Below are 127,427 nucleotides of genomic sequence, written 5' to 3' on the forward strand. Positions count from 1 at the left end.
TGTGTCGTATGCACAGACAGGGGTCCGAATACTTTCTGAAGGCACTGAATGTGTCTGTGCATATGAATGGGAGAGTGAATATGAATATGTGTAGGAGGGCGGGAGAGATTTGGTGTGCGGAGGCATAGGGTATACTATATGTTGTATGTGAATGAAGGAGAATGGATAAGTAAATAGATGTATGGAGAGGTGTAAATGGTTCTGAGAAGAAGGGAGTGGGGAAAAGACGGGAGGTTGGGATAAACTCGGCCTGGTTGGGTAAGAGAAGGCAAAGATAGGAGGGGATGATGATAAGCTTGGCTTGGGTGGGCAAAGGTGTGTAAGAATGGGAGGGTGGGACAAGCGTGGCTTGGGTGGGCTAGGGTGAGTAAAGATGGGAGTTTGGGATACGCTTGGCTTGGGTGGGGTAAAGGGGGGACAACTGTAATTGTATAAAAAAATGTGTGACTTGCAAACCTGCTGTAAAATGAATAAGAGTCCTGAAAAGACTAGGAAAGGATGTCAAATCATTATTATTCCTTGTTTGTCATTATAGCTAAGATTCAATGGTGGTTATTGGTGAAAATCGAGAGGGGCTTAATCCAGGGGACTCGGATGGGGTGACTGGGAGGGCATCAGACACTTCTCTGAGGTGTGCATGGGGCCTCCACTCATCCCATTTCAGTCACTTGGTGGACCCACTCTCCCCAAGTAGACCCCCACCAGCCACTATACTTTAATTTAATTTCTAAGGTAATACAAACTGGCCACAGTACTTAAGTAACAGTCTTTCTCCAATGTATGTACAATGACATAATCCACATTTTTTTTGTTGGTACATTAGGAGAGGAGTTGGAGTTTAAAAGCCCTAAAAAGGCAAAGCGCCTCATAGTACAACGTAGACCAACAAAATCCAATTTATCACATGGAATATGCACGGGCTTCATCATAGCATATCAAATCAAATTTCAAATCAAATTTATTTATATAGCCCTTCTTACATCAGCTGATATCTCAAAGTGCTATACAGAAACCCAGCCTAAAACCCCAAACAGCAAGCAATGCAGGTGTAGAAGCATGGTGGCTAGGAAAAACTCCCTAGAAAGACTCTCTGTGGTCACTAAAGATCCCATGGCACTTATTGAAAGAGTAGGGGTGTGAACCTGAGTGTCCTAGCTAAATCCCCCATCTGACCCTCATACCATCACGGTCACTTAATCATCCCCAGCTTCCAATTGGCTCATTCACCTTCCTCCTCTCCCCTGTAACTATTCCCCAGGTCATTGCTGTAAATGAGAATGTGTTCTCAGTCAATTTACCTGGTTAAATACAATTACAGACCAAGTTTAATAAATTGTGACAATAAAATAATAACAAAGCTCGTAAGCAATATAATGGCAAAAGTATTACCAGACTTGATACATATCAATCAAACAGGGTTTATTAAAAATAGACATTTGCAAATACAATAAAATGTTTCAGTTTAATGCAGTACGCTAAAAAACAAGATGCATTTATCAATAATCGTTGTTGATGCCGAAAAGGCTTTAGACTGTCTTGAATGGCCTTTTCTATTTAAAACTTTGGAAGCTTTCAGCTTTCCAGCTGAAATAATACATTTAATAAAAATATTATAAAAATGTCCTAAAACAAATATATACACAAATAATACATTATTGGATGAAATTGCTTTAGAAAGGGGCACAAGACCGGGATGTCCTCTCTCCCCCTTTCTGTTTGCACTAGCAATTGAACCGCTTGCAGAAAGAGTTAGACTGTCACGGTTTTCTAAAGTTGAACCCAGAAGCAGACCAGGACAAGGAGAGTAAGACGAAGGTGAGTATTTATTTACAAGTTTGAATGTAGTGATAGAAAAATCCAAGTGATGGAGCGGGCAGCGGAGGTGAGTTGATGGGATTGAATAGGCAGATCCAATGAAGTAACTGAAGTCACCGACGACCAGGTAGGGATGAGATGAGTGTTCCGGGTGAATGATGTTCATGGCTAACGATCCGGCAGGGAATGGATGTCAGGTCAGTGCTTATGAAGTGGAGGGGTGATGATCAGGACCAGGTGTGCAGATAGCGGATTGGAAACAGGTGCGGTAATCAGAGATCTCCCAACCAGCTACGTCGCCCGGCAACCAGACAGGGTGCGTTCCAGGACACCGGAAAAAACACTCCAGGACAGAACACAGGCAAAAACAGACTCAGGAAGTGGGATTCGTGACAGTACCCCCCCTCCGACGAACGCCACCGGGCGTACTACCCGGAGCACCAGGGTGGAGGCGGTAGAAGTCACGAAGCAGGTCAGCATCAAGGATCTGACGCCGAGGAATCCAACTCCTCTCCTCTGGACCATATCCTTCCCAATCCACGAGATACTGGAACCCTCTACCCCGCCGTCTGGAGTCCATGAGGCGGCGCACCGTGTAGACAGGACCACCTCCGATCATCCGAGGAGGAGGAGGACGAGGAGGAGGGGGCAACAGAGGACTGAGGAGAACCGGCTTGAGGCAGGAGACATGAAAGGTGGGGTGTACTCTAAGCGTTGCAGGCAACTTGAGTCGAACCACAACAGGATTAATGATTCTCTCCACCACAAACGGACCAATGAACTTCTGTGACAGTTTCCTCGACTCAGTCCGTAGAGGAAGATCCCGTGTAGCCAACCAAACCTTATCTCCGACGGTATAAGCGGGGGCAGGAATACGGCGACGATTCGCCTGGATCTGATACCGGTCAGAAACTCTAAGGAGGGCCTTCCTGGCCCGATGCCAGGTCCGGTGGCAACGACGAATGTGGGCCTGGACAGAGGGAACCGAGAGATCCCTCTCCTGAGAAGGAAACAAGGGAGGTTGGTAACCATACAGGCACTGGAAGGGAGACATCCCAGTGGCAGATGAAGGGAGAGTATTATGGGCATACTCGACCCAGGGTAACTGAGAGGACCAAGAGGTGGGATCAGAGGAGACAAGACAGCGCAGCGTGGACTCCATCTTCTGGTTGGCTCTCTCCGCCTGACCATTAGATTGGGGGTGAAACCCCGATGTGAGACTGACTGTAGCTCCAATGGCCAAACAGAAGGATCTCCAGACAGCAGAGGTAAACTGAGGACCACGGTCAGAAACAATGTCACTGGGCAATCCGTGGACCCTGAAAACCTCCCTAACAAGGATCTCGGACGTCTCAGTGGCAGATGGAAGCTTGGAGATGGGGACAAAGTGAGCGAACTTGCAGAATCTGTCCACAATGGTCAGAATGACCGTGTTCCCACCAGAAGAGGGCAACCTCGTGACAAAGTCCAGGGCCAGATGCGACCAAGGTCGCCGGGGAATAGGTAGGGGGTGAAGAAGCCCAGAGCTGGGCCGATTGGTACTCTTATTCTGCGCACAAACAGGACAAGCGGCAACAAACCTCCGGGTATCTTCTCCCATGGCAGGCCACCAAAAACGTCTGCGCAGTAGCGCCATAGTCCGGGCAACGCCAGGGTGACAAGCTATCTTGCTGGCGTGGGACCACTGAAGGACATCAGAACGGACCGACTCAGGCACGAACAACCGACCGGGTGGACCGTTACCGGGGCCGGGCTGCGTCCGAAGGGCCGCCATCACATCCTCCTCAATCCTCCATGTAACGGCTCCCACGACAATGTTCTGGGGAAGAATCGTCTCAGTCTTGGCCCCACTCTCCTCCGTCTTGGAGAACATCCGGGACAAGGCGTCCGCCTTGCCGTTCTTCGACCCAGGTCGGAACGTCAGGGAAAAATTGAAACGTCCAAAAAACAAAGCCCACCTGGCCTGACGGGAGTTGAGACGTTTAGCCGATTGCACGTAAGCCAGATTCTTGTGGTCAGTCCAGACCACAAACGGTTGCTCCGCTCCCTCCAACCAGTGACGCCACTCCTCCAAGGCAAGCTTCACAGCGAGAAGCTCCCGGTTACCCACATCGTAGTTTCTCTCAGCTGGTGAAAGACGACAAGAGTAGAAGGCGCAAGGATGGAGTTTACCGTCAGTGGAGCTACGCTGGGACAGGATGGCACCCACCCCCACATCAGACGGGTCCACCTCAACAACAAACTGACGGGAAGTGTCAGGTTGAGAGAGAATCGGGGCGTTGGTGAATCGGCTCTTCAAGTTCAGAAATGCTCGGTCTGCCTCAGGAGTCCAACAGAAAGTTCTGGTGCAAGACGTCAGAGCAGTTAAAGGGGCGGCCACCCGGCTGTAATCACGGATAAACCTCCGATAGAAGTTCGCAAACCCCAGGAATCTCTGGAGCTGCAATCTCGTACCGGGCTGGGCCCAATCCCGAACCGCCCGAACCTTCTCTTGGTCCATCTTGATCTCTCCCCTGGAGATGATGTACCCGAGGAAGGACGTAGTGTGGGCGTGAAAATCACACTTTTCAGCCTTCACGAACAGGCGGTTCTCCAATAACCGCTGCAGGACCTGCTTAACATGCTGGATGTGGCTGGAAAGCTCCTTGGAGAAAATAAGGATGTCATCCAGGTAAACGAACACAAACAGACCGATCATATCCCTCAGCACGTCATTCACCAAACCTTGGAACACTGCTGGAGCGTTGGAAAGTCCAAACGGCATCACCTGGTACTCGAAATGTCCCATAGGTGTATTGAACCCAGTCAACCACTCGTCCCCCTCTTTGATCCGAACCAGATGATACGCATTGCGTAGATCAAGCTTCGTAAACACAGTAGCACCCTGTAAAGAGTCGAAAGCGGAGCTCATCAAGGGCAGGGGGTACTTGTTCTTGACCGTAATATCATTCAACCCCCGATAATCAATACACGGTCGAAGAGAGCCATCCTTCTTACTCACAAAAAAAAATCCAGCTCCCAGGGGTGATGACGAGGGACGAATGAGACCTGCAGCAAGAGACTCCTTTATGTAGGTCTCCAGGGCTTCCCGCTCAGGTCGAGAGATACTGTATAACCGTCCCTTGGGAAAGGCAGCTCCAGGGAACAGATTAATCGCACAATCATAAGGTCGGTGGGGAGGAAGTGACTGAGCCTTCTGCTTACTGAACACCTCACCCAACTCGTGATATGTTTCAGGAACCAGGGACAAATCAGGAGGAGCAGACTCACTGACCCGACTGGGGACAGCCGGAGAACAGGCAGTCCTGAGGCAGTTAGCATGGCACTCAATGCTCCAACTAGTTACCTTTCCAGTCACCCAATCGAACGAGGGATTGTGTTCTCTTAGCCAGGGGTATCCAAGAACCAGAGGAACATTGGGGGAAGGCAAAATGAAAAAAGAAATAACCTCTGAATGATTCCCCGACAACAACATCTTAACCGGTTCAGTCCTCATAGTGATCCGTGCCAGACTACTGCCGTTCAGAGTGGTTGCTTCAATGGCTTCCGGTAATTGCTCCTTGGAAAGCCCCAGCTGTTCCACTAAGTCGGCATCAATGAAGCTGTCATCGGCACCTGAATCGATGAAAGCGTTAATCGCTAAACTCTGATTCTTATTTATGAGGGTAGCAGGAAAATGAGGTCTGACAGGGCTCTTGAGAGGTTGAAACTGGCTCGCTAACAAACCTCCCAAACTTAACGAGCCGAGCAGTTTAACGGGCGCTGAGGACAAACGGAGATGTAATGTTCCGAGCTACCACAGTAGAGGCAGCTGTTGGTCTCATGTCTACGTTGGCGCTCGTCCTTAGTTAACCCGTGCCGCCCCACTTGCATAGGTTCAGGATCTGGCGGCAGGACTCCTGACCCGAATGGTAACCGAGTAGCTGATTGATTGGACGGGACCCACTGCTTCTCCCTCCTTCTCTCTCGAACTCTGTTATCCACCCTAATAGCTAATGCGACCAAACTGTCCAGGTCACAAGGCTCCGGATAGGAGATCAACTCATCCTTGAGTTGCTCCGACAACCCCTGGTAAAAAGCCGCTTGTAGTGCCTCCTCATTCCACCCACTCTCCACAGCCAATGTCCGGAACTCAATCACAAAGTCTGCCACGTAACGAGCTCCTTGGCGAAGAGAGAACAAACGCTTAGCTGCGTCCTTACCTCGGACTGGATGGTCAAAAAGCTTTCTCATCTCTGCCGTGAACTCCTGGTATGACGCCATGCAGGTGTCCTGTTGTTCCCAAACAGCTGAAGCCCATTCCAAAGCTCTACCACGCAGCAGTTCAATCACAAAAGCTATCCTAGACTTGTCTGTGGCGTAAGAGTGGGGCTGCAGATCAAACACTAAACCACACTGCATAAGAAATGAACGGCATCTTCCCAAATCCCCTTCGTACTTATCAGGCGTCGGTACATTGGGCTCACGGAAGGAAACCGCTCCAGAAGCGGCAGGTGAGAGGGGTGAAACAGGTGGTGGAGGATCCGTCGGCAAACTGAGCTGATCCTGGATACTCGTCAAGCTAGCAGAGAAGTTCCGGACTGAATTCGCTATCTCCTGTAGCGCCGTGCTGTGTTGTCCCAATATATTACCCTGATGGGTAATGGCATGGCGAACGGATTACAGGTCCGCTGGGTTCATTCCTGGCCGGATCGTTCTGTCACGGTTTTCTAAAGTTGAACCCAGAAGCAGACCAGGACAAGGAGAGTAAGACGAAGGTGAGTATTTATTTACAAGTTTGAATGTAGTGATAGAAAAATCCAAGTGACGGAGCGGGCAGCGGAGGTGAGTTGATGGGATTGAATAGGCAGATCCAATGAAGTAACTGAAGTCACCGACGACCAGGTAGGGATGAGATGAGTGTTCCGGGTGAATGATGTTCATGGCTAACGATCCGGCAGGGAATGGATGTCAGGTCAGTGCTTATGAAGTGGAGGGGTGATGATCAGGACCAGGTGTGCAGATAGCGGATTGGAAACAGGTGCGGTAATCAGAGATCTCCCAACCAGCTACGTCGCCCGGCAACCAGACAGGGTGCGTTCCAGGACACCGGAAAAAACACTCCAGGACAGAACACAGGCAAAAACAGACTCAGGAAGTGGGATTCGTGACATAGACAGGACCAAAATGTATCAGTATTGGTTTGCATGAAAATAAAATAAACTTATTTGCAGATGATATCCTGATATACCTGACCAATATTTAAAACTTAATGCCCCCCTTGCTAAAAATATTCTCAAGATATAAAATTAACTTAATAAAAAAAAGAAATAATGGCAATAGGAAAAATTAAAATAATAACTCATGATCTAAAGCAATCCTTTAAGTGGATTAATATTTAGGATGCCTAATAAGTGACAACAAACAACAAATATAAAAATATAACTTCATCCCATTACTCAATAATATGAAAGCAGATCTAATTAAACAGAGCAATCTTCCCATAAATTTAACAAGTAGAATAAACCTCTTCAGAATTGTATGACTCCCAAAGTTTTTATACTTATTCTTGGTAATACCAATTATCCCACCGAAAACATTTAAAAAAAAAGTAAATTCGGTCAAAAGTATACTCAGGCTATCCAACTGACAATCTCTTAAGAAAAAAAAACGTTTGGGAACATTATTGTATACCCACTTCTCCAGGCACCACTACACACACACACACACACACACACACACACACACACACACACACACACACACACACACACACACACACACACACACACACACACACACACACACACACACACACACACACACACACACACACACACACACACACACACACACACATACACACACACACAGAGAACAGCAAATGTTAGTGAGCTTTCTGTCCCACAGAGTTCTCAAGCGTCCACACCATACGATCTCTTATGTGAATGGAGTAAATGGTGTCCCCTAAATGCCATTTTCACACAGGTAAGGAAGATGAAATACACTCCACAGAAGAACACCACAGCCATACAGATGCTGCCCAGGCTGGTGAACCAGAAAGCAAACAAGTATATCTTTCTCTGACAGTACTTCTCTCCACCGTTCGAGTCATAGTTCGGGGGATATATGGAGTACACCCACTCACTACCTTAAGATACAGAAAAAAACAAGGAATAATGTTAGACAATAATAGGTACAGTGCATTCAGAAAGTATTCAGACCCCTTGACTTTTCCCACATTTTGTTATGTTACAGGCTTATTCTAAAATGGATTAAATAAAACAAATTCCTCATCAATCTACACACAATACTGTAGCAATATTGATGAAATCAAATAAAATATCATTTTATTAGTCACATGCACCGAATACAACAGGTGTAGACCTTACAGTGAAATGCTTACTTACGAGCCCCTAACCGATAGTGCAGTTTCAGAAAATATGGATAAGAATAAGAGATAAAAGTAACAAGTAATTAAAGAGGAGAAGAAAAAATAACAATATATACAGGGAGGTGCCGGTACAGAGTCAATGTGCGGGGGCACCGGTTAGTTGAGGTAGTATGTACATGTAGGTAGAGTTAATTAAAGTGACAATGCATAGATGACAACAGAGAGCGGCAGTGGTATTGAAGTTGCACAGGAAACAGGAAACGGAAACCAATTGTTACTTACTTCATGTACTTGATGTGCTGGTTAACAACATGCATGGTAAAGATTGATTAACTATATATCTTTGTCTGTTGTGACTACATCACAAAGCATATATAAACAAATATTGCATAGTGACAAAGCAAAAACAGGTTTTTAGACATTTCTGGAAATGTATTAAAAATAAATACAGAAATACCTTATTTACATACAGTTGAAGTCAGATGTTTACATACACTTAGGTTGGAGTCATTAAAACTTGTTTTTCAACCACTCTGGTTGAAAGGGAGGTGACCAAGAACCCGATGGTCACTCTGACAGAGCTCCAGAGTTCCTCTGTGGAGCACTCCACCAATTAGGCCTTTATGGTAGAGTGGCCAGACAGAAGCCACTCCTTAGTGAAAGGCACATGACAGCCCACTTGGAGTTTGCCAAAAGGCACCTAAAGGACTCAGACCATGAGAAACAAGATTCTCTGGTCAGATAAAACTAATATTGAACTTGTTGGCCTGAATGCCAAGTGTCACATCTGGAGGAAACCTGGCACCATCCCTACGGTGAAGCATGGTGGTGGTAGCATCATGCTGTGGGGATGTTTTTCAGCGGCAGGGACTGGGAGACTAGTTAGGATCGACGGAAAGATGAATGTAGCAAAGTACAGAGAGATCCTTAATGAAAACCCACTCCAGAGTGCTCAGGACCTCAGACTGGGGTGAAGGTTCACCATCCAACAGAACAACGACCCTAAGCACACAGTCAAGACAACGCAGGAGTGGCTTCGGGACAAATCTCTGAATGTCCTTGAGTGGCCCAGCCAGAACTAACTTGACCCCGATCTCTGGAGAGACCTGAAAATAGTTGTGCAACGACGCTCCCCATCCACCCTGACAGAGCTTGAGAGGATCTGCACAGAAGAATGGGAGAAACTCTCCAAATACAGGTGTGCCAAGCTTGAAGCATCATATCCAAGCAGACTCAAGGCTGTAGCTGCTGTCAAGTGTGTATTTACGTTTTTTTCATTTTTAATACATTTGCAAAGATTTCTAAAAACCTGTTTTTGCTTTGTCATTGTGGGGTGTTGTGTGTAGATTGATGAGGGGAAAAAATGATTTAGTCAATTTTAGAATAAGGCTGTAACGTAACAAAATGTGGAAAACGTAAAGTAGTCCCCAATGCATTGTATATACAGATTTGGGGAAATAACGCTACTGTTTACTTTGTGACATACTGTGGAGTCTATGTATTGGTAATGACAATGTGAAGTTGGTGGTGCTAGGCTATTCTGCAACTTCCTGTGCTCAAGTGTTCTGGTTGACCGGTTTGTGCACCAAAACTTCAACAAATAATTTCTTGTTTCCCCTAGCCTCTCTACATGGTGAATCCTTTCAGTTAGTCTCCCATTGACATTAATGCATGAATGCAAGTGAAAATTTGACTTAAGTGGAAGATAGGATTTGCCCCTATGTGCCTATTGCCACCTCCTTCTCCCTTCCCTCAATCTCCTTTCCTCATCCCTCTTGCTTACCTGTGAAGAACCAGCCGAGGTTGAAGAGTTGGAGGAGGAAAATGCAGGAGGAACACAGTAGGCTCAGGAAGCCAGTCTCCAGTGTGTTATTGAGGTAGGATAGGAGCAGGGAGGCGATGGACGTCACCCCGATCACCAGCAGGTAGATGGGGATATAAGGCTGTAAGGGGCAGTCATGTAGGTGCATAGCCCCTAAAGGAAGAAAGTGGAGATTGATTATATACAGCATGTCAGTTTCTCTCAATGGGTGGTTTTAGGCTTCTTGTAGTATCTTATCCACCATCAATGTCATTCTTGCAGTAAGGACTATGGAGAGGAAAGGAAATATGATGTACACACCTAATCCCACTGCTGACATTAGAAACATCCATAGGATGATATTCAGCACAACTGTCGACAGAGAGAGCGAGAGATCACAAATTCGAGAACATGCTGATAACACTGAACACTCATTTGTTATATGAGTGGTAACTACTGTACCTATTATTGAGATCAGACAGGATGACAGAACGGGAGACCTCTGTGAAGTCTCCATCTTTGTGAGTCCTGTAAATCTAAAAGGACTAGACACAGGATTGGTCTCTGAACAGTCATTTCAATGGACTAACAATCAGACTTAAAATATTTGATAGATGGTTCCAGGTTCAAAGTTTTTATTTACCAAATTGCAGAGAGCAAAGATTCTGACATTTAAATATACCAGTTGCAGTTTATATTCACTTCTATACAATGTGCCACTAATAAATAATGAATAAGATAAAACTCAGCATAGATAGCAGTTCTTGATTAACTTTATGTCAAATGCTGAAATCATAAATGAATGGGTGTCAAATGGCGTGGAAATTAACACTGAGCCCTCAAATTAGTTGTTGATAAAAGTATACAGTATTCAATACATCAAATATGTTGTTTTATCTTGTGAGTATCTCTTACCTGTCTCTTTTGTGAAGGAGTGAATCTGTCAAGATTTTTGCTTTTTTAGTAATTAGTCAACTTTGAAACTTCTACCACTGAGGTAGGATGTTTTGAAATGCACCCTCAGGGCAAAGCATGTAGCCTCACAGCTTGTGCCATAATTAGTCAACTTTGAAACTTCTACCACTGAGGTAGGATGTTTTGAAATGCACCCTCAGGGCAAAGCAGAATCATTGCAACACCCCCTAACCACACTCTACAACACAACTCATACCCTGCATAGAGAATTATTCTTAGCAGCCATTTCCTTTGCATTTTCTCTTTTCAAAGACTAACATCGCTAAAGCCAGAGTTACCAGAGTTACATTACTGAACAGAACGCTAGTTTGTAATATCTTTATTAAGGCAGGATGTTTGGAAATAGTCCCCAAGACACCACTTACAGTATATGACAAATAGACTGGATAGTTCAGCAACAAGGCAAGTCAAAAACCCTTTAGTCAAAAAGTCTCAAAACCCCCCAAGAATTACTCCTGAGATCACTCCTGTCCAGGCAGCCCGTAAACATTGTCAGCTTGTATGACATTTATTTGAAACTGCTGGGCATGTTGCCTTACATTCCCCACATCCTGCCCTCCTTTTCCTGTAGTCCACAGTCATCTCCTTTGTCTTGCTCACATTGAGGGAGAGGTTGTTGTCCAGGCACCACACTGCCAGGTCTCTGACCTACTCCTTATAGGCTGTCTCATTGTTGTCGGGTGATCAGTCGTCAGCAAACTTAATGATGGTGTTGGAGTCGTGCTTGGCCACGCAGTCGTGGGTGAACAAGGAGTACAGGAGGGGACTAAGCACGCACCCCTGAGGGGCCCCTGTGTTGAGGATAAGTGTGGCAGTTGTGTTGTTGCCTACACTTACCACCTGGGAGCGGCCCGTCAGTAAGTCCAGGATCCAGTTGCAGAGGGAGGTGTTTAGTCCCAGGGTCGTTAGCTTAGTGATGAGCTTCGTGGGCAGTATGGTGTTAAACGCTGAGCTATTGTCAAAGAACAGCATTCTCACATAGGTGTTACTTTTGTCCAGGTGGGAAAGGGCAGTGTGGAGTGTGATTGAGATTGCATGATCTGTGGATCTGTTGGGGTGTCATGTAAATTGGAGTGGGTCTAGGGTTTCCGGGATGATGGTGTTGATGTGATCCATGACCAGCCTTTCAAAGCACTTCATGGCTACCGACGTCATTTAGGCAGGTTATCTTCGGTTTCTTGGGCACAGGGACTATGGTGGTCTGTTTGAAACATATAGGTATTACAGACTCGGTCAGGGAGAGGTTGAAAATGTATATGTGCGGTCACTGTGGGGACGACGTCGCCAATGCACTTATTGATGTAACCGGTGACTGAGGTGTTATACTCAATGCCATTGGATGAATCCCAGAACATATTTCAGTCTGTGCTCGCAAAACAGTCCTGTAGCGTAGCATCCGCATCATCTGACCACGTCCGTATTGAGCAAGTCACTGGTACTTCCTGCTCCAACTAGTTACCTTTCCAGTCACCCAATCGAACGAGGGATTGTGTTCTCTTAGCCAGGGGTATCCAAGAACCAGAGGAACATTGGGGGAAGGCAAAATGAAAAAAGAAATAACCTCTGAATGATTCCCCGACAACAACATCTTAACCGGTTCAGTCCTCATAGTGATCCGTGCCAGACTACTGCCGTTCAGAGTGGTTGCTTCAATGGCTTCCGGTAATTGCTCCTTGGAAAGCCCCAGCTGTTCCACTAAGTCGGCATCAATGAAGCTGTCATCGGCACCTGAATCGATGAAAGCGTTAATCGCTAAACTCTGATTCTTATTTATGAGGGTAGCAGGAAAATGAGGTCTGACAGGGCTCTTGAGAGGTTGAAACTGGCTCGCTAACAAACCTCCCAAACTTAACGAGCCGAGCAGTTTAACGGGCGCTGAGGACAAACGGAGATGTAATGTTCCGAGCTACCACAGTAGAGGCAGCTGTTGGTCTCATGTCTACGTTGGCGCTCGTCCTTAGTTAACCCGTGCCGCCCCACTTGCATAGGTTCAGGATCTGGCGGCAGGACTCCTGACCCGAATGGTAACCGAGTAGCTGATTGATTGGACGGGACCCACTGCTTCTCCCTCCTTCTCTCTCGAACTCTGTTATCCACCCTAATAGCTAATGCGACCAAACTGTCCAGGTCACAAGGCTCCGGATAGGAGATCAACTCATCCTTGAGTTGCTCCGACAACCCCTGGTAAAAAGCCGCTTGTAGTGCCTCCTCATTCCACCCACTCTCCACAGCCAATGTCCGGAACTCAATCACAAAGTCTGCCACGTAACGAGCTCCTTGGCGAAGAGAGAACAAACGCTTAGCTGCGTCCTTACCTCGGACTGGATGGTCAAAAAGCTTTCTCATCTCTGCCGTGAACTCCTGGTATGACGCCATGCAGGTGTCCTGTTGTTCCCAAACAGCTGAAGCCCATTCCAAAGCTCTACCACGCAGCAGTTCAATCACAAAAGCTATCCTAGACTTGTCTGTGGCGTAAGAGTGGGGCTGCAGATCAAACACTAAACCACACTGCATAAGAAATGAACGGCATCTTCCCAAATCCCCTTCGTACTTATCAGGCGTCGGTACATTGGGCTCACGGAAGGAAACCGCTCCAGAAGCGGTAGGTGAGAGGGGTGAAACAGGTGGTGGAGGATCCGTCGGCAAACTGAGCTGATCCTGGATACTCGTCAAGCTAGCAGAGAAGTTCCGGACTGAATTCGCTATCTCCTGTAGCGCCGTGCTGTGTTGTCCCAATATATTACCCTGATGGGTAATGGCATGGCGAACGGATTACAGGTCCGCTGGGTTCATTCCTGGCCGGATCGTTCTGTCACGGTTTTCTAAAGTTGAACCCAGAAGCAGACCAGGACAAGGAGAGTAAGACGAAGGTGAGTATTTATTTACAAGTTTGAATGTAGTGATAGAAAAATCCAAGTGACGGAGCGGGCAGCGGAGGTGAGTTGATGGGATTGAATAGGCAGATCCAATGAAGTAACTGAAGTCACCGACGACCAGGCAGGGATGAGATGAGTGTTCCGGGTGAATGATGTTCATGGCTAACGATCCGGCAGGGAATGGATGTCAGGTCAGTGCTTATGAAGTGGAGGGGTGATGATCAGGACCAGGTGTGCAGATAGCGGATTGGAAACAGGTGCGGTAATCAGAGATCTCCCAACCAGCTACGTCGCCCGGCAACCAGACAGGGTGCGTTCCAGGACACCGGAAAAAACACTCCAGGACAGAACACAGGCAAAAACAGACTCAGGAAGTGGGATTCGTGACATAGACAGGACCAAAATGTATCAGTATTGGTTTGCATGAAAATAAAATAAACTTATTTGCAGATGATATCCTGATATACCTGACCAATATTTAAAACTTAATGCCCCCCTTGCTAAAAATATTCTCAAGATATAAAATTAACTTAATAAAAAAAAGAAATAATGGCAATAGGAAAAATTAAAATAATAACTCATGATCTAAAGCAATCCTTTAAGTGGATTAATATTTAGGATGCCTAATAAGTGACAACAAACAACAAATATAAAAATATAACTTCATCCCATTACTCAATAATATGAAAGCAGATCTAATTAAACAGAGCAATCTTCCCATAAATTTAACAAGTAGAATAAACCTCTTCAGAATTGTATGACTCCCAAAGTTTTTATACTTATTCTTGGTAATACCAATTATCCCACCGAAAACATTTTAAAAAAAAGTAAATTCGGTCAAAAGTATACTCAGGCTATCCAACTGACAATCTCTTAAGAAAAAAAAACGTTTGGGAACATTATTGTATACCCACTTCTCCAGGCACCACTACACACACACACACACACACACACACACACACACACACACACACACACACACACACACACACACACACACACACACACACACACACACACACACACACACACACACACACACACACACACACACACACATACACACACACACAGAGAACAGCAAATGTTAGTGAGCTTTCTGTCCCACAGAGTTCTCAAGCGTCCACACCATACGATCTCTTATGTGAATGGAGTAAATGGTGTCCCCTAAATGCCATTTTCACACAGGTAAGGAAGATGAAATACACTCCACAGAAGAACACCACAGCCATACAGATGCTGCCCAGGCTGGTGAACCAGAAAGCAAACAAGTATATCTTTCTCTGACAGTACTTCTCTCCACCGTTCGAGTCATAGTTCGGGGGATATATGGAGTACACCCACTCACTACCTTAAGATACAGAAAAAAACAAGGAATAATGTTAGACAATAATAGGTACAGTGCATTCAGAAAGTATTCAGACCCCTTGACTTTTCCCACATTTTGTTATGTTACAGGCTTATTCTAAAATGGATTAAATAAAACAAATTCCTCATCAATCTACACACAATACTGTAGCAATATTGATGAAATCAAATAAAATATCATTTTATTAGTCACATGCACCGAATACAACAGGTGTAGACCTTACAGTGAAATGCTTACTTACGAGCCCCTAACCGATAGTGCAGTTTCAGAAAATATGGATAAGAATAAGAGATAAAAGTAACAAGTAATTAAAGAGGAGAAGAAAAAATAACAATATATACAGGGAGGTGCCGGTACAGAGTCAATGTGCGGGGGCACCGGTTAGTTGAGGTAGTATGTACATGTAGGTAGAGTTAATTAAAGTGACAATGCATAGATGACAACAGAGAGCGGCAGTGGTATTGAAGTTGCACAGGAAACAGGAAACGGAAACCAATTGTTACTTACTTCATGTACTTGATGTGCTGGTTAACAACATGCATGGTAAAGATTGATTAACTATATATCTTTGTCTGTTGTGACTACATCACAAAGCATATATAAACAAATATTGCATAGTGACAAAGCAAAAACAGGTTTTTAGACATTTCTGGAAATGTATTAAAAATAAATACAGAAATACCTTATTTACATACAGTTGAAGTCAGATGTTTACATACACTTAGGTTGGAGTCATTAAAACTTGTTTTTCAACCACTCTGGTTGAAAGGGAGGTGACCAAGAACCCGATGGTCACTCTGACAGAGCTCCAGAGTTCCTCTGTGGAGCACTCCACCAATTAGGCCTTTATGGTAGAGTGGCCAGACAGAAGCCACTCCTTAGTGAAAGGCACATGACAGCCCACTTGGAGTTTGCCAAAAGGCACCTAAAGGACTCAGACCATGAGAAACAAGATTCTCTGGTCAGATAAAACTAATATTGAACTTGTTGGCCTGAATGCCAAGTGTCACATCTGGAGGAAACCTGGCACCATCCCTACGGTGAAGCATGGTGGTGGTAGCATCATGCTGTGGGGATGTTTTTCAGCGGCAGGGACTGGGAGACTAGTTAGGATCGACGGAAAGATGAATGTAGCAAAGTACAGAGAGATCCTTAATGAAAACCCACTCCAGAGTGCTCAGGACCTCAGACTGGGGTGAAGGTTCACCATCCAACAGAACAACGACCCTAAGCACACAGTCAAGACAACGCAGGAGTGGCTTCGGGACAAATCTCTGAATGTCCTTGAGTGGCCCAGCCAGAACTAACTTGACCCCGATCTCTGGAGAGACCTGAAAATAGTTGTGCAACGACGCTCCCCATCCACCCTGACAGAGCTTGAGAGGATCTGCACAGAAGAATGGGAGAAACTCTCCAAATACAGGTGTGCCAAGCTTGAAGCATCATATCCAAGCAGACTCAAGGCTGTAGCTGCTGTCAAGTGTGTATTTACGTTTTTTTCATTTTTAATACATTTGCAAAGATTTCTAAAAACCTGTTTTTGCTTTGTCATTGTGGGGTGTTGTGTGTAGATTGATGAGGGGAAAAAATGATTTAGTCAATTTTAGAATAAGGCTGTAACGTAACAAAATGTGGAAAACGTAAAGTAGTCCCCAATGCATTGTATATACAGATTTGGGGAAATAACGCTACTGTTTACTTTGTGACATACTGTGGAGTCTATGTATTGGTAATGACAATGTGAAGTTGGTGGTGCTAGGCTATTCTGCAACTTCCTGTGCTCAAGTGTTCTGGTTGACCGGTTTGTGCACCAAAACTTCAACAAATAATTTCTTGTTTCCCCTAGCCTCTCTACATGGTGAATCCTTTCAGTTAGTCTCCCATTGACATTAATGCATGAATGCAAGTGAAAATTTGACTTAAGTGGAAGATAGGATTTGCCCCTATGTGCCTATTGCCACCTCCTTCTCCCTTCCCTCAATCTCCTTTCCTCATCCCTCTTGCTTACCTGTGAAGAACCAGCCGAGGTTGAAGAGTTGGAGGAGGAAAATGCAGGAGGAACACAGTAGGCTCAGGAAGCCAGTCTCCAGTGTGTTATTGAGGTAGGATAGGAGCAGGGAGGCGATGGACGTCACCCCGATCACCAGCAGGTAGATGGGGATATAAGGCTGTAAGGGGCAGTCATGTAGGTGCATAGCCCCTAAAGGAAGAAAGTGGAGATTGATTATATACAGCATGTCAGTTTCTCTCAATGGGTGGTTTTAGGCTTCTTGTAGTATCTTATCCACCATCAATGTCATTCTTGCAGTAAGGACTATGGAGAGGAAAGGAAATATGATGTACACACCTAATCCCACTGCTGACATTAGAAACATCCATAGGATGATATTCAGCACAACTGTCGACAGAGAGAGCGAGAGATCACAAATTCGAGAACATGCTGATAACACTGAACACTCATTTGTTATATGAGTGGTAACTACTGTACCTATTATTGAGATCAGACAGGATGACAGAACGGGAGACCTCTGTGAAGTCTCCATCTTTGTGAGTCCTGTAAATCTAAAAGGACTAGACACAGGATTGGTCTCTGAACAGTCATTTCAATGGACTAACAATCAGACTTAAAATATTTGATAGATGGTTCCAGGTTCAAAGTTTTTATTTACCAAATTGCAGAGAGCAAAGATTCTGACATTTAAATATACCAGTTGCAGTTTATATTCACTTCTATACAATGTGCCACTAATAAATAATGAATAAGATAAAACTCAGCATAGATAGCAGTTCTTGATTAACTTTATGTCAAATGCTGAAATCATAAATGAATGGGTGTCAAATGGCGTGGAAATTAACACTGAGCCCTCAAATTAGTTGTTGATAAAAGTATACAGTATTCAATACATCAAATATGTTGTTTTATCTTGTGAGTATCTCTTACCTGTCTCTTTTGTGAAGGAGTGAATCTGTCAAGATTTTTGCTTTTTTAGTAATTAGTCAACTTTGAAACTTCTACCACTGAGGTAGGATGTTTTGAAATGCACCCTCAGGGCAAAGCATGTAGCCTCACAGCTTGTGCCATAATTAGTCAACTTTGAAACTTCTACCACTGAGGTAGGATGTTTTGAAATGCACCCTCAGGGCAAAGCAGAATCATTGCAACACCCCCTAACCACACTCTACAACACAACTCATACCCTGCATAGAGAATTATTCTTAGCAGCCATTTCCTTTGCATTTTCTCTTTTCAAAGACTAACATCGCTAAAGCCAGAGTTACCAGAGTTACATTACTGAACAGAACGCTAGTTTGTAATATCTTTATTAAGGCAGGATGTTTGGAAATAGTCCCCAAGACACCACTTACAGTATATGACAAATAGACTGGATAGTTCAGCAACAAGGCAAGTCAAAAACCCTTTAGTCAAAAAGTCTCAAACCCCCCCAAGAATTACTCCTGAGATCACTCCTGTCCAGGCAGCCCGTAAACATTGTCAGCTTGTATGACATTTATTTGAAACTGCTGGGCATGTTGCCTTACATTCCCCACATCCTGCCCTCCTTTTCCTGTAGTCCACAGTCATCTCCTTTGTCTTGCTCACATTGAGGGAGAGGTTGTTGTCCAGGCACCACACTGCCAGGTCTCTGACCTACTCCTTATAGGCTGTCTCATTGTTGTCGGGTGATCAGTCGTCAGCAAACTTAATGATGGTGTTGGAGTCGTGCTTGGCCACGCAGTCGTGGGTGAACAAGGAGTACAGGAGGGGACTAAGCACGCACCCCTGAGGGGCCCCTGTGTTGAGGATAAGTGTGGCAGTTGTGTTGTTGCCTACACTTACCACCTGGGAGCGGCCCGTCAGTAAGTCCAGGATCCAGTTGCAGAGGGAGGTGTTTAGTCCCAGGGTCGTTAGCTTAGTGATGAGCTTCGTGGGCAGTATGGTGTTAAACGCTGAGCTATTGTCAAAGAACAGCATTCTCACATAGGTGTTACTTTTGTCCAGGTGGGAAAGGGCAGTGTGGAGTGTGATTGAGATTGCATGATCTGTGGATCTGTTGGGGTGTCATGTAAATTGGAGTGGGTCTAGGGTTTCCGGGATGATGGTGTTGATGTGATCCATGACCAGCCTTTCAAAGCACTTCATGGCTACCGACGTCATTTAGGCAGGTTATCTTCGGTTTCTTGGGCACAGGGACTATGGTGGTCTGTTTGAAACATATAGGTATTACAGACTCGGTCAGGGAGAGGTTGAAAATGTATATGTGCGGTCACTGTGGGGACGACGTCGCCAATGCACTTATTGATGTAACCGGTGACTGAGGTGTTATACTCAATGCCATTGGATGAATCCCAGAACATATTTCAGTCTGTGCTCGCAAAACAGTCCTGTAGCGTAGCATCCGCATCATCTGACCACGTCCGTATTGAGCAAGTCACTGGTACTTCCTGCTTTAGTTTTTGCTTGTAAGCAGGAATCAGGAAGATAGACTTTTGGTATGATTTGCCAAATGGAGGGCGAGGGAGAGCTTTGTACGCATCCCTTTTGTGGAGTTAGTGTTCTTACTCCCGATTGAGCTGCGGTGTTCAGTTATGCGTTGTTTTAATTGTCTTTTCGTTTGTCCTGCGTAGGCTTTCCCACATGAACAGGTGATGAGATAGATTACTCCCTTTGTTTTGCATGAGATAATATCCCTAACAGGGAGTTTTTGTGGGTGTCTGAAGAAGGATGTTTTTGTAGTGCTATTGCATTGTGCGCATGAGCCACATTTGTAGTTCCCATTTGGAATGGGTGTCAAGAGTGTCTGAAGGGGCAGGTCAGATCTCACTAAGCTATCCCCAATATTGCAACCACGCTTATAGACTACAAGTGGGAGTTCCTTGAAGAGATGTGCAATTAATATATATATTTTTGTATGAATCGTATTTTTTATTTAAAAAAATGTTACCCCCTTTTTCTCCCCAAACTTGTGATATCCAATTGCGATGCAATTACGATCTTGGTTCATCGCTGTAACTCCCCAACGGGATCGGGAGAGGAGAAGGTTGAGTCACGCGTCATCCGAAACATGTCCCGCCAAACCGCGCTCCTTAACACCTGCCCGCTTAACCCAGAAGCCAGCCGCACCAATGTGTCAGAGGAAACAGTCAGCCGGGACATGGACATCAAGGCCGGCCAAACCCTCCCTAACCCAGACGACGCTGAGCCAATTGTGCTCCATCTCATGGGTCTCCCAGTCACAGCCGGCTGTGACACAGCCTGGGATTGAACCTTGGGCTGTAGTGACGCCTCAAGCACTGCAATGAGGTGCCTTAGACTTCTGCGCCACTCGGGAAGCCGGTTTGCAATTTTTTTGTCTGATTGCTGAAAATGCCGTGCTTTTGCTTTTATTTTCTTTGGTTTAGTTTTTAGCAATACCTCTCTTGGTTTTTGAGATATTTTCATCATTGCAGCATCAAGAGTTTTGTCTTTGTAGCCTCTCATTTTGAATTTATCTGTAATTTTCTTAGCATTGCTGTCAAAATCTGACTGGTGGCCACAGATTAGTTTTACCCTGCATAACTGGCTATATGGTAGACCATTCTTGAGGGGAAGGGGATGCATACTCTCCGCACGTAGCAGGGTATTGTGGTCTGTGAGCTTGTGTATTAGTCTGTGTGTAATGCATCATTCTCCTTTTTGATCCATGTTGTTAGGTTCTAATTTTCAGAGTAAATAACTCACGGACAAGTTAAATTCTTCCCAAAGGGTCGACACAGCTGTATTCAGTCAAAGACATAGCTTCCCCCGTGGTGGTATTCATACCCCACTTTGGGTGGAGTCTCCTCCTTATCACTAAACATTGCATCGTTCTTGCTAAGCAGGGAACTAAGTGGTTTGAGCCTTCAACGGTTTCCCTTATCAGTACTGTCACATGCAATTGTTTTCCCTGCACTCAGCCCCTCCCAAGCTTCATTATGGCACCCCTCATGTCTCTTTTGTAACTAATCAAATCAAATCAAATGGTATTGCTCACATACACATGATTAGCAGATGTTAATGCGAGTGTAGCGAAATGCTTGTGCTTCTAGTTCCTACCATGCAGTTATATCTAACAAGTAATCTAACAATTTCACAACAACAAAGGAATGAATAACAATATGTACATATAAATATATGGATGAGCGATGGCCGAACGGCATAGGCAAGATACAGTAGATGGTATAGAGTACAGTGTATACATATGAGATGAGTAATGTAGGGTATGTAAACATTATATAAAGTGGCATTGTTAAAAGTGACTAGTGTTACATTTATTACATCCAATTTTTAATTATTAAAGTGGCTAGAGATTTGAGTCAGTATGTTGGCAGCAGCCACTCAATGTTTATGATGGCTTTTTAACAGTCTGATGGCCTTGAGATAGAAGCTGTTTTTCAGTCTCTCGGTCTCATCTTTGATGCATCTCTACTGACCTCGCCCTCTGGATGATCACGGGGTGAACAGGCAGTGGCTCGGGTGGTTGTTGTCCTTGATGATCTTTTTGGCCTTCCTGTGACATCGGGTGGTGTAGGTGTCCTGGAGGGAAGGTAGTTTGCGTTGATGCGTTGTGCAGACCTCACTACCCTCTGGAGAGCCTTACAGTTGTGGGCGGAGCAGTTGCCGTACCAGGCGGTGATACAGTATGCTCTCGATTGTGCATCTGTAAAAGTTTGTGAGTGTTTTTGGTGACAAGCCAAATTTCTTCAGCCTCCTGAGGTTGAAGAGGCGCTGTCTGTGTGGGTAGACCATTTCAGTTTGTCCGTGATGTGTACGCCGAGGAACTTAAAACTTTCCACCTTCTCCACTACTGTCCCATCGATGTGGATAAGGGGGTGCTCCCTCTGCTGTTTCCTGAAGTCCACGATCATCTCCTTTGTTTTGTTGACGTTGAGTGTGAGGTTATTTTCCCGACACCACAATCCGAGGGCCCTCACCTCCTCCCTGAAGGCCGTCTTATCGTTGTTGGTAATCAAGCCTACCACTGTAGTGTTGTCTGCAAACTTGATGATTGAGTTGGAGGCGTGCATGGACACGCAGTCGTGGGTGAACAGGGAGTACAGGAGAGGGCTGAGAACGCACCCTTGTGGGGCCCCAGTGTTGAGGATCAGCAGGGTGGAGATGTTGTTTCCTACCCTCACCACCTGGGGGCGTCCCATCAGAAAGTCCAGGACCCAGTTGCACAGGGCGGGGTCGAGACCCAGGGTCTCAAGCTTAATGACGAGTTTGGAGGGTACTATGGTGTAAAATGCTGAGCTGTAGCCAATGAACAGCATTCTTACATAGGTATTCCTCTTGTCCAGATGGGTTAGGGCAGTGTGCAGGGTGATTGTGATTGCGTCGTCTGTGGACCTATTGGGGCAGTAAGCAAATTGGAGTGGTTCTAGGGTGTCAGGTAGGGTGGAGGTGATATGATCCTTGACTAGTCTCTCAAAGCACTTCATGATGACGGAAGTAAGTGCTAAGGGGCGATAGTCGTTTAGCTCAGTTACCTTAGCTTTCTTGGGAACAGGAACAATGTTGGCCCTCTTGAAGCATGAGGGAACAGCAGACTGGGATAGGGATTGATTGAATATGTCCGTAAACACACCAGCCAGCTGGTCTGCGCATGCTCTGAGGACACGGCTAGGGATGCCGTCTGGGCCGGCAGCCTTGCGAGGGTTAACACGTTTAAATGTTTTACTCACTTTGGCTGCGGTGAAGGAGAGCCCGCAGGTTTTGGTAATGGGCCATGTCGGTGGCACTGTATTGTCCTCAAAGCGAGCAAAGAAGTTGTTTAGTTTGTCTGGGAGCAAGACATCGGGGTCCCCGATGGGGCTGGTTTTCTTTTTGTAGTCCGTGATTGACTGTCGACCCTGCCACATACCTCTCGTGTCTGAGCCGTTGAATTGCGACTCTAGTTTGTCTCTATACTGGCACTTAGCTTGTTCGATTGCCTTGCGGAGGGAATATGTTCCTATACTTCTGTACTTCTATACTTCTATACTTCTGAGTTTAATATAACAATGTTCCAAGTTTAGCCCCGAATCCAACAATGTCCAGGTAGTTTATTTTTCTCTCATCAGTCTGCATGGTGAATTTGAGATCCAATCGCAATACAACACTGGTATTCTGTAATAGAAACTGCTTCAATATTGTATTATGTTATTATTGCTATTATTACTAAATGTAATTTTGATCAGTCATATTGCTCAAAATGTGATTATAATGATTGTAAATTTAAACCCAGTGATTTTGAAAGGCTTCTAATTGTCTTGGTAATTTGGCAAGTATTTGAGTGGCGTTTAATTTAGCATGGACTTTGCACTTTTGGGATTATTCAATTGATTCCCTTGTACAAGGCAACTCAATCAGTGCAGCTCAAGTATTTGAAAGGAGTTTACATATTTTAAGCCAGGTCGGGGACACCAAAATATTCACTCATATAGGCCTTGTGCAGCTCATACTAATTAAAGCACTGTTTTGTCAAATCATACACATAAGATGTATCCTGTGATGTTATCAGTGAATAGGGCATTTTGAAAGCATTGAATGAAAGAAAATAGCTGTACAAAGAGTTCAAATGGAGTAACATTAAAACTGAACAAGGTTCATCTGGGATTCTCAAGTAACTGAACCGTTTGGGTTTCATTTTGATCTCAGGGGTTGTAAGGCTCCCAGTCAAACACATAACAGTCAGCCCGATATGTTTGTTAGTCAATGATTACGTAGAGCTATCCATAGAGATATATCATGTATGAACAATATGCCTTAGGCATGGAAATGCAACTGTTACCCAGAAGGAAAGAACCGGTAATAATGTGGCTCTGATAGACCTGTATCACTGACTAATTGTGATACAAAAACAGTTTCGTCCTGCAGGTTAAACTGAATCACTTATACAATCATACACCCACACCAGACTAGGATCATAAAGACATGAAATACAGGCACATTATTCACAATTTGAACTTTTTGTTTAATACATTTAATAATGTATAAATAGTTTAAAATCGAGCTAATGAGAATGAATGCAACAACGTTTCTCATACAGAAACACAGTAATATATAATAACAGTTAAAACACAATTCGTTATTCAATCGATAACTGGATTCCATTGGTTTTCTCTAGTTTGTTAAGTAAACATTATACACTCTCCTCCCCTCTTCTCCTCTCCAATACTATCTTCCTCCGCTCCTCTCTTCTCCCCTCTCCTCTACTGCCCTCTACTCTCCCCTCCTCCTCCTGTCTTGTACTGTTGTCTCGTCTCCTCCCCTCCTCTCATCCTCTCCCTCATGCTCTGTTGTCATCAGGGTCCCGCTTGCCCAGTATAAAGGCACAGAGAAGCATACAGCATCCCCCCAGCAGCAGAAGGCCCAGCACAACGTAGGCTAGCGTGGTGGTCCAGAAGGCAAACAGGTACAGGGTCTTGTTGCAGTAGGGGTCCTCAGTCAGTGTCTGGTTGAAATTGGGCTGATAGATGGAGTAGATCCACACGTTACCTAGAGAGAGAGAGAGCGAGAGAGAGCGAGAGAGAGCGAGAGAGAGCGAGAGAGAGCGAGAGAGAGCGAGAGAGAGCGAGAGCGAGAGAGCAAGAGGGAGCGAGAGAGAGCGAGAACGAGAAAGAGAGAGAGAGAGGCCTTTGGTATGAAGTTGAAAAGACTGTCATTATGTCAAGTAAATGTTTCCTAACAGAGTTTAAAACTCACGAGAGTCTGTTATTTTTGCAAGTCTTTCACTTTCACAGCTTGAGATACTGTAACGTTGTATTTTTGGTGGGAATCAGTCAGTTCTTGGAAGACGTTAAAAGTGTGCTGGAACGCTTCCTCCTCTCTCTCTCTCTTCCTATTATCCTTCTCTCTCTCTCTCTCTCTCTCTCTCTCACACACACACACACACACACACACACACACACACACACACACACACACACACACACACACACACACACACACACACACTAGAGGTCGACCGATTAATCGGAATGGCCGATTTCAAGTTTTCATAACAATCGGAAATCGGTAATTTTGGACACCGATTTTGCGGATTTTTTATAAAAAAAAAAATATTTGTATATTTTTCACACCTTTATTTAACTAGGCAAGTCAGTTAAGAACACATTCTTATTTTCAATGACGGCCTAGGAACGGTGGGTTAACTGCCTTGTTCAGGGGCAGAACAATAGATTTTTACCTTGTCAGCTCAGGGATTCAATCTTGCAACCTTAAGGTTAAATAGTCCAACGCTCTAACCACCTGCCTCACGAGGAGCCCGCCTGTTACGCGAATGCAGTAAGAAGCCAAGGTAAGTTGCTAGCTAGCATTAAACTTATCTTATAAAAAACAATCAATCAATCAATCATCATCACTAGTTATAACTACACATGGTTGATGATATTACTAGTTTATCTAGCGTGTCCTGCGTTGCATATAATCGATGCAGTGCTCATTCGTGAAAAAGGACTGTCGTTGCTCCAACGTGTACCTAACCATAAACATCAATGCCTTTCTTAAAATCAATACACAGAAGTATATATTTTTAAACCTGCATATTTAGCTAAAAGAAATCCAGGTTAGCAGGCAATATTAACCAGGTGAAATTGTGTCACTTCTCTTGCGTTCATTGCACGCAGAGTCAGAGTATATGCAACAGTTTGGGCCACCTGGCTCATTACAAACTAATTTGCCAGAATTTTACGTAATTATGACATAACATTGAAGGTTGGGCAATGTAACAGGAATATTTAGACTTATGGATGCCACCCGTTCGATAAAATACGTAACGGTTCCGTATTTCACTGAAAGAATAAACGTTTTGTTTTCGAGATGATAGTTTCCGGATTCGACCATATTAATGACCTAAGGCTCGTATTTCTGTGTGTTATTATGTTATAATTAAGTCTATGATTTGATAGAGCAGTCTGACTGAGCAATGGTAGGCACCAGCAGGCTCGTAAGCATTCATTCAAACAGCACTTTCGTGCGTTTTGCCAGCAGCTCTTCTCAATGCTTCAAGCATTGCGCTGTTTATGACTTCAAGCCTATCAACTCCCGAGATTAGGCTGGTGTAACCGATGTGAAATGGCTAGCTAGTTAGCGGGGTGCGCGCTAATAGCGTTTCAAACGTCACTCGCTCTGAGACTTGGAGTAGTTGTTCCCCTTGCTCTGCATGGGTAACACAGCTTTGAGGGTGGCTGTTATCGATGTGTTCCTGGTTCGAGCACAGGTAGCGGCGAGGAGAGGGATGGAAGCTATACAGTTACATTGGCAATACTAAAGTGCCTTTAAGAACATCCAATAGTCAAAGGTATATGAAATACAAATCGTATAGAGAGAAATAGTCCTATAATTCCTATAATAACTACAACCTAAAACTTCTTACCTGGGAATATTGAAGACTCATGTTAAAAGGAACCACCAGCTTTCATATGTTCTCATGTTCTGAGCAAGGAACTTAAACGTTAGCTTTCTTACATGGCACATATTGCACTTTTACTTTCTTCTTCAACACTTTGTTTTTGCATTATTTTAACCAAATTGAACATGTTTCATTATTTATTTGAGGCTAAATTGATTTTATTGATGTATTATATTAAGTTAAAATAAGTGTTCATTCAGTATTGTTGTAATTGTCATTATTACAAATACATTTAAAAAATCGTCCGATTAATCGGTATCGGCTTTTTTTGGACCTCCAATAATCGGTATCGGTATTGGCGTTGAAAAATCAGAATCGGTCGACCTCTAATACACACACACACACACACACACACACACACACACACACACACACACACACACACACACACACACACACACACACACACACACACACACACACACACACACACACACACACACAGTGTTATTTCTCTATCCTACCACACCGTCTTTCTCTCTCCCACGGTCTCTTAGACTCACCGCTGATGAACCAGCAGAAGAGGAAGAGGGAGGCCAGCGTGCTCCAGGTGGTGCAGAGGGGGTTCAGGAGGTTGGGGGCCATGTCATCTGAGTCCTGGGCACATGGTAGGCAGGAGAGCAGGGCTAGGGCCAGGCCGGAGGACCCCATTACCATCAGGTAAATGGGGATGTAGTGCTGCCGGGGGCAGTCATACAGGTACACTACACCTATAAAGTAATACATAGGGGTAGGAGAGTTTGGGATGGTCAGTTGCAGCAAGAGTGGGTTGCAAAGAGTACAACAATGGTAAGGAAGGTTTATTATAAAAAGTATTACTGCAGCTACTCACCTATGGTGATCTGAGCGATAGGAATGACACATGCAAGTAGTTTAGAGATACCTGGGGGAGAGAGAAGATAGAGGTTCAGATTTTTACCCTAAACCCAATCTACATATTTTAGCTACATTTTCCCTTTGATTTAAAGTGGTAATCTGCAGCTACTATATACATTTTTGGACCTATATATTAATGATATGTACTCATTGATTATTAAATAATATAACTTAGAAATGCCTCATGAGCTTAGTTCAACTGTCATCCTCAGAACCCAAAATATAAGCTTGTTTGAATTTTACTCCAATGTTTGTATATAAAGTAAATGTAAATCGATAGCATGGATGGTCAGTCCTTGAAATAGTGGTTACATTTCTGCAGCCCCATCCCTCAGCTTTTTACCAATAGCTATGTTATTGTTTCAACTGCTGAAGGGCGCTTTAAGTGGAAGTTAGGATTCGACCCTAAATGCACCATTCAATTGATCTGAGCAACTCTTAAGTGATGCAATCGGTATCGGACGTATTTCATTCCACCTGATATGGTTGGTTTGGAAGGGTGACGCATGTGTTGCAGCAGATTTCCCCTCTCCATCTTGTGCGACACAGTCAGGCCTACAGAGGGTGATAGAGAGCCATGACAGAAAAATGACATAGGACGCTGTATTAATTCAATGGTGTGCAACACTTGGAACATTGGAGATAGAAATGTAATGTATAGCTCTCACAATTCTCAATTAGCCACAATAGAGATAATAGATAAGAGATGATAGGTAATGAATAGTAATGATTTCAGTAGTAAACTTACACTACCGTTCAAAAGTTTGGGGTCACTTAGAAATGTCCTTGTTTTTGAAATAAAAGCACAATTTTGTCCATTAAAATAACATCAAATTGATCAGAAATACAGTGTAGACATTGTTAATGTTGTAAATGACTATTGTAGCTGGAAACAAGTGATTTTTAATGGAAAATCTACATAGGCGTACAGAGGCCCATTATCAGCAACCATCACTCCTGCGTTCCAATGGCGAGTTGTGTTAGCTAATCCAAGTTTACCATTTTAAAAGGCTAATTGATCATTAGAAAACCCTTTTGAAATTATGTTAGCACAGCTGAAAACTTTTGCGCTGATTAAAGAAGCAATGCAACTGGCCTTTAGACTAGTTGAGTATCTGGAGCGTCAGCATTTGTGGGTTCGATTACCATCTCAAAATGTTCAGAAACAAAGAACTTTCTTCTGAAAGTCGTCGGTCTATTCTTGTTCTGAGAAATGAAAGCTATTCCATGTGAGAAATTGCCAAGACACTGAAGATCTCGTACAACGCTGTGTACTACTCCCTTCACAGAACAGCGCAAACTGACTCTAACCAGAATAGAAAGAGGAGTGGGAGGCCCCGGTACACAACTGAGCAAGAGGACAAGTACATCAGAGTGTCTAGTTTGAGAAACAAACGCCTCACAAGTCCTCAACTGGCAGCTTCAATAATATAGTACCCGCAAAACACCAGTCTCAACGTCAACAGTGAAGAGGCGACTCCGGAATGCTGACCTTCTAGGCAGAGTTGCAAAGAAAAAGCCATATCTCAGACTGGCAAATAAAAATAAAAGATTAAGATGGGCAAAAGAAAACAGACACTGGACAGAGGAACTCTTGCACCCAAAGTATACATACAGTACAAGTCAAAAGTTTGGACACACCTACTCATTCAAGGGTTTTCTTTATTTTTACTATTTTCTACATTGTAGAATACTAGTGAAGACATCAACACTATGAAATAATACATATGGAATCATGTAGTAACCAAAAAAGTGTTAATTAAACAAATCAAAATATATTTTATGTTTGAGATTCCTCAAAGTAGCCACCCTTTGCCTTGATGACAGCTTTGCACAGGTGCATCCTGTTTCCATTGATCATCCTTGAGATGTTTCTATAACTTGATTGGAGTCCACCTGTGGTAAATCCAATTGATTGGACATAATTTGGAAAGGCCCACACCTGTCTATATAAGGTCCCACAGTTGACTGTGCATGTCAGAGCAAAACCCAAGCCATGAGGTCGAAGGAATTGTCCGTAGAGCTCCGAGACAAGATTGACAAGCGTCACGTCGGGAGGAAACCTGGCACCTTCCCTACGGTGAAGCATGGTGGTGGCAGTATTGTGCTGTGGGGATGTTTTTCAGCGTCAGGGACTGGGAGACTAGTCAGGATCGAGGGAAAGATGAACAGAGCAAAGTACAGATTAGATCCTTGATGAAAACTTCCTCGTGAGCGCTCAGGACCTCAGACTGGGGCGAAGGTTCACCTTCCATCTGGACAAAGACCGTAAGATCACAGCCAAAACAACGCAGGAGTGGCTTTGGGACAAGTCTCTGAATGTCCTTGAGTGGCCCAGCCAGAGCCCAGACTTGAACCTGATAAAACATCTCTGGAGAGACCTGAAAATAGGTATGCAGCGAAGCTCCCCATCCAACCTGACAGAGCTTGAGAGGATCTGCACAGAAGAATTGGTAAAATTGGTAAAAACACACACACCTGGCTATCTTTGCTGCCCCTTACCTATATTTTATTTTCTTAGCTTTGCAATGTCACCCCTCGTTGTGTTTTTTTCATACAAAGTTTTATGTTTGGTTGAAGTTACATTAAATAGTGAAGTAACCTGACCTGTCACACTTGTTCACGTTAGCATTTTGTTAGTCCATCACAGACTATGTTTTCAATAAAACACAGTAGGACAGTTCTACAATACAATTAATAATATTTAGCTAATACTATGTCATTGAATAATATTAAGTTAATGCCAATAACCAAGACCCTATGCACACAATTGATAGTCAGTAATGATCAGCCTCTTATTTATTTTAGGCTACTGAGTCCAATGAATGCATTTAACTCCATGGATTGTAGGCAATAGAATGTAGGCTATGATAATAAAAATATACATTAAAAACCTTTACAGAATTAGGCAAAACATGTCAAATGTATTTGATTGCGATATGGTCGACTTACCTTGGTTGTGCGTGTGTCCGTGAAGTAAACACTAACTGAGAGATCTGCGCTCGGGGAAAGTCAGAAAATAATTCAATTTCACTATTTCTCGTTAACTGACGGAGCTCACCGCTCTCGACAGCGCATGCTCTTGCAGTCCCTCTTCTGGTGCTGCGGGTGACTGAAAGCAGCCAAGATCACAAGTTACTGTTAGCTACCTTATCGAAACGGTAAGGACGACTGACAATTTACAATGTTACAGTTAGGCAGCACAACTTCATTTGAATAGATTGGCAACCATTTCAATTATGCTCAAATATATATTCAACTCAAATATAGAGTAGGTCAAATGAAACACACCAGCCTAGATGCCCTGGCCTTTTTATTGTGGAAGAACACAACACACATTTTATCAATTAAATTGAGCCATAATACATTCAAACTTCGATTCAGTCTCTGTCTGACTTGTAGTCATTTGCATTATTTGCTCTGTTTATTCCAAGTCAACAAGCTGCTGCATATAATATTGCTGATATTGGTAACAGACAGTAGACCCATAAGCTTGGTATTTGGGGTATTTTATTAGGATCCACATTAGCTATTGCAAAAGCAAATCAAATCACATTTTATTGGTCATATCTACGTGTTTAGCAGATGTTATTGCGCGTGTAGCGAAATGCATGTGTTTCTCGCTCCGACAGTGCAGTACTATCTAACAAGTAACATCTAACAATTTCACAACATATATCCAATACACACAGTCCAAGTTAAGGAATGGAATTAAGAATATATAAACATATGGACAAGCAATGTCAGAGCGGCATTGATTAAGATACAGTAGAACAGCATAGAATACAGTATATACATATGAGAAGAGTAATGCACACTTAGCCTACATATTAGTTTGTACACAAACTATCTAGGTCAAATAGGGGAAAGGCGTTGTGCTTAGACCTAGTATTTGTCAAGCACTAAGATGAGGGTCACACAATTTGATCCAGTTAGTTATTATAATTGTAATGATTTACGAACTACAGCAGGGGCAAAATCGGACCAATAGTCGGCCCAGGCATTTAAACACACCAGTCCATTTTCTTTGGGTGTGTGTTTTTATTGATGGGCCGTTCCACTAAACTATTTCAGGGCGGGTGTTTGTGAAGTGGAACAGCAGCCTATTAGCCAAATGATTATCATTCTGCTCAAAAATGGTAACGATAATATTTGACTACCAAGGTACAATTTAAATCTTGAAAATCAAAGTGGGAATTCATATTTTATTTTAATCTTCAGATTTTTGGCAACATAATGGCACAAATTGACCCATTGATTGCTTATTTTTTATGATGACATCTAAATTATTACATTATCTCACCCCCCAAAAGAAAAAAATTCATGTAAATTACTATTGGTATTGTGAATAGTGAATTGCATTAATAATGAGCAGTGTTGGACTCACTCTGCCCAGTTACCACATACTCCTTAGTCCCCACACTCTCTTTATGTCCCACACTCTCCTTAGTCCCCACACTCTCTTCATGTCCCACACTCTCCTTAGTCCCCACACTCTCTTCATGTCCCACATACTCCTTAGTCCCCACACTCTCTTCATGTCCCACACTCTCGTCATGCCCCACACTCTCCTGAGTTTCCACACACACCTCAGTCCCCACACACACTTCAGTCCCAACACTTCCGTCAGTCCCCACACACTCCTTAGGTTCAACAGAGTCCTCAGTCTCCACAACCCTCAAAGGCTCAACAAGCTGCACAGGTTTGACATCGTCAGACTTGCATAAAGAGACACAGCAGACCAGACAAAGTATGAAGCATTTACATACATCAAACAACACAAGCAGCCACACACATATAATAATGTCCAATATGATGGTGGTAGAGGCCACAAAGAGGTATAGAGATTTGTTGCAGTATACTGTGTTGCCGATGATCTCTTTCCGTTCGTAGTTGGGTTGGAATACAGAGAAGGTCCAAAAATGGCCTGTAGACAAAGCAGTAGGAAATGTAATCAATGTACACAGTTTGAGAGATCTTGTATAGTTTTGTGCAATGTCGAGTTAAGGCTAAGTTAGAAAAATGTTTGGTCCAAATCAGACTATATTTATAGAATATTATATGAATACTATAAATTAAAATGGCCAATTTGGCAATCAATTAGCTTCTCAGAGATCAAATAATTTTTCAACAAAATAATGTTGCAGAAATCCTAATCTTATCTGTTTCTAACTACAGAAATTATTTCAGAACAATCTGAGATGGTGCTTGCTGAAATGACCGTTTCAGTACATTCCTTCCTTCCTTCCTTCCTTCCTTCCTTCCTTCCTTCCTTCCTTCCTTCCTTCCTTCCTTCCTTCCTTCCTTCCTTCCTTCCTTCCTTCCTTCCTTCCTTCCTTCCTTCCTTCCTTCCTTCCTTCCTTCCTTCCTTCCTTCCTTCCTTCCTTCCTTCCTTCCTTCCTTCCTTCTGTGAAGTAATCACTGAGCTGATAATGTTGGATTGGTGTAAGCAATACTTTACAGAAACAGATCAGTGATTACCTCAAAGAAAGGAGGGAGGAAAGGCGGGAGGAAAGGTGAGGAAGGAAGCATTTTAAAAGTATTCAAACCGGGCAACATGTATCGTAATTTGATGTCTCGTACCAATAATGAGCCAGATGATGATCATGAACCAAAATAGTTTAGACAAATGTTGGCACACAACACGGTCCTTGCAGCAGGAGAAGAATACATAGAAGAGGCCGAAAGATCCAGAAATGATCATGTGGATAGGGATGACACGTTTCACTGGGCAGTCATCAATGTACACAGCACCTATGTGGAGAAGTAGAAGAGTTTTGTCGATGAAGGATGATGCAGTATGATAACGATATGTTTTTCTTACTAGCTACTTACCCAAGACAATGAAGGTCACACAAACTGCAACCCATAAGACCAGCTTGCAAACTGCAGAATTAGACAACACAAAATATATTTTTTTTTGTTTCACGTCAACCTTTATAAATGTATACATTTATAATCCTGTACATTTATAAACAGACATGTGTCAGTCATTGTTTCCCTACCCTTCAGTTATCATCAACAGCACAGCCATATCATGACTAACTGTTCTCTGAAGGGGTGCAATATGTATATTAAGAGTTATGATGTCATCTTACAAGGGTCACATTCCAGACTGACTACATTTCATCAACCAATGGTTGCGTGCCACGTCATCGACTGCACAGTCGGGCATCAGATTTGCCGGTACGTTAAACACCTATTTTGAGGCTTCTGTAATGTCGTCGGATTGTAACATGGCTAATACTTTATCAAAAGTAGCTCAGGTACGCACCTTCGAGACATCTGCCCATGGTGCGTGACACAGATTGGTGGATTGACCTGAATGGTGGATGAGACAAATGTAAAATGTACTTTTTCATGAAGACAAGAAGTGATAACACTGTAGTCGTTGCGTATCCCTTCTGAAATTTTGACATTATCTTATCTTTACTCCAGCTCCAGTCAGTTTCTAGGCTCCCCACAGTCACACTCCCCACAGTCACATAGGCTAACTAAATATATATATTGTTGACACAATGCTACGGTTGAACCATAATTACTTAATTGTTCAAGGCTGGTTTGCTAACTCATATAGATCAGCGAGTTATCCTCCTCTATGAGAGAGAGAATAGAAGTCCAGAAATCCTAATACATTTCCTACCTGCTGTAGCTGTAGAACGTGCGTTCTCTTTAGTGGTCAGACACTTATGCTGCTGAACACCAAATCAAGTATAAATGCAGAAGTGAAAGGGAATTGGAAGGTCGCTAAAACGGAACTACGGTGACCTTACTGTGACAGTAGGAATCTAAAGGTAGTACTTTCAGTTTGATGCATGATAAGAAACTCCACGTTCTCTGGACTTTATCACTTTATCACTACATCTTGTGGGTGGCAGCAGATGTCACGTCTTAATCCTTCATCTTAATTCAAACACAAACACTATATTGATTTAAAGTTGCAGTTGTGTTCAGCAGTGGCATTAATACGTGTCACATATGAATATATATATTTTTTTATTATTCAGTTAATAAAGCTGCATGGTCTCTTTTTTGCTTTCTTTAGTAAGGCAGCTCCAAAATGCAGGTGTTTCAGTTTAGCTCAGTGCTTTCTGTGGTGGTGGGGAAGCCAGGTTGGTAATGTTCTCTAGTTGCGACGTGATTGGCTCGGTGTTCTGTCACTCATGGGGAGAGCTGGAAAATTCAAGCACCTTGGATGCTGCCATAGAGTTACATTAGAAATGCACATCCAAGAAGGCTCAAGGTCATTGGCCACAGATATAACGTGATTTGACATAATTTTATCTACCATAGCTTTGATTGGACTGATCATGTCAACATTATACTTTTAAAATCTTAGCTACCAAGCTAGACATGCAGTCATCCTCGTGAATCACGTCGACAATCGACTGGCAAATCCTTTCAATTCTTGTCATATGAAGCGAAATTATAGATTAAACATATCGGTGCTCATCGGCCATTGGACATAAACATTACACAACAAGTTGGAAATCGCAAATTCAACAATGAGTTGTTTGTAAGGAATTAGTGGTTAACTGCAAACGTTGCAAAGCAATCACTAGCCTGCTATTCAGTGGAGTGGGTGTGTGGTCCAAGTCTGGGTTTAAAGGTCTCTTTTCCAAGCTTAAAAGGATAAACATTCAACACCATAGGCCAGAAGACATTGGCCATGCTGTCAATCGAGCATGACTTCTGCCACATTCAAAACAACTGGAAACTCTGAACTGGGAAATCTCAGACTTCAGTGAGTTCAAGACAACTGGGAACGGTCATCCAACTCGGAATTCCAAGTCGGGAGCTCTAGCCTCTTTCTAGAGCGTTGACCTGAAAATCACTGACGTCATGAGTCAACATTGTTTTTTTCTGAGTTCCCAGTTGTCTTGAAAGCACCATAAATCCAGAGATTGCCAGGCTTTGATGACAAAGTTTGATGACTGCCGCGCCACCTTCCTGTCCAAGTGAGCACAGCACAACAAGGCGAGTCCAAAAATGTATTGTATGCTGCTGCATAAATTATGTAATATGCCAAGGAGACATGTATACTGTAGCTAAGAAAGTAATACTAAGTGTATGTTGTGTAGTAAGCTGTTAGTAGCCCATGTCCCTCACCCTAATAATTTGGTCCCTTTCCCTTTTTTCATAGCTTAGCCTACTGTTCTGACTTGGTGGTGCACATGTAGCCTATAGCCTGTTTTAAAGAAATGTAATCATCAAATATTGTAAGAGCTTTCATTGCCTGCTTACAGTGACTTGAGAAAGTATTCACCCCCCTTGCCTTACAACCTGGAATTAAAATAGATTTTTTGGGGGGGTTGTAGCATTTGATTTACACAACATGCCTACCACTTTGAAGATGCTAAATATTTTTTATTGTGAAACAAAAAAGAACTCAGACAAGAAAACTGAAAACATGAGCGTGCATAACTATTCACCCCCCCAAAGTCAATACTTTGTAGAGCCACCTGTTGCAGCAATTACAGCTGCAAGTCTCTTGGGGTATGTCTATACGCTTGGCACATCTAGCCACTGGGATTTTTGCCCATTCTTCAAGGCAAAACTGCTCCAGTTCCTTCAAGTTGGATGGGTTCCGCTGGTGTACAGCAATCTTTAAGTCATTCCACAGATTCTCAATTGGATTGAGGTCTGGGCTTTGACTAGGCCATTCCAAGACATTTAAATGTTTACCCTTAAACCACTTGAGTGTTGCTTTAGCAGTATGCTTAGGGTCATTGTCCTGCTGGAAGGGGAACCTCTGTCCCAGACCTCAAATCTCTGGAAGACTGAGACAGGGTTCCATCAAGAATTTCCCTTTATTTAGCGCCATCCATAATTCCTTCAATTGGGGCGGCAGGTAGCCTAGTGGTTGGAGCATTGGACTAGTAACCGAAAGGTTGAAAGATCAAATCCCTGAGCTGACAAGGTAAAAATCTGTTCTGAACAAGGCAGTTAACCCACTGTTCCTAGGCTGTCATTGAAAATAAGAATTTGTTTTTAACTGACTTGCCTAGTTAAATAAAGGTCAAATAAAAAATCCTGACCAGTTTCCCAGTCACTGCTGATGAAAAACATCCCCACAGCATGATGCTGCCACCACATGTACAAATCAATTTGGACTATTTTGTGTATGTCCATTACATGAAATCCAAATAAAAATCCATTTAAATTACAGGTTGTAATGCAACAAAATAGGAAAAACGCCAAGGGGGATGAATACTTTTGCAAGGCACTGTATATGCCCCCTTTATATATCCTATGGTTCTGACTTGGTGAACAGGGAGAATACTGTAAGAACGGCCCATGTTCTGAATTCTGTAACTATACATGTCAAAAGTGCTGAAAAAATAATTATATTGACTAAATCCGTCCTATCTCGCTCATTAATGTCTAATCGAAATTACAGATTGCCTCTTATCTGCTCGTAGTCCCCTTATGCCATAGTTTGTACATCTCATTTGTCAGTAGAAACCACATTTGTTTAAGCAAGTCAGCCATATCAGCTATCTTTTTTTTAAAGACAGTAAATAAGACTGAATGAACTGTTTTGCTGCCAGACAAGGCTCTGCTGATAGCCAGGTGTAGCAGTTGTAAGGATCCTTCCAGTTCTCTGCTGTCAATGACTGGAACGAATTGCAAAAATCACTGAAGCTGGAGACTTATATTTCCCTCACTAACTTTAAACATCAGCTATCTGAGCAGCTAACCGATCGCTGCAGCTGTACATAGCCCATCTGTAAATAGCCCACCCAATCCACCTACCTTATCCCCATATTGTTTTTATTTACTTTTCTGCTCTTTTGCACACCAGTATTTCTACTCGCACATCACCATCTGCTCATCTATCACTCCAGTGTTAATTTGCTAAATTGTAATTACTTCGCTACTATGGCCTATTTATTGCCTTACCTCCTCACGCCATTTGCACACACTGTATATAGTGTGTGCACTATACACTTGTTTATTCCATGTTTATTCCATGTGTAACTCTGTTGTTGTTTGTGTTGCACTGCTTTGCTTTATCTTGGCCAGGTCGCAGTTGTAAATAAGAACTTGTTCTCAACTAGCCTACGTCGTTAAATAAAGGTGAAATAAATAAAAAATTCACTACATGGTGCTGAAAAGAAAGCTCTGCTGTTGGGACAGCTTTATGTAGGCCCTAACAGTTTGTGGGCACCGTTTGTCACCGTTATAGTGCAATGAATGTATTGTTTAGTGTTGTGTTGTGTTGTGTTGTGTAGTAGCTTTGTTGGCATGCATCAACAACAAAACATTTGGGGAGTTTGCTCCACCAAGATTGACATGCTAAAATCACCACTGGTATTCAGGAAAGTCAGAGGGAGGTAGAGAGCCATGACACAAACATTACATAGGATGCTGTATTATGGCCCTTGTCATCAACAGATCTGCGTTCAAATACTATTTGAAATCATTCACTGTATCTGTAATTGATTTAGGTTGCCTGTTGAAATGGAACCAATAGAAAAGTCTCAAAAGTGCAAATCCCTCATACCTTGCACTCCAGGCTCAAAGTATTGGAACGATTTCAACCCAGGTTTGGTCATCAACGGCCTATAGAAATGTAATGTATAAAGCTGCCCCAATTCTCTACTCCTCACAACAGAGAAATTATTTTTTAAGTTCTATACAATATGTTTCTCTCTTTTGTACTCCATCTAATCAACACTTGGCCTCAAAGTGCTTTGCATTTGGAGTAATTAAGTTGATCATACCACAGATAGAACAATGAGACAGATAGTTCACCAGATGTATAAAAGTGAAGCATCCGGTTGGCGTTTCCACTCACTACCAAATATGGTGATGAGAGGAAGCCCAGTTTGCTCCCATTTGAAAAGACAGTCTCCGGTCTATCTTGGTTAGTTATAAAAGTCTTTGATAATACTGTGTACAATATTCTTGTTTAGCATTCAACTCAATATTTTTTTTTACAATTACAATTTTTGCCCACACCCACTTTAGCAATGTCTCTCGCAATTTCTGACTCTCATGCATGAGAGAATATGACTATAATTTTTTGGGGGGAGGAATCAAAAATTCCTCCCTTCCCAGTTTTGACCGTTCTGCCTGCCTTGACCCTGAGCCTGCCTGCCGTTCTATACCTTGTCCCACCTCACTGGATTATTGACCCCTGCCTGCCCTGACCCTGAGACATCCAGCCGTTCTGGACCTTTTGCACCCTCGCTGGATTACTGACCCCTGCCTGCCCTGACCCTGAGACTTCCTGCCATTCTGGATCTTTTGCACTCTCTGGATTACTGACCCCTGCCTGCCCTGACCCTGTTGTTTGCCTGCCCGTGTACTAGAAATAAACGTTTGTTTCATCGACACTGTCTGCATCTGGGTCATACCTGAAACCTGATAGTTGATTGTTAATACGGCTAGAAGAGACAGGGTAGGGTATACTCTTGTTCGCATTAATTCAAAAAATAATATCCCACGTTGAAATGTGTATCTTTTTAAAATAAACATTTGAAAGTATAGCATACCATATTAAGGTGAAATAAAAAAATCTATATAATGGTCAGTTTATAGAGGAAAATTACATTTTAATTGATCAAAATGTTTCTCCTAAAATTATGCACCTTTCATGACACATAAAAAAAGAGTAGACCTACATATATTATGTATAAACCTTAGATAACCTTGGCAGCTGGCAATCAATGTATTTTTACAGTTTAAATGTTGTTGTTTTTGGATAATGTTGTACTCTTACAGGGTCTGACCAGCAGAAATGTAAAGTTAGGGGATATTTTTATGATTTTATGATCTCCATTGCGCTAGTAGTGAACAACAAACAGATAGATAGATCACTGTGCTTTTCTGTTCCTTAACGCAGTAGTACCGAGTTCTCATAATCTTTAATTCAAAGAGGTATTTGTCTTTGTAATTCATGGAAGCCGAAGACAAATGTCCATTTTCCTTCAAAGCTATTGAATTGGATCCATCCTCTTTCAAATCCGCTGCTTCATCCAGAAAAGCAGTGATTGCCATGATTGTATAGTGGGTGGGACAAGCCACAGCTGTCTGTCACAAGTCTGTCAGGCATTTGCTGGATGAGGTTTCCACGTAGATGCATCCCCGGTATCCTGAATGTGATTGGCCGCCCTGTAGGTCAATCCCCTGGCTCCGCCCTCGCTCACTGTCGCCGGTCTGGAGTCGAGCCCCTCCTAATAGAGTGTCCCAAAGTAGACCACGGCTCCACAACTAAACACACACACACACACACACACACACACACACACACACACACACACACACACACACAGAAAAACAAATATTAGGCCAATGATTATAACTTGAATCATTAAACTTGACATTTTACTAATTGCCCTTTAGCACTATTCGCCCTCAATACTATTCGCCCTCAGTGGTATTCGCCCTCAGTGGTATTCCCTCAGTGGTATTCGCCCTCAGTGGTACTCGCCCTCAGTGGTACTCGCCCTCAGTGGTACTCGCCCTCAGTGGTATTCGCCCTCAGTGGTATTCGCCCTCAATACTATTCTCCCTCAATACTATTTTCTCTCAATACTACTAGCCCTCAGTACTGTATCATCCTTGTGAGCTGTGTGTGTGTGTGTGTGTGTGTGTGTGTGTGTGTGTGTGTGTGTGTGTGTGTGTGTGTGTGTGTGTGTGTGTGTGTGTGTGTGTGTGTGTGTGTGTGTGTGTGTTTCTAACCTTAATGCTGATGTGTGCGTCTGGGTATCTCCTATAGAAAATGGCCCTCATGTTGAACTCTGGATTTCCATCCTCCTTGAACACTCGTGTTCTTATGGTGTCGTCCTCACAACAGATCACAGCATACACATCTGGTGCTACACAACACAGATACAGACACAATGCATAGACAATTACTCTTGTGTTGTCAGACTTCGTCTCATATTCTTTGGAAAGATGGATATCGAGGTTTGTATACAATGAGACTTGATGTTGTCAGTTACTGGTATGAGCCACAATTCCGTGGGATGGTAATGTATGTTATGGTAATGTATGTCATACTAATGTTTGTAGCGACAATGTATGCTACAATTTTTTGCTGTTGAGATAATGTATATCATAAATAAATAAAAATGGTTATAATAATTTCTCAACAATGTTTGCTGTGATAATGTATGTTATGATAACGTTTAGCATGATAATGTATGTTATGATAATACATGTCATAATAATCTGTTTCGATAATATATGTCACAATAATCTATGTTATGATAATGTATGTTTATAATAATATATGTCACAATAATGTATTTTATGATCATTTATGTTTAATGTACTGTATGTTATGATAATGTATGCCATAATAATGTATGTTATGATAATGTATGTTGTGATAACGTTAATAATGCCCCAGTGAGGTAACACTACGTTTCTGTTTGGGCTGGCTGAGTCCGCAGGCTCGGCGCAGGTGGACGGTGGTCACTATACTGGACTGGGGGAGACAGCACTGCCACACTGAGAGAGCAGGCAACTCCTGTCTCAACTCACTATATATATATATAGCGAGAGAGAATAAAAGTAGTAAAGTGGAAAAGAGGAAGATTGATAGACAGTAATATTATCAATCATTATATAGTGCTGACATGCTAAATGCACAGGGAATCTCACACACACACTTGACATTACACCTTCTTTCCTAACATACGTTCCATTCCTTCATTCTTAACATTCACACCATTCCCCCTCACCTGAGTCTGAGGTGTGAATGTGAGAAGAGGCGTAGCAGAAAGCGTCCGGTGGCCCTAGGTTGAAAGGTGGTGGGGAGGAGGGCGTAGCGGCCGGGGACCAGGGTCACTCGCAGGGCAACGCTACGGGAGTCCATGTACACAGAGCTTGCAGCCTGCTCCACCACACGCTGCACACGGCTTAGACGGTTCACCTCCACCTGTTAACAATGGGGAGGGGGAATTAATATGCGGGTAAACGCACAGTAAATATGACACACATATGTAGTTTATAAACTTTGTATCCATTGAACATGCCATACTAATAAAGGCATTTTAATTAATTATATGAAGAGTGCCTTGGTCCTCCTTTCTATTTGATGACCAATTTACCCCTTTTACCAAAGAGCCCCTTCTGTCAAACAAAATGTATTATTGTGTACCTTAGCAGTACTTCCCTTCTTTTGTTTGAGTTTTGAATATCTTTTACTTGAAAGGACAAGTAGTTGAATATTGTAATGCATTTGATAATACACTTGGAAAGTATTGGCATGTATAAAAGAAATACTCAAATAGAGTATTTTCAAATACAAATAAATACTCCCATGCATTTGAACCCAGGACCCGTATCCAGAAAAAAGTTGATCTCAGCTGAGACAGGTTGATGTACTGCAAAGTAAAGATAGTGATGGTGCTCATTGACATTGTTGCAAAAGATGGGGAATAAACAGCCATGATGAGGCATCACCAGCTATAGAGTACAACAGTATGAGTCATAATGCCTATAAAACCTAGCGGTCAAACAGGGAAATGATTACAATTGTTTTTCCACCATTCATTTCTCCCATAGGGGAATTTAGAAACACTTAAAATAAGGGCTGTGTTTCGTGTAGGCTTACAATGGCGTGACGTTTGGATAACCAAGTAAATCTCTCTAGGACAAGGTGACTTCTATCAATATATTCACCTGTATTTACCCCCCCCAAAAAATGAAATGCTAATTAGCTGCTAATGTGGCTATCATAAAGAACTACAAATGCCATGATGATCTGGACGAGACTGCCGAATCGAGGCAAAGGTACGAATCTCTGGATTAACTATCTAATGTTAGCTACGTGTACAGTACCAGTCAAAAGTTTGGACACACCTACTCATTCAAGGGTTTTTCATAATTTTTCCTATTTTCTACATTGTAGAATAATAGTGAAGACATCAAAACTATGAAATAACACATATGGAATCATGTAGTAACCAAAAAAGTGTTCAATCAAAATATGTTTTATATTTGAGATTCTTCAAAGCAGCCACCATTTGCCTTGGTGACAGCTTTGCACACTCTTGGCATTCTCTCAACCAGCTTTCTGAGGTAGTCACCTGGAATGCTTTTCCAACAGTCTTGAAGGAGTTCCCACATATGCTGAGCACTTGTTGGCTGTTTTTTCTTCACTCTGCGGTCCAACTCATCCCAAACCATCTCAATTGAGTTGAGGTCGGGTGATTGTGGAGGCCTGATGCAGCTCTCCATCACATTCCTTTTTGGTCAAATAGCCCTTACACAGCCTGGAGGTGTGTTTTGGGTCATTGTCCTGTTGAAAAACAAACGATAGTCCCACTAAGCGCAAACCAGATGGGATAGTGTATCGCTGCAGAATGTTGTGGTAGCCATGCTGGTTAAGTGTGCCTTGAATTCTAAATAAGTCACTGACAGTGTCACCAGAAAAGCACCGCCACACCATCACACCTCCTCCTCCTGCTTCAAGGTGGGAACCACACATGCGGAGATAATCCATCCACCTACTCTGCGTCTCACAAAGACACGGCGGTTGGAACCAAAAATCTAAAATTTGCACTCATCAGACCAAAGGACAGATTTCCACTGGTCTAATGTCCATTGCTCGTGTTTCTTGGCGAAAGCAAGTCTCTTCTTCTTATTGGTGTCCATTAGTAGTGGTTTCTTTTCAGCAATTCGACCATAAAGGCCTGATTCACGCAGTCTCCTCTGAACAGTTGATGTTGAGATGTTTCTGTTACTTGAACTCAGTTAATTGCCGATTTATGAAACTGGTAACTCTAATGAAGCTATCCTCTGCAACAGAGGTAACTCTGGGTCTTCCTTTGCTGTGGCGGTTTCATCATAGCGCTTGATGGTTTATGCGACTGCACTTGAAGAAACTTTCAAAGTTCTGGAAATGTTCCACATTGACTGACCTTCATGTCTTAAAGTAACGATGGACAGTCGTTTTTCTTTGCTTATTTGAGCTGTTCTTGCCATAATATGGACTTGGGCTTTTAACAAATAGGGCTATCTTCTATATACTAACACTACCTTGTCACAACACAACTGATTGGCTCAAACGCATTAAGAAGGAAAGAAATTTCACAAATGAACTTTTAACAATGCACACCTGTTAATTGAAATGCATTCCAGGTGACTACCTCATGAAACTGATTGAGAGAATGCAAGAGTGTGCAAATCTGTCATCAAGGCAAAGGGTGGCTACATTGAAGACTCTCAAATATAAAATATATTTTGATTTGTTTAGAACTTTTTTGGTTACTACATAATTTCATGAGTTATTTCACTATTATTCTACAATGTAGGAAATAGTAAAATAATGAAAAACCCTTGAATGAGTAGATGTGTCAAGTTTTGACCGATGCTGTTGTAACGACTCCCATCGAAGGTGGCTCCCCTTCCTGTTCGGGTGGCGCTCGGCGGTCGTTGTCACCGGCCTACTAGCTGCTACTGACTTTTCCTTCCCCTCCCTTTTTGCTGAGTAGTGACACCTGTTTGTGGTTAGGGTGATTTGTGGGGCTTTATTACCCAGCAGCCCGGCCTGCTGGGTGTGCGGGATTGTTGTGTGTACAGTTTGTACATTCTTGTGTGTCAGGGTACGTGTACGTTGGTTTGTGATTTTCGTGTTTCTCACTTTGTTTGTGGTGGAGCATTACTTTTAGAGTAGCGTCGTGTTTTCACCCGTGTGGGGAATTAAATTTGGAACGCTACTCTGAACTCTCTGTCTCCTGCGTTTGACTCCTTTCATCCACTACACACCGGGCATTACAGCTGTAGTAACAAATAAATTGGCAAAATGTATTTAAATGGACATTTCTGTGAACTGTCTTATGCAAGTTTACAATACCTGTTAGCAAAGGTGTCAGCTAGAGATGATGTGCAGTAGCTTGCAGGGATTTGTAGTTTTTCATGATGTCTACTGTCACGTCTACTCCTGCTCCCCCTCTCGGCGCATCACCTTCCTGATTACCTCCCCTATATCTGTCACCCCCTTTGGATCTTTCCCCAGGCGTTATTGACTCTGTTTCTGTGTTTCCTGTCTGTATGCTATTCGTGTTTCTTGTTTTGTTCAATGTTCCGTTATTTATTAAATTCACTCCCTGTACTTGCTTCCCGATTCTTAGCGTACACGTTGCATCTACTTTGATGCTAATTAGCATTTTCAAATCTGAGAGTAAATAGAGCCGAATATATTGATAAAAGTGACCTTGTTCAAGAGAGGTTTAAATGGTTATCAAAACGTCACGCAAGGGTAAGCCTGCACGAAACACAGCCCTTATTTAAGTGTAAAATCCCCTATGGGAAAAATGAACAGTGGAACCCTGTTTGACCTCTAGGTGTTATGGGTATTATGACACCTCCACTGTGGTGGTCTATAGCACCCTTCAGACAACCACAGTGGATGTGACTGTACATCAAATGTTTGAATATACTTTCAAATACTTCCATTAGAAGTAGTTGATTTCGTCCACATTATTTAACAATACTCAAATTGTAGTTGATTTCGGATAAATTACAATACTAAAAACCCAGATCTGGTATGCACGCACACACACACCAGTGTTGTAGTACTCGAGACGGTCTCGAGAGCACATTTGGAGTGTATTGGTCTTGTCTCGGTATTGGATACATTTGTACTAGGTCTTGTCTCAATCTAGGACAGGGAGGACTCCAGGCGAGACCATCGGAGTAAAAAACTCAGCTTCCATTCAGTCAGCACATATATGCACTCCTTTCTTGAAACATTAATATCTAAACAGCCTTTATATATATTATAGCCTTTATGCCTTCAGTGTGTGACAGGTTCATGGTTCTGAAAGGACAGCAACTATTACGCTTGGAACATACTGACAGTGTTCATTTCCAACAGGACGCTGCGTTTGCCTTGCAGCATTGCATTGCAGAGGCAGTTGCAGTGCGTTCTGTGTGGTGCATACTTTGGATTTATCGAACATGTGCATCAAACTGTCTGCGTAGACTGCTTGACAGAAATGGTAGCCGAAAGTGAATGTTGAACTTTTGTTGCATCATGTCGAGTACACTTTTTGTAAAACACAAAGGGCCAGTGGTGTAGTGGAGGGTATACGCAGGTATAAACCGTATACCCACTTTTTCTTCAGAGGGCATTGCATATATGCATTTCTTAATCCCTATTGATGTGTATCAACGTCGTGTAGGGGAGGTATCCCAGGTAGAGGTCGACCGATTATGATCTTTCAACGCCGATACTGATACCGATTATTGGAGGACCAAAAAAAAACGGATACCAATTAATCGGACGCTTTTTATATATGTATTTGTAATAATGACAATTACAACAATACTGAATGAACACTTTTATTTTAATTTAATATAATACATAAATAAAATCTATTTAGTCTCAAATAAATAATGAAACATGTTCAATTTGGTTTAAAAAATGCAAAAACACAGTGTTGGAGAAGAAAGTAAAAGTGCAATATGTGCCATGTGAAAAAGCTAACGTTTAAGTTCCTTGCTCAGAACATGAGAACATATGAAAGCTGGTGGTTCAACATGAGTCTTCAATATTCCCAGGTAAGAAGTTTTGGGTTGTAGTTATTATAGGAATTATAAGACTATTTTTCTCTATACCATTTGTATTTCATATACATTTAACTATTGGATGTTCTTATAGGCACTATAGTATTGCCAGCCTAATCTTGGGAGTTGATAGGCTTGAAGTCATAAACAGCGCTGTGCTTCAAGCATTGCGAAGAGCTGCTGGCAAACGCAGGAAAGTGCTGTTTGAATGAATGCTTACAAGCCTACTGCTGCCTACCACCGCTCAGTCAGACTGCTCTATCAAATATCAAATCATAGACTTAATTATAATATAATAAACACACAGAAATACGAGCCTTAGGTCATTAATATGGTCAAATCCACAAACCATAATTTAGAAAACAAAACGTTTATTCTTTCAGTGAAATACGGAACCGTTCCGTATTTTATCAAACGGGTTGCAACCCTAAGTCTAAATATTGCTGTTACATTGCACAACCTTCAATGTTATGTCATAATTATGTAAAATTCTGGCAAATTAATTACGGTCTTTGTTAGGAAGAAATGGTCTTCACACAGTTCGCAACGAGCCAGGCGGCCCAAACTGCTGCATATACCCTTGTCACGTTCCTGACCTGTTTTCTGTTGTTTGGTATGTGTTTATTGGTCAGGGCGTGAGTTTTGGGTGGGCAGTCTATGTTTTCTGTTTCTATGTTGGTTTTGGGTTGCCTGGTATGGCTCTCAATTAGAGGCAGGTGTTTGACGTTTCCTCTGATTGAGAGTCATATTAAGGTAGGTTGTTCTCACTGTTTGTTTGTGTGTGATTGTCGTCCGTGTCTGTGTCTGCGCACCACACGGGACTGTAGCGTTTGTTCGTTCGTTTGTTATAGTCTGTACCTGTTCCTACGTGCTTCGTGTTATATGTAAGTTCTTATGGTTTAGGTCAGTCTACATTCGTTTTTTGTTATTTTTGTAATCCTTCCAAGTGTTTGTTTTCGTGTTTCGTAGTTTGGTTTAATAAATCATTATGAATTCACACCCCGCTGCACGTTGGTCCAATCCTTGCTACTCCTCTTCGGATGAAGAGAAGGAGGAAGCCCGTTACAGAATCACCCACCAAACCCGGATCAAGCAGCGGGTTAACGGACAGCGCACGAAGCAGGATTTCTGGTCTTGGGAGGAAATCATGGAAGGAAAAGGACCATGGGCTAAGGTTGGAGTGAATCGCCGCCCATGGGAACAGCTGGAGGCAGCTCGGAGAGCGGAGGAAACCGGAGAGAGGAACCGGCGTTATGAGGGGACGAGTCTAGCACGGAAGCCTGAAAAGCCCGCAAGTACAACCCAAAAATTTCTTGGGGGGGGCTAAGAGGTAGTGGGTCTAGGGCAGGTAGGAGACCTGCGCCCACTTCCCAGGCTAACCGTGGAGAGCGGGAGTACGGGCAGACACCGTGTTACGCAGTAGAGCGCACGGTGTCTCCTGTACGTGTGCATAGCCCGGTGCGGGTTATTCCACCTCCCCGCACTGGTAGGGCTAGATTGAGCATTGAGCCAAGTGCCATGAAGCCGGCTCTACATATCTGGCCACCAGTACGTCTCCTTGGGCCGGCTTACATGGCACCAGCCTTACGCATGGTGTCCCCGGTTCGCCTACATAGCCCGGTGCGGGTTATTCCACCTCCCCGCACTGGTCAGGCGACGGGGAGCATACAACCAGGTAAGGTTGGGCAGGTTCAGTGCTCAAGGGAGCCAGTACGCCTACACGGTCCGGTATATCCGGCGCCACCTTCCCGCCCCAGCTCAGTACCACCAGTGCCTGCACCACGCACCAAGCCTCATGTGCGTCCTCAGAGCCCTGTACGCACTGTTCCTCCTCCACGCACTCTCCCTGTGGTGCGTGTCTCAAGCTCAGTGCCTCCAGTTTCGGCACCACGCATCAAGCCTCCTGTGCGTCTCCAGAGCCCTGTACGCACTGCTCCTTCTCCCCGCACTCGCCCTGAGGTGCGTGCCCTCAGCCCGGTACCTCCAGTTCCGGTACCACGCACCAGTCCTATAGTGCGCTTCGAGAGTCCAGTGTGCCCTGTTCCTGCTCCCCGCACTAGCCTTGAGGTGCGTGTCTCCAGTTCGGTACCACCAGTTCCGGCACCACGCACCAGGCCTACTGTGCGCCTCAGCAGGTCAGAGTCGGCTGTCTGCCCAACGCCGCCTGCACTGCTCGTCTGCCCAGCACCGTCTGAGCCATCTGTCTGCCCAGCACCGTCTGAGCCATCTGTCTGCCCAGCGCCGTCTGAGCCATCTGTCTGCCCAGCGCCGTCTGAGCCATCCGTCTGCCCAGCGCCGTCTGAGCCATCCGTCTGCCCAGCGCCGTCTGAGCCATCCGTCTGTCCAGCGCCGTCTGAGCCATCCGTCTGCCCAGCGCCTTCTGAGCCATCCGTCTGCCCAGCGCCTTCTGAGCCATCCGTCTGCCACGAGCCATTAGAGCCGCCCGTCTGTCCCGAGCCATTAGAGCCGTCCGTCAGTCAGGAGCCGCCAGAGCCGCCAGCCAGTCAGGAGCCGCCAGAGCCACCAGCCAGTCAGGAGCCGCCAGAGCCGCCAGCCAGTCAGGAGCTGCCAGAGCCGCCAGCCAGTCAGGAGCTGCCAGAGCCGCCAGCCAGTCAGGAGCTGCCAGAGCCGCCAGCCAGTCAGGAGCTGCCAGAGCCGCCAGCCAGTCAGGAGCTGCCAGAGCCGCCAGCCAGTCAGGAGCTGCCAGAACCGCCAGACAGTCATGAGCTGCCCTACAGTCATGAGCTGCCCTACAGTCATGAGCTGCCCTTCAGTCATGAGCTGCCCTTCAGTCATGAGCTGCCCTTCAGTCATGAGCTGCCCTTCAGTCATGAGCTGCCCTTCAGTCATGAGCTGCCCTCCAGTCATGAGCTGCCCTCCAGTCATGAGCTGCCCTCCAGTCATGAGCTGCCCTCCAGTCATGAGCTGCCACTCAGTCCGGAGCTGCCACTCAGTCCGGAGCTGCCACTCAGTCCGGAGCTGCCACTCAGTCCGGAGCTGCCACTCAGTCCGGAGCTGCCACCCAGTCCGGAGCTGCCACTCAGTCCGGAGCTGCCATTAGTACAGAGTTGTCCCTCTGTCCTAAGCTACCTCTCTGTCCGGAGCTACCTCTCTGTCCGGAGCTACCTCTCTGTCCTGAGCTACCTCTCTGTCCTGAGCTACCTCTCTGTCCTGAGCTACCTCTCTGTCCTGAGCTGTCTCCTCTATGTAGGAGGGGCCTTAGTGAAGGTTCCTGGACCATGGTCGGGGGCGAGGGTCGCCACTCAAAGGACGCTAAGGAGGGGGACAAAGACAGTGGTGGAGTGGTGTCCTCGTCCACCGCCGGAGCCGCCACCGCGGACAGATGCCCACCCAGACCCTCCCCTTGAGTTGTAGGGGTGCGCCCGGAGTTCGCACCTTGAGGGGGGGGTTCTGTCACGTTCCTGACCTGTTTTCTGTTGTTTGGTATGTGTTTATTGGTCAGGGCGTGAGTTTTGGGTGGGCAGTCTATGTTTTCTGTTTCTATGTTGGTTTTGGGTTGCCTGGTATGGCTCTCAATTAGAGGCAGGTGTTTGACGTTTCCTCTGATTGAGAGTCATATTAAGGTAGGTTGTTCTCACTGTTTGTTTGTGGGTGATTGTCGTCCGTGTCTGTGTCTGCGCACCACACGGGACTGTAGCGTTTGTTCGTTCGTTTGTTATAGTCTGTACCTGTTCCTACGTGCTTCGTGTTATATGTAAGTTCTTATGGTTTAGGTCAGTCTACATTCGTTTTTTGTTATTTTTGTAATCCTTCCAAGTGTTTGTTTTCGTGTTTCGTAGTTTGGTTTAATAAATCATTATGAATTCACACCCCGCTGCACGTTGGTCCAATCCTTGCTACTCCTCTTCGGATGAAGAGAAGAAGGAAGCCCGTTACAACCCTGACGCGAATGCGCTTTTGTTAAATCATCACCCTTTTGGCGAAGTAGGCTGTGATTCGATGATAAATTAACAGGCACCGCATTAATTATATGCAACGCAGGACAAGCTAGTTAAAGTAGTAATATCATCAACAATGTGTAGTTAACTAGTGATTATGTTAAGATTGATTGTTGTTTCTAAGATATGCTTAATGCTAGCTAGAAACTTACCTTGGCTCCTTGCTGCATTCGCGTAATAGGTGGTCAGCCTACCATGCAGTCTCCTCGTGGATTGCTATGTAATCGGCCATAATCGGCGTCCAAAAATGGCAATTACCGATTGTTCTGAAAACTTGAAATTGTCCCTAATTAATCGGCCGATCGCTAATCCCAAGTAGCACAAAACGTTCCTGGAACCTAAACAAACATTGGACTTAGGTTGGGAAAGGTTGTATATTGATGTTGCAAAAACAACCGTTGTAACAACGTTCTCTCAACATTCCTAAATAAACATTTAAAAAGAAATGTATTTGAAACATATTCCAATGTGGCCAATAGGTTGAGATTTGGTACTGTTTGACACGTATGAAAGGGAACTCTTGGCCAACGTTTCTAAACGTTGTCAGGAGGTTTGACACGTACGCACTTCATGGGTACAGCCATGTTTGTTTACTTCACCACTATCCCATAATGCTACGTAACTTTCTTCTTCTGTAACGTTACTTGTCAAAATTGACACATCTGTCTCCAGAGAAGAAGAGAGTCGCAGATAAACAGAAAGAGATCTGTGTGCACAAATGGTGTGAGAGAGCACGAGTTAACTGTGCCCCTCAAATAAATGTAATTAGTCCAATGATGAGTTTTAACACTCAAGTTACTTTGTTTCAGACTATAGCACCTGAAATAATGGAGAGAGACGGAAGCCCAAGAGACAGAAGCCCAAGAGACGGAAGCCCAAGAGACGGAAGCCCAAGAGACGGAAGCCCAAGAGACGGAAGCCCAAGAGACAGAAGCCCAAGAGACAGAAGGAGCACAAGCACGGAGTTGACCCGAAAGCTTTTTGACTTAACAGGACATTTTGTAACTCCAGTGATTTTATTAAATGTGTCTAGTGGTAAAAAGGGGAAATACTAGGGAAATAGTAATGTAATTAGTTGCAAATCCAATTATAGTTCATCAAGATTTAGTAATTAACGGTTTTATATTGTATTTTGTAGTTCCTTGTTGGTTAAAAAAAATTCTAAAATATAGTTTCAATTTTCTGTCTTTATTAGTTGAAGCCATCATCACATAGAACACCTATTACCAACGTTAACCAACGTTTGTTAAACATTGGCGAACGTTGATGGACGTTTGAAACCCAACCAAACCAAGGTTGTAAAATACAAAAAGTAAAATATTTGTAAAATACGTTTGTTAAACATTGGTGGCTGTTCATTAACGTTTAAAAGAGAAGTAATAGCCAACGTTGTAAATGACACTAATGCCAATGTTTACCAAATGTTGATGACACCTATGACAAAGGTTTACAAAACATACTCTGTCCCCCTACACTTTAACCAAAACCGAACGTTTATCTGAATGCAGTCAGAATGTTTAGACAACCAATCCAACAACCAACACCTAAAAAAAACCTTTAGAAACCCCTTTTTTCCTACCTGGGATACGACTTATCAATTATGCAGTACAATAGAGAAATCATGCACAAAATAGCCTATACAATCGCAAAGCACGTGAAATATATTCACATGCCCGCTGCACACATTGCCTAGATCCAGGGGAATATCATCTGCAGGCAGAAAGAGTATGCAGATCTCAATTGGTTTTGGCACGGAGCAGCTCACAAAGAATGACATTGGTAACTGGTAGGGTAGACATTTCAACTGATGATATCTACCAGTAAATGCTAAATAAGGCAACAATGGGTATACAAACCAGGTATTGAAAAAGTTTCATCTGAAGTATTGGTTAGTAGACTATTTGTGATGCGCAATTGTCATGATGTGCTGTTAGCATCAGGGGCGTAGACATGGATGGGCCTGGCTGGACAGAGGCCCAACCACTGGGGAGCCAGGCCCTGACAGGCCCATCCAATCAGATTGGTGTGGTTTAACCACTGTTGTGGATTTAGACCATCAAATGTTGTCTTTTTTCTATACAAAAAATATATATTTTGAGAGTGAAAATCTGAAAAAGATATAGGACAACTAATTGAAAAAACACAGGAAAACATACATTTTTTCACACAAGGTGCCTTTCCTTCACTGGGTGGGCCTTTGGGAACTTTTTTGTCAACATTAGAGTATACCTACTTCTCCAGGTACCACTACACCACTGCATAGAGCCGATGGAAAGACAACAGTCACACACAGCTTGATGTTAAAGATAAGCAGTCCATAAACTTGGACATAATAAGCCAGTAAATCCCAATTATAAGAATACAAAAACACAATCATTAAGCATTTCCCAATCGAAATGTACAGCTATTACTTCCATTGCAAAAACATTTCACGTTTAGCACACAAAGTAACCAGTGACCTAAAGTTTAAGTGGAACTTACAGCGTTTTAACTACTTTGCAGATATTAAAATATACAATCCCCAGTTTATGCTATAAGAGTTTTTAAAAATAGATTATATTTGACTCAACATTCCATGAGGTACACTAAGGCATTGTTGGCAGAATAGATGGATGCAGTTCAATGCATGATATAATTCACCAATACATTTCTTGATAGTTAGCAATATTTTTTTTATCAGGTTTTAAGTCACAGCTGACCTGGTACATTGTTTGCTGCCTCCAATCGGGATGCACTGTTTCAGTTGCAATGACAACATTTTCTGGACAAAAACAGATGAATGTAACCAAGGCTGGGAATGCTAAAAACACGGAGCCTAGCTAGCAGGCTAGGTGCTAGGAGGATGTCATTTCATGCCATTGGAGGAGTAGGTGAGTGACTGACTTTTTCCCCTCATATCTTTTTTTCAGTGGCTATACACAGCTAGAGATGCAGGTGTCATTTGGTTAGCCAGCAAGAAATTGAACAACTGTTATCCAGTTAACATATCTGTTGCGTTCGCAAATTCACTCTGGCTATCTACTCTAATTTCAGTGCACTCTTGTCTGAGTGTGCCAGAGCGCATAACAACTGATTCATTTACAAATGAGCAACACAATCTGAATATGACATGTGTCAGTAAACGTAGGCAAAAAAAGTAATAGTTAGTCAAGAACGCTCTAGTTAACATGTAAACAGCCTAACCAGCTCTGCTACGGCGAGTAAAATGGTCAGAGTGAGGTTTTCTCTCATTTGTGTCTAGAAGTAGCTAGCTAGCAAGCTAGCCAACTTTAGCCAGTTAGCTTGGGTGCTTGGTTGGGACAAGCATGCATTGACAGACAAGCTGCAGAAGGACGAGGTGGCTACAATTCCCCATTGTTTATCAGTGAAATTTTGACAGCCAACTAGCTGAAAAAGTTTGAGAGGGTTTATCTAAAGTTCCTTCATTAGATTTTAGCTCATGTTGATGTGCATAACTGAGGGAGAGAGAGCCTACCTTTTCATGGTTGTTTGATCAATAGGACTGTAAAGTTCCCAAATGTAAGAGGACTCCCATGGTGTTTACATGTTTGCAGAAATCCATTCAGGTGTATTTTGTGGCTTTTGGCGAATGTGTTCTAATGATCTAACTGTGCAACTGCCTGTAAACACACAGTCAAGTTCAAAGTGAATGATGGCTTGCCTGTGTGGCAAATGGATTGTTTGTATTAAGGCCTACTGTAGCTATGATTGGCTATAGCACACCGGTCTGTGTAGACTCTGGTCCTGGAAAAGAGAGATTTGTTTTATCCGGTTCTATTAACTCCATTGTCTATTAATTGTTCAAACGCAAGGCCACTTTCCCACTCTACATTACTATATAATTTTCACAAATGTCTTAGTATAATGTACGTAATTTCCAAACATTCTAAGAATTTATGAAAAATTTAAAATTGCTTGTCAGAATTTTTTTTTAACTTCTTGTTGAGACGTATTCTTGAAAAGGGAGAAGCTAACAAATTAGCAACAACATCCTCTTTGATAACGCTTGCTGCAGCCGCTGCAAACTAGCAGACAACAAAAGCTAGCTAGCTAGACCGTGGGAAAACTACTGCTCGCTACCTGTTGGCCTTCAAGAAGGCAGAAGTTTCCATACGTTTGTGTAAAAAGTCAAAAAGTGATTGCTTGATTCCACTGTCACTCAAAATGTTTGCCCTAATATAATTGAATGGCAGGTGCCTTCATCTAGCTTCTGATTACCTAGCCAAAGCCTGACTTAGCTAGCTAGAGACCTGATTGGATTTTGTTTTCTCCCTTGAGTGTTAACCCTTTCTTTTCCAACAAAAACTGAAGAGATTAAATCAGAACTTCATTGAAAATAATAATATCATTATCATTATTAATATAATCATTATTTAATAAACCCTTCGCCCTTCTCTGAAGGCCCATTGTTCCCCACTGTGTTTGGGTTAGTAATACTTTGTAGAGTGGCTCTATTTTCCCTCAGCATGCATGTATTTCACTATTCTGAATGTCTAAAGAATCCATATGGTCCCCACAAGAATAGTTAAACACGTCCACACACACACACAACCCTTGGGTGTACTATAGCATTCTACGGTGGCCCTTTTAAACCCTGTGACCAATGTTCCTTTCGTCACTGAGCAAATTTCAGGTCTGCTGAAAATTCTATGAAACTTCCGCCGAATGTTTATTGTGAACACTGAGGCTGTACCCACTTTAAGGTCATTTTAACAGTGGTCAAGTAGGCTGCTTGGCTCCATATATGGCAATGGTCTATTTGCATATAGGCCTACTGCAGCTCTGATTGGTTATGGTACACCGGTCTGTGTAGAGTACGAGCCTGAGTCGTGCCTGTCAATGCAATAGAATCCTACTCTGATGTGTTGTGCCTACAACAAAATCTCTTCCATAATTATTTTTGCATATTAAATCTTGCGCAGTTTGTTTTGTTTCGGTATGTTGCATTGAAAGTGGCTAATGTTGCATTGATTCGATCACAATTCCCACAGTAAAGGGAAATGTTGATAGTGTTATCTAACAGGGAAGTTCAATCTCGTACTTCTCTGCGCGGGCTAATATTTCTTCTGCATGGCACGCTTCCAGCTTAGAGGGAACATTGCCTGTGACTCACCCTCAGCACCTCAAAGCCGATGGGCAGATTCGCTCCTCCTCCATCCTTCCTCTTTATCCTCCTGTCCTCCTGCTGCAGACAGATCAACACCTCATCCTCCTTTCCCTGCACCTCAAACATGAACTGTAGTGGGAGAGGTGGGATAAGAGATAGAAGGGGGGGGGGGGGGGGGGACAGAAGGGAGGCAGAGCGTCCCTAGAATAGCAGTAACACTAATATAGCTTAGTGTCAGCCATGTTGTTTTTAGCTTAGCAATGTTGTTTTCCAACTGCACCCCTCTGAATAGGCTTTCACAGGTCTATTTCTACACCATTAAGATTGTAGCAGTTGCCAAAATAGTACATGTTGAGTCCTTACAGTTATAGCAACACAAATTATTTACATGCTTGAGGTATAAGCATACTATATAATGAGATACTATACTATCATACTGAGTGTAGTTCTCCGAACATAAAGAATATGTGTATCACTACTATGTAACTACTAGTCATTACCAAACACACTCTGAGTGGACTGAACCTTGTCCTGGAACCATTTAACCAGTTGCTATGGGCATAAACCTAGCTATAGTGTAGGCTCACCTGGTTGTTGTGTAGAAATATATAGGGTAAACTCACCTGGGGGTTGTGTAGAAAGGTGTCTTTGTGGTTGATGCATCCTCCACACCTACTCCTCTTATCCATGTGTTTATCCCACCGTCCATCCACCTCTCCCCCCTTCTTCACGCTCTCCTCCTTCCTCTTTGTCTTCTTCTCCCCCCCCTTCTTCGCCACAGCCACCTTGTCTCTCCCTCCACCGCTTCCTACTTCTCCTCCTCCACCTCTCCGTCTCTTCCCCAATCTTGCCTCCTTCCGGTCCCCTCTCTGAGTCTGGTTCACCTCCCCAGGCTTGGCTGTGTTCTTCCTGAGGTTGGATGCCTGGCGGACGGGGAGGAGGGTGGCGGGGGTTTCCCCGGTAGTGTTGGGGGCTGGGACCCACTCCCCATGGCAGCGAACCTCTCTCCAGTGGGTGTTGGGCCACAGCAGGGCTCGTTCTACCAGACGACACACCACCACATCTGTGAAGTAGCGGCAGAAATCCTCAAACTCCATCCTGAGGGAAGGGGAGGTGAAAAAGTCTATTTTTAGTTTTTCAACAGGAATTGTAGTGTATTTGTAGTGACTTGTGCAATGCATTGAGCATTATTTTCTGTCAAAAGAGTGATGCTTATTTTACTATATGTCTTTACCAGAACTCTCCCACATCTCTGACAATGAGGCCCATCTTCTCCCTCTCACCACGACCAACCTGCTGCCACTGCTGAGACCTGAAGGGGGCGCAAAGGAGCTCTATGTCAATGGACCAAATAGACAAAACCTTGTTTCTAGCCCCTTCCTGATTTTTGACATTACCCAAATGGGACAACCCTTGGCCTATAGTTCTTTGTTGAATATACCGTATCCTGATAGACTAGAACAGCAGTAACCGTCCCCCCTCACCCCTGACTCCAGGGCCCGGTAAAGTCGGCTGTACCCCAGGGGTTCCTCATGCGCACCATGCCGAGACGGGACGTCCCGCTACAACGGCCAGGCAGCAGTGACCGCTCCCCCAGACGCACCTTCCTCACCGCGGTGATACCGTAGGCATGGCCCCGCACCAGACCACAGTCTAGCACCGACTCTACTCTCTCTCCCTCCGCTGGCTGTAGAGAGAGAGTGAGGGAGGGAGGAGGGGGAGCGAGAGAGAGAGAGAGAGAGATAGAGAGACTCAATACAGATACACAATTGAGATACGCTAATACCAATACACACCACAGGCACTCTATGAAGGCACCCTGATGTGTATAATTGGAATCTTGCAGTATACTATAACTACACAATGAACAATACAGATCATTAATCAATAGAGGCATGTGTCTGGAGTGTTTATGAGGACAGGACAGGAAAGAGAAAGGACAGAAAGAGGCGTGACAGGATAGATAGCATTCAGTGCCATTCTGTACTACAGTAAATGTAAGCATTAGCATTGTTAATGCTGGACTGTGCCCAACACAGCCACTATATAGCCACCTGTCTCTCTATAACCCGCTACTGTACAGAAGGTAGAGGTGATCTCTCTGGTAGGACAACATTCATAGAAGCTCTCTGGCCCAATCCCAAACCATTCATTACCACCCTGAATGCACATGTTCATATCACATCTAGGGCAAGTGGGCACAAGCCTAGATTTTGAGGCCTCTAGTAATGGTCTCTGGTATTGTCATGGATTGAAGTTCAACAGTCAAGCTGATCTTTCAGTACTAGTTGAAAATCTTCCCCACACATGGTTACTGTTACGCTGTGGAGAGAAGGGTAAGCTGATCCTAGGACTGTGGTTATGCAGGGAAAAGTGTATTGGTCACTGACCCGTATGGAGCAGGTGATGAGGGCTTTGCATCCGTGGGCCTTGGCCAGGGTCTGGAACAGCGTCCTCCTCTGGTCGGGGTGCAGGGTGAGGGCCTCCCTGTCCAGGCATAGGGGCTCCGACACCCCCCCTGTGAAGTCTATGAGGGCCTCCGCCGTGTTACCGCCTTCTAGTGCCTCATAGCAGCCATTCAACCTGGGCGAGAGGAAGAGGGGAGGAAAGGGTTGGAAGACTGGGGAAATGTTAAATGGGTGAGGATAAGGAAAGAATGTTGACTAGTTACTGGTTTATTTTGTCAAGTGTGGTCACTGTGTGGTGTATACTGTGTGGTGTATACTGTGTGGTGTACACTGTGTGGTGTATACTGTGTGGTGTACTGTATACTGTGTGGTGTACACTGTGTGGTGTATACTCTGTGGTGTACACTGTGTGGTGTATACTATGTGGTATATACTGTGTGGTGTACACTGGGTAGTGTATACTGTGTGGTGGATACTGTGTAGTGTACACTGTGTGGTGTACACTGTGTAGTGTATACTGTGTGGTGGATACTGTGTAGTGTATACTATGTAGTGTATACTGTGTGGTGGATACTGTGTGGTGTACACTGTGTAGTGTATACTGTGTGGTGGATACTGTGTAGAGTATACTGTGTAGTTTATACTGTGTAGTGTATACTGTGTAGTGGATACTGTGTGGTGTACACTGTGTGGTGGATACTGTATTCATTATATCTAAAATCCCTCTGTGCAATTGGGACAATAAATGAATACTGATTGAGTGATTAACAAGCCTCCTCCTAGCCAACCTGAAATCTAATCTCTCAGCTGTGTCTTGGCTTTAGTACAGTGTAAAATCTCACTTGGCGTAGGCCTTCTCCAGCAGGGTGCTCCAGAACTCCCGTGGCGTGGCTGAGCGGCAGAAGAGCAGCGTTCCGTCCTCGCTGACCGGCAGAAGGTCGTCCACCACCACGTCTGTCCAGCGGCCAAGCCGCCAGAAGCGGAAGTGGAAGATTCCGGCGTACAGGTCCGGACGCTTGGGCTTCCACTCCTGTTCCACGTGGTCAGGAATCACCTGGTGGTTTAGACCAATTAAATCGAACAAGGGTTTTGGGGTCTATGAATGTGTTAGTACAGAGGCAGCCAGCTTCCTGGGCGTTCAGAGCTACAGAGTGTGCAGGCTTTTATTCCATCCCAGCACTAACATGTCTGATTCAGCTATAAGAAACATATCATTAAGACCTCTTCAGTGAAATGAAAATGAAATCAGTGACCAGGAAGTAAATCACTGAGTGTGACCTATAGGGATTTGGCCTCTGCCCTTTGACCCCTCACCTTCTTCCACAGCGATGGCTCCGAGGCCAGACAGGAAGTGGCCGCCACCATCCAGCAGTTACCTAAGCTGCCTTGGTGCAGGTCCCATGTGCTGATCCTGTCCACAAAGAGACGAGGGTCCTTACACAGTTCCTGAGAGAGAGAGAGAGAGAGAGAGAGAGAAATATATATAACATGTTAACATATGCATACTCCAAGATCAGCAGTAAATTGGGTGCAACATACAGTACAGTACAGTAAGCCTATTCAATCTAGTTTATCTTGACATGGTGCCAGTGTTTTTGTCAGGACAAGTGTCAATCCAGTCTATGCTCATTAAACTGTGATGTTAGAGCAGTGTAGAAGAGAGAGATCCTGTCCACATCGAGCAGTTGATGTTCATTTTGACAGTATCAGGTCACAATAGAGGTATAAGGATACACACACTCATACACTCTTACACTAATACACACATTCACACACCTTACTACATTCAAGCACACTGCTACTCACACACACACACACACACACACACACACACACACACACACACACACACACACACACACACACACACACACACACACACACACACACACACACACAATTCAGTCCCATTTAAAATCTTTTTTTCCCTAACCCCTAATCCTAAACCTAACCCGTACTCCTACCCTAACCCTAACCCTAACATTAACCCTAACCTTAAACCAAAAACCTAACCTTAACCCTAAACCTTACCCTAACCCGAAACATAACCCTAGCTCCTAACCCTAGCTCCTAACCCTAGCTCCTAACCCTAACCCTTAACGTAATTCTAACCCTAACACTAATTCTAACCTTAACCCTAAACCCCCTAGAAATAGCATTTGACCTTGTGGTGACGAACAAAATGTCCCCAGTTGGTCAAATTTTTGTTTGTTACCTAATCTTGTGGGGACTTCCGGTCCCCACAAGAATAGTTAAACACGTCCACACACACACACACAAACGCACTGCCACACACACACAGGTCATAACCTGTAAACATGTAACTCTAGAAAAGTTATGAACTCAATTTCCCCTTAGATGACATCATGTTCAAGCTCAGTACTGTATGAAATATGATGCTGACCGGATTTTATAACAGTTATGATAGCTGAGGAAGGAAGTTCAGAGTGTCCAAGCGTCCTGTCCATGTGTGTGTTGTGTGTATGTGTGTGTTGTGTGTGTGTGGTGTACACGTGCATGAATGCCGGTGAGAGTGTGTGCAAGTGTGTGTGTGTGTGTGCATTTGTGTGTATACAAGAGTCCGAGTGCGTATGTCTCACTGCAGAGTGAGGTGACAGATGTCATCCTATCATTCGACTCCTGTTGGATGCAGGATTAAATGACCTGTGCAGAGCATTAGGAACACAATCCCATTAACCCTTTGTGGTTAGCCCCCCCCCACACTCCAGTGAGCAAAGAGAATACCTGTGCAGTCCCGTATTCTATCGATCAATGCAAACAACAACAAATATCTGACCTCCTATAGGAACATTTCGTTCCTCATATTGTTTTTGTTTTTTGTATATCTTCTATGCATACTTAAGAAAGACTACAACCACAACCTAATGTCCAATAAATAGCCACCCTTGAAGCTACACCACTACACAGCCCTTCTCCACTCGTCATCACAAACACATGCTATTTAAATCATCAGGTGATGCTTTTATAAACACACACTGAAACCCTGGTCATATTCAAGTCCAAATCTGCAACACGCGCCACACACACTCCCGTTGGTGTCGGGTTACACTGTCCTGACGCCTCTGGTCTGTTAGAAAGGCTTTAATGAACTATATCTGGAATAAAATCTGCTGAGTGGACGACTAGAATTAGACTGGGGACTTAAACTGGTACCTCCTGGGAAAGGGCATAAAGGGGAGTCCAGACGTTCAAAAGTGTGTGTGTGGTTGTAAGAGAAAGCGAGTGATTGATTTTGATGAAAAATTCTGTTCTGGTGCCGCTTCTCTCTCCCTTTGTCTGTGTGTGCTTGTCTCTTGTAGGATTTTACCTCTGTTTTCCACTTCTCCTATCTCTCACCCTCATCCACTCTTTCACTGCCTCACTCCATCTCTCTCTCCTCCACCTTCCCCCTCCGTCCCATCCCCGATCCTCTCACCCGTGGTCTCTTCCATGTGAGTCCAGGGGGTGGGGCTCGTTTGTAGAAGAGTGACAGTGCGGATGGGGGAAAGAGGGGATCCTTGAAGAGCTTGCCCCGCTGCAGACATGCCCTCTTCAGCTTGTGGTAACTCTGCCCCTGGAACCAACACACTCTCTCTGGCATACTGAGGGTGAGAGAGAAAAAGAGGACCGGGATTGAGAGAGAAAAAGATGGGGATTGAGAGAGGAGAGGGGGAACAGCGAAGAGAATGTCTGCTCATTTCAGTAGTTAGAACATGATGTTACAAAGTCCTCTCATTCTATTGGTGTCTATAGAGAAAGCATGGTTCCATTATTCATTACACTTTGGATGGTGTATCAATACACCCAGTCACTACAAAGACACAGGCGCTCATCCTAACTCAGTTGCCGGAGAGGAATGAAACCGTTCAGGGATTTCACCATGAGGCCAAAGTTTATTTTAAAACAGCTACAGAGTTGAATGGCAGTGATAGGAGATAACTGAATATGGATCAACAACATTGTAGTTACTCCACAATACTGACATAAATGACAGAGTGAAAAGTAGGAAGCCTGTACACAATAAAAAATATTCCAAAACATGCATCCAGTTCGCAATAAGGCACTAAAGTAATACTGCAACAAAAAAAATCCTGAATGCGAAGTGTTGTGTTTGAGGCAAATCCAACACAACACATCACTGAGTACCACTCTTCATAGTTTCAAGCATGGTGGTGGCTGCATACTGTTATGGGTATCCTTGTCTTTGGCAAGGACTAGGGAGTGTTTCTTTGGGATAAAAATAAACGGAATAGAGCTAAGAACAGGCAAAATCCTAGAGGAAAACTTGGTTCAGTTTGCTTTCCAACAGACACTGGGAGACAAATGTATCTTTCAGCTGGACAATTGCCTAAAACACAAGCCCAAATATACAATGGAGTTGCTTACGAAGACGACATTGAATGTTCCTGATTGGCCTGGTTACAGTTTTGACTTAATCAATGACAAGATTTGAAAATGGCTGTCTAGCAATGATCAACAACCATCTTTGCTTTCCAACAGATGCTGGGAGACAAATGTATCTTTCAGCTGGACAATTGCCTAAAACACAAGCCCAAATATACACTGGAGTTGCTTACGAAGACGACATTGAATGTTCCTGATTGGCCTAGTAACAGTTTTGACTTAATCTATGGCAAGATTTGAAAATGGCTGTCTAGGAATGAACAACAACCAACTTGACAGAGTTTGAAGAATTTTTTAAAGAATAATGGGCAAATATTGTGCAATTCAGGTGTGCAAAGCTCTTAGAAACTTACCCAGAAAGACTCATAGGTGATTCTAACATGTATTGACTCAGGGGGTTGAATACTTATCTAATCAAGATATATTCGTTTTATTTATTTTAAATGTTAGAATTTTTTTGCTCGTGACAATTAATCCATGTTAATCCCACTTTGTAAGACAAAAAATATGGAAAAAGTTAAGGGGTGTGAATACTTTCTGAAGGCACTGTACATAGTATTCACAAAGTGTGGAGCTAGAAGGGTTAACGTTATGGTCATAGGGGTTAGGGGTCAGGGGACATGAGGTGAGGACACAGTTTAGGTCATTAGACCTAGCTACTGCCAAGGAGGCCCTGACACAAGCCAGCTGTGTGTGTGTGTGTGTGTGTGTGTGTGTGTGTGTGTGTGTGTGTGTGTGTGTGTGTGTGTGTGTGTGTGTGTGTGTGTGTGTTAGCCAGGTGCGATTCTGTGTCAGTGTTTATGCCAGAAGCCAATGTGTATGTGTGTGTGTGTGTGTGTGTGTGTGGTGTAGGTGGCTGTGGGATCTAGTGGTGCTGTGTACCGACACACACACACACACACACACACACACACACACACACACACACACACACACACACACACACACACACACAGGCCAGCGTTAGTAAATTAAACCTCTTGCTTGCCGTTTCTGGCCACCATGTTAAGATAGGGTCTAGTTTCCTGAATTTCTGCCTGACTGGCGTGCCCAAAGTAAACTGCCTGTTACTCAGGCCCAGATATATGCATATAATTGGTAGCATTGGATAGAAAATACTTTGAAGTTTCTAAAACTGTTAAAATAACGTCTGAGACTATAACAGAATTGATATGGCAGGCGAAAATCCGAAGAAAAACCAACCGGAATGTTTTTTTTGTTGAGGTCCCATGCTCTTACAATGGAAAGCTATGGGTCCTATGTAATTCCGGCTCCCAGATTGCAATTCCTATGGCTTCCACTAGATGCCAAAAGTCTTTATTCAAAGTTTCAGGCTTTTTTCTTGAAAAACGAGCAAGAATTTTGAGTTTTGGTGAAGAGAGCACCGGAACAATATCAGTCTTTCGGGGCGCAAGGAAGACGGTGCGCGCTTACTAATTTTACTTTCCTATTGAACATACTATTTTCCGTATGAAATATAATAGTTTATTTACATTATAGAGTACCTGAGGATTAAATAGAAAAGTCGCTTGACTTGTTTGGATGAAGTTTAGCGGTAGCTTTTTGGACTCCTTTGTCTGCATGTTGAACGAGTGGATTACTGAAATCGATGGCGCCAACTAAACAGACTTTTTGGGACATAAAGAAGAATTTTATCTAACAAAACGACCATTCATGTTGTAGCTGGGACCCTTGGGATTGCAAACAGAGGAAGATTTTCAAAAGTAAGTGATTTATTTAATCGCTATTTGTGATTTTATGAAGCCTGTGCTGGTTGAAAAATATGTTGATGTGGGGCGCCGTCCTCAGACAATCGCATGGTATGTTTTCGCTGTAAAGCCTATTGTGAATCAGACAACGCATTTAGATTAACAAGTATTTAAGCTTTTAAATGGTATAAGATACTTGTATGTTCATGAATGTTTAATATTCCGATTATTTATTTGAATTGCACGCCAATTCACCGGATGTTGTCGACTGGTGTCCCGCTAGCGGGATGCCTATCTTAAGGGAAACTATACTGACGAGAAGCGCTCCTTCACATTAACAGCTCTAAAATGAACTAACATGGGTTCTGTCTGTGAGAGTATGACTGTGAACTGAAAATATTCTCTGTGCATGACAAAGGTAAGACTGAGATAAGCCTTTTGACAGTATTTCTTTGCAATATAATGTGTACTATGTTTCTATGATACCTGTAACGATTCAGCATCATTTCCAGATAATAAAGTATTCTAACTACAGTGCATTCTGAAATGATTCAGACCCCTTGACTTTTTCCACATTTTGTTACATTACAGCCTTATTGTAAAATGGATTAAATAAATGTGTTTCCTCATTAATCTACACATAATACCCCATAATGACAACGCAAAAACAGGTTTATAGACATTTTTGCAAATGTATTAAAAATAGAAACAGAAATACTTTATTTACATAAGTATTCAGACCCTTAGCTATGAGACTTGAAATTAAGCTCAGGTGCATCCTGTTTCCATTGATCATCCTTGAGATGTTTCTACAACTTGATTGGAGTTCACCTGTGGTAAATTCAATTGATTGGACATGATTTGGAAAGACACACACCTGTCTACATAAGGTCACACAGTTGACAGTGCATGTCAGAACAAAAACCAAGCCATGAGTTCGAAGGAATTGTCTGTAAAGCTCAGAGACAGGATTGAAGGTCCCCAAGAACACAGCGGCCTCCATCATTCTTAAATGGTAGAAGTTTGAAACCACCAAGAGCAATCGGGGGAGAAGGGCCTTGGTCAGGGAGGTGAACAAGAACCCGATGGTGACAGAGCTCCAGAGTTCCTCTGTGGAGATGGGAGAACCTACACCTATGGTGAAGCATGGTGGTGGCAGCATCATGTTGTGGGGATGTTTTTCAGCGGCAGGGACTGAGAGACTATGCAGGACCGAGAGGAAGATGAACGGAGCAAAGTACAGAGAGATCCTTGATAAAAACCTGCTCCAGAGCACTCAGGACCTCGGACTGGGGTGAAGGTTCACCTTCCAACAGGACAACGACCCTAAGCACACAGTCAAGACAACGCAGGAGTGGCTTCGAGACAAGTCTCTGAATGTCCTTGAGTGTCCCAGCCAGAGCCTGTACTTGAACCCGATCAAACGTCTTTGGAGAGACCTGAAAATAGCTGTGCAGCGATGCTCCCCATCCAACCTGACAGAGCTTGAGAGGATCTGCAGAGAACAATGGGAGAAACTTCCCAAATACAGGTGTTTCAAGCTTGTAGCCTCATACCCAATGAGACTCGAGGCTGTAATCGCTGCAAAAGGTGCTTCAACAAAGTACTGAGTAAAAGTGTCTGACTATTTATGTAAATTTGATATTTTCATTTGTAATAAATTAGCAAAAAATTCCCAACACCTGTTTTTGCTTTATCATTATGGGGTATTGTGTGTATATTGATGAGGGAAAAAAATATTTAATCAATTTTAGAATAAGGCTGTAACGTAACAAAATTTGGAAAAAGTCATGGTGTCTGAATACTTTCCAACGACACTGTAAATATAAGGCATTCCTGTTCTAGATGGCTTGTCAGATAATCCAATTTGTTTCCGGAAGGAGAGAATTCCTGGAGCTCAAGTACATCCTGTTAAACCTTCCCTCTTGGTCAAATATATCTATTTTGTCTTTATAATTGAGGAAGTGTCTTTGATATCAGCTTGTCAGAAAATCCTCTTTTTAGGGACATCCATATCTTCCATAGAATATGTTAGAGAGAGCGGGTGTATGAAGTGACAGGTTCAGCTTCTGTTGTTCCTGCCTGTCTTTTCTAAGGCAGCCGGTACTGACTCGCTGATCAGCTGTAGGTCTTGTCAGAGTTTTACAGTGTTTTATAGTGGCATGTTGGTCATGTCTCCTTTGGAAAATATGTTCTTTATGTTCAGTGAGGCTTTCCTGAATCAAATAAAAGTTAAATGAAAAAAAATCGGTGAATTAAAATATTATTTCAGTTAGTCAGCATATTGTTATTACAGCATGGATTGACAACTCTTAATATCTGGCTGTTTTCATTTGATTTAGTTTAATTATCTGTGTGTGTGTGTGTGTGTGTGTGTGTGTATCTGTGTGTGTCCGCCTCTGTCTGACCGCTTTGTGTATGTAGTCTTGACACGAGCGACGTCGCTTGTGACTTTTTATAGCGTATAAGTGTGTTTGTGCATACGTGACAGCGTGTAGTTGAGTGAAACTCTGTATGTATAATGTCCATGTTCTACCGGTGACGACCTGTCCTGGGGTGTGTCAAAATGTGTGCCTTCCCTATGACTTAATCTGATGTGTGTGTGTGTGTCACACCTGGGTTAAAATACTATTTAAAATCTCTTAAATACTTTGTGTTTGCTTAAGCATGCCTGGAGTGCCAGATGGGTGGGGATTTCTCTTTTGTGTCTATTCAATGTTTATCAAGCTTTATCGAAAGCTTTATCAAGCTAGAAGTGGGCTTGATTGACAGGGCATCGGTAACATCAGTAGACCTGTGTAGCTGTGTGCTGCTGTAAACGTATCCCTTGACAGACAATGGATACTCCTTCCATCGCTCTTTGTGATAACACACAATTAGCAACAGTGCCTCACACACTGGGGATAACCCATAGAGGTATGGGAAAACCACATGGTTACTTCAGACATGCTGTTTCAGTGCATTACATCAAGAACACGTCGTCCTCTGGACCAAGTGTGCTAGCAAGCTGTCCAAGGACCATAGGACACGGGGAGCCCACACAAACAAACCAATCAAAAGTACTTGAGATCTGAGACCATCCAAGGCTATTACTGTTATTGTGAAGGCCATTCCATGCAAAGACACACAGCGCACACACGTTAAGGTGCTGTTTGGTTATCTCTTCATTGAGCAACTTACTGACTTCTCTCGCTCTGTTTCTCGTGTGTGTGTGTGTGTATCAGAGGACGTCTCTCTTACTTCTGGTTCTGCTCCTCTCTTCTGCTCCTCTGTATAGTGTTCTGTCCTCTCCCTGAACTCCATACTCCCCCAGCAACTTTATCTATGCAAGACCCCTCTCGTTCCTCTCACTCTCCCTCCTTTCCCTTGCTCGCTCTCTCTTTCTCCTCCCCCTCCCTTTTTCTCTGTCCGTCTCTCTCTCACACTTTATAGTTGTCATTTACACATTCACATAAATCTTCATTCACACTTTACCTCTCGTTCTCTCTATTTTTGGTCTTTCCTTCCGTCATCTCTCTCTCTCTCTCTCCTCCCCCCCTCTCTCAGGTTGTCATTAAGCGTGTGTCCCGTGTCTCCTGAGTCAGCAGGGGGCACCCCCCTTCTTCCCCACCCCCCTCACTTAACCCCTCCATCACCAGACTCAAAACTGATGATCTAATTTGAATTAAAAATAACTATGTATCGATGTATAAACATGTTGTATACATTTGCAGCTTAAAGCTGGATTGCAGTGTACACAGACAAGAGTGGGACAGGACAACATTATCAAATCAATGTTATTTGTCACATGCGCCGAATACAACAGGTGTAGACCTTATAGTGAAATGCTTACGTACAAGCCCTTAACCAACAATGCAGTTTTAAGAAAATACCAAAAACAAAGTAAGAGATAAGAATAACAAATAATTAAGGAGCAGCAGTAAATAACAATAGTGGGGCTATATACAGGCGGTACCGGTTCAGAGTCAATGTGTCAATGTGCGGGGGCACCGGTGTCGAGGTAATTGAGGTAATTATAATTATGTACATGCAGGTAGGGTTATTAAAGTGGCTATGCATAGATGATAACAGAGAGTAGCAGCAGCGTGGGGGGGGGGGGGGGGGGTGCAAATAGTCTGGGTAGCCATTTGATTAGCTGTTTATGAGTCTTATGGCTTGGGGGTAGAAGCTGTTTAGAAGCCCCTTGGACCTAGACTTGGCGCTCCGGTACCGCTTGCCGTGCGGTAGCAGAGAGAACAGTCTATGACTAGGGTGGCTGGAGTCTTTGACAATTTTTAGGGCCTTCCTCTGACACCGCCTGGTATAGAGGTCCTGGATGGCAGGAAGCTTGGCCCCGGTGATGTACTGGGCCGTTCGCACTACCCTCTGTAGTGCCTTGCGGTCGGAGGCCGAGCAGTTGCCATACCAGGCAGTGATGCAACCCGTCAGGATGCTCTCGATGGTGCAGCTGTAAAACCTTTTGAGGATCTGAGGACCCATGCCAAATCTTTTCAGTCTCCTGAGGGGGAATAGGTTTTGTCGTGCCCTCACTGTCTTGATGTGCTTGGACCATGTTAGTTTTTTGGTGATGTGGACGCCAAGGAACTTGAAGCTCTCAACCTGCTCCACTACAGCCCCGTCGATGAGAATGGGGGCGTGCTCGGTCCTCCTTTCACTGTAGTCCACAATCATCTCCTTTGTCTTGATCACGTTGAGTGAGAGGTTGTTGTCCTTGCGCCACACGGTCAGGTCTCTGACCTCCTCCCTATAGGCTGTCTCATCATTGTCGGTGATCAGGCCTACCACTGTTGTGTCATCAGCAAACTTAATGATGGTGCTGGAGTTGTGCCTGGCCGTGCAGTCATGAGTGAACAGGGAGTACAGGAGGGGACTGAGCACACACCCCTGAGGGGCCCCCATGTTGAGGATCAGCGTGGCGGATGTGTTGTTACCTACCCTTACCACCTGGGGGCGGCCCGTCAGGAAGTCTAGGATCCCGTTGCAAAGGGAGGTGTTAGTCCTAGGGGTCCTTAGCTTAGTGATGAGCTTTGAGGGCACTATGGTGTTGAACGCTGAGCTGTAGTCAATGAATAGCATTCTCACATAGGTGTTCCTTTTGTTCAGGTGGGAAAGGGCAGTGTGGAGGGCAATAGAGATTGCATCATCTGTGGTTCTGTTGGTGCGGTATGGAAATTGGAGTGGGTCTAGGGTTTCTGGGATAATGGTGTTGATGTGAGCCATGACCAGCCTTTCCATATCAAAGCATTTCATAGTTACAGACGTGAGTGCTACGGGTCGGTAGTCATTTAGTCAGGTTACCTTAGTGTTCTTGGGCACAGGGACTATGGTGATCTGCTTGAAACATGTTGGTATTATAGACACAGACAGGGAGAGGTTGAAAATGTCAGTGAAGACACTTGCCAGTTGGTCAGCGCATGATCGGAGTACACGTCATAGTAATCCGTCTGGTCCAGCAGCCTTGTGAATGTTGATCTGTTTAAAGGTCTTACTCACATCGGCTGCGGAGAGCGAGATCACACAGTCATCCGGAAAAGCTGATGCTCTCATGCATGTTTTATTGTTACTTGCCTCGAAGCGAGCATAGAAGTTATTTAGCTCGTCTGGTAGGCTCGTGTCACTGGGCAGCTCTCGGTTGTGCTTCCCTTTGTAGTCTGTAATAGTTTGCAAGCCCTGCCACATCTGACGAGCGACGGAGCGGGTGTAGTACAATTTGATCTTAGTCCTGTATTGGCGCTTTGCCTGTTTGATGGTTCATCGGAGGGCATAGCAGGATTTCTTATAAGCTTCTGGGTTAGAGTCCCGCTCCTTGAAAGCGGTTCTGCCCTTTAGGTCGGTGCGAATGTTGCCTGTAATCCATGGCTTCTGGTTGGGGTATGTACGTACAGTCACTGTGGGGACGACGTCCTCGATGCACTTATTGATAAAGCCAGTGACTGATGTGCTGTACTCCTCAATGCCATCGGAAGAATCCCAGAGCATATTCCAGTCTGTGCCAGTCCTGTAGTATAGCATCTGCTTCATCTGACCACTTTTTTATAGCCCGAGTCACTGGTGCTTCCTGCTTTAATTTTTGCTTGTAAGCAGGAATCAGGAGGATAGAGTTCTGGTCAGATTTGCCAAATGGAGGACGAGGGAGAGCTTTGCACGCGTCTCTTTGTGTGGAGTAAAGGTGGTCTAGAATGTTTTAAATTAATTACTTAAAAATCATACAATGTGATTTTCTGGATTTTTGTTTTAGATTCCGTCTCTCACAGTTGAAGTGTACCTATGATAAAAATGACAGACCTCTACATGCTTTGTAAGTAGGAAAACCTGCAAAATCGGCAGTGTATCAAATACTTGTTCTCCCCACTGTATGTACCGAATTTCATGGCTTTAGGTCAAACGGGATGTGGGGCATGACCTTTCAAAATTCACATTTTCAATCTCTTGTTACAGCTCCACCATCTGGCCAATCAGTGTAATTTTGTAAATGCCGGATCTTAATGGTAAGATGCATAATTTACCCACGTTTGGTCAAAATCAGGCCATTGCTGAGATATCCTGTGTGACTAATGTGCGAACGAACGGATGAAGACAGATCCACAGGCCCCTCCAGATTTCATCATGGGGGTCAATAAATAGTAGGCCCTAGCTCTGAATTATAGCACTGACAAACAAAGGCTGTGCGAGAAAAACGGCACAGGAACTTCAGGAACATTGCAGCCGCGTGATAAATCGGCTAAAAAGGCACAGCACTCTATCTCTCTGGCCAGAGTGCTCATTGCTAACTGGGGAGTGGGGGCTTGAGACTCCAAAGCTCTAAACTCACTTAATACAATCCCTATGAGATAAAATACACGCACGGTCATCTTTTTTGTATTGTTTACATTTGACAAATGTCCACTAAGTATCTTTCCCCACCTTGAGTTTGAATTGATCAACGCTCGACTAGATTTCCTAAATCGGAATCGCACGATCCGCCTTTCCTCTTCTGTGTTTTCCACTAGATAACACAGCCACAAAGTCACAATTGGCTGCATCGTAAAGATGTATGAAAACAAATAATCGCTTTTTGGCCTTAATTTAAGGTTAGTCATACGGTTATCAGTGTGGCTACGGTTAGGGCTAAAATAAGATTGTATGAAAATAAATTGTAGAAATAGCGGGGTTTAGCCATATTTATGACTTTCTGGCTGTGTTAAGTTAATACCTTTTTGGGTAGTTTCAACTACTACACTGCGCCTGCGCCTTGCCATTTACGTGCCGTGAGTCTCTCGAAAAATGCCGATGTGGCGTCTGTAAACGGATTTAGGGAAACAAGTTGGTGAAAAGTTGCAATGGAACTTTTTCTCTTGTGCTTTTTTTGGGTGTGCAGCTTCGCTATATCAGCCGAGGACGAAAGACTGCCCAATCGATGCGAAGGTAACGTTAGCTACAGTAGTTACAAATTGAATGTGACGATGTCTTGCTCAGCGTTAGCTTTTTTGTATACTTAGCTAGCTAGATAACTAACTAGGAGATTCAGTGTCTGTGAATGCATTTAGTTTATAAACCAAAATTAAAATGCATTTGAACAACATCCGTCTGTCTGAACCCTACAGTGTGTAAGTTCCTGACGGTGGAGCTCCAAGCAGCCTTGGAGAAGACGGGTCGGTCCAAGGAGGTTCTGGAGCTAGGAGCAGTGCTGGACACGGGTAAACGCAGACGCAAGATCAAATACAATACCTCGTAAGTAACCCCAGGACGAGTACTTTAAAGTGTCCCTCTTCTCCTTCAACCGTGTTGATGTGATAAAACAGGATGGGTCAACTGGCCTTTTAAGATCGATGAAGGGAATGATAAATGGAGAGGGAGCCACTTTATGTTATGGAGAAGGAGAGGCAAGCCTCATTGAGCTCTGCTCTGTTGACTGAAGTGGTTTGACCACTCATTTTGTAGTTGTGATTTTTGAAATAACTGTTTTCAGTGAGACCCGTCTGACGGAGGCAGTGGATAACATCTGTGAGGGGATCCTACAGTACAGCGTCCATGCTGAGAGACCTGGCAGCCTCCGATACGCCAAGGTCCTCACACCTCTCCATCTTCGCAGTTTAACCAATGGTCATGCTTCAGAACAGTGTTCTTCAATCCTGGTCCTGTGGACCCACATGGCATGCAGGATTTTGTTCCAGCCCAGTACTAACACACCTGAGTCAACTAATCATCTTTGTGTGTTTTAGGGTACCAGTCAGACCATGGCCACTCTAAAGAACCTGGTCCATAAGGGGGTGAAGGTGGAGTTGGGGCTGCCCTATGAACTCTGGGACGAACCCTCAGTGGAGGTGTCCGACATGAAGAAACAGGTACATACCCGTGTGTGTTTACACATCAACATACAGCTTTACAGGCAGAGTGTTCATGACAATAAGTGGGTGTTGGGTTGTTTCAGTGTGAGACGATGCTAGAGCAGTATGAGGAGGTTGTGGAGGACTGGTACTTCCACCATCAGGAGGAGAGGCTGGAACGCTTCCTGTGTGAGACACACATTCTCAAGACCTCCGAGCAAGGTAGGACACACACACCATAGCATACACACTTGCAAACGTATACCTAAAGCACACACTCACTCAAGACACTTGAATAGTGGCAAACACAACATACGTGTGCTCACATAGAGTTAAACACTTACCTGGGTCTTCCCGCTCTCTCTCCCTCAGAATGTCTACAGGAGGTTTGGAAGGGTGACATGGGAAAGAAGGGATCCAAAGTGGAGGTAGCAAGCGAAGGAGAGGGAGGAGGGAAGACTCATGACGCAGGAGAACTGTGAAATCATCCAAAATGGCGGAGTGAAAGTCTCCCTAACAGAACTACCCCTCCCTCCTTCCCAGATGGTCATAAGATATTTGGAGTGGAACATAGTTAGAATGCATGGAGCATAGTTACAAAGTTACATTCAACATCAATAATACTGTATGTAGCAGACCAACCAACTGAACATTACATTTCCTATCTCTGCATCGACTATCCGCCTCCTGTCTTGCTCCTCAGAAAGCTAAAAGTGAGCTAAGTCAAGTCTCCCAAACCTTAGTGCTTCACCACTCTATTATACACTATATACAAAATTATGTGGACATCCCTTCAAAGTAGTGGATTCGGCAATTTCAGCCACACCCGTTGTTGACAGGTGTATAAAATCGGGCACACAGTCATGCAATCTCCATAGACAAACATTGGCAGTAGAATGGCCTTACTGGAGACGTCAGTGACTTTCAACATGGCATCGTCATAGGTTGCTACCTTTTTAACAAGTCAGTTCGTCAAATTTCTAGGAGCAACAACGGCTCAGCCACGATGTGTTAGGCCACTGAATGGGAACGCAAAGTGCTGAAGTTAAATCGTCTTTCCTCGGTTGCAACACTCACTACTGAGTTCCAAACTACCTCTGGAGGCAACATAAGTAAAATAACTTTGTTGGGAGCTTCATGAAATGGGTTTCCATGGCCGAGCAGCCTCACACAAGCCTAGGATCACCATGCGCAATGCCAAGCGTCGGCTGGGGTGGTGTAAAGCTCGCCGCTATTCAATTCTGGAGCAATGGAAACGCGTTCTCTGGAGTGATGAATCACGCTTTACCATCTGGCAGTTCCACAGTCTAATCTGGGTTTGGCGGATGCCAGTATAACGCTACCTGCCCAAATGCATAGTGTCAACTGTAAAGTTTGGTGGAGGAGGAATAATGGTATGGGGATGTTTTTCCTGGTTTAGTTCCAGTGAAGGGAAATCTTAACGCTACAGCAAACAATGACATTGTAGAAGATTCTTTGCTTCTAACTGTGGCTGCAGTTTGGGGAAGGCCCTTTCCTGTTTCAGCATGACAATGCCCCTGTGCACAAAGCAAGGTCCAGAAATGGTTTGGTTGAGATCGGTGTGGAAGAACTTGACTGGCCTGCACAGAGGCCTGACCTCAACCCCATTGATCATCTTTGGGATGACTTGGAATGCCGGGAGCGAGCCAGGCGTATCGCCCAATATCAGTGCCCGTCCTCGTAAATTTTCTTGTGGCTGAATGGAAGCAAGTCCCTGCAGCAATGTTCCAACATCTAGTGGAAAGCCTTCCCAGAAGAGTGGAGGCTGTTGTAGCAGAAAAGGGGGGACCAACTCGATATTAATGAACATGATTTTGGAATGAGATTTTTGACGAGCAGGTGTCCACATACTTCTGGTCATGTAGTGTATCTATAGAGCAATCTGGTTGTGTCCAACATTTGAATTGTCATAGATGTGTCATTGTTTACAGTTTACATCAAATCAGTATCATCAATTTACACACACCTGTCCCTTTTCAGTAGGTAAGTTGAAACTGAGAATGCTACAGAACACTACAATATGAAAGTAAATTGAAAACCAACTGTATTATCTAAGATGGGGAAGTATAGGAAATTGGAAAGCCTTTTTACCCTGTCGATGTGTGCCCATGTTTTGTATTCGTGGTACATTTTTGTTTCCAAAATCCAATATGTACCGTTTTTAGATTTGAATAAACTCTTATCACATTGTGTACATGTGAGTCTTGAAATTTGTCTGAAATTTAATTTAGCTTCTTACAGGCCTTCTACTGTATAGGGAGCAAGAACATTGGGATACTGGATTTTTTTTAAATGGTACAATTGCATATCCAATGAAAGTCAGTGTAGCTACCTGGCTGGAGAAGTGAAAACTTGTAATGTGCTGCCATCTTGTGGTATATTTTTGAAATTGTCTCTAGAACTGCATTGATCTGTCAGGGTCCCTGGCCTAGACCAGAGCAACAAGTGTTTTGTTTTTGTGGAAGGTGTGCTATCAGTCTTGCTGCCATAATATTATGCGGCACAAATATCCAACATTCAGCTTTGTTTAGGTGTCTACGATGATGAAAACATTTACCATTTTACACATGCCTTTTCTTTTTGAAGGAAATAAACTAAATTGAAATAGTGTATTCTCCTGTTGTTTCTGTCCCTGTGTTTATATAGGCTTTTGGCCCTGAGGATGGTACTGCAAATCAACCAAAATTATGTGAACCCAGCAGATACAGCCAAGCATATTAAGAAACAACACTAAGGCGGTGTTGCCGGAATTCAAATAAAGGGTCTATAAAGAGTAATCTTCATAAGGTTGGAACCTGGCTCTCTGTAACTTCTCAACCCAGAATCAACAATTCCATTCTCAACTACTTAGTCGCAGTGTTCAAATTATTTATTTTGTATTTTTTACAGCAAACATTCGAGTAGTCCGACTAGGCCAAATTGTGATCACAGAACTTTACCTGCACAATTGTTGGCCTTTGACGAAGTTGACTACTTTTGTGCTACATCATTGATCATTCTTATTTCACAAATTTAGGAAAATATTTTAATTGTGGTAAAAAATATATTTTTGCCTTATAGAAAGTAACATCATCCCTATTCTGATCGGTCCCATGTGCACCTGCCAGAAGACTACACCTGATTGGTCAACTCATTATCTCCAAAAATTCTGATTAGTTGATTAATAATCAGAACTAATTGCTATCTCTATGGAAGGTTTTATTGCTGAAGCACAGACTTGTTTGCCATAAAACCTAAAGAAGAAGCTCTAACTGGTTTGAGAGTAATGGAGGAAGCAGAAGCGATGCTTGATTCTGTTGGCGCGAGTATAGATTGAGGAAATGAGTGGAATACTGTAACATCTAAGAATGGAGCTTAAAGGACTAGTTGTAAATCAAGACCAGCTTCGGTATGATAACGCCTCATTCCTTGTTGGAGTGCGGTTCATGAGCAAGGATGTTTGTGGTGGGAAACCCGTTTGCGGTCACAAAGATTGTGAACGGTGCATTGGGAGAAGTAGAAAAGTGACCAGGAGTGGTATGGTGTTGATTTCATGTGTGTCAAAAGGAGAAAGCACTGTGGATGCACAAATGACCGACGCATGAAGTGGAATGCTATGATTATCGGAGTAGGGCACCGATAAAAGGTGTCATATCTGACGTCTCGATGGATATTGAGGCTTCATGGTTTAAGATGAACATGCCAGGAATAGTTTATTCACATCGCTTAACCTGCACTGTGAATGGAAAGGAGGAGGAAAGCCTTCCTGTATTATTTATGTTTGATGATGAATCTCTCCCGACCCATGTATAGCAGGACTATATTAGATATGCAGTGCAAAGTTATGTACAAAAGCCACTTCAATGTCATGAATGTAAAACATTTGCCCACATCTCCAAGTGTTTGCAAACTCAATATTGTTGCAGAGTTCCCTGAGTGTCCTGTTAGGGTGAAGGAGGTCAAAGTAGGAAGGATCAGGGCTGTTGAGAAGCTCTCCTATGCAGAGGCAGTGAGTAGAGATGATGAAGTTATGGCAGTGGGTGATGCCCAACACTATGTGGATGTCAGTCAGTTGAGAGATCCTGAAACACTTAATTGTGAAGGTTGATTTTGTTGCGTTTATTGCAAAGGTGATTAATTGTACAGGACAAACTAACAAAAGAATCGAAGAAACTGGAAATCATTGTGAAAGCAGGTAAAATGTTCTTGGATATCCAGGATTTCACTGCTGAAACACTGCAGGGAATACTGTCTGACAATGCTTTCTCCTCTCAGGCCCCAGAACCTGTGTAAGGATCTGAGTATATTTGACTGAAGGAGTATATTGACTTTAGTTATTTTTTCTGCTAATACTGATTTTATTTTTAGTAGGTGGCAGCGAAACACCTTTTTTGGATGTATTTCGCCAATTAAACTTTGAAGAAGAAGCGCTAACTTTTAACCAGGTTATTTGATGACGCAAAGTGCACCCTGTTGGCTCAGCGTTTGGCTCTTGGTGCTGATGGTCCTTTAAGTTTTGGCAAAATTATGACAGTTGTTCGGGTAACCACAATGTGTATTTGTATTTATTTTGGATCCCCATTAGCTGCTGCTAAGATTTAGTTGACGTTTAGGGTTTAGTGAACGATTTGTCCCAAATATAATGCTGTTAGATTTGAAAAATTTGGACTAACTTATTCCTTGCCACCCATTCCAAAATCAACTGCAGCTCTTTAAGTGTTGTAGTCATTTCAGTTGCTGTAGTAGCTGACGTGTATAGTGTTGAGTCATCTGCATACATAGACACTCTGGCTTTCCTCAAAGGCAGTGGCAAGTTGTTAGTAAAGGTTCCTGATTCTACCTGGATTATGTTGGAGAGACTTCCATTAAATAACACCCTCTGTGTTATTTTAGACAGGTAACTCTTTATCCACAATATAGAAGGGGGTGTAAAGCCATAACACATATTTTTCCAGCAGCAGACTATGATCGATAATGTCAAAAGCTGCACTGAAGTCTAACAAAACAGCACCCACAATATTTTTATCATCAATTTCTCTCAGCCAATCATCAGTCATTTGTGTAAGTGTTGTGCTTGTTGAATGTCCTTCCATATAAGCCTGCTGAAAGTCTTGTCAATTTGTTTACTGTAAAATAGCACTGTATCTGGTCAAAAAAAAAATCCCCCAAATGTTTACTAAGGGTTGGTAACAGGCTGATTGTTTGGCTATTTGAACCAGTAAAGGGGTGTTTACTGTTCTTAGTTAGCGTAATTATTTTTGCTTCCCTCCAGGCCTGGGGGCACACACTTTCTAGTAGGCTTAAAGTGAAAATATGGCAAATAGGAGAGGCAATATCATCCATTATTATCCTCCGTAATTTTCAATCCAAGTTGTCATACCCTGGTGGCTTGTCATTGTTGATATACAATACTTTTTTCACCTCTTCCACACTCACTTTACGGAATTCAAAATGACAATGCTTGTCTTTCATAATTTGGTCAGATATACTTGGATGCATAGTGTCAGCGTTTTGTTGCTGGCATGTCATGCCTAAATTTGCTAATCTTGCCAATTAAAAAAACATTAAAATAGTTGGCAATATCAGTCGGTTTTGTGGTGAATGAACTGATTCAATGAATGATGGAGCTGAGTTTGCCTGTTTTCCCAAAATTTCATTTTAGGTGCTCCAAAGCTTTTTATACCACTTAACTTTGTTTCATAGTGTAGTTTCTTCTTTTTATTCAGATAAATCACATGAATTTCTCAATTTGCAATACGTTTGCCAATCGGTTGTGCAGCCAGACTTATTTGCCATTCCTTTAGCCTCATCCCTCTCAACCATACCATTGTTAAATTCCTCATCAAGCCACCGGGATTTCAGTGTTTACAGTCATTTTCATAATGGGCGAATGCTTTTTAGTAACTGGAATAAGCAATTTCATAAATGTGTCAAGTGCAAGTATCTGTTTGCTTCTCATTACACACCACGGACCAACACATTATTTACATCAACATAGGAATCACTACAAAAATTAATGTATGACTTCTTTTACACTATATTAGGTCCAGCCTTTGGAACTTTGGTTTGCCTAGATATTGCTACTATATTGTGATCACTACATCCGATGGATGAAATTAGCTTTCAAGCTAATTTCTGTAGCATTAGTAAAGATGTGATCAATACATGTTGATGATTTCATTCCTGTGCTGTTTGTAACTACCCTGTCAGATTGACTGATAACCTGAACCAGGTTGCAGGCACTGGTTAAAAGTTTGAAGCTTTTTCTTGAGTGGGCAGCATGTTGAAAACCTGTCAATATTTAAATCACCCAGAAAATATCTCTCTCTGTTGATATCGCATTACATTATCAAGCATTTCACACGTTATCCAGAAACTGACTGTTAGTACTTGGTGGTCTATAGCAGCTTCCCACAAGAATGGGCTTTAGGTGAGGCAGATGAACCTGTAGACATATTACTTCAACAGTATTTAACATGAGCTCCTCTCTAAGCTTTACAGGAATGTGGTTCTGAATATAAACAGCAACACCTCCACCATTGGCATTTCTGTATTTTCTATAAATGTTATAACCTTGTATTGCTACTACTGTATCATCAAATGTATTATCTAAGTGAGTTTTAGAGATAGATAGAATATGAATGTCATCTGTTAATAGCAAATTATTGATTTCATGAACCTTGTTTCTTAGCCCACGTCAGCATATGTAGTTTATTTTGAGCACTTTTCTGGGATGCTTGCTTGTTTTCATTGCTTTACTGGGAAGCATAGCAGAAGTAAATATACTAATGTTATTTAGTTTAGTGCAGGGTGAGCTGTACACGGTGGATTTCCTACTAGGGCACACCGCCTCAGTGTTAATAGTATAAATCTGGTTCATAGGTACATGATTACTGTATACAATAGCTGTAGGATCAGCAGAGGCCTTCAGGGCAGTTAGAGGAACATAAATTAGATTACTTACATTGTGTCTACCAACGCCCCTGGGATAATTGACATTTGCTGAAGCATTATGACAACTCGGCATCACAATGGTAGGGATTAACTGAGCTGGGCTTGGGTCATTGATAAGTCATTGTCTCAACGCAGCTTTATAATGCTTATAAAACGTGTTTTGTTTCCAAAAAGTATCGAAATAGTGAACAAAAGTTACACCCATTGCGCTGCAATAATCATGCAGCCAGTTGTGAAAGAAGCCTTCGCCTCATTGACCCATTGAGGTGTGGAATAAGGCTGTAATTTAACAAAATGTGGAGAAAGTCAGGGGGTATGAATTCTATTATAAGGCACTGCACATTAGACTGACTGAGTCTGAGCTGTTGTTTTGACAGGGAGCTGTGTTATTATGGGAATGCTGGTAGTCCTAATATGCTGTTTACATTCAATTGTGATCTGATGGTAGAACTTGACATCTTGTTTTAGTGAATGTTTAGGGCTATATGGATTTGTGTTGGCTGTTTGGATGTCCAATTGAATTTTTTGGAGATCTGAACTAGGCCTACCTATCACATAAAGTTGCTAGTATCTCTCACGCTCAGACTCTCCACTGCACCAGGGATGGTCAGTTTGTGGTTGTGGTGGCCATCACTGAAACTCATCTGGACTTGTCCACTGTCAGTCTACTTGGAGGAGAGGGAGGAGACGATGATAACATCTGCAGCCCTGTTGACACCACAGCAGCCTTTGCCATCTACCAGTTTCCTGTCAAAGCCTGTGGCACGTGGATACAGGTGAGTCTCACATTAAATGTATGAAACAGAATATAAAAAATGAGGGGGCGGGATCTCACAGGTACTGACAGCCACGATAAGATTGTTACCCCTGATGTTCTAATAAATTCACTGTTGCAATTCCCTTTCCTCTCAGGTTGAAGAGGACTCTGTTGTATGGTAATGTTATGTCATCTTCATACGAGGTTTTGGAATGACGTTTTAGCAGAGTGTGATGGAAAATGTTATGCTTGTGCTTTTCTAATAACCAATTTCTGTGTTCATGCAAGTCACTGAATGAACGTGCATGGGAGGAATCCTCACGATCAGTATCTGCAATTTGGCAGTACGCCCAGAACCTTGTTTTGAGAACCGAAAGGGATATCTCAGTTTCAAGGTCTCAGCTTGGAGAGATTGGTCTGTCACATGCATGAACCAGTATTGGTCGATCACATGCATGAACCAAACGTTAATGATGAATTAATTATGAATAATGAATGAGCTAAATCATGCAAATATAACTTGTCTGTGTAAGCAGTATATAAGAAAACTAACGGGACTGCCCCAGGGGAGCTCACTTCAGACCGGTACTTTATGCATCTAAGTTTGACTGTTACCTCTCCAGCATGCTGTTAATAAACAATGATTAATTTAAGATTGACTTTGAGTTTCCATGTGTAGAATTTCCACGACAATTTGGCATCACAAAAAGGGTTGATTGAATCTGCCTGCGGAGCTTTCCAGTGAGGGTCTGCGATGAAAACCGGTGGCGCATTTTATGAAGCATTAGGGAAATTCCCGTCTAACCAAAAGACGACGAGGACTCGACCCTTACTGTGAGCTGCCCAGTAGACACATCATCCTCGAGCAATTGAGGGACACGACAACTGATTTCAGTAAGTAAAAAATACAATTAAATAAAAATCATAAAACCAATAAAACTAAATATAAAGATGAAGGGTACCACTAGTCTTAGAAAAAGGCTAGAGTGAGGGCAGTAGAGGCCCCACTGACAATTGTCTGTAGGAATTTATGTGAGAAGTGTCTACGTGGTCTGAGAACCACTGAAAATAGCGCAAGGTGTTATTGTAGACATTTATGAGAACTGTCTACGTGGTCAGAGAACCACGAAAACTATATGTATGGGAAGCGGCAAGACTATAGAGTCTATAGAGACTATAGCATTTATGACTATATAAACTATTGATACTATGGATGCTGAGGGACTATGATGCTATAGGGACCATATATACTATGGATGCTAATGGGACTGTGATGATGCTATATGGAATATGGATGTTCAGGGACTATAGATACTGTAGAGATTATAGAGGAACCGCAGAAGACGCACATGTATGCATAGGAGGTAATGACAAGTCATGGAAGATGCATAAGGAGTAATGAGGGCGATTACTGTGTGTGTTTGCTGGTGGTGTGGATGTGAATACATAAGTTGATTTATAATGTTATATAGGGAAATTGTATGTGTGAATGGAACACGTGTGTGTGGGAAGAATATGAAAAGAGAGATGAAATTGTATGTGTATAATCAGTTACTAGAGATTTGATGAAGTAACAACGGAAAAAAGTATAATAATATACAACTTGCACACCCAGACGTATGTAAGTGGTGTAAAAAGTATTAAGAAAAATGAATAGTATACTGTGTTACTATATTTGTTAAAGCAACAATGTATGAAAGGTAATTTACTACCTTCACGTGTGCAGTCTCAGTGCTATGATTGGGTCTAAAACCAGACTGAAGTGTTTCGTATACATTGTCTTCAGGAAAGCAGTGAGTTGCTGCACAACAGCATTTTCAAAGATTTTGAGAGGAATGGGAGATACGATTTAAGACGATAGTTTTTTAAATATTTTCTGGGTCAAGGTTTGGCTTTTTCAAGAGAGGCTTTATTACTGCCACTTTTAGTGAGTTTGGTACACATCCGGTGGATAGGGAGCCGTTTATTGTTCAACATAGGAAGGCCAGGCACAGGAAGCAGCTCTTTCAGTAGTTCAGTTGGAATAGGGTCCAGTATGCAGCTTTAAGGTTTAGAGGCCATTACTATTTTCATGAATGTGTCAAAAGATATAGGATAAAAAAAACATGAGTGTCTCCCTTGATCCTAGGTCCTGGCAGTGTTGTGCAGACTCAGGACAACTGAGCTTTGGCGAAATACGCAGATTTAAAGAGGAGTCTAATGATCATGATCTTTTCGTCAAAGACGTTCATGAATTTATCACTGCTGAAGTGAAAGCCATCCTCTCTTGGGGAATGCTTTTTAGTTCGCTTTGCGACAGTATCAAAAATAAATTTTGGATTGTTCTTATTCTCCTAAATGAAGTTAGGATGATCGAGCAGCAGTGAGGGCTCTTCGATATTGTACAGACTTCCAGTTTGGTGGAGTGCCATTTTCGTTCCAATTTTCTGGAAGCTTGCTTCAGGGCTCGGGTATTTTCTGTATACCAGGTAGCTAGTTTTTTTGTTTTTAGGGTGCGACTGCATCTAGGGTATTACGCAAGGTTACATTTAGTTCCTCAGGTGGTTAACCGATTTTTGTACTCCGACGTCCTTGGGTAGGTGGAGGGAGTCTGGAAGGGCATCTAGGAATCTTTGGGTTGTCCGGGAATTTATAGCACGGCTTTTGATGATCCTTGGTTGGGGTCTAAGCAGATTATTTGTTGCGATTGCAAACGTAATAAATTGGTGGTCCAGGATTATGAGGAAAAACAATATTTATTCCACAGGACAAAACTAGGTCCAGAGTATGACTGTGGCAGTGAGTAGGTCCGGAGACATGTTGGACAAAACCCACTGAGTGGCTCCGAAACCCTTTTGGAGAGGGTCTGTGGACTTTTCCAAAAATGTGAATATTATCTGCCATAACTACAAGGTCCGATAGGTATTCAGGGAACTCAGTGAGGAACACTGTATACGGCCCATGAGGCCTGTAAACAGTAGCTATAACAAGTGATTGAGTAGGCTGCATAGATTTCATGACTAGAAGCTCAAAAGATGAAAACAGTCTTATTTTGTAAATTGAAATTTGCTATCGTAAATGTCAGCAATACTTCCGTCCTTGCAGAATTTGCAGGGGATATGGTCACTAGTGTAATCAGGAGGAGAGGCCTAATTTAACACAGTAAATTCATCAGGCTTAAGCCATGTTTCAGTCAGGCTAAATACATCAAGGTTATGATCAGTGATTAGTTCATTGACTATAACTGCCTTGGAAGTGAGGGATCTAACATTAAGTAGCCCTATTTTGAGATGTGAGATATCACAATCTCGTTCAATAATGACAGGAATGGAGGAGGTCTTTATTCCAGCGAGATTGCTAAGGCGAACGCCGCCATGTTTAGTTTTGCTCAACCTAGATCGAGGCACAGAAACGGTCTCAATGTGGATAGCTGAGCTGACTACACTGACTGTGCTAGTGGCAGACTCCACTAAGCTGGCAGGCTGGCTATCTCATTGTGGAGCTAGAGGAGTTAGAGCCCTGTCAATCACTAATAATGCAATGTCTTAGTAATTTGAAGAAGTAAATGTTTCAATACAAGATCACATGATGAACAGAGGGATTGAGTCTTGGGACATTATATTAGAGGCTGCCATCTGGTGTTTGGGTTAGAGATAAGCTTCCTGTGGAAAATAAGTAGCACTCACTTAACTCAAACAGGCTGTAAGGCACACAGTGGGAAAATTTGGGACAGAGGTATGAATAATTGAATAAGAGAAATGTTTGACAATTTCCAATTATTATTACTCAATTGTATAGTTTTGGTAACACTAGGGACTTAAGTAAGAAAGTAATGTCATCTAAAACAATCATCTGATTCCATTATGTGGAACTGTGTAGAGAATTGAAGTAGATCCATTAGTAAATGTTTTTAGTACCAAATATTGCTGGCTACTTTGAAGAATCTCATATATAAAATATATTTTGATTTGTTTAACACTTTTTTGGTTACTGCATGATTCCAAATGTGTTATTTCATAGTTTTGATGTCTTCAATATTATTCTACAAATTTGAAAATAGTACAAATAAAGAAAACCCCTTGAATGAGTTTACGCATGGTTTTATCAAGACTTCCTGCCCAAGATGCAGTAAACTTGATTAAGATTAAGACATGTTTTTGACATGTTTGTGTCTCTCCCTTTGAAAGGCTTCCTGAGGCAGGTCCCTTAGGAGAGCAGTTATTGAGACCGTGTACTATATAGTATAAAGGTACCTGGTTCCTGCTGTTAAGGGAGCTCCCAAATTAAGTAAGGCCTGGCCATTTTGTTTGTTTTTACCCTACTTTTTACCACACACGGCAGCACCCACACATGACCCACCTGTTATTGAATATTTGTATGTGGTGTTAATACTGATTTATTGTGAGGGGTCTTTTTATTTTTTATTTTTCTTGGGTTAGGATGCACCTAAGGGCACACAAATGAAATTTTCTGAAGTATCTATTGTCTGAGTTTTGGTTGCACACATGTAAATTCTCTTGATAAGAAATGTACTGGAAAACCCAATGTAAACCTGGCACACAAAATGTTTTGTGTGAAATGTTTTTAAATACTGAGTATGAGGTTCAGGGAAAGAAACACTCACTTAATGGGGTTGAATGACCTCTGACCTTTTATGACTTTCTGGTGAGGTCTAATCACCCTCACTAGAAAGGCTAGAGACATTGGGTGACATTTACATGTAATATGTAAACACTGATTATTAGGAAGAAGTTTATAATTGATCAACAGTCCTATGTGTGATTCGGACCACGAGAAAGAGAGAGAGAGAGCGCTGCCCCTGAATGAGGGACACCTGTCTCTTGTCTATTTTACTATTACCTTATGGGAAACAATTATTTCCTTATAGAGTTATCAAGAGTTGTAATTCAAATTTGATTTGTTATTCTAATTTGTTTTAGTTTTTAATAAACCGGCAGTGTTGTTGTTTTTTGGATGCATGAATCCCGATGTGAGTCATGTGTGCCTTGGGGCCCTTGGTAAATATGCAAATACATTTTGTTCACATGTCTGCCTGTAAAATGAAAAAATATATGTTGGTAATGGTTGACAGTTACTCCAAATGTGACCCAATTCAGTAAACTAGGGGTGTGTCGCCAGTCACGACTTCACAGGAGAGCTGCTTGAACGTAAAAAATATTTTTGTATCTTTGCAGCAATTTGACCGTGAAGGCCTTACTCACACTGTGCTGCCATCCTGTTAGAAGGTAACAATGGTTAAGATGGATTTTCATTGTGTTCCATGGTGTTATTTGCCCCCTAGTGGAGCTTTATGGTACTTAGACTGTACGCAAACAGGAAGTAGAGAATTCGTTCTGCACACATAGAAGCAGCTAAAAACAACGCTAAGGTGCAGGTCTTTCAGCGTAGTTATTTCTTGTCACGCTTCAGCCTGGGAAAATATTTGTTTGTAAGTTCGATTCAAGCATTTAGCTAATGATGATAATCTTGTTATTGATAGAGTTTCTTACATATCAATGTTGGTTGGTTGCATTTACTCAAACAAATTGCAATGCCTTTCATGTATGCCGTTAGCTGTATTACTTTGCTCGTGCGTCATGCAAACGAATTGTAAAATATACAATACTAATATTTTTGTTACTGTTTCTAGTGTAATATGCTTTGTTATTCTACATAGATGGTTGTACATTATTAGAGTAATGAAAGGAGTTAGTCAATTACCATATGAGAAAGCAATTAGCTATATGGTTTGGCATTATGCCAGATGCATGGTACCGTAGCACGTGCTTTGTATTCATGCAACTTCAAATGTATAATGTACAGCTACAGTATGTCGGTGTGAATTGAATACTAAAGTATATTATTTTCTGTGTTTTGCAGTTTTACAACAAACGTTTTCAATATATTCATTCAAGAAAAGTCACGCCTTGGGAGTTTTATTGAATACTTAGTTGTTAGCTATCTGTCTAGTTTTGCATGGGAACGCAACTCAAGGGCAGAATAGTAAAAAAACATCATCACGGCGGGCTCAAGAATAACCACACACGGTGGTTTGTTTCTACATTCATCAGCCAACAAAGCCTCTGTTCCTATGGAAGACCAGCTGTCTACGGTACAACAACCAGAGCCAGGAGTTCGACAGAGAGAGATGGAGGAGCCTCTTCAGCACATTGGGACCAAGTCTCAATCTACAAGATCAAGGTCATCAAAACAGTCAAGCAGATCCTCAACGGCGAGTTCTGCAGCCATCAAAGCACGCGCCAAGGCAGACGCAGCGCGTGCACAAGTCTCCTATGCTGAGAAGGAAGCTTCTGTGATGAAACAAAAGGCAGAAATAGAGGCCAGCTTGTTGAAGCAAAAAGCTGACCTCGAGGCAAGTTTATATGTTCTCCAAGTTGAGAGAACAGCTGCTGCTGTGTTGGCTGAAGCTGCAGCCTTTGAAGAAGCTGTAGGATCAGAACGCAGAGAACTTCACAAAGAACTAGACACAGGGACACAGCCCTTAAGTCCAGTCCAGCGTACCTGTGAGTATGTGCAACAACATGCTAGGCCCTACTTTGCTGAACTTCCATTTGAAGTGGAGAAACAAGAGCTTAGTGTTGACCCAGCTACATGCCATAATCCAGAAAGTAGCAAACAACAGAGCATGAGCAGAGACTCTCCGTTCAAAAGAAATGAACAGCAGCATGGTGTAAATGGAAAACAAGCCCACTTCCAGTCACACACACAAAGCGTCCCTGAGTCACAAGTGGCACCAGACCTCATCAAGTACCTCCTACGCCGTGAGATGGTGAGTTCCGGACTCCTGAAGTTTGATGATCGCCCTGAAAATTATTGGGCATGGAAAGCATCCTTTCTCAATGCGATCAGAGACTTGAATTTATCAGCCAGGGAAGAGTTAGATCTAATTACCAAGTGGCTAGGGGCAGAGTCGTCTGAGCAAGCAAACAGAATTAGATCTGTCCATATTTTCAACGCAACAGCAGGGCTTAACATGGTCTGGCAACGACTAGAAGAGTGCTATGGTACACCCGAAGTGATCGAGAATGCACTGTTGAAGAAAATTGATGATTTTCCAAAACTGGCTAACAAAGACAATCACAAACTAAGAGAACTAGGTGACATTCTTCTCGAACTGGAGTGTGCTAAAGTAGAAGGGTACCTTCCAGGCCTCGCTTATCTGGACACATCTCGGGGGGTAAACCCTATAGTAGAGAAACTTCCATTCAGTTTACAAGAAAAATGGATTGCACAGGGATCCAAATACAAGGAGGACTATCGGGTAGCATTCCCACCATTCTCGTTCTTCTCGAGATTCATCAGGAACCAGGCGAAAACTAGAAACGACCCCAGTTTCACCCTCTACACCTCAACTAACCAGGTGTCTATGAAAAGTGAGAAACCTGCCAGGTACAGCAGCAAGACACCTGTGACTGTATACAAAACCGATGTGTCATCTGAGCCCTCAGACCACCAAACCAAACCCAGTAAGACAAAGATTGAAAACCCTGACCATCACTGCCCGATACATAACAAATCTCATCCTCTTAAAAAGTGTCGTGGGTTTAGATACAAAACTCTAGATGAGCGCAAATCATATCTCAAAGAGAATGGAATTTGTTTCCGATGTTGTGGGTCAACTCAGCACAGAGCTAAAGACTGTAAGGTGTCAATCAAGTGCTCTGAGTGCGACAGCGACAGACATCTTGCTGCTCTGCATCCAGGCCCAGCCCCTTCAAATACAGACACTGCTACAGCAGAGAAAGAGCATGGCGGGGAGCAAGGTGACGATGCTCTTCTATCTGTCACCTCAAAGTGTACGGAGATCTGTGGTGAGGCAGTTAATCCAAAATCATGTTCAAAAATATGTCTAGTTAAAGCTTATCCGGCTGGGAAAAGAGAGAAAGCTGTCAAAATGTATGTAGTGCTTGATGAACAGAGTAACAAATCTCTGGCCAAGACAGAGTTTTTCAATCTCTTCAACATCAATGACAACTCTGCTCCATACACCATGAAGACCTGTTCTGGGGTAACAGAGACTTCAGGCAGGAGAGCCGTCAACTTCATGGTGGAGTCTATAGACGGACACATGCAGCTCACTCTCCCTACTCTGATAGAGTGTGATATGATGCCAGACGATAGGACGGAGATTCCCTCCCCCGACATTGCGTATCATCATCCCCATCTGCAACCAGTTATGGACAAAATTCCAGCTGTGGACCCAGACGCTCCCATCCTCCTGCTCTTAGGACGAGACATCTTAAGGGTACACAAGGTACGAGAGCAAATCAATGGGCCCCACGACATTCCTTATGCACAGCGACTCGACCTCGGGTGGGTCATCGTGGGTGAGGTCTGTCTGGGAACGGCTCATCGACCAGCCAGTGTTAATGTGTTCAGGACAAACATACTTCAAAATGGTCGCACATCCTATCTGAGCCCTTGCCCTGACATCATCCAGGTAAAAGAGAACTACAACAGCGTAGCTCAGAAACACATCTCTCCCTCTACAGTGCACTCGAGAGATCCGAGCACAACTGTGAACACAGACAACCTGGGATGTTCCGTGTTTGACAAAACACAAGACGATGATAAACCAGCACCATCAGTGGAGGACAAAGCCTTTTTGGACATTATGGACAAACAGGTTTTCCAGGATGATGGAAACAACTGGGTGGCTCCACTACCCTTTCGCCCTACTCGACGTCGCCTTCCTAATAACAGGGAGCAGGCCATAAACCGTCTCACATCACTTCGCAGGACTTTAGACAAAAAGCCTGACATGAAGCGTCATTTTATTGACTTCATGCAAAAGATGCTGGATAACGACCAAGCCGAACCTTCACCGCCACTAGAGGGAGACAAAGAATGTTGGTATCTACCCATATTTTGTGTTTACCATCCACAAAAGCCTGAACAAATAAGAGTAGTATTTGACTCCAGTGCTAAGTGTCAAGGCGTGTCACTTAACGATGTTCTGCTCAGTGGTCCAGACTTAAACAACACACTCTTGGGTGTCCTAATGCGCTTCCGCAAGGATTGCATTGCACTAACAGCAGATGTGCAACAAATGTTTTACTGTTTTGGTGTACGTGAGGATCACAGAGATTACTTAAGGTTTCTCTGGTATGAAGACAACAATCCAGATAGAAACATAACTGAGTACAGGATGAAAGTCCATGTATTTGGGAACAGCCCTTCACCAGCCGTAGCCATCTACTGCATGAGACGAGCAGCGCTACAGGGTGAGAAGGAACACGGATCAGAACCCAAGCAATATGTAGTGAGGAACTTCTACGTCGATGATGGGCTGACATCAGTAGCTACTACAGAAGAAGCTATCAACATTCTAAGAAAAACACAAGCAATGTTGGCGGAGTCCAACATGAAACTACACAAGATTGCATCCAATAGCAAAACAGTTATGGAAGCCTTCCCTATGGAGGACCGTGCAAAAGACTTAAAAGATCTGGACCTAGGAGTGGATCCTCTCCCCTTTCAACGGAGTCTGGGACTTTCCTGGAACCTGGAAACAGACAGCTTCTCATTCCAGGTGTCCCACAATGAGAAGCCTTTTACGCGGCGAGGCATCCTGTCCACAGTGAATAGTCTTTATGAGCCCCTTGGGTTCGTGGCTCCAATAACAATGCAAGGTAAAGCCTTAATCAGAGAACTCTCTTCTGATCAGAGTGAGTGGGATGCCCCTCTTCCCCCAGAAAAAGAAGAGAAATGGAACATGTGGAAGGAATCTTTGATGGAGTTGGAACATATGTATATTCAGCGGACCTACATCCCAGTCTCCTTGTCTACCACTCAAAGAAGAGAGCTACACATCTTCTCGGATGCCTCTACAGTAGCCATAGGAGCGGTAGCCTACCTGAGAGTTATTGACTCGGAAGGTCAATGCCATGTTGGATTTGTCATGGGGAAATCAAAATTGGCCCCTCGTCCGGCCCACACTATCCCACGCCTAGAACTGTGTGCGGCTTTGCTAGCTGTTGAGATGTATGAACTGATCAGAGACGAAATTGACATTGATGTAAATGCGGCCAAGTTCTACACAGACAGTAAGATAGTTCTCGGTTACATCCACAATGTCACCAAAAGATTCTATGTGTATGTTGCCAATAGGGTAACTCGCATCAGGAAGTCTACCCATCCAGATCAGTGGTGTTATGTAAACACTGACAGCAATCCAGCAGACCATGCAACCAGGCCTATACTTGCTGCGCTCTTAAAAACCTCTTATGGCTGCAAGCCCGAGGTCGGTACACCTATGACAACATCCCCCACCCCCCCCACACTGATTAGCATCGCTAGCATAGCGTCACAATTAAATAGTAGCATCTAAATATCATTAAATCACAAGTCCAAGACACCAAATGAAAGATACAGATCTTGTGAATAAAGCCACCATTTCAGATTTTTAAAATGTTTTACAGGGAAGACAAAATATGTAAATCTATTAGCTAACCACGTTAGCAAAAGACACCATTTTTCTTTGTCCACCATTTTCTCTCTCCACCTGTAGCTATCACCAATTCGGCCAAATAAAGATATTGATAGCCACTAACCAAGAAAAAACCTCATCAGATGACAGTCTGATAACATATTTATTGTATAGGATAGGTTTTGTTAGAAAAATGTGCATATTTCAGGTATAAATCATAGTTTACAATTGCACCCACCATCACAACTCGACTAGAATAAATACACAGAGCAACGTGTATTACCTAATTACTAATCATAAAACATTTCTTAAAAATACACAGCAATGGAAGGACACAGATCTTGTGAATTCAGACAATATTTCAGATGTTCTAAGTGTTTTACAGCGAAAACACAATAAATCGTTATATTAGCATACCACATGTGCAAACGTTACCAGAGCATCGATTCAAGCCAAAGAGAGCGATAACGTAATCATCGCCAAAATATATTAATTTTTTCACTAACCTTCTCAGAATTCTTCCGATGACACTCCTGTAACATCATATTACAACATACATATAGAGTTTGTTCGAAAATGTGCATATTTAGCCACAAACAACCGTGGTTATACAATGACAAAACTAGCAAAACTAGCCTGAAAATGTCGGGCGCCATATTTGACAGTGATCTTGTCTCATGATTAACTATTCATAAACTTGACTAAAAAAATATAAGTTGGACAGCTATCGAAAGACAAATTAGTTCTTAATGCAATCGCTGAATTACATTTCTAAAATTATCCTTACTGTGCAATACAGGGTTCGCCAAGCGAAGCTATACCAAAGAAAATGGCGGAATATGCGTTTAAAATTTTTCGACAGAACAACGATTTATCATCTTAAATATTTCTTACTATGAGGTGATCTTCCATCAGAATCTTGGGCAATGTATCCTTTCTTGGGTCTAATCTTCTTTTGGTCGAAAGATGTCCGCTTGTCCGTCGAAATGCCCACTAACGTTCGACCGGTACTGGAAACGTGCCCAAAGCTTCAAAGTGCATCACCAAGAATTGCCTCAAAATCGCACTAAACGGATATAAATTGCTATAAAACGGTTTAAATTAACTACCTTATGATGTCTTTAACACCTATAACGAGTAAAAACATGACCGGCGAAATATTACTGGCTAAACACAAGCTTGGAAAGAGAGCAGGTCCAACGTACATCGTGCGTCAGGCGCAGCAGGAAAAGAACGGTACATCCGGTCTTTGTCGTTTTATACAGGCACTGATTGCGCAATCGACTCCATTCAAATTGTCACCTCTTACTGACATCTAGAGGAAGGCGTAGGCAGTGTTTGTAGCGTCATAGCCTTCACAGGGACTTATGAACTGACCTGGGAGCAGGGGCCAAGATGTCTGAAATCTCACACCATATCAGGAAAAGTGCTGTAGAATGAGTTCTGTTCCACTCAGAGACATAATTCAAACGGCTATAGAAACTAGAGAGTGTTTTCTATCCAATAATAACAATAATATGCATATTGTACGAGCAAGAATTGAGTACGAGGCCGTTTGAAATGGGCACCTTAAACAGAGCTACTCAATACTGCCCCTGCAGCCATAAAAAGTTAAAGTACACCAGTTGGTTCTCAGGTCCACCTTTCCTGACCCAAACAAACTCAAGTGAGCCTGAGAACATAAAATTTGACCTTGTAGAGCCTCACGCAGACGCAGAGATTCGACCAGACGTCACTGTCTTCGCCTCTAAGGTTTCTGGAGCTCAACTCGGCTCTCATCGCTTTGAGAGGTTCTCAAGCTGGAAAGCTCTCAATCGAGCCACAGCACGACTCATTCATGTTGCCAGATCCTTCCATGAAGGTGCGGACAACACCAGCTGCAGAGGCTGGCATGACTGTAATAAACCATGCGGTACAAGTGAGTTGTCACAAGCCAAAACAGCAATCATTCACTGTGTGCAACATGAAGCCTTCAGAGAGGAATTCAAATGCCTTGAAAAAGGAAAAGAGTTCCCTAAACAAAGTACACTCAAAAAGCTGAACCCAGTGATTGATGAGGATGGGAGGCCGCTTATCCTCCGCCGACATGTCACAAGACGAAAAACATCCTCTCATCATCCCACGGACACATCATGTCGCCACCCTGCTGGTAAGACATTATCACGAGCAAGTGGCTCACCAGGGCCGTCATTTTTCAGATGGAGCTATTCGAGCAGCAGGCTTCTGGATTATTGGGAGCAAACGTCTGGTCTCTGGTATCATTCACAAGTGTGTCACCTGCCGCAAGGTTAGAGGAAGGTTAGTTGACCAAAAGATGGCTGACTTGCCTGCAGACAGACTCTCATCTGAACCACCATTCACCAGCGTTGGACTTGATGTGTTTGGACCATGGAATGTCATAACTCGTCGCACTAGAGGTGGTAGTGCAGACTCCAAGCGCTGGGCGGTGCTCTTTACATGTATGTCTACTAGAGCAGTCCATATCGAGCTCATCGAATCCATGTCCACATCCAGCTTCATCAACGCGCTGAGGCGTTTTTTCTCTATCCGTGGTCCAGCAAAAGTGCTACGCTCTGATCGAGGTACAAACTTTATAGGTGCCTGCAGGGAACTGGGTATCGACACAAATGACTCAGAACTGACTAAATACCTCTCAGATAAGGGATGTACTTGGATATTTAATCCTCCACACTCGTCTCATATGGGTGGTTCTTGGGAGAGACTCATTGGGGTTGCCAGACGTATCCTTGATGCTATGCTGTTTCAGACGGGCTCAACTCGTCTCACACATGAGGTCTTGAGCACTCTTATGTCTGAAGTTATGGCAATAATCAATGCGAGACCCCTAGTGTCAGTGTCAACCGACCCTGACATGCCTGCCATTCTCACACCCTCAATGTTACTGACACAAAAGACCAGCGCTACCTCAGCCCCTTCTGGATACTTCAGCATGAACGACCTTCATGGAAAACAGTGGAAGCAAGTCCAGTGTCTCGCTGACACCTTTTGGAAAAGGTGGAGACAGGAGTACCTGACAACGCTGCAGAGACTCAGAAAATGGACAGCAGAAAAGCCAAATGTAAAAGTGGGAGACGTTGTCTTATTGAAAGACAGTCAGGCACACAGAAATGACTGGCCAGTCGGGCTTGTGGTCAAAACCTTTCCCAGTACTGACAAAAAGGTTAGGAAAGTAGAACTAAAAATTGTCAAGCAAGGAGCTGCTAAGGTGTTTCTGAGACCAATCTCAGAGATTGTTGTTCTTCTTTCTGAAGCATCCTAGAGACAAAAGATAAAAATAGAAAGGACATTATTTGTTTCTTGATATGTTTTATTTCATAGTGGCACAATTTCATTATACCAGGCGGGGAGTGTGCTGCCATCCTGTTAGAAGGTAACAATGGTTAAGATGGATTTTCATTGTGTTCCATGGTGTTATTTGCCCCCTAGTGGAGCTTTCTGGTACTTAGACTGTACGCAAACAGGAAGTAGAGAATTCGTTCTGCACACATAGAAGCAGCTAAAAACAACGCTACGGTGCATGTCTTTCAGCGTAGTTATTTCTTGTCACGCTTCAGCCTGGGAAAATATTTGTTTGTAAGTTCGATTCAAGCATTTAGCTAATGATGATAATCTTGTTATTGATAGAGTTTCTTACATATCAATGTTGGTTGGTTGCATTTACTCAAACAAATTGCAATGCCTTTCATGTATGATGTTAGCTGTATTACTTTGCTCGTGCGTCATGCAAACGAATTGTAAAATATACAATACTCTATTTTTGTTACTGTTTCTAGTGTAATATGCTTTGTTATTCTACATAGATGGTTGTACATTATTAGAGTAATGAAAGGAGTTAGTCAATTACCATATGAGAAAGCAATTAGCTATATGGTTTGGCATCATGCCAGATGCATGGTACCGTAGCACGTGCTTTGTATTCATGCAACTTCAAATGTATAATGTACAGCTACAGTATGTCGGTGTGAATTGAATACTAAAGTATATTCTTTTCTGTGTTTTGCAGTTTTACAACATAAACGATTTCAATATATTCATTCAAGAAAAGTCACGCCTTGGGAGTTTTATTGAAGACTTAGTTGTTAGCTATCTGTCTAGTTTTGCATGGGAACGCAACTCAAGGGCAGAATACACACAGTCTCCTCTGAACAGTTGATGTTGAGATGTGTCTGTTACTTGAACTAATGAACTTATCCTCTGCAGCAGAGGTTACTCTGGGTCTTCCATTCCTGTGGTGGTCCTCATGAGAGACAGTTTCCTCATAGCGCTTGATGGTTTTTGCAACTGCACTTTCAAAGTTCTTGAAATTTTATGGATTGACTGACCTTCATGTCTTAAAGTAATGATGGACTGTTGTTTCTCTGCTTATTTGAGCTGTTCTTACCATAATATGGATTTGGTCTTTTACCAAATAGGGCTATCTTCTGTATACCAATCCTACCTTGTCACAACAGCACTGATTGGCTCAAACGCACTAAAAAGGAAAGAAATTCCACAAATTAACAAGGCACACCTGTTAAAACAGTGGTGTAAAAATATTACTTAAGTAGTTTTTGGGGTATCTGTACTTTACTTTATTATTTCTATTTTTGAAAATGTTTACTTCATTACATTCCTATAGAACATTATGTACTTTTTACTCCATACATTTTCCCTGACACCCAAAAGTACTTCTTACATTTTGACAGGAAAATGATCCAATTTACACACAGAACATCCCTGGTCATCCCTACTGTCTCTGATCTGGCGGACTCACTAAACACAAATGCATAGTCTGTAAATGATGTCTATGTGTAGGAGTGTGCCCCTGACTATCCACCCCTGGCTATCTGTCAGGTTTGCTTAATTTAAGGAATTTGAAATGGTTTATACTTTTACTTTTGATACTTAAGTACATTTGAGCAATTCCATTGACTTTTGATACTTAAGTATATTTTAAAACAAAATACTTTTAGACTTTTACTCAAGTAGTATTTTACTGTGTGACTTTTACTTGAGACAATTTCTATTAAGGTATCTTTACTTTTACTCAAGTATGACAATTTAATACTTTTTCCACCACTGCTTGCGAATTGACAGGAAAATTATGAAAACACGGAGAGAGACTGTAAAATGGAGTTATACTGAACAAAAATATAAACACAACAATTTCAACGATTTTAAATTGAAATTATTTAGCATGATTGCACAGCCATAGATGGGCCTGGGAGGGTATAGGCCCACCCACTTGGGAGCTAGGTCCACCCACCTGGGATCCAGGCCCAGCTAATCAGAATGATGTGGACGTGGAGGTCCTGGGCTGCAGTTGTGAGGCCGGTTGGACGTACTGCCAAATTCTCTAAAACGATGCTTATGGTAGAGAAATGAACATTCAATTCTCTGGCAACAGCTCTGGTTGACATTCTGGCAGTCAGCATGCGAATTGCACGCTCCCTCAACTTGAGACATCTGTGGCATTGTGTTGTGACAAAACTGCACATTTTAGAGTGGCCTTTTATTGTCCCCAGCACAAGGTGCACCTGTGTAATGATCATGCTATTTTGTTGTTGTTACCATTTATGAATGTTATTCAATGTGTTTCTATGGGCGTTTGTATGGGCTGTAAAGTCAAATTCAATATTTTACCACGGCTTAGACTTTGAGGTTTTAACAATGATTGTCAATTCTGATTCCATAGTTGAACGGGCACGGGATGGCAAGATGAAACATCAGTGCATGAGCAAACACTTCAGTTGAGAAATAAGAACTGTGGTTGAGCGAGCAGAAGACTGGTGCTGCGAGCGCAGGCCATTGTGGTGTGTGCAAATTAAACTTGAGCTTGCAAGTGTGACTTTGAGAAAGCATAACTGCATTTCCACACACAGTAAATTAATTTGGGAACAGTTATTTTTGTTCGCCTTAAGAAGTACTTATTACATGTCAAGACTCAGAAATTACTGCACTCACAAATACGCTGCCTCCTCACACGAATGTATTTTCTCCCTCACTAATTTTCCAGTTTGTCCTTAAAAATCTATTTTGCTCTCGCAACTGCTAACTATAATTTAATGGAGAATTACAGCCAATGAACATAGCCTGTAGCAGTCTGCTGAAACACAATTGGTCAGGTTTTTGGACCAATCACAGCTTGACTGCTCTCCTACCTGGATTGATATGAAAGGGGACGCAAAAGAGATGAAAAGGGATGGTGAACAATGGCTAACAAAAATAGAGGTATGTTTTTCTGTAGAGAAACTGGCTAACCAACTAGCTAGCTAATCAACTACGATTTCAATATTTAAATTGAAGTAGGTAGTTATTTGGTATTCTGTTATTAAAGCAGGCTATTGACATGGCAAACTAGGTGATTATCAGCTAGCTAGGAAGCTAACTAGCTAAATAACAGCCAAAGCTGCTGCCTATTGGTTAGAAAGATAGTTCTATACTGAATGTATGTGATAGTCATTGCAAAACAATAAATAGTAGTGTAGGTAGGGGATGAAGTGAACCTACAGCATAGGATAAGGTGACCAGATTTCTGAAATGAAAACCGAGAACATTTCCAGTTCGGCGGTCAATATATCATTAAAATATCCAATGTTATTATCTATGAAATAAAAAAGGACAATTCCGGTTTCATGTATGTAGTCTAACAGGCACACTGTAATAGAGAAAATAACTATATTACAAAAGCACTACAGACAAGACAGAACTGTCTGATCTGAACAGCCATTCAGTGGTCCTGGTAGTCTGGGTAGAAAAAGAGCAGAAGAAAACATGAGCAAAATTGAAAAAACAGACAATAGTCTATGTGAAATACTTAACAACATAATAAAGAAATAAGATGAGATTGGTAACTACATAATATACTTATACCAACCTAATCTGTATATTTCTCAGAATAAATTATTTCTTCAGGATTGCTCTGTCTTTGGCCAGCTTCTCCATGAACTCCTGGCAGGGGAGGTTGAACTTTGTCTTCACAATAAGCATGGCCTTGATGGTAGGAACAGTGAACCTATTCCTTGCTGCTGTCCATAGATCATTCATTTGGGAGAACACTCTCGACTGGTGCATTACTTCCAGGTAAGCACATGACAACAGACGCTAATCTAGCCAGGTTAGTGTGTGGGATGTCATTCTCTTTGAAGTGGGTAACCACCGTGCTCCATCTCTGACTAAGCGGTGTCTCAGATGTTTTCCATTCTTCAAGCGATCTCCCATTTCAGGAACCCTTGCAGGCCAGTAACCCCAATTGATGGTCACATTGGGGCATTTTTCCTGCAGTGTGCCTGCTGCCTTCTGGATCTCTTCATGCAGAGTTTGCCTTTTTAAAAGGAGACCATGTAAATATTTCAGATTATCTGTGTGTTTTCCCCATGCTTGCAAGTAGTTCAGAGCCATAGTGAAGAATGATTGTGATGTTTTGAGAAAGCTCTCTTTAGACATGGCTCCATTTTCCTCTAGCTCTCTCAGAAGTCCTCTGACCAAAACTGGAATGAAGTTGTCATCACGTCTTGCAGTCAATATTGCCTCAATGTTTCTCAGAATTACAGCGGACTCCACAGCACAGCAGTCCTGGCGTTCAAGCATCTTGATCGTGTCATTAAATACGGTCAAGTTTCCATGGACAAAGGCCAGCCAATGTTCAGTCAGTGGATCTTCGAACATTGTTCGCAGGACAACAGGGCATTTGTCTTCAGAAAGAAAAAAGGATTTCAATGGCACATACATTTTCAGCACTCTTTCTAGAGCAAGGAGCATGGTCAACCAGCGAACATTGCTGTGTCCTAAAATGTTATGGTACTCCTGGCCAACAAACTCACAAAGCCCTTCAGTCTTTGTGAGTTTGTTGGCCAGGAGTACCATAACACTGTGAAAATATGAAAATATCTTTGCGAGCAGGTACTCAACATCAAGGGGAATCATATCCAAAGCTGTTCTGGCCGTGTTATGAATGATGTGGACAGGACAACCTAAGCCAATCACCTCCCGCTGCAGAGCATTTTAAACTTTGGTATGGACATTGACCCTCCCCAGCCTATTCAGTCCTCCAAAGTTGGTATTTGTGTTGTCGGCAGGGAATGCCACGACTTTGTTTTCCAGGTTACATTTTTGGATGACCACCAGGACCTCAGCTGCAATCTCCTCTGCTGTTTCTCCTTTCAATTCAACAAAATGAAGCCGTTTTGTTTCCACAGATGTGCTGCCATCCTACATCTTACAATATCTGACTACTATTGGCAGCAGCTTTGCATGTCCATGATTGGACGCATCAATGGACAGGGACACACATTCAACCTGGTCTAGGTCCTATGTTACCAACGTAGTTGCCCATGGTGCTAACACGTTACTCACTATGTTTTCACATTTTGTCCTAGCACATGTAAACTGGCTCATAAAGCTTCCGTGTCCGTTGTGCTGTGCAGTCCATAGATCTGTAACTATGATTGTGTCGCATAGTGTGGTATGCAAAGACACCCTCCTGCACAGCTAAATCATATTCTTCTTGGGAAGGTTCCACCTTGTTGAAGAATGTGGTGACAGAGGGCATACCAACACGGGCAATCAGAGAGGCTTTATGCTTTTGCGTCTGTTGATGTTCTACCACTGCCGTTCTTCCCCGGCTGCCAATTGAAAAAAGAGGAATTGCAAAGGGTGCAGTGAACCATTCTATTGTCTTGACCTGAGCGTATAAATGGAAATTCTCTCATCATGTTGTCATAAAAAGTGCATTTCCGTTTCTTGGAAAGAGCCATTGTACCTCCTCTGTCTGCTCTTCTTCACTCTCCTTGTGTCATTCTTATTACTCTCTTAATTTTTCCAAATCCTTCCTCTCCAATCTTTAATAATAAATAGTACACTATTAGTGTCACGATCATCTAAGGTGGAAACAGTAGACCAAGGTGCAGCATGGTGAGCGTACATACTTCTTTATTATCAATCGCCAACAATAAACATCCAAACGAAAACGTGAAGCCAACGTAGTGCTCACAGGCAACTATACATAGACAACTACCCACAAATACTGGTGGGAAAATGCTACCTAAGTATGGTTCTCAATCAGAGACAACGATAGACAGCTGTCTCTGATTGAGAACCACACCCGGCCAAACACACAGAAATACAAATCATAGAAAAAGGAACCTAGAATGCCCACCCAAATCACACCCTGACCAAACCAAAATAGAGACATAAAAAGCTCTCTAAGGTCAGGGCGTGACAATTAGGTAAAATACTTTGGTTAACAGATTCCCATTGCTTGCCTCGTTTTTGTCTTTTATCTCAAAAACATTGTTTGTAATAATAAATTGTCAGGCTCTGTAATCATATCTTCACCTTTCCTCCTCTGTCTCCTTCACTCTTCTTCCTTTCCAGTCTTCCTCCTCTCCTTCCTCTCTACTGCTAATGTTATCCATGAAACTTTCAAAATATATTTTCACACTACGTATTATAATGCCAAACCATTAAAATTGTAATCTACAAAAATATTCTCATCATTAATTGTGCATTCATTTAATATAATCATATTTTCAAAATAGCCCGTCAACGGCATGTTTACATGTGAGCGTTTTTTGACCTAGCTACCATGACAGTAGCTAGCTAACCTAGCTAGCAAACTTAGTCTACATAGCTAACATTAGCTAGCATAACCTATTTAAAACCTTATAGAGCAGATCATCTATCTATATAATAAATTGTGACATTACAACATCACTAGCTAGTATCTGAAAAGATTGTAACTTAACGTAAACTCACCCCATTCCGTACAAATGTGCGCAACCGCAACATTCAAACGAGGCTACAAAGAAAACTAATGGGACTGTAGCGATTTCAGAAACTACGTTTCTATTCAAGCGTTGATCGACATGGTAATGGCTCTATAGTATAGGAGAAAAGTTGAAAAAACTGACCCTCCGATACATCGTGACGTGTCATGTCGTAAAGTACAGCACGCATAAAGCAACTATTTCTGTCTTACAATCTCTCTCCACCAGGTGTAGCACCACTCTCATCGTTTAAAAACAAGAAATGGACAGTGACAGTGATGGGGGTAAGGGGGATATACCTAGTCATTTTTTTGCGTCATCACTGCAAGCATTATGACTCTCAAAGCCGCTGTTTACACCTGAAGATCACTTTAGCACCGCCCTAAAAACCTGATTCAAATTCGACACAAACCTTCAAATAGGTATGTAATGACACATTATATAAACTCTTTATAGTGTTTTATTTACACTTTAGAGGCGATAAGGTGATAAATTGAACAGATCGAGTGAAAAAGCAGTTTTGCCACACACATCTCTCCTTCTCACTACCACGCATTAGTTTCGCTTCCCGCCATTTTTAAAAAGACCCAACGGAGCTCATTGCCTTGTTGAATTATGCAGAAATGGGCAGTGTGGAGTTCATGTAATTGATTCTGTTGGAAAGTGGAGAAATTGTGCTTTACAATGGTATTGACATTACAGTTGATCTGGAAGTATTACGTTTTTTGGGCGCTAAAATAGGGTCAATTGTACGGACCAAGGCGATGTACAAAAGTGAGTGAGTTTATGTTACCTGGCTTGAAAAGACGTTTGTGGTGATGTTGTGGATTCACTTGACACTTGCTAGCTTCTGGCTGAGTTTTCCACAGCAGTTTTCTCTAAAACTAGTGGGGGCAAGTAGTTAGTAGTAGAAGAAGAAGAGTGAATGAAGCTGCTATAGCGAGCAGCCCCCTCTGTTGGCCAAAACAAGCACAACCGGATTGAGACGTCAACCGGTAGACTCTGCTGCCCGGTCTTTCTTGCCACGTAAAATATTTCACTTTGCGGTCTGTTTTTAACGCACAGTTAAAAACGGGGACATTTCCGGGGACAGCTCCAGTCAGGGACAGACCACCAAAAACGGGTACCGTCCCCGGAAATCGGGGACGTCTGGTCACCCTAGTATAAGAGGATAACTCTCCACAAGGTAGGTTGGGCATGCTGACAGCATGTTGATCAATACTGAGCCATGCTGACTGACAAGTGGCGTGGATTCGTACAGGGCGATTAAACGGTAATGGAGTGATAATGAGACTCAGATTTTTCACTTTGAAATGTATGTCAAACAAACCAATGATTGGAAATTGTTTTTAAAAATCCTTGTGCATAGAGTTGTATGGTTTGTTTCACTTTGAAATCATTGGTTTTTGTTTGACATACTCGGATTTTTCACTTTAAAATGTGTCAGCATCACTCTGATACTGTGGAATTGCCCTACAGCTGAGGGATGGGGCTGGAGAAATGTAACCACTCTCAGATTTATAAACAGAGCTATGGATGGGGCGGCAGGTTTAGAGCGTTGGGCCAGTAACCGAAAGGTTGCTAGATCAAATCCCAGAGCTGACAAGGTAAAAATATGTTGTTCTGCCCCTGAACAAGGCAGTTAACCCACTGTTCCTAGGCTGTCATTGTAAATAAGAATTTGTTCTTAACTGACTTGCCTAGTTAAATAAAGGTTAAATAAAAAATGCAAGGGCTGAGGGTGCCTCCTTCTGAAACCCCATTGGAGGAGACAACCCAAGGTTCCTTGCCTCAGACCTCCAATGGGTTTTGAGAAGGATGCCAATGGAGAGGAAGTGAGGAGTTGAGCAGAGATGAATGGGAACAGAGCTCATGTCATTGTTTTAGGTGGAATCTTATGTTGAATGATACATTTATTCTATGTGCACTTATCTTTTGTTCTACTTGTGCTCTTTCCACAGATGGCTCTGGCTTGCTGATAACATCTGTTCTGAAGAGACTTCCTAGCCATTTGAATATTGTATTACTGACTGTGTTCAATAAAACTTCCAGTGCCAAATTTAAATAATAATTCTGTAATTGATAGACTGTGGCATTTCCCTATGGTGTCAAATCCAACTCAAAAGTAAAATGTGCACGAGCAAGATGAACCATAATTGTGAGAGCAAACGCTGAGTTAAGAGAGGAAAAAATGTGGTCGAGTGAGCAGAGGACGGTTCCAGCGTGTGCACAGGCCAGTTGAACGCAATTTAAACTTGAGAGCTTCTGCTCGCTCGACCACAGGTGCGCACCATCTCGCGCCGGTTAGACTTTTGAAACTGGAACTGACACCATATTTAACATGTGGTTTCCTTACTAAAGTGTTGTGTGCGCCCATTAGCATGTACGTTTGGGGATTTTCCCTGTGGGATATTTGGTGTGATTGTTTTTTATATATACCTGCGCTATGTCTTTGTAGATAAGTCATGTTTTAATAGCTTCCAGCTAACGCTTGCATTGTCTGTGTGTATGCAGTGCATGCTACCTCGGATTTAGTGTGGTTACCATTAGCATATTTGTAATAAGAATTAAGGTAATTATCGTTGCTGTATACTCAGTATGTGTATCAGCAAGGTTTATATTGTTTTTATATTACCGCTGCAATGTATAACCTTAAATTGTACTGCTGAATTACAGGGCACAATTGACAAGTTTCTTGAGGTTTGTGTTAGAGGTCGACCGATTATGATTTTTCAATGCCGATGATACCGATTATTGGAGGACAAAAAAAGCCGATACCGATTAATCGGCCGATTTCTTATTTTTTTATTTAAAAAAAAATATATATATACACTGCTCAAAAAAATAAAGGGAACACTAAAATAACACATCCTAGATCTGAATGAATGAAATACTCTTATTAAATACTTTTTCATTACATAGTTGAATGTGCTGACAACAAAATCACACAAAAACTATCAATGGAAATCAAATTTATCAACCCATGGAGGTCTGGATTTGGAGTCACACTCAAAATTAAAGTGGAAAACCACACTACAGGCTGATCCAACTTTGATGTAATGTCCTTAAAACAAGTCAAAATTAGTCTCAGTAGTGTGTGTGGCCTCCACGTGCCTGTATGACCTCCCTACAATGCCTGGGCATGCTCCTGATGAGGTGGCGGATGGTCTCCTGAGGGATCTCCTCCCAGACCTGGACTAAAGCATCCGCCAACTCCTGGACAGTCTGTGGTGCAACGTGGCGTTGGTGGATGGAGCGAGACATGATGTCCCAGATGTGCTCAATTGGATTCAGGTCTGGGGAACGGGCGGGCCAGTCCATAGCATCAATGCCTTCCTCTTGCAGGAACTGCTGACACACTCCAGCCACATGAGGTCTAGCATTGTCTTGCATTAGGAGGAACCCAGGGCCAACCGCACCAGCATATGGTCTCACAAGGGGTCTGAGGATCTCATCTCGGTACCTAATGGCAGTCAGGCTACCTCTGGCGAGCACATGGAGGGCTGTGCGGCCCCCCAAAGAAATGCCACCCCACACCATGACTGACCCACCGCCAAACCGGTCATGCTGGAGGATGTTGCAGGCAGCAGAACGTTCTCCACGGCGTCTCCAGACTCTGTCACGTCTGTCACATGTGCTCAGTGTGGACCTGCTTTCATCTGTGAAGAGCACAGGGCGCCAGTGGCGAATTTGCCAATCTTGGTGTTCTCTGGCAAATGCCAAACGTCCTGCACAGTGTTGGGCTGTAAGCACAACCCCCACCTGTGGACGTCGGGCCCTCATACCACCCTCATGGAGTCTGTTTCTGACCGTTTGAGCAGACACATGCACATTTGTGGCCTGCTGGAGGTCATTTTGCAGGGCTCTGGCAGTGCTCCTCCTGCTCCTCCTTGCACAAAGGCGGAGGTAGCGGTCCTGCTGCTGGATTGTTGCCCTCCTACGGCCTCCTCCACGTCTCCTGATGTACTGGCCTGTCTCCTGGTAGCGCCTCCATGCTCTGGACACTACGCTGACAGACACAGCAAACCTTCTTGCCACAGCTCGCATTGATGTGCCATCCTGGATGAGCTGCACTACCTGAGCCACTTGTGTGGGTTGTAGACTCCGTCTCATGCTACCACTAGAGTGAAAGCACCGCCAGCATTCAAAAGTGACCAAAACATCAGCCAGGAAGCATAGGAACTGAGAAGTGGTCTGTGGTCACCACCTGCAGAACCACTCCTTTATTGGGGGTGTCTTGCTAATTGCCTATAATTTCCACCTGTTGTCTATTCCATTTGCACAACAGCATGTGAATTTATTGTCAATCAGTGTTGCTTCCTAAGTGGACAGTTTGATTTCACAGAAGTGTGATTGACTTGGAGTTACATTGTGTTGTTTAAGTGTTCCCTTTATTTTTTTGAGCAGTGTATATCATACACACACATTTTTGTAATAATGACAATTGCAACAATACTGAATGAACAATGAACACTTTTATTTTAACTTAATATAATACATAAATACACACACGCACACAGCTCTGAAGTGACAATGATACTGAAGAGTCTGCTTAGGAGACAAATACTCTCAACTGTTTGAATAAAAATAGAGTTTAAGTTACCTGTGATGAATGTTGAAAACAAAAACTTTAATTTCTATATGCAGGAAATCCTATTTTAATAATGGGCATGGTAAGAATTGACAACCAAAGTGCGAGTCATAATTCCCATGACACCTTTTAGCAAAATCTGAAAAGCGGTTCCTTCATTTAATCCATAGGATATTTTTAGATTCACTTAAAATAAGGTCTGTGTTTCGTGTAGGCTTACATCACCGTGCCAATTTTATAACTGTAGATATCCATAGGACAAGGTAACTCTGATCAATATTGGCTAAATATAAGCGAAGATACATTTTTTTGTAGAGTGGATTTATGAAAATATGTTGACAAACGTTACCTTATCCTAGTGAGATTTACACGGGTATCAAAACGTCGAGGCGGTTTAAGCCTGCATGAAACACAGACCTTATTTGAAGTAGATCAAGACATTCTCTAGGTTAGCAGGAAATATTAACCAGGTGAAATTGTGTCATTTCTCTTGCGTTCATTGCACGCAGAGTCAGGGTATATGCAACAGTTTGGGCCGCCTGGCTCTTTGCGAACTAATTTGCCAGAATTTTACGTAATTATGACAACATTGAAGGTTGTGCAATGTAACAGGAAAATTTAGACTCATGAATGCCACCCGTTAGATAAAATACGAAACGGAATAAATGTTTTGTTTTCGAGGTGATAGTTTCCGGATTAGTCAAAGGTATATGGTTTAGAGAGAAATAGTCGACGCATTATAATTCCTGTAATAACTTGCGGCTGAATTTGAAAGGGGTTCCTTCGTTATTTTACCGTTCATGTCTTCCATAGATTTCTTTTAGCTAAATATGCAGGTTTAAAAATATATGGTCTGGTCTCATCAAAAAAATGCAATTGTGTTCGTTGTCTATAGTTTATGCCTGACCATACCATAACCCCACCGCCTCCATAGGGCACTCTGTTCACAACGCAAACCACTCGCCCTCATGACGCCATACACGCTGTCTGCCATCTGCCCTGTACCGTTGAAACCCGGAATTCATCCGTGAAGAGAACACTTCTCCAGTGACCCAGTGGCCATTGAAGGTGAGCATTTGCCCACTGAAGTCAGTTACGACGCCGAACTGCAGTCAGGTTAATACCCTGGTGAGGACGACGACCACGCAGATGAGCTTCCCTGAGGCTGTTTCTGACAGTTTGTGCAGAAATTCTTCGGTTGTGCAAACCTAGTTTTATCAGCTGTCCAGGTGGCTGGTCTCAGACGATCCCGCAAGTGAAGAAGCCGAATGTGGAGGTCTTGGGCTGGCGTGGTTACACGTGGTCTGTGGTTGTGAGCCCAGATGGACGTACTGCCAAATTCTGTAAAATTACGTTGGAGGCGGCTTATGGTAGAGAAATTACAATTTAATTATCTGGCAACAGCTCTGGTGGACATTCCTGGATTGGAAGTTATGCAGATAATTACATTGATAGAACCCAAAATCTATCTGCAACATTAAAGCTGATCCACCCCCCCATCCCCTATTACAACATAGTCGTTTTTTTCAAAGTTGCCGAAATGCCATGTGCATCCACTTATATCAGTGAATTTGTCACAACCTAACCATTACGAAACTTCTGTTCGATCAAATAAGCCTCACATTGCAAATTAGCAATTCCATTTTTATTGACCAAGTTTGACACTCTCATTGACCTCCATACAAATATGAGTAAGTGAAACTTCTCGCTTCACCTCTTCCCCTCTGACGCTATTTACTCTGAACTTTAACCTTTGACCTCCCACCTTGACCTTTGAGCCTAAGTCGATTCAATGTGCCTCAATATTTAGAATGCTGAAGATGGAAATATAACGTATAGATGGTATGTCCTTCATTTCTATCTGATCTGATTTATTGTTACGTCAATAAAGATTACTAGAGGGGCTATGTCATGAGTTCCATAATGGGGTGAAAATGGCAACCATCTGTCAGGGAAACCAGTCTAATTAATGGCAGTAGAAACATAGCTGATGCATTTCCTGCTTTTACTTATGCAGGAAAACAAAAGTTAAGGTGTGATGCATCAGAAATTGTGTAATGGCATTATACTACCATATAAATATAAATACAATTTAAGGGCTCCCGAGTGGCGTAGCGGTCTAAGGCACTGCATCTCAGTGCAAAGGTGTCACTGTAGTCTCTGGTTTGAATCCAGGCTCCATCACATCTGGCTGTGATTGGGAGTCCCATAGGGCGTCATTGTAAATAAGAAGTTGTTCTTAACTGACCTGCCTAGTTAAATAAAGGTTAAAATAATGCAACTTGGGTTTTACACAAATGTTCTGGATAAATAGCCTCTAAAATATATGTAAACAAACCATACATTTCTGATCTTGTTTTCTTAGAAAGCTCTGAGTGCTATTATATGATACAATATCAGTATTTGTTGCATTTACAACTTGTCTAAGTCCTATCAACAACTGATTTTGAGCTGGTGTATGGGTGTGGAAAGACTGCATTGTTTGAATGGAATGTTGCCATATTGGCAGTTACTTAGAAAAATGTATTGACTCAATCCTCTAAAACTGCCGCGCTAGTTAACATGCATAGAGTGCAGATAAATTCTTCACTTTCATTGTTTTACAAAATATGTTATCACAGCACTGGCTAACCATGGATGATCAACTCCCTGTCCAATATCAACATGACTGACCTTTGCACCATCACAATAAGGTTCCTGTCCACTCCAATGTTCTAATTCCTAATTCTATGGTTACGCCTTCGTGAATATGAATTTAGTATTGTTGTGCTTATATTTTTCCAGGTCTTCCATTGCAGCATGTTCAGTCTGCTACCCAACTGCTTCCAACAATTGAACGGATCTGTCACTGACAGAGTGGGTGGCTGAGTGTTGATATTGCAGTACTCTAGCACTACTTCAATAGAAAATAACATATGGGGCTTTGGGATTTGTCTTCAGAACATTGGTTGCCAACCCTGCAGGCTTTTCAAGACCTGCAGGCTTTTAATCTTGATCTAAAATACATGTTTAAAATCATGAGACTTGATGATTCAATACAATTGTTTTAATACTGCTGGAGTGCATCAAAAGCCTGCATACAGTGAACAGTAGCCTGCCCTCCAATACTAGGTTTGGTGAATACTGCCTTACCGTACTGTGGTGAAGCTGCTTGCAAGAAATTGTAACCAAATTTCCTAGGTTTATTACAGTACCTTGTGTGTTTTTGTCTATTCCAGGACGTGATGTGAATGCGGTACCAGAGTCCTACTTTGGGGAGGCGACGGTGGTCTCCAGTGGGGAGGTGATCATAACCGCCCCCAGACACTAGGGGGAGCACTGGTGGCCTGTCCTATGGGGGTCATGGGTCCTGTGTCCATATGGGAGCAGCCTGGGGAAGAAGGTGACATGAGGTAGCCAGGGTCGTACTCTTCCTCCCAGTTCCTGGTTATTTCAGCTGTGACATGGGACTGGCAGCGTCTGCAGGTGCACTGGTGTCATCGATTGGCAAGCTGGCAACAACATGAAGGTTCAGGAAACATGAGGAGAATCATCTGTAGACAAAACTTGAATAAAAACAATTCTGTCCACAGCTGGGTTTGTGTATGCTTATTATAACACTTTGGATGTCAAGATTTCACAGTGCAGCCAAACCCCTCATAATGGAAGTCAATAACTTGTGAAGTCTGTTCTGATTCTGTGAAGAACAAACCTCATGTTTACTGTTATGACAAAGGGGGAAGTCTGACAAATATCAATGCCTTGTTTAGGCCCACTTTATTAGTTACATCTTGCTGCAGGGTACAGATTTTTGGCAGGACACATGCACCTGCTACTACCCTCTCACAGTATGTCGGACACACACACACTATTGTATTTTATGGCCCTAGTACTTGTCGCCTTTAACTGTCTTAACAGCTTCTGTCTCATAGACTTGCTTTGCTTAATCGACTAAGCTTTCAAAGAAAAACAATGCTCCTCCAGCTAACCGAGAGCTTGGCAGTGTGTAGTGTCTTTATTAGGCTACATAAACTCTGCCAACATGTAATAGTGATTTCTCCCCCCAATTTATTTTATTGATCTTGTCACCCTTCCAAGGATAGCATTTCTAAACTACTCCGAGTAACTACTTGAACACACATACACAGACCTGGGGAAACATTCCTTGAGGGAAGTCATCAATCTGTTTTATGGGCTTCTCTGGGAAAGTTCCTCTCCTCCCTCAGGCTCTCGCTTCTCCACCCTCCCTCCGTCCCGCCAACATCCATCCATTCTCTTTTATTTCATGCTTTTATTTCATGCTTCCCATCTGCATCTGCTTTAGTTCATCTGCTAAGTTACTACTAACTACCGCATGTAAGAGCTTTCCCCTACTAGCCTATGTGGTTACAATATTTTTCCATTGCACGTTTGGAAAACGAGAACAAATATTGTTACAGTGGATTGAAGTCCTCGAAAGCAAGACGAACTTCTCGGTAATTGAGGCCACTTTGTCTCAATTGTCTGTGTCTTCAAATTGCCTGCCAGTAATGAACTTGAAACGCCAAACGGACTCCCCCTGCACTGTAGGACTGTGCAGATGTGAGTTGAAGCTGAGAGGCGGCAGTGTCTTGACGTCAGGACTGGACGGGACGCCCCCTACCGAGGCGGACTGCAGCGAGTTGGATCACCACACCATGAGCACAGCACAGCACCGCCGGATAACTGTCAACTTGTTGCGCCCCTATATTAATAAAGACCGCATCCCCTATGTTAATAAATACCGCATGAGCCGCGGCGAGCGAAGGGAGATCAAGCATTGAGACGCACATAGTGAGTGTTCTCATATTTTATATTTTTATGTGTATATTTCTTTCTTGCTGTGGCTTCTTTCTCACGATGTTGGTGGACCTGTTTTAAATTTAGAATGGAAGGACTACAGGCATTGACAAGTTGATTAGTTGGACCCGGTGAGCGTGCCAAAGTTCTCGCTTCAAGTGCTCAATATTCACTCTCCATGGGTAGGTGAGCTTTACAGTCAGCGTTTTGTATCAAACTGATTATTTACACATTTGTTATTGAAGATTGATTTGATATACACCTGTTCTCTTCGTGGGAATATAGCCTAGGTTTATATCTGAATAGGATAGTTGTATTGCTCAAAATTGTGAATTAAATTAGCCTGTGACCATTTTTATTAGAATATTATTTTATGATTGAAGACTATTTTGTTTATTTAAAATCTGAATATCCTAACCTAAGGTAATACATATTTTGCGTTTAGTAAATGTTACAATTCATTAAAAACACTGTTCAGTTAGTAGAGAGTTTATTTATGAAAACAAATATTTTGGAAGTATTAGATTGAGAATCATTTAAAGAAATTTGACAATAATATCTTTAGGACTATCTGATATCTAAGTAATCAAGTGGATGATTGGAATTGTATTTAGCAGTCCAGCGCCACTTTTTAAGACAAACACTAGCCATCATTGGCACATGCAATTGGGCTCTCATTTATTTATGTTACAATTACATTGAACGTAATTCAATCCAATTATTTTGTATTATTGTTATTATTATTATTATTAATATTCCTGTAGGTATAGGGAATATCGCATATCTCTCTTGAAAACAGGGATAGGCCTATGGGCCTGTGTATTTCTTACAGCCAATTTCAGGACAAGCGACAACAGCAATGATAAATATACTTATTTCGAGAAAACGAAACGAAAATTACCAGAAACATGATAACACTTAAATGCGTATATGATCATCCAAACAACCCAGAATGTTTTATACATCGGGTTTCGTCTTTGCAAGTTGCAGCAAATTGAGTAAATTACTGGAGTGGGCAATTATAGACAATTTGGCCCCGCACATAAAGGACACTTGCCAAAACAATTTGTGTTAAATGAACCAATCCAACAAATTTTCTTTGAAGGGCGTTTCATTTATACACCCATTTGTCTCAGTGAGGGTGCACCCCAGGATAAAACTCTGGTTTCAAATTATTGAATTAAGATAGGGGAACATTTAAGGATATAGCCAACATAATATTTTCCTAAACTTATCTCAATTGGCTAGGTTGGCTATTAAATGAGCATGCAATGTATTAATATGAAAATCAGAATATTCATAACAATACGTTTATTCATAGTAATTATTATTAATAATAATACATTTTTGCAACAAGAAAATACTTCATTAGGTTTCTATGTTCTTTTTTTCTAATGAGACAAACGGTAATTCCAAACGCATATGGTCTCTCGAATTGTCTCCAATATTTTTCGTTTAGCGAGTTCAAGGTCAACACAGGCTGCCCATATCTGAAGAGATTTTATCTCAGTTCCTGACTCCATGAACAATGCTTCGAGGGGGATTTAATTAACATGTTCATATTATCTTGTCATAATCTTCGGTCAGTTGAATTTAAATCAAACTAAATTGCGTACGTCCAATTCTTCTTCTGCGTGCTTTGACTTGATTTATTTAGGCATGTTCTGATTCTAAATCAATGGGTGGTCAAAATCTACGTATCTAGGATTCTGTTTCTCGTTTCTCTGTAACTTGCTATTAATTACCATGAATTCCAAAATGATGTCTTCCACTTAGTCAAATGGGCTTCACTTTCACTTCACCCAAGGTTGTTTATGGCGGTACTTGAAGATGAAATCACGGACAAGGATTTCATGTCCATCTGTTTTTCAATATCGACATTGAAGCGAAACCTCCATGGGTTAGCGCATGGCCGACTTGTGTGATAGTTTATGAAATAGCGTGGGAAAAGAAAACAGTGAACTTGGGAGAAATAGCCTTGCTTCATTTAGGGCATGTGTTTTCTTATTCAACCCCTACATATGTCCAAGCTGAGGTGTCTGGCCTGTATGAAAATGCTTTTCAATGTAAGTAATCTCTGTTGTGTCACTCCATTTCTCTTCCTGACTTTAGACAGAGGGGGTCACATAGCAGGCGTTAGCTGGGCGTTGGAGGTGCGAACCAGAGGTACAGGACAGGGGCCTTTAGCTAATGATACGAGTGGCAGCGGGGATAATCCATTCTGTGCAGTCTGTCAATTGCACCTCCCTCACCGTCCCACTAAAATTAGATTATTACACCTAAAACAGCGCTCTTGGAATCTGCTCCGTGTGGAATATCACGCAGGGTTGCAGCGGGAGCAGGCAGGAATGCCGTTGGGGAATACAGGGCGGTGTACATAGCGTTTCACTTCTCCTCTTCCCGGGTCTCTATGCCCAGTGTTATGTTTCCGACGGGCTAAGGACAATTGGAAATTAACAAATGCGTTGCTTGTCAGCTGTGATAACATGCCCAAACAGGTGTCAGGTTCAGTTTCCCAGTGGGAGAGTGGTAGGACGTGTAATTAATCAGATAGACTGTATTTAGAGGTCATTAATGCTTGGCTGAGGCTTAAAACACAGGATGCATATTGTTATGGGCTCTTGAAAGAAGTACTCCACTGTGGACCAGTGTTGTTTGAGCTGAACATAGCAGGCCTATCCTTCTTAGCCTAGGCCTACTCTGTTCTTTGCACGTCCTCGTGCTATTTTACCACGTCACTTTCTTTCCTCCTTTTTGCTATAGCTACTTAGCCAGTCTAATGTACGTGTATCAGACATCGATATCAAACACAGCACAATAACTACATTATTTCATAACATACTGTTTACTAAGCACGCCATCTCCTCTGCCTTCATATTGCATGTTGAATTCCGTGGTATTGTTGAGATCTGTGCTGTTCGGCTGTGGCTGAACAGTGCTCTACACTGCTACCCATGACGAGGAATTTTAAAACGTGTGAGAAAGGCCAAATCCAGCTCATCTGCTCCCGATACACAGCCCCAAAAGACACAGATTTAGACCGCAGAGTGGAACGGTGGCAAGGGGGGCTGACAGGTAACAGAAGGCATCATCCTCTTTTCGCACTTTAACCCATGACCCCTCTTAATAACGTCATATTCTCCCGTTGTTAGCCATTCTCACTTCACCCTTTCTAGTACTAATTTAACCCCTTCCAAAGCGCCATCCTATCCACCTCCTGCCTCTTATCTTGTTCTCATTAATATATCCAGGCTGTATCACAACTGGCAGTGATTGGGAGTTCCATAGGGCAGCGCACAGTTGGTCCTGCGTCGTCCGGGTTTGGCCGGTGTAGTCTGTCATTGTAAATAATAATTTGTTCTTAATTGACTTGCCTAGTTAAATAAAGGTTAAATAAAATTAAAATAAACAAATAAAATAAATGTCACAGTCTTACTCTTGTATCGTCCTATTTTTCCCTACTTTCATCACCTTCTTACCCGTTTCTTACTCCCCTCTTACCACCCTATAAATCTAATGATATCTCCGTTTGAGCGCATACACGCTGTGTCTTACTCCACGTCTTTTACCCCCGTTGCCACCCTCATAGGCCCCTCTTACAACACCCGGGTATCCAGTCTTATCTCTCTCTTAACACCCCTAGTATCTTCTTATCTTCCGAACCCCCAAACACCCCCTTCCTACATGTTGAGAGAATACACTGTAGGAAAGCATTTTAACTATTGGCGGCAGCAGTGGGATTTTACAGAGCAGACTGTTCGACCCCAAAGCGCTACTTTTTAAACTCCTCACACCTAAATCCGAAAGGAATGAAAGATTATACAAAGCGTCTTAGAGTAGATTGCTAAAGGAGGATTATTGTGAGAACATGAGCAGAAGGCTCTGCTGTTAGCTAGCTCCCACCATGTTAGACTATGCTGTAAACATGGCCCAGGTTGTCATCAAGTATTTTTCCAGACCTTCTCAAGCCAAACATAGCTGGGCCCACTGACTGCTGCTGTTTTTAAAGACCATGCATAGCCTACTGCCTCCCTCTAGAGATATCATTGACCTCACTTAAACACTATTTGCTTATGTAAGCTTTTTGAAAAGTTAGATCATAGGTATCAAAATCTTTTTGACAAATGGTTTTGATGCTTAAGTATGTACAGTGCCGTTACAAAGTACACCCCTTGACTTTTTCCACATTGTGTTGTGTTACAGCCTGAACTTAAAATGGATTACGTTTCAATTTTGTGTCACTGGCCTGCACACAATACCCCATAATGTCAAAGTGGAATTATGTTTTTAGACATTTCTACAAATCAAAAACAAACTGAAAAGCTGAAATGTCTTGAATCAATAAGTATTCAACCCCTTTTTTTATGGCAAGCCTAGATATGTTCAGGAGTAAAAATGTGCTTAACAAGTCACATAATAAGTTGCATGAACTCTGTGTGCAATAATAGTGTTTAAGATGATTTGTGAATGACTAGCTCGTCTCTGTATCCCACACATAAAATTATCTGCAAGGCCCCTCCGTCGAGCAGTGAATTTCAAACCCAGATTCAACCACAAAGACCAGGAAGGTTTTCCAATTCCTCGCAAGAAAGGCACCTATTGGTAGATGGGTAAAAAATAGTAGACATTGATTATCCCTTTAAGCATGGTGAAGTTATTAATTACACAATGGATGGTGTATCACTACAAAGAAACAGGCGTCCTTCCTAACTCAGTTACCAGAGAGGAAGGAAACAGGGATTTCACTATGGGGCCAATGGTGACTTTAAAACAGTTAAAGAGTTTAATGGCTGTGATAGGAGATAACCGAGGATGGATCAACAACGGTGTAGTTTTACACAATACTAACCTAAATGACAGAGTGGATAGACGGAAGCCCGAACAAAATACAAATATTCCAAATCATGCATGTTTGCAATAAGGCACTAAAGTAAAACAGCGAAAAAATGTGGGAAAGAAATGTACTTTATGTCCGGAATACAAAGCATTATGTTTGGGTCAAATCCAACGCAACACATCACTGAGTACCACTCTTCAGAGTTTCAAGCATGGTGGTGGCTGCATCATGTTATGGCTATGCTTGTTATCGGCAAGGACTAGGGAGTTTTTTTTATAGAGCAAAGTACAGGAACAATTCTAGAGGAAAGCCTGATTAAGTCTGCTTTCCAACAGACAGGGGAGACAAATTCACCTTTCAGCAGGACAATAACCTAAAACACAAGGCCAAATATAGTTGCTTACCAAGATGACATTGAATGTTCTTGAGTGGCCTAATAACAGTTTTGACTTAAATCAGCATGACAATCTATGGCAAGACTTGAACATGGCTGTCTAGCAATGATCAACAAACAACTTGACAGAGCTTGAAGAATGTTTAAAAGAATAATGTGCAAATATTGTACAATCCAGGTGTGCAAAGCTCTTAGAGACTTACCGAGAAAGACTCCCAGCTGTAAATTCTGCCAAAGGTGATTTTAACATGTATTGACTCAGGGGTGTGAATACTTATGTAAATAAGATATTTCTGTATTTAATTGTCAATACATTTGCTTACATTTCTAAATACACGTTTTCACTTTGTCATTATGGGTGTTGTTTGTAGATGCGTGAGAGAATTCAGGCTGTAACACAACAAACTGTTGATAGTATTCTGTCCATGATTGGTTCATATTCACTCTGGAACACCGTTATTCCTGTGATTCTCCATTAAAGGTTGTTGTAGTGGATGGATATGTATGTTGTCCAGCATGTGGGATATGAGTGTTCTTCCTCTCTTCTATTTGTCTTTAAAACTGAAGGGGGTCAATTAAATAGAAATGACACTCATCCACCATGTTCTTCTGGCATGCCAGGCGTGTGAATTTATGGAAGGAGGAAAACCGTTGAAACGGTATCCGGTGGTTGGGTTACATCCCTGGTGCGAGACTGGCGATCTGGTTTCAGGGCAGAGGGGGGTGAGGGGGTCTGCATTTGGCCTGGGGGGACGGTTGGGTGTGAGTAGCACTTTAAAGAGCACTGTGATCTTCTCTGAAGAGCTTCCATCTATCATGTAGTTTGTAATGGGGGCTACAGTATGTTTCATTAGCGACGAGGTAATGTGACCGAGACAAGTGCAAATCACGCCATGGGGAATGGCAAACAACCCCCTCGCCGCTATGGCCTGTATCCTTACCCTTCTTACCCCTTTTATCCCTCTTTCCCCCCTTACCCACCAACCACATCTAGTCTGAATTTCAGACATCCCCCATCACCACAAACCCCCCTTCCACAAATTCCCCTAACCCTCACTTTACTCTCATTATATACATGTGGTTCCCAAACTGTGGGTCGGAACCCGCGTTGGGATTACATTTTTTGTGCATTTATTTTTTGGGAAATACTTATTCAGTGTAAACTTAAACAACTAAAACCAAATAGAAAGTATGTAGAAGCAATAATGGACCTATATAAAAATATACTCCTATAATCTTTGAGAACTTACAATCAGCAAAATTAAAGCTAGGCAGTCAGGTACCCATTGATTTTGTTATAATGTTTGAGCATAATAACACAGTACTAGCCATGTCAAAATGCCTAGAATTGCAGCAAATTAGCTTTAAAACTACAGCATTTTCTTTCCACTGCCAAGATGATATTTTTGATTAATTCTTTGGTCTGTGTATGTTTCTTTAACACTCAACCCTTATGGTGGGTCGCGACTCAAAAGGCACCTCAATTGGTGGGTCACGAACCAAAAAAGTTTGGGAACCCCTGTTACATACCACCCCCCCCCCAGCCCTGACTATACATCACCTACCAGACGCCCCTCCCCCTTCAGCGAAACTCTGACGCCGTTATGAAACCTGAGACTCAATTAATCAGTTGATCAATTAATGAGGCTCAGTTTTTAGAGGGACGTCTGGGTTCCCAGCTGGATATGTCGCAACACGTGTGGAATGCTCAGGGGGCGCACACCGGACCCCTGGAATGCGGTGCGGCGGGACAGGGGCCGCAGTCGGACCGCTCATCACCTCAGCCGCCGGGCCGTGGCGTTTCCAATAATGACACCCGAAACATACGCCTGATACGCCTCATCTGCCCGATTTCACAAAGCTAGGTTGGGACGGACCACTTTTTGGGCACGGAGGAATCATAACTCATTTTGGGGGGTCAGTTGAGTAATATAGGTTGTTTTAGTTGCCGACTCTCATTGTAACCCCCCTAGACCCACTTATAGTGCTGTGGTCCTAAGGGAAGCCTCAAGTTTCCGGCTGTGGTCTAATTGAGTGGGATGACTAGCCCTGGGAGGCTCTCAACTCTTCTCCTCTCCTCTCTCCTCTCCTATGGGGTTGGTTTATACAGGCCTGCTGACTGTGCTGTCAGTGTCAAACGCTTGTTAGGACATCATCAATCTAGACGCAGTTAGAGATATTCCCAGAACAGAACGAAGGGGGCAGGTGATGGAGAGAGAGAGAGAGAGAAGGAGAGGGAACAGAAAGGGTAGAGAAAGAGGGAAGGGGGAGAGGGAATAAGAGAGAGGAGAAAGATACTCTAAAGAAAGCGAGAGAATGAGAGAAAGGGGAGGATAGAAGGAGAGAGAGAAGCACTGCACAGTAGACAGTGAAAGAAAGAAAGAGGGCCTGGAGAAGAGATGGGTCCCAACAATGTGCGTCTTTGTAAGTTGTTTGGTGTGAAGCGAAGTGTTGGGTGGGATCCTTGCTCGCTTTCCCTCAACTCATCCATGTGAGCTCATAAAACTGCAAAGTTTGTTGTCGTAGATCATGTTGTCAGGAAAAGTAGACGCATTGTTCGCACATGTCTGCAGGCGTAAATGAAGTAACCTTCTCTGGTATCAGTATCAATTCTTGACAGACGAATACATTTAGCACATCACCAGCCGTCTTACGAGGGGGAAAAAATCCGTTCACACCGTGGACGTACATAAGTGTGTTTGTCTTCTCCCAGGAAGTGGCTGCGTTCTCTTCTATAAATCTTTCCCTCCATCTTCCACTCCTGTCTTTCTTTCTCACATCCTCTCTCTCTCCTTCCATTTCTCTCCACACATTGGGGTCTCCAAAACTCGGGTTGTTGCCCATGTGCGTTGAGTAGAGCGGAGTGGAGCAGAGCGGCGGTAGAAGAATTTGAAAGGAGGACCATAAAGATGATGGATGCTGCCCAGCTTGTGTTTTCAGACCCAGCTGTTTTTTGTCATCATGGACAGACCCGCTAGTTTTCTACATTCATCCACTCTTTATAAGCTTTCATCCATACAGTCATCTAAAACTCGCTGGTACAAGTCACAGAAAGAATCCTGGTTAAGGGAGAAGATAGATTTGGCTGGATTATATGAGAGTTAAATGTTCAAGGTGGTGGTGCGAACTGGTGTTTTCAATAAAGGCACAGGTGGTCTCTCTACCTCAGAAGGCCCCTCCCTTTGGCTCCAACCACAAGTCATATAAATCCATCAGTATCTTTTACTTTTATGATTTCACTGTCGCTTTATCCCCTAAAATCTTTTACTTTATAATTTTCTCCCACAGGCTCGATGACATGATGTTCCTGACCGTCTCCCCTCCCCCCTCCTTCTCCCTCTCTTTTCTCCTACTAGTCCTCACTTTTCTCCCTCCTTCCCTCCTTTCCCGTTCACTCTCCCACTCCCCTCTGAGCTGGACTTCTCCCCATGACCCCTGCTACCACCTGGATGGGCGTCCGCGACACTGCCTGTCGGAATTCATCAATGCCGCCTACGGTGTCCCAGTCAGTGCCGCCAACTCCCTCCGAGGACCTCCTGACCAAAATGCTGTTAACGTCAGCTCCGTCACGGACCTCCACAACCCCTACAACCTGACCTGCTGGACAGCCCAGGTGGGAGGCTCCGACGGCGGGGATTGGGTTCTCACCCTCCCCCTGGGCCGGCGCTTTGAGGTCACTTACATCAGCCTGCAGTTCTGCCAGCAGGGGGAGCCGTCGGATCCGGTCTCCGTCTCTTTGCTCAAGTCCATGGACCACGGGCGCACCTGGAGGCCCATGCAGCATTACTCCAGCGACTGCCCCGGGAGGTTTGGGCTCCAGGCCCAGACGGTGGCCAAGACCAGGCACCAGGAGACAGAGCCTCTGTGCTCGGATCCCCGGCCCCTGCAGAGGCACCGGGGGGGCATGGTGCTGGCATTCTCCACCCTGGATGGAAGGCCCTCCTCTCCAGACTTTGACTACAGCCCCACCCTGCAGGACTGGGTGACGGCCACGGACATACGGGTGGTCTTCCACCAGGTGACCCAGTCCCAGCAGACTAAGTTGGGAAGTTCGGAGGATAGGGGGGTGGGTGTGGCATTGGGAGCAGGTGCTGGGGTTCTGAGGTGGAGGGTGGGGTCGAAGAATAAAGCTGTGGTGGGTCAGGTGAATGGGGACAACAATGCTTGGGGGTTTGTGGAGAAGGAGATGAAAAAGACAGAAAAACGAGGGAGGAGCAGAGGAGAGAAAATGGACAAATCCTGGCGGAGGGGTCACAACAAAGGGTCGGGGGGTCAGGTAGAGGATGGACACAATGTGACCCGGAAGGATTTAGAACGAGACACTCAGGCAATGGACACCTCCAAGAGAGGGAACGGTAAAGGAAGAGGGCGTGGCCGCAAAAGGGAGGGGGGCCACCATTGGAGTCCGTGCCAGGAAGGCGGCGTCTGTGATTGGACAATCGAGGGGCAGGGGAAGGACAACAAGGGGCGGGAATTGAGGAGGAGGAGAAACAACAATCGGAATCTCCAGCTAGTTCCTCCCTCCCCATTGATCTCCGCCCCCCCTGTCCGGCCCCCCCTGGCCCTCTCGGACCTGCAGGTGGGGGGCAGGTGTAAGTGTAACGGGCATGCCTCACGGTGTCGTCATGACGACGCGGACCGGGCGGTGTGTGTGTGTGAGCACCACACAGCGGGGGCAGACTGCGACGTATGTGAGGACTTCTACTACGACAGGCCCTGGCAACGAGCCACGCCCAGTCAGCCACACCCGTGCGTCCGTGAGTCACACCCCCCCATTACTGTGTGTGTGTTTGTGCGTCTGCATGTGTGCGTGCATGTCTGTGTGTGTGAGTGAGTGCATATTGGATCATGAATGTAAACTTTACTAGCTTTCACTGAAATTCATTCCCTCCCTCCCACCTCCCCTTCCCCTCCTCTCTCCTACCCCCAGCATGTGAGTGTAACGGCCACTCCTCTAAGTGTCGGTTCAGCATGGAGGTGTTCCAGCAGTCGGGCCGGCGCAGCGGGGGGGTATGTCTGAAGTGTCGGCATCACACAGCGGGACGTCACTGCCAGTACTGCCAGAACGGACACACCCGGGACCACGGCAAGCTACCCAACCACCACAAGGCTTGCCAATGTCAGTCAGAGAGAGGGAGCGAGAGAGAGAGTGTATGTGTGTGTGTGTGTGTGCGCGCGAGCATTAAAGTTGTGTCTGTATTAGGTCGTACTGACCAGCTGTGTATCTTATCCATGCAGAGATGTATGTGTGTGTCCAAGTGCGTGTGCATATGCGTCTGTTAGTATATCTGTTTCTCTTTGTGTATCTGCCAGTCTACATGTGTCTGTGTTCCTGCCTCCACAGTGTTTATGAGGTGGTTACATTGTGACAGAGGACAGTTATTCCTGTTAGGGTTACAAACATTCCCTTTGTGCTTGACTGGATCTAGTGTCCATGTTGTTACCACTGGCTGGAATCCACTCTGCCATTTGACCTTTGACTGGTCACATGTCCCAAGTGATTGTGACACTCTGGCATGCTCATTGGGCGGTTGACCTAAGTTCTAATATAACCATTGTTAATGGTGTGTGGTTAGGTCATGCACACGACACATGCAGGTGTGTGTCTGTGTGAGTGATTGAGTGTGTGTGTTGTAGCAATATTGGAGAACTTGAATGGGATATTTTAGCCTGGATGCTAGTCTGTTTCAGGTCTTGCCAACTCCTTATGGAGTGATTCCTCACGAAACCAGGACAAGAAAGATTTTACAAAATGTAATCCATAGAATGGTCCTTTGGGGAAAGGCTTGTTGACGTATATTTGACATTTGTATCTAAAAGCACAATTGAGACAGAATGATTCAAAATTGGCATATTTATGACATTTTGGCCATACCCAGGCCTCCTTTAAGACTACAGAATGTTTCATTCATAGATGCTACAAAGCAACAACAAAAATAATAATATAGGCTTTACAGCTTGCTCTGTAATATAAGTAGTATTTTGATTTCAATTTTAAAAAATGACATTCATTTAGGAATATTTAAAAATATGAACATGAATATTGAAAATATACAATTTTAGATTTGACAAATTGCTCAATATATTATTGAACATAATATTATATACGGGCATATCAAAGTTCCAGAGTGGGTGGGATCTCTGCTACTTTTAGAGGTACGATCCAATTTGTATGCATTACCAACAGAGTAAATGTGAAAATGGATTCAAAATGGTCAGGATATGCAATGATACAAGTAAAAAAAGGGCTGTGATTGGTTACATTGCCTACTATGCCAATTTCTCTGAATAAAATGGGCCATAACTTTAACACTAGCTGAGATCTCAGTCTGGAACTTTGATAAGCCCGTAGAGTATATTATGCTCAACAATACACCATCATATTAATACAATTAATTAAGCTACATTCTTAAAATCAATCCCATATACTATGTTCTTTTAAAAAAGGCTTTAAATTCTCTAGGACAGCCAATTTTTTTAAACAGTCAAATGCTTCTCAAAGATGCCCTCTGGTGGTCAAACTAGCACTAACTAGCATTAATGCAACAATGGCTGACACTTAAATGACGTGCCATAGAAATCTTCGGCAGCCTGCAAACTCTTCTACAGTACGACGCAACTTTTAAAGGAAGAACCACTGTAGATTGAAAAACGTGTCAAGTCAAAACATTTGTTTTTTCAATATTCATGTTTATTTTTTTCAATATTGAAATTAATACTTTTTTTCTTGAAATCAAAATACTACTCATATTACAGAACAAGTGGTAAAGCTTCATATGAACCAATGTTTTGCTTTGTAGCACCTACAGATTAAACATTATGGAGTCTTAAAGGAGGCCTAGGTGAGGCCAAAATGCCATAAATATACAATACAATACAACTTCATTGTCCATTAGTTAAATCAAATCAAATCAAATGTATTTATATAGCCCTTCTTAAATCAGCTGATATCTCAAAGTGCTGTACAGAAACCCAGCCTTAAACCCTAAACAGCAAGGAATCGCTCTATGGTATTGTCATGCCAAGTCTGGCGTTACAAGGAGTTGAGAAGGGAGAAGAAACAGACTGGCACCCAAGCTATAGACATTTATAGGCTACAGTATAGCTAGGTAACTTATGTCAGTTACCTTAGTGCTATTTATGTGTCATAATATTATTTGATTTAATAATCAATGACAGATAAATCCACCATGTTTATTCGATCAATGTTCAGGTCAAGTCAGCCTTTTTCCAAATCTAGTGATTTAAACCTTGGTGACTTGCCTGTAAAGCTAATTATTTAAAGGTGTTTGGAGTAGCTGTAAGGGTTTGTTTAAACTACTTTACTGGAGGAAAAACAGACCTACTGAAGAACGGCTTCCTCTTTGTCTGTGCCCTTTGGATAACCCCAACTCTCTCTCTCTCTCTCTCTCTCTCTCTCTCTCTCTCTCTCTCTCTCTCTCTCTCTCTCTCTCTCTCTCTCTCTCTCTCTCTCTCTCTCCCTCTCCCTCTCCCTCTCCCCCTCTCTCTCTCTCTCTCTCCGTCTCTCAAATTCAAAGCTTGATTAGCATGAAAGGAGCCAATGTTACCAATTATGCAATGCTGTCTAGTTTTTTTGGTTGTATTAGCATTAATCTATTTCTTTCTCTCCTCCCATCCTTCAATCCTCTCTATCTCTCTCAGCGTGTCTGTGTCACCCTATGGGTGCTGTGGGCCGCTGGTGTAACCAGACATCAGGACAGTGTTTGTGTCGGGATGGGGTAACGGGTTTGAAGTGCAACCGCTGCGCCCTTGGCTACAAACAGGGGCGCTCCCCCCTCCGGCCCTGCATCCGTAAGTCAACTGTACCTACCTACTCTGTCTGGAAACTGGCCTCCATGTAGGGCCAGACGATAAGATTCTAATGGTGATTCAAGAAAGAATGTGATTATCCTGGAGCTTTGGAACCAAAATGGCACACATTTTACTGCATAGTTTTTGGTTTAAGCCCAACTACAGACTTTCATAGTCACTTGAGTCTCACTGCCTTGGGGTTTTGGTTTCCAATAGGAAATTAATCTCATTGTAACTCGTGTTGTGAAACTCAATGACCCTTTATCTGCCCCCCCCCCCCCCCCCTCTCTCTCTCTCTCTCTCTCTCTCTCTCTCTCTCTCTCTCTCTCTCAACCTAATTAGTTTTTTACCTAATTTAAGCCTTTATCAAACCTGTACAAAAGGAGCCACCCTCGGCTATCAAATATCTATATTAATTTGTCCAAATCGCCCTGGCTCCTCCCTCCTCTGATTTCCAACAATGCTAGTTTTACTGTTTCCACAACAGTGCTAATGTAGGGAGCCCTTAAGGCCTCTATGAGCAGACCTTGTCTCTCACTGATCTTAGATCAGCTCGACTGGGATTTTAAACACTTTATCCTCTACACTCCTGCAGTCGTGGCTTTGCTTTTTCGAACCGCGAGCGTTAATCCATGTGTGTTTCTGCGTCTAATCGCGGGAGTGCCGACAACCACACATGGATTGGCCCGGGCGGCGACACTTTCTAAGCCCTAATCAGGTGACATGGGTCTGGGTTTCGCACCTGTCGCGCATCCCTCAAAACGCTCCCCCCTCCAGACTCATAACTCTTCCGGTGAAAGGAGTGAGTGAAAGAAAACCTTGTTTGTTTTTACTACTGAACCCATCTTATGGCTATCTATAGCCTCTCTCTATCTCTCTCTCTCTCTCTCTCTCTCTCTCTCTCTCTCTCTCTCTCTCTCTCTCTCTCTCTCTTCTCTCTTCTCTCTTCTCTCTCTTCCCCTCCCCCCCTCTCTCTCTCTCTCTCTCTCTCTCTCTCTTCCCCTCCCCTCTCTTCCCCTCCCCTCTCTCTCTCTCTCTCTCTTCTCTCTCTCTCCCTCTTTCTCTCTCTCTCTTTCTCTCTCTCTCTCTCGCTCTCTCTCTCTCTCTTCTCTCTCTTCCCCTCCCCTCTCTCTCTCTCTCTTCTCTCTCTCTCTCTCTCTCTCCCTCTTTCTCTCTCTCTCTCTCTTTCACTCTCTCTCTCTTCTCTTTCCCCTCGTCCACCAAAAGCCAGCCGCTCGCTGGCTAAAAACAAAGTTAGTGGTGATGAGTTGAGACCTCAGCCACAGGAAGCTAACTTGCCCTTAAAGCTAAATTCATCGTTGGAAAAGGAGCCAGGGCTGTATAATTAGTAGGTTGCTGATCTGGGTTTTGTGGTGGCCACACCAGTTGTCTGAACAGATAGGCTAGGACATGTATTGAGGTCACACACACACACACACACACACACACACACACACACACACACACACACACACACACACACACACACACACACACACACACACACACACACACACACACACACATATGCACACACACACACACACACACACACACACACACACATAAGCACACGCACGCACGCACGAACGCACACATGAACGAACGCACGCACGCACGCACACACATATGCAGATGTATGCACAAACACAAATCCACTCTCACACATGCAGGCATGCACACACTAGAGGAAGATTCATCCCTAGGTCACGCAACTCGAACCATTGCATGTCTTGAGTATGTGAGCATACGCACGCACGCATGTGCACGTGCATGCTCCAACCCCCAATAGGATTAATCCCAACTCCAGTTCAGAACTAGCTCTAACTCTGGGCCCTCCTACCCCAGTCAGCTGGGATGGGGTGTAGGGTGTCATTGACTGTCCCAGTTGTGTCAGAGAGGACAGGGACACAGGACACAGTGAGGGCCAGGGTAATATATGGTGGGCCCCAAAGCCACACACACGTACTTAAAGCCAGGATACTATATGGATAGCCCAGGTGTACATGAGGTAGGCTGACACTTCTAGGGTCATGAAGGTGACATTAGATAGACAGACAACCAGATAGACAGACCTGTGGTATGACTATACTCTGATGTGTCTTTATGGGTAATGTAGCTAAAAAAACATTTTGCACCAGAGTGAGTGTGTGTCTGTCTGTCTGTGTGTCTGTCTGTCTGTGTGTGTGTGTGTGTGTGTGTGTGTGTGTGTGTGTGTGTGTGTGTGTGTGTGTGTGTGTGTGTGTGTGTGTGTGTGTGTGTGTGTGTGTGTGTGTGGGGCTAGTCAAAGGGGTGGATTTCTGACTCTTTGAGGACCACACACACACACACACACCAACTCATCCAGACACACACTCATTTTCCACATGGGAATTCCACACACACACACACACCGACAGGCATTCACGCATAGCACACATATTCACATTCTCTCCCATTCGACACACACACACACACACACACACACACACACACACACACACACACACACACACACACACACACACACACACACACACACACACACACACACACACACACACACACACACACACACACACACACACACAACCTGTCACTTATAGTGCACAAAGACAAGTCTGTATAAGTAGGGTCAAGCTAAAAGGCATTGTGTTCACACCCTGCCCCTGTCTATTCTCAACTTTCACCTCTATATGACATACAACCTGTCAATGTGTGTGTTTTTATCCGTAGGAATCCAGGAGGTTGCAACCCCCACCACACCTGTGTACCAACCCCAGTACAGTGTAGGTGAGTTTGGGTTGAGAATGAAAACACTATTGCAAGTCTCAACACAATCTACTATATTGAACTGTAATATTGGGCCACAATTTCAGTGGTTCCCTCAACGCTGGACCTGGGGAGTTACAGGCTTTTGTTTCAGCCCAGCACTTTCACACCTGATCAAAAATCCTGATCAGCGACGGATTAACTGATTCAAGCGTTTTAGAACAGAATAACTGTAACTTTTCTGGACTAGAGTTGGTGACTGATAACTTTCCAATTAGATACATACTGTACCTTGTGTGAGTCTCAGCTGTAATGATCTACTGGATTGGTAGCTGTCTAGTTCCCTCTAGTGGTGGTAGGGGGATGTTTCACCTGTTGCTGGACTCCAGAGAGGCATCTGTTAGACATAAGATACTGTGATGACAAATAGAAGCAGGGCATATTGTAATTAGTGGTACAGACATGTGTCGCAGTGAGATGCTCTCTCTCATTCAATACATTCCCTCTCTCTCCCTCTCACTTTCTCTCCTCCTCGTTCTCTTGTTCCCCCTCAACCCCCCCCCCCCCCCTCTCTCTATCTCTCAGATGAGGAGTGTGTATCGTATTGCCAGCCATCGCTGGTTAAAGTGAGGATGAACCTGGAGACGTACTGTCTAAAGGACTTTGGTAAGAACTGTAAGGTACAAGGACTTTGGCATGGCTGCAGAATACAATGCAAAAATACAAAATTCAAGCAATTCCCTCTCTCTCTCTCCCCCAGTCCTGAAGCTACAGGTCAGAGGGATGGAGCGTTCAGGCCCCTGGTGGCAGTTCTCCGTCTGGATCCAGACCGTGTTCCGTACGGGTTCTTCCTCCCGTGTTCGCAGGGGCCCTCAGGCACTGTGGGTTCCCGACCGTGACCTTGGCTGCGGCTGCCCCGCCCTCCAGGTGGGCCGCACCTTCCTGCTGATCGGGGCCGAGGGGGGGAGGCGGAACTGGGGCCCCGAGGAGCGACGGCTGGTCGCCGATAGATCCACACTGGCTCTCCAGTGGAGGGAGCACTGGAATCCCAAACTGAGAGGGTTTAGGGGGCAGGACAAGAGGGGCCGCTGCCCCCCAAAATTGCCCGGGGGTGGGGACCCTTATGGGGGCCACTCGAAGCACCATTACTCAGAGTACACCCCACCTCACCTTGTGACAGAGAAAGAGACAGAGGTCAAGGTGCACCCACACAAACATTCACATTCACACACACCCTCAGACTCTGTGAAAGACATGGAAGAGGAGGCAGAGAACTCTGTGGCGTTGGACACAAACAACACTCATACACAGTCCTCCTCACACCACAGACCTGGACCATCACAATCCCAGGAACAGCAACAGGAGCAGACTCCATCCACCTCCACACCCAGTCTTGTATGTTCAACCCAGACCCCTGTCTGAAATGTAGGAGGAAGAAGAGAGAGAAAGATTAAGGGATGAAGAAATAAAGAAATATTGTCAAATAGATGGGCTATACCCCTTTGCAGTTCTTCTCATAAGGAGAGGGGGGTGAGTGATGAATGGAGAAGGGAGAGAGGGAGCAAGTGGTCTCTGTCAGACTGTGTAAGCACTGGGTGTCCAATGTCCAGAAAAATGGAGGGATGATCAGTTGTTCCCGCCATCTTTCCCTTCAACTTCCAGTGAGGAGAAGAGAGAGGGAGCAGGTTGGTCATCGGTTCAGAAATCAAACATCCAGGTGCTTGAGCTAAAAACAGAATCATGGAGAAAAGGACTCAAATGTTGCCATTACAATGTTTTTCTACTGAATCGGCTTAGTATTGTTGAGAGTGAATGAACACTGTAAAAGTGGCAATTGGTGTTTTTATTGAATTACATAAAGTAAAATGTTTTCTTGAAAAAGTATCTGAATTGTATTTATGCTTAGAAATGTTTAGGTATATTTTAGGCAAGAATAGATCAAGGGTGCTTCGGGATGGATCACGATTACAATAAATGTATAGTAAACTGACATACATATATTTATTTATGTCAATACAGTATGGGCAATATGTGTCCCAAAGTATACACTACTACTACTAATAATTGATTCAACTTTTCATTACTAAAATAATCTCAAAGCGCTTGAAAAAGCAAAACAAACAAGAATCAAATAATACGGATATATGATTGAGTAGGTTTGAAGGCGTCTCACCGACGCCTCGCCACCCCGCCTGTCGGACGTTGACTTCTCCATAGCCGTGGACTCTATAACACTCTACCTCACAAAATGACCTTAGAGATTAAAATAAAGGTGTTTTTCATGTAATATAGTACTGTACAAATACTGTCTACAACTGACTATCCTACTTTGTGCTTGTAACACCACTTCAGTTGAGAGTTCCTTTCAGTGGCAGATACACAACATCGTGTCAAGTGACACAAACTTATGTTCACTGA

At 43.2% G+C, this 127,427-nt stretch overlaps 4 protein-coding genes across 4 annotated transcripts; 3 read left to right on the plus strand and 1 right to left on the minus strand.

The window, feature by feature from the left end:
* Positions 1 to 39,538: 39,538 nt before the first annotated feature.
* LOC120049243 (calpain-5-like) lies at positions 39,539 to 61,102 on the minus strand. Its single transcript, XM_038995481.1, has 12 exons — positions 60,938 to 61,102; positions 58,816 to 58,947; positions 58,344 to 58,555; positions 57,484 to 57,676; positions 56,578 to 56,780; positions 56,328 to 56,405; positions 55,717 to 56,191; positions 55,100 to 55,222; positions 41,194 to 41,390; positions 40,874 to 40,992; positions 40,187 to 40,323; positions 39,539 to 39,715 (listed from the first exon to the last, which is right to left on the minus strand). The coding sequence occupies exons 1-12, from the start codon at positions 61,100 to 61,102 to the stop codon at positions 39,539 to 39,541; spliced, it is 2,211 nt and encodes a 736-aa protein (XP_038851409.1).
* A 9,762-nt stretch (positions 61,103 to 70,864) lies between these two features.
* Positions 70,865 to 74,135, plus strand: cnpy4 (canopy FGF signaling regulator 4). The gene is made up of 6 exons (XM_038996037.1): positions 70,865 to 71,018; positions 71,198 to 71,324; positions 71,563 to 71,659; positions 71,816 to 71,938; positions 72,025 to 72,142; positions 72,293 to 74,135. Exons 1-6 carry the CDS (start codon positions 70,934 to 70,936, stop codon positions 72,400 to 72,402), a joined length of 660 nt encoding a protein of 219 aa, XP_038851965.1. The 5' UTR covers positions 70,865 to 70,933; the 3' UTR covers positions 72,403 to 74,135.
* A 17,996-nt stretch (positions 74,136 to 92,131) lies between these two features.
* Positions 92,132 to 107,728, plus strand: LOC120048965. The gene is made up of 2 exons (XM_038995229.1): positions 92,132 to 93,173; positions 107,637 to 107,728. The coding sequence occupies exons 1-2, from the start codon at positions 92,147 to 92,149 to the stop codon at positions 107,726 to 107,728; spliced, it is 1,119 nt and encodes a 372-aa protein (XP_038851157.1). The 5' UTR covers positions 92,132 to 92,146.
* Positions 107,729 to 117,744: 10,016 nt separating this feature from the next.
* ntn5 (netrin 5) lies at positions 117,745 to 126,431 on the plus strand. The gene is made up of 8 exons (XM_038995230.1): positions 117,745 to 118,472; positions 118,834 to 118,868; positions 119,003 to 119,203; positions 119,377 to 119,565; positions 122,109 to 122,258; positions 124,974 to 125,030; positions 125,595 to 125,675; positions 125,770 to 126,431. The coding sequence occupies exons 1-8, from the start codon at positions 117,745 to 117,747 to the stop codon at positions 126,429 to 126,431; spliced, it is 2,103 nt and encodes a 700-aa protein (XP_038851158.1).
* The last annotated feature ends 996 nt before the right edge of the window (positions 126,432 to 127,427 follow it).

This window comes from Salvelinus namaycush, chromosome 6, assembly GCF_016432855.1.
Source record: "Salvelinus namaycush isolate Seneca chromosome 6, SaNama_1.0, whole genome shotgun sequence".
NCBI classification, from domain to species: domain Eukaryota; kingdom Metazoa; phylum Chordata; class Actinopteri; order Salmoniformes; family Salmonidae; genus Salvelinus; species Salvelinus namaycush.

Excerpts from the sequence above, each read along its gene's own strand:
- cnpy4 (XM_038996037.1), top strand. The coding sequence starts at position 70,934 with ATGGAACTTTTTCTCTTGTGCTTTTTTTGGGTGTGCAGCTTCGCTATA. Across the intron at positions 71,939-72,024 it reads TGTCCGACATGAAGAAACAG|TGTGAGACGATGCTAGAGCA; the intron begins GTACATACCCGT and ends GGGTTGTTTCAG. Across the intron at positions 72,143-72,292 it reads TCTCAAGACCTCCGAGCAAG|AATGTCTACAGGAGGTTTGG; the intron begins GTAGGACACACA and ends TCTCTCCCTCAG.
- ntn5 (XM_038995230.1), top strand. The coding sequence starts at position 117,745 with ATGATGTTCCTGACCGTCTCCCCTCCCCCCTCCTTCTCCCTCTCTTTT. Across the intron at positions 119,566-122,108 it reads CCACCACAAGGCTTGCCAAT|CGTGTCTGTGTCACCCTATG; the intron begins GTCAGTCAGAGA and ends TATCTCTCTCAG. Across the intron at positions 125,031-125,594 it reads CCAACCCCAGTACAGTGTAG|ATGAGGAGTGTGTATCGTAT; the intron begins GTGAGTTTGGGT and ends TCTATCTCTCAG.
- LOC120049243 (XM_038995481.1), bottom strand. The coding sequence starts at position 61,102 with ATGCCAGAGAGAGTGTGTTGGTTCCAGGGGCAGAGTTACCACAAGCTG. Across the intron at positions 58,948-60,937 it reads TCACATGGAAGAGACCACGG|GAACTGTGTAAGGACCCTCG; the intron begins GTGAGAGGATCG and ends TCTCTCTCTCAG. Across the intron at positions 56,192-56,327 it reads AGAGATGTGGGAGAGTTCTG|GATGGAGTTTGAGGATTTCT; the intron begins GTAAAGACATAT and ends CCCTTCCCTCAG.
- LOC120048965 (XM_038995229.1), top strand. The coding sequence starts at position 92,147 with ATGTCACAAGACGAAAAACATCCTCTCATCATCCCACGGACACATCAT. Across the intron at positions 93,174-107,636 it reads CGTTGTCTTATTGAAAGACA|GACGTGATGTGAATGCGGTA; the intron begins GTCAGGCACACA and ends TGTCTATTCCAG.